This window comes from Tauraco erythrolophus, chromosome 4 (genome assembly GCF_009769465.1).
Source record: "Tauraco erythrolophus isolate bTauEry1 chromosome 4, bTauEry1.pri, whole genome shotgun sequence".
NCBI classification, from domain to species: Eukaryota; Metazoa; Chordata; class Aves; order Musophagiformes; family Musophagidae; genus Tauraco; species Tauraco erythrolophus.
Window position 1 is genome coordinate 8,678,939 of NC_141468.1, and position 141,400 is coordinate 8,820,338.

Below are 141,400 nucleotides of genomic sequence, written 5' to 3' on the forward strand. Positions count from 1 at the left end.
TCACAGACTTTTGGGGTGGCAAGGAATTCACCTGTGCTGGTTTTGTTTGTTTTTCTGGTGGGCATGAAGGACGGTGGAGGAGCTTAGGTCGTCAGACTGAAGTCAGTACGGCACGTCCTCCTGTGGTGAATGAAAATGGACACATGCGTTATCGTTAGCTCTAGTGATCTGGAGCTCATCCGGACGTTCTGAATGAAACATACTGTTTTGTTGGCATGTCTAATGTTCAGATTTCTACTTCTTCTTAATCTGTGGTTAAAATTAGTTAACTTGCAGGCCTCTTCCTGCTTTTCCTTGCAGTCCCTTACAGGACTTTTTCAGCTGAGTAACTGTTCAAAAAGACTTAAATCTGTATGATAAATACGAATGCCTGAGTTCAGGGTGCCTCTACACAGTGTTCTTTAGTTGAAATTGAAATAGACACTTTGATTCTTTGCGAGCTTTCAATAGTGGCATTGTAGATAATACAAAAATGTCTACAGAAAAAAAAGTTCAATGGCTTTAACCTGTTTTTCCTTTCAGAGAGTTGGCATTATCATTCAAATACCTGCCTTTCTAAACTGATACATCTTCTTTTTAAATGTAGGTCTTGTAAACATGATATTAGAGGAAATCCTAGAGCCATGATGAAGTTAATGAACAGCGCAGATATTGCAAAGCACTCTTTATCAACCCTGGGAAGTGCAAATTGCTTTGTGGATTCGTTGTATGATGGATTGGATTTTGATTGTAATGTGTCCAGGTATAGCAAATCTTCAAGCTACTGCTTTTATACAAAACTATGCTTGAAATCTTTCTAGGTGGTATTTAGGATGTTCAATAAGCTTTGATTTTTAATTTTTATTTGGTGGTGTTAATTTTGGAAACAGAAGTAAGATGGAAGAGCAGCTTGCTTGCTTTCAGCTTTGTTTCGTATTGATGGTTCTGTTGTGATGCGATCTGTAGTAGTCGGGGTAGTAACCCCAACCATGTTGCCCTAACAGTTGGAAAATAAAGTGCAAAAAGGCACAAGGAGACCCCATCTTTGGAGTCTGGTTGTTGATGAAAGGGTAATAGATACTGTAATTATTCAAGGTGGTTCCCCCCACCCCTTATTGTTTTTTTTTGTTGTTGGATTTTCCTTAAAGAGAAGACTTTTGGACTCTTTGATCTAAATGAGCTCCAGAATGATAGGAGTCATGGAAGTTTTGATATTGCCTCCTTTGACAGCTGGAGTAAAAGATATTTTCTGCCTTTTGTTCATACTGCTGTGTCCTTCTGTTAAGTTGTTTCTCTCTTGGGATGATCTGTTATTGAGGTGCTTCACTAATTTTGATTGCACCTTCCTGTCAGCAGCAGCTTTAGCAAAATGAAACAGACTTTTCCATTCCAGAACTGTGCATCCACTGCTGCAACAGTTGGATCTGGGAACATAAGGCACAGGATGTTTGCAAGTGTGAGAAGCAACGCTGCGTAACTTGTTTGGCTCAGTTTTGGTTAAGGATGCCAATCCTGTGGACTAAAGTTGCAGAATTCAACTTGCTGTGTTTGTACAGAGTAAAACTTCTTCAGGCTTGACAGAGCCCAAAGGAAGCACAAGTTTTTTTTCAGTTTGCTTAAGGACCTTCTCCTTTGCCTCTGAAAATTGAAGAGGCACCACGTTTGAGTGTTTATGTCTCCATTTTTAAAGATGATGAAGCAGTTCCAAGATTTTTGCTTGTTTTTTTTCCTGTATGAGTCAAGACAATACTGTTTTCTCTCTGGAGTACACTGAAGAGGAGTTGAACGTCCATTCCATGTAGGTGTTAATAATGGAATCGACACCACAGATATTTTCACAACAATAGAAAAAAAATCACTTATTTGGGATTAATAATTGGGAAATAAGACTGACTTTATTAAAAAAAAAAATCACTTAGTACTAAGTATAGCTAGAGAATCAAAGTATATTCTGGACATGATTGTTCGTCCGTTTCAGTTACTTGTCTCTAAGGGATGAGATGACAATTGTTGAATTTAAATTTTTTTTTTTTCTTCTAGGGCCAGATTTGAGCTTATCTGTTCTTCACTTTTTGGTAAATGTGTAGAAGCAATTAAGAAGCTCTTGCAGCAAGTTAGATTTACAGCAGATGATATTAATAAGGTAATAATAGAAATTGCTTGTCTCTAGTATGCTTTATAACTCCATAAGAAGAATACGTATGGAGCCTGTTTCCTTGCAGACCGAGATTATTTCATGGTGTATTTAAGCCTTTTGGCTCAAATCTAACAAAGTGTGCAGACTCAAGCTCTTTAGAACTCCTGTCTATGAGAGTCAGAGCCTGTGATGTGTTTGTGTAACTCTGGTAAAGCAGAGGAGTACCTTCTTCCAGTGTAGTACATAGACTTTCCTCTGCCCTCGCTGAGCTTCGGGTGGCGTTCCCTGACACTTCTGGAGAATGCCCGAGTTTCGACTTCTTTTGTCTCGGGAGTTGAACAAGTTGCTTAGAACACGGGCACCAAGTAGACGCGTCCTTGTTAGCTTAAAAAACTTAGCAACACATTAGATGCCAAACCACAGAATACTTTAATACCGCAGATGGTGAGCAAAGTAGGAAACATTACTGGTTTCATTCGAATGTCTTTTGCTTTGATATGAGAGAGTAACTTCATCTCAACCCCTGCGTGTGGCAAGTAGTGCTGCGTTTATTGCTGGTGGGATTGGCCTACAAACTGCAGCAAAAGTTACCTGGTGCTTTTAATGACACTCAGTGCTACTTCAAACTCGTTGTTAGTGCTTGCTGGGTCACATCTGAGTTCCGCTGGTAGGATGGTGAAGTATCCCAGACCAGTGTTTGGAGAACATCTTTGTTTTCTGGTAGGAGTGTGTAAGTGACCTGATGTGCTCTCCTCTCTTTCATACTTCTCTGGTTTGGGGGCGGGGGAGGCAGGCACTTCAAATGTAAAAATTAGTGAAGCTAATTTACAACTTTTAAGTTATATTTTATATGAAGAAAAGTGGGAATTAGCTTTGTTTCCAGGTCTGGTTGATCTCAGTAAAGTTACTGTAATAAGAGAAGGGCTTTAAGGGTTTTTTGTTGCACAAGATTGAGTGGCATGAATTGGAGTAACTGGCAGCTGGTTGTCAGTGACATCCCTCAGGATTTGATACTGGGGCTGATAGTGTTTAATGTCTCCATTAATAACACAGATGATGGGATAGCATGTGCTCTCAGCAAGTTTGCAGACAGTACCAAAACGAGGGGAGCAATCAATAGCACTGTGGGTCAAGGCTGCCATTCCGAGGGGCTGAAAAAGGCGAGTGTGTAATAGAATAGAATATTTCAGCTGGAAGGGATGTGCAGTGATCATCTAGTCCCATAGAGGAGGGCATGGCGAGGATCAACAAAGGCAAATGCAGAGCCTGGGATGGGATAATCCTGTGCAGCAGGACAGGCTAGGGGTTGTTAGAAAGCAACTTTGCAGAAAAAGACGAGGGGATTCTGAAAGACAGTGCTTTTGACAGCAGCCAGCAGGGTGCCTCTGCAGCAGAGAAGGGCAGTTGGATGCTGGGCTGTAGTAACAAGGGTGTAGCCATGAGTGCAGGAAAGGGTTTGTTTCCCTCTTTGGCACTTAGACAGTGTCCAGACAAAATCTCATCGGTTTTGGGCTTCACGGGAGACGAAAGGTGCTGACCTACTGGAGCCAGTCTGGGTTTGCTCACCTGTGAGAAGAGAAGGCTCAGGGGAGACTAGTGCTGCCTGCAGTTACCCAACAGGAAGGCATCCAGGAGACAAAACCCGACTTACTCCTTCCTGTGGGTGTGGGATGGGGGAGTGAGTGGCAAGGAGCACAAGTTCCAATACGGGGGCATTTTAGACAGCAAGAAAAGAATTTGTGGTGTGAGGGTGATCAGACACTGGAACAAGGACCCACAGAGCCTGTGGAATCTGTATCCATGGACATAAGGTCCTGAGCAGCCTGTTGTAACTGGACCTGTTCTGGGCTGGAGGTTGGACCAGATCAGCTCTGGAGGTCCCTTCCAACCTGACGTTATTTTGTGATTAATTCCTCAGTTTTTAAATTGTGACTTCATCTAGCTGATGCTTTCCATAAGAAACACTTTTTCAAAATGTGATTTCAAACTTGTAAGCCATTTCCTTGAATTTAAAATACACAAGTGACAGAAGGAGAGCAAAGGTGGCATCAATTTTTATTTCAACAGCTACAAATGGTATGATATCCCAGAGCAGTTTGCGTTTCTGTGTTGCAGGTTGTGACCTGTTTTATTTGTCAGAAGGAAGATTTGAAATCATTAAAGCCTGTGTCCTGGTTTCGGCTGGGACAGGGTTAGTTTTTGTTTTCAGCAGCCAGAAGAGCTCCGTGTTTTGGTTTTAGCCTGGGATTCACTATGAGAAGAATGTTGACAGCGCACTGATGTTTGTAGTTGGTGCTGAGACCTCAAGGACTTTTTGCCGTCCATGTTCTTGCCGATGTGCAGGAGCACAACAGGCTGGGGGGGAGCACGGCTGGGACAGAGGGACCACAACTCCCCTCATGATCTGAACTTGGATTTAGGATTGAGGGTGAATTGGCCAGTGAAGTATTCGATATCGTGCAACATCATGCCCAGTATACAGATGGAGGCTGACTGGAAAGAAGGGCTTTTTGCTCTTCCAGGAACCTTCCTGAGAGGGTTCTCTCAGACTCTTGAGTGCTGTCTCGCTCTCACTCTCTTTTTGGGCCTATCACTCACCCGGGATTGTGGTGCCAGGACTTAGCTGTTTTGGGATTGCTTGCTGGGACAGGACAGGTGTTGGTCACCAGGTGGTGAGCAATTACACTGTGCATCACTTATTTGTATATATTATTATCATGATGCACATATAATTTCTTATTATTAAATTGTTCTTATGTCAACCCAAGAGTCTCCTTCCCTTTTCCCCTTTAATTCCCGTCCCCATCCCCTGAGGGTGGGGGAGGATGAGCAAGTGGCTGTTTGGCATTTAGTTGGTGGCCGGGCTAAACCACGACATGTTTTCCAGGTAGTTCTGTGCGGTGGATCTGCTCGAATCCCCAAGCTACAGCAGCTGATCAAAGACATTTTCCCAACTGTGGAGTTACTGAATTCAATTCCTCCAGATGAAGTTATTCCCATTGGTGCAGCCATAGAGGCAGGAATTCTGCTAGGAAAAGAGAATCCTTTGTTAGAAGAAGAAGCACTCTTTATTGAGTGTTCTGCCAAAGATATTCTTCTTAAGGTAAGGCTAAAACTATTTAACTTAGAAAACTTTACTGCTGCAATGAACATTCAGCACTGCTTCTGCATGGTTGATGTTAGAGAAACATGGTTTATTATTAGTTTATTATTATTATTTATGGTTTATTAGTTCTGTAGATCAACAGTAAGTGATAACTTAGGTTTACTGACAAAAAAATTGACAGGAGAAACTGCTTGAGTTTAAGGGGTGATAGATTCTGTCCTTGCTATGTTTTAATATCTGGATTTTTTCATTTATTTATAGAACATTGGGGTTTGGGTGTTTGTTTTTTTTTTTTACTTCCTGTGATGGTAAATGTGGCAGAGAGAATGAGTCTTGGATTTCTTTTCTCATGGAGCACTGTTATAACACTTCGAGCTAACCAAAGTACTTAGAGAAAGGCATGAACTTTTTTTTTTCTTTTAAAGGGAGTAGACGAGTCAGGGGCTGACAAATTCACAGTGCTGTTTCCATCAGGGACACCATTACCAGCTCGAAGGCAGCACACCCTGCATGCCCCTGGAAACACTTCTTCTGTGTGCCTTGAACTGTATGAGTCGTTGGGGCAGAGTCCCATGAATGAAGAAGGTAAATTTGCACAGGTGAGTATATAGACCTTCACATGCATTTGTATTATCAACTGCTTGGAAATCAAGTGCATCTGGGGAAAAAACAAACAAACAATCCCACCCCTACCAAAACTTCTTGTTACAAAATTAGTGTGACATGCATCTCTTTGGAAATGGTCTTTAAGTGTTCTTCTGTAAGTGTGCTCTGAAGTATTGAAGCACTTTTTAAAGAAACTGAAGCTTCCCTCTTGAGTTTCTGAATGGCTGGCTGGGTTTGACACTTGGCACTGCTGTAGTAAGCTCACCTGGGATGAGAGATCATAATCAGTCATTCCAGTAGTACACAGATCTCCAACATTTTAGAAATAAAGCTGCTGGAGGTGATGATTTAGCTAGTGCATGTACTGTTGATTATTGCTTGATCTTCTAGATTGGACAGGAACTTGGCATTAAATACTACATGAGATTTTTCACAGTGGTAAGAGAAGATTAAATCCTCACCTGATACAAAGATACTGCTCAGGAGTCCACTTAATTGAGAGACCAGAGCTTGTTTGAAACAGTGATGATGTGCTTACCGTGGCTTCCATGCACTCACAGCGTCAGGGAGGGGGCGGATGTGGCTGAAAGGGATGGAATACATGAGAAAAATTGTTCCTACACCTTGATCCTGCCCAAAGATCCTTAAAGGGGTAGAGAAAGGGTGTTGCCTAATAATTGCAGAACTGATCCCAAGTAAAGGAACGTGTTCAGCTTGTACTGTAGTCTATGGGAGTTGTAGGTACTCCAGCTATCTTGGTGATAGGCTCCGAAACAAAACCACAGAAACAGTAGTGCAAACAGCTAAAAATACATTGGTTTGCATTCCAGATGAAGGAATTCCACTAGGGCGTGCTTTGATGTTGAATTACTGGTATGAGGTGCTAAAGGGAGTGAATTGCACACCACAGCTGTTGTGTCACTTCCATTAAACTGTTGTCCAAGGATTTAGAGAACTTGGTTATCATTTAACATCTTTTTTTTTTTTTTTTAAATAGATTGTACTTCAGGATTTAGATAAAAAGGAGGATGGCCTACATGATATACTCACTGTTCTTACTATGAAAAGGTACCCAAAATATTTATTGTTTTGCTGTTGAGCTTGCTATGTCACACTTGGGACAAGCAGCCTTTTCTCCTGTTACAGAATGTTTAATTTTGTGTTGAGAAATGTCAGCGTTTCATTGCTTACAGGCCTGTGTCCTAGCAGGGCTAAGTTCTGTAGGAATGTGGGTTTTGTGCAGCACCTTCTGTGCGTTCATTCTTTGATTCCTAAAGAAATAAAACTTAATACAGTTGTATAAATGATTTTTAGCAACTTTTGAACTGTTAATCAATTTAGCCATGCTTGAGAGCACCCAGGATCTCAAATTTCCTGTGGAAAGGGATCAGGGAGTTCTGTTGAATGCCCACACTTGGGAAAAAATAGAAGTAGAGTCTGTCTTTAGTTGCTAAGAAATCCATGAGTGACTTCTCATACGCAGCATTTGCGATGAAAACCTGTGGTGCTCTCCTTTCAGAGACAGGGTTGTTAAGCATGAGGAGCAATGCCACACAAAACCAGGCTTCAGAAATATACTTTTTTCAGAATTACCTGTTTATTACAGGAAAAATACGAAGTATCTTACGGCAGCATGGGGAATGAGGATGACATGACATTGAAGAAGTTTCTCCTAACTTTCTTAGGCCTTCATAGGAGTGCTTGGGCTCGTTGGAAATCGCCTAAATAGTTTATAAAGATATCAGAAGGTGGAATTCTAAGTAGTTGAAGCATGTTTGTCTTTTGAGGACTGTCCTGATGTTCATCTTGCTTTTCTAAATAATATGAAAGTTGTCTAAATGCTGCTGAAAAACTGAATCCTACTTGCTGTTTGAGCTCAGAAATACTTGATTTTCTTTTGTTAACTCTGAGGTGTATTTATGCTCCTTTGTCATACAGAGACTTGCACTTAGCAATCATGAGAAAAACATCTTGGGGATTAAATATACAACTGTGTATCCAGAAAACCTGCATTATTTTATTTATTATTTAATTTATTATTATTATTATTTTAAGAGGTTTTTAGTAATATTTAGATGGAAAATATTAAGGAAAGTTCCCTGGAACACGTCTGTTTCTATCTAAATATTACTTGTGACCGTTGTATGTGTAGATGAAGTAAGATTCAATATTATCTCTAATTTTTGGATTTTGAAAATTAAGGTTTTCCTCCTTGAAGGACACTCATGGTATTTAAAGACTACTACTACAAGTTCTCCTGCTTTGAGAACATGTCTGTTGGTTGCTGTTACCCAGGGATCTCAAGATGAATGTTTTGAATAATATTACTGCATATTCTGTTGACAAACCTGTACTAGATAAACTTGGTTACAATACTTAAATGTGTTCCTAATCTGTTTCACCATGTACAGAGAAGATACATGCTTTAACAGAGAGCAAGTGCATCTCTAAATACTCAATAAACTACATTTAATTTCATAAATCAATATCATCTATGTTGAAGCACATTCTTCCCTGGATATTTTGATGCTAATCTTCCTTTCGTCTGCACGAAGACTGTTGTTTGTCTTCTCTGGAACATGCAGTAACATCCTAAACCTTGTGTTGCGATAGTCATAAACATACCTTTCTCTTCTATCTAGGGATGGGTCCTTGAATGTTACTTGCACAGATCAAGATACTGGAAAGTGTGAGATCATCACTGTTGAAGTGGCGTCATAGTCTCTTTTGAAAGGCAACGTTTTTATAAGTTAATTTTTTTTTTTGTCTCTTGTTGGCTTTTCTGCCAAAGCGGTAACGCTCTCTGAGATGTCTTTATTGATCCTTGAAGGACTGTAATAAAGTGAAGTGAAACGTTAATTTGCCACCATTCCATTTGGAGTGGGAAGTGTGGTGCAAAATGTTAATCAAGGCACGCAGACAGCAAAGCAATGAATTATCAGCACCTGTTCTGGAAAGCACAGAGGGCCAATCCTCATGCCCGTGGTTCGGCAACAAGCATATTACATCATCTAAAGATTTTTCCTTGAATGTACCCATTCAACCAGTGTATCTGTGGCTCCAGCAGCGTAGCGTTGGACCAGTGAGAGCTCTACCAGTGAAAAGCCACTCTGGTAACTACCAAATTGTACTGAAATCCCGAGTGGCCTTGATGTTGCCTGAAACTGTGGAGGTGGTGCCCGTTTGCTCTTGGGTGGGATTTCTGTTTTTTCATTCTGGAGTTACTGTAAGATGGTTTTGTGGTGGTACCTGAAAAACATGTGTAAGGGTTATATGTGCTTATTTAAGTATTATTAATAAAAATGGTTTTTATGCAGATCCTGGTATCCTGTACTCTGTGTGGCACTGTTCTGATCCTTATGTCATCACATCCTTGTTTGGATGCAAGCTGGCGGCTTTTTTCCTTTTAAGTAGGGAACTAATGAGAAGGAGACAGAGCAGGCAAGTGTAGTTACAGGATTTGCGGGTTTGCAGCCTAATACGCGGTTCGGGGGCCACAGTTCAGCCCTGAGGGCCAGATGTTGTAAAACATTCCGAGTGACAGAGCAGAGCCTTAAAATCAGGGACAAACTAGAGCAAGGGATGCCCATCTGCACACCAGCTGGAGTGCATGGAGCTGCACCTGGGGATGGATGAGGTCCCAACTGAGAGCTTATGGGTCAGGATTAAAGGGAGAGCAGGGACAGGGGACACAGTAGTGGGGGTCTGCTACAGACCACCTGACCAGGAGGACCAGGTGGATGAGGCCCTCTACAGACAGATAGGAGCTGCCTCATGTTCACCAGCCCTGGTCCTCATGGGGAACTTCAACCACCCCGCTATCTGTTGGAAGGACAACACAGCAGGGCATAGACAAACCAGGAGGTTCCTTGGAACGCATGGATGATAACTTCCTTCTTCAAGTGGTAGAGGAACCAATGAGAAGAGGTGCTTTGCTGGACCTTGTTCTCACCAACAAAGAGTGATGTGGGGAACTCTGGGGGCTGGTGGGGAATGTGACGCTCAAGGGCAGCCTTGGCTGCAGTGATGAAATAGTGGAATTCAAGATACTTGGGGAAGCAAGGAGGGTGCACAGCAGGCTCACTACCCTGGATTTCAGGAAAGCAGACTTTGGCCTCTTCAGGGATCTCCTCGCTAGAGTACAATGGAATGAGGCCCTGGAGGGAAGAGGGGCACAAGAAAGCTGGTTAATATTCAAGGATCACCTCCTCCAACTCAGGAGCAGTGCATCCTAACAAAGAGAAAGTCAGGTAGGAACATCAGGAGGCCTGCATGGATGAACAAGGAGCTCCTGGACCAACTTGGGCACAAAAAGAAGGCCTACAGAGGGTGGAAGCAAGGACAGGTAGCCTGGGAAGAATACAGAGCGATTGTCCAAGCAGCCAGGGATCAGGTTAGGAAAGCTAAAGCCCTGATAGAGTTAAATCTGGCCAGGGACATCAAGGGCAACAAGAAAGGCTTCTATAGATATGTCAGTGATAAAAAGAGATCTAGGGAAAATGTAGACCCTCTCCGGAAGGAAACTGGGGACCTGGCTTCCCAGGATATGGAGAAGGCTGAGGTTCTCAATTACTTCTTTGCCTCAGTCTTCACTGGCAAGAGCTCCAGCGGCACAGCCCAGGTCACAGCAGGCAAAGGCAGGGACTGGGATAATGAAGAACCGCCCACTTGTCGTGGTTTTTTGGACTGAGGGTCGAGACAAGAACCGAGAGGGAGCACTCACCAACCATGGTCCCGGGCACAACATGACTCAGGCTTTCTTCTTAAAACAAAACAATTTATTAACAGTTACTGAACAAGAGACACAAGGAACGAAACTGGTTACTTGAGAGGAGAAAAGAGAAAACAAGGCCAGATCTTAAAACAACACCTCCCCACTCCGTTTCCTTTCGTTCCTGGCACAACCACCCCCCCGGCGGCGCAAGGGGACAGGGAATGGGGAGTGCAGGTCAGTTCATCCATGTTGTTAACTACCGCTCCTTTCTTAAAGGAGGAGGAGTCTTTACACCATTTTTCCCTTGCTTCGGTGGATCCCCTACTCATGAAGAAGAAAGTCCCCAAACTTTTCCAACGTGAGTCCTGCCCGCAGGATTGCAATCCTTCCCCATGGATTGCACCAGTTCGGGCTTTACCAGTCTCGGCCTCTTAGGGAGCTGCTGCCACTCGCGTCGACATGGGCCGTCCCACGGATTCCAGATGCCTCCACGACCTCGTCGTGCATTTCCATGCCCCATTATTAACAGTACCTGGTTGCGCATCCCAATGCTCCACGACCTCTCCTGGGCTCAGGCATCTCCTTCCCGACGTGGGTTTCTCCACGGGCCACGAGTGGGTCTCTGCTCTGCCGAGTACACCCTGGCTGCAGGGGGGCCGCCTGCCATCTCACACCGATTTGCAAGGGAAGCCTCAGCTCCAGCACACCTCCTCCTGCTCCATCCTTAACTGACCTGGTCGTTGTGGTTGTTTTCTCTTAGATATTAATCTCCTCTAGAGGAGCTCGGCCCGGCGGGCACCCTGGGAGCGAGGCGCTTCCCGAGTACCCCATGCGGCTCCCCCGGCGCCATCTTGAGCACATGGCGCCGGCCCGGGCCCGGGCAGCTGCCCGGCCGGGAGCCGGGAGCGAGGGCAGTGCCCTCCTGCTCTCTCCTCGCTCCTGAGCAAAAAGCCCTTTCCCGCCCCTTTGTCCCAACTTAAATAGGGCAATTCGCAGAGGCACCAATTTGGCTCAACCCCCCCGGGGGGGGGGGGATGGGACTCAGATCTGGTGGCACAGGGAGCAAATCCCCTCCCCTGCCACCAGAACACGCCCCCCACATATCAAACTGTCACACCACTGTCGGAGAAGATCAGGTTTGAGACCATCTAAAGATCCTCAAGGTGGACAAGTCCATGGGACCGGATGAGGTGCATCTGCGGGTCCTGAGGAACTGGCAGATGAAGTTGCTAAGCCACTATCCATCATATTTCAGAAGTCGTGGCAGTCTGGTGAAGTTCCCACTGACCGGAAAAGGGGAAACATAGCCCCCATTTTTAAAAAGGGGAAAAAAGAAGACCCAGGGAACTACAGGCCAGTCAGTCTCACCTCTGTGCCCGGCAAGGTCATGGAGCAGATCCTCCTGGCAACTATGCTAAGGCACATAGAAATTAAGAAGGTGATTGGTGACAGCCAACATGGCTTCACTAAGGGCAAATCCTGCCTGACTAATTTGGTGGTCTTCTATGATGGGGTTACAGCATTGATGGATAGGGGAAGAGCAACTGACATCGTCTACCTGGACTTGTGCAACGCATTTGATACTGTCCCACACGACATCCTTGTCTCTAAACTGGAAGGACATGGTTTTGATGGATGGACCACTCGGTGGATAAGGAATTGGCTGGATGGTCGCTCTCAAAGAGTTGTGGTCAACGGTTCAATGTCCACGTGGAGGCCAGTGACGAGTGGTGTTCCTCAGGGGTCAGTACTGGGACCAGTGCTATTTAGCATCTTTGTTGACGACATGGACAGTGGGATCGAGTGTACCCTCAGCAAGTTTGCAGATGACACCAAGTTGTGTGGTGCTGTGGACATGCTGGAGGGAAGGGATGCCATCCAGAGGGACCTTGACAGGCTGGAGAGGTGGGCCTGTGTGAACCTCATGAAGTTCAACAAGGCCAAGTGCAAGGTCCTGCATGTTGGTCGGGGCAATCCCAAGCACAAGTACAGGCTGGGCAGAGAATGGATTGAGAGCAGCCCTGAGGAAAAGGACTTGGGAGTGCTGGTGGATGAGAAGCTCAACATGAGCCAGCAATGTGTGTTGGCAGCCCAGAAAGCCAACCATATCCTGGGCTGCATCAAAAGAAGTGTGGCCAGCAGGTCGAGGGAAGTGATGCTGCCCCTCTACTCAGCTCTCGTGAGACCCCACTTGGAATACTGTGTTCAGCTCTGGAGTCCCCAGCACAAGAAGGACATGGAGCTGCTGGAGCGAGTCCAGAGGAGGGCCACAAAGATGATCCGAGGGCTGGAGCACCTCTGCTATGAAGACAGGCTGAGAGAGTTGGGATTGTTCAGCCCGGAGAAGAGGCGGCTTCGGGGTGATCTTACAGCAGCTTTCCAGTACCTAAAGGGGGCCTACAGGAAAGCTGGAGAGGGGCTTTTTACAAGGGCATGTAGTGATAGGACAAGGGGCAATGGCTTTAAACTGAAAGAGGGGAGATTTAGATTAGATATAAGGAAGAAATTCTTCATTCTGAGGGTGGTGAAACAATGGACCAGGTTACTCAGAGTTGTGGCTGCCCCATCCCTGGAAGTGTTCAAGGCCAGGTTGGTTGAGGCTTTGAGCCTGGTGTAGTGGAGGGTGTCCCTGCCCATGTCAGGGGGGTTGGAACTGGATCATCTTTGAGGTCCCTTCCAACCCTAACCATTCTGTGATCCTATGATTTTATATTTAAGAGACCTACGTTCTACAGGCTTCCCAAATTGTCTTGTATTTGGAGAACATGTATTTCAATATTTTTTCTACCTCACAAAAGCAATACACTGGGTAATATAAATCTTACTGCATTCCAAGCAGATGTCTGTGGTGTGTGGCTCACCAGCCTAGGCACGGGCTGTGGACAACAGTACCATCCGGTGGGGTTTATGGGGCTTGGGGCTAACTTGAAAGCGATGTTAATAGGAAACACCTCTTCTGAGAAGTGTGCTGTGATGAAAAGGTAATTTATTTAAAAAAAATAAAAAAGTGTCTGAAACCTTTCTTTGCGGTTCTCATTTTCAGCTCTGTGGCCGGTGGAGTGCAGTGACGGGCCCGCGGGCAGCCTGCCCGGTGCCTTGCGCTTCCCTCGCCGCAGGCGCTTCCACCTTCGTAGCGCCGTAAAAGAACAAAGAGAAACCGCTTTAAATTCGCCTCCCTCGCGTTTAATCTTCCTCACAGCTGCCACGTTCGTAGCTCCCTCCCCGCCGGGGACCCCCCCACCCGTCACGAAGAGGCACGGCCGCCGGCGCTTAGGCGCCGAACGCCCCGCTGAGGCGTTGCCCGCCAAAGCCCGCCGCGCGCGCGCCAGCGCCGCGCGCTCCGTGTCCTCCGCTCCCTTCCGGAGGTGGGCGGAGCCGCGCGAGGCCCGACCCGTGGCTGGCGCCTGCGGCCCCGCGCGCGGCCCCCCCCAAGATGGAGGGCTGGCGAGGAGGTGAGGCGGCGGCGGCGGCGCGGGCCGGGGCCGGGGCCGGGGCCGGGGCCGCCCGGCGTGCCGCGCTCGGGCTTTCCCTCCCGTGTTCCTTGCGCTGGGTGGGCTGAGCGGGAGGGCGCGGAGAGGCCTCCCGTCCGCTGCCGGTGGTGCGGAGGCGCTGCCGCTCCCCTTCGCCCTGCTCTGCTCGCACCGCCGCCGCTCGCAGCCACCCGGCCGCAGCGGGGCCCGGCGAGGCGGCCCGGGAGAGGTTCTAGGGCGGGAGGGTGAGGAGGTGCTTGAGGTAAACCGTGGAGGTCGGGGCGGGTGGGGAGAGGCGCTGTGGGGGCCCGGGGCGGCCGCGGGAAAGGTGACTGCCGCCTCCTCCCCGCCTTCCCAAACTTTGGCCGTGCGCCCCGGAGGTGAACTCCCGGCAGGGGCGGGGAGCCGGGCCGCGGGGAGCCGGGCCGCGGGGAGCCGGGCCGCGGGGAGCCGGGCCGCGGGGAGGCCTGCGCGCTGCCGGCGGGGGCCGAGCAGGGGAGCCCCGCGGTGCCCGGGCCCGCGCCCAGGGCAGGGCGGCGCGGCCCCCGCCGCATCGCGACTCGGGCCCTAAACTTCATCCCCCGCCCCTTCCCCACCCCGGCGGCGTTCCCCGGGCTCTGGCGGGGAGCTGCCGCTCCTGCCGTGCCGCTCTGCGGAGTGTCGCGTCCCTTTAAAGCCGCCTGGCTGACAAGGCACCCGCGATCCTTCTGGAAGAGCGCTGTGGATCTTTCTTTCCTCGTCCAGTCACCATGGTTGCATCGCAAGTGCTCGGTTCCACTTGAGTACAGCTCTTTGGCGGTTTTATTAAAGAACGGAGCTTTCCTGGTCGCCGTAGTTCAGTTACGGGACGCTGTAATTGTAGGAAAATGATTCAGTTCTTAGCGCAGCTTTCGCCTGTGGAAGTCTCTGCCCTCCGGAATGTTTGTTGTCGTTTATAAAGGTGCAGAGAGGGAATTATTGATGTGTTTCACTTTACCCACTAGAGAAGGGTTGAGTCCGACGCTGTGAGACACTGTAGTTGTCCAACAGACTCGTGGACTGCCGTCACAAATGATAATGTGGGGACTCTGGGATAAGGCGTAATGATTTCAATTTAGCTGAGACATTAAATAGGATTCTCTACCAATTTTCTTATTGTAGCTTGGTATGTGCCATGTCTAGCTTCACTTGAAACCCTCCAAGAATTATGTAGGAAGGAAAATCTCAGATGTAAATCCATTGGAATCACCAACAGGAGTCTAAAGAGTTATGAGGTGGAATATTTGTGTGACTACAAGGTAGAAGAGGTAAGAGAAACACAGACCAATTTGATCACTCTTTCAGCTAAGTTTGGAGGCGAGCCAAAGGTAGTTTTGCTCACAATATAAAGTAGCAGGCTGTGAGGGCAACGCTTTTGCTGATGTCGAATGAAATACCTTTTAAACTTTGAACTGTAAACAGAAAGCGGCGTAACTGCTGCTGTTGGTGTGCTGAAGGAATGTCTCTTCCTGAAATTACAGAGATGATAGAAATCGAAATGTTTCGTCTCTGCATATCTAGAAGTAAAGCAAAATGCTGATGTTCTAGGCTGTAGCTCGGGATGTGTTACGATGCCTCTCCTTTATTTGCAGGTAACAGCCTCTTGGCTGCTGTAGTCTGTTTGATGAAGAGTTAGGGCCGCGTGCTGCGGCTGGATTCCTACGGCCCGATTGTGCCAGGGAAATTCAGTCTCAGGATTCGGCCTTGTGGCAGTTATTTTGCCTTTTTAAAATAAGCGCAAAATATATGCTTCTTGATTATAAATACAATATTAAGTGTTTTGAATGGATTACTTTTTGGGGAGGATGGTTGATATGACAAATAGTGTTTTTTAGAGATTTTTTTCGGCAAGTTTAGAATTACCTTTTTTGGTTTGTATGCAATATGCGTACGTTCTGCTTCTGCATACCAGTCATGCAACTAGTTAGTATAACTTACTTAACAGCCTTAACGAACTAGCCTCCTCCAGGTATAACATTAGTGATCAGAGTTCATCCCAGCTGTTTATTTCTTTGCCCCTAGAGATGATATGTAAAGTATCCAAACTTGTGCTATAAGTTAATTTGCAAACAGAAAACTCGATTTTTCTCTTTCTCCCCAATTGTAATTGTTACGGGGACATCAAGACCTTCTGCTCTATATGCCATTTCTTAACTCCAGAGCTCTTTCGTGTTTGTGTACTCTGTGATGATGGATTTCAGCAAAACGAAATGTGGCTAAATCTGTATCTGTTTCTGTATTTCAAGGGCACAGAATACTATCTTGTGAAATGGAAAGGATGGCCAGAATCTTCAAATACTTGGGAGCCTCAGAAAAATCTGAAATGCCCAGTACTTATTCAAAACTTTCTTAGTGACAAGAATGAATACTTGTCTCGGGTGAGAGAAGGCAAAGCACTGAAAGTGAGGAACCATGTTAAAGCTTTGAAACCTGCGGTCGCAGATTACATTGTGAAGAAGGCTAAGCAAAGAATAGCTCTGCAGAGGTGGAAGGAAGAACTCAACAGGAAAAAGAATCATAAAGCAATGATTCTGGTAGAAAACACTGTGGATCTTGAAGGCCCTCCTTTAGACTTCTACTACATTAATGAGTATAAACCTGCTCCGGGAATAAACGTAATAAATGGAATAACGACTGGCTGTGAATGTGCTGACTGCCCTGCTGAGAAGTGCTGTCCAAAGGAGGCTGGATTTATTTTGGCTTACAATAAACGAAAGAAGTTGAAAATCCAGCCTGGCTTGCCCATCTATGAATGCAATTCCTTTTGTAGGTGTGGGCCTGACTGCCCTAATAGGATAGTACAGAAAGGTACCCCCTATTCTCTTTGCATCTTCAGAACTAACAATGGCCGTGGCTGGGGAGTAAAAACCCTCCAGAAAATTAAAACCAACAGTTTTGTGATGGAGTACGTTGGAGAGGTACGTATTTATCTCACACAGATGAATTATTTACAACAAAGGAAATGTTGGAGAAAATCCCAGTGAGCTCTCTCTCAGTGTTGACACATCTTGACTTTTGCAGTGTAATAACAGATAAGTCTACTTTTGAGTAGAGGAATACAATACACAGACATTCTAGATGATAGAAAAATTATGTTGTCCAGAACATCCTCTGTTCCAGAGCAGTTGTAGAAGGTTGAATGTAAAGAGTATACTTATCTTTGTGTCACTAAAGAATTATTTTAGGTGTGTGACCTAATAGAATTTCTAAAGGCAAGTCCTTCACTTTTGTTGCAGTTATATTCCTCGTTCTTCCCTGATCATCTTTGTTATTGTAGTTTTTGCTGTTCCTTTCAGGCACAGTTATTACCAAACTCCCCACCCAGTCTGTCAGTCTCTTTTCTGTTTTGTCTGAACTTTTAAGTATTTCCAAACACATTTATTACTTTTGATTAATGTCAAGAATGAGACTTGAGGTATAGTCATTATCTGTTTACTTGATCTCGTACTGTTTCAAACAAAACTTTCGTGTTATAAAATACACACCTTGAGTTACTCTTGAGATTTTGTATTGCCCTGAGTTTATTTGGTTCAGCCTCTGCTCTGCTTCACAGCTCTTTGCATCAGTAGCTCCTGGCAGCCTCTCTGATCCAGTCTGTTCTATTTCTGCCACAAATCTGCCTTGCTGCTAAGTTGACTCAAATTCCTTCTGTCCCTTAATATGAATGTTTATGGTCTTTATTGTATTTCCTCCATCCTTCCTGCCCCAAATCTTCTCATGTTCATACCTTTCTTGTAAACATACAGCACATCGGTCATTCAGAATGTCTCTGTTGAGGGGTTAATGCAGAAAGATGATTATGTCATTTTGTTGCTTAAAGGAAAGAATGTCTCCACTTATTCCCTACTGCTAAATAAGTTCTCAAATCTGATGTCAGAAAGATTTTCGAGTGTTTTGTGTCCAATTCCACGACATTTTGTATCTGTCTTGCTGCCAAATTGTCGTCACTGAGTTAGCACAGCAGAATACATTACATGTAACAGGCTGCAGGTGAAGTCGTTTAAGCTGTTGCTTCTGTCAAAAGTGACTGTAGTTTTCTTCCTTTGAGGAGTTTCTGGATTTCTGCCTCGTGCTAGTACATGCTAGCCTAATTCCATAGATTCAGCTTTGTGAAGTGTTGTACTAAGTGCAATGAGTGGGATCTTTCATTGCAGTCCAAAATAGCGTGAAGAGATGCTTCTAGGGAGGGAGGAGATGAATACTGGACTGTAAAAGTGACTGGGATTTAGAGACTGCTACCTGTTGATCTTTGGCTGAGTGAAGGGAGAAAGTTGAAAATTTATCTTACATGATGTAAACAAGGCTTTCTGGGTCTAATGAAAAAATTATGTGTGTAGAAACTTCAAGTAGAAACGATTGTATCTGTCATCTTCAAAAGCCATAATAGAAGATGCTGATGATTTGGTTTTTGCCCTGAGACGAGGTAGTGCTGTGCATCAGCTGTAGACAAATTGCCTCAGTCACTAACTTAATTGATTTAGCTGGATGTACCTGTTCTTTATTCATTAGAGATGGAATGCTGTTTCAACATCAAAAAGAGAACGTGGTATTTTTCACTAGGTAAAGTAGGTTTTTGAACTTGATTGTGATTTTTGTTTTAATTTTGTAAGAGTTAATAATATGATGCAGGTTTCTTTTTTTCTCCTTTTTTTTAGGTGATCACAAGTGAGGAAGCAGAGAGACGAGGCCAGCTCTATGACAACCAGGGAAATACATACTTGTTTGATTTGGACTATGACTCAGATGAATTTACGGTAGATGCAGCTCGATATGGAAACGTATCCCACTTTGTGAATCACAGTGTAAGACCTTGTTTTATATGCTAAGAATTTGGAGAGTTACCCTAATTGTGCCAGAAATATCTTCGACTGTAAATACTTTCTTGCCATGTGCACAGTTTTTCTGGACTAGTTTGTTTTATGCCAGCACAGTCCAGTCAGATGACATACTAAATAGAACGGAATACTTAGCCTTACTCGGAGTAGGACTGCCTACAAAAACCTGGGCGTGAGATGCTCCTGAAGTGGGCATCTGGTAGTACTGACTTTGATTTGGGTGTGTCTTTTTCCAAGTAACTAAAAGAGCTAAGACATGAGAAGTACTTAATAAAATTAGTCACGAGTCAAAGACAATAGGAATTGATGCATTATTTTGTAGCAGAGCAGGATGGGGGGTTATGCTGAATTTCATCCTTCAAACACTGGTAGACGAAAAAATGAAAATTCCTATGCTTTCCCCTGTAGATGCCTTTTTCCCCACTTGTATCAAATCTAAACTTGCCAGAGAACTTGAAAGTAAATTTTCAACAGGAAATCTTTCAACAGTGTTTTCTTTCCTGTTCAACTGAAGTACAGTAAATACGTGTCTTCAGACTTGGGAGCCGATGATTTTTCTGTCTCATGCGGGCTTGCCAGGGAGAAGGATGAAGAAGAGGTGTTAAAGAACAAAAAAGCCTGCAGAGTTTTACAGACTATCTCAGTGACTCCTGACTTCTGACGCTTAATCCAGGAAAAAAAAATAAAGTGGTTTCTAGTTCCTGCTTGGTGTCCTTGACTTTCCCTCTGCTACCCAGTCCATAGCAGATCATTCAGAAGCCGAGCAGGGTAGCAGCTGAAAATAGTAATCTATTGATAGTGTGAAAATATTATTCCTGGGCTGGAAGCAGCGCTTAAGTACAGAGTAGTGAGTGTGTGTGGCTTGAAACGCTGGGTTGTTTCTTCTTTTCTTTCAACTTTAATTCTTTTTGTGGGTTTTGTAGGTAAATAGTAACCTCAGAATTTAGCTTTAATTGCTTTTTGTTGTCATCTTTTGAAGGTACCGTTTGGTTTTTAATAGGCTGTTGCATGTAAGTGTAGTCTGTGTGCTGTGTAAAGGTTGCCTTCTTGAAAGGACGCGGCTCTGAGCTGTGAATATTCTCCTTTAATGCTATTTCAAGAATGTAATTTGTTATCTTCTGTTGTTGTCGGAAACCAATTTCACACTTGTGTCACCGAGAGAAGAACCAGTTCTTCCTTTCCTGTGACCTTGGTTTACTTAAACACTTCAGTGAAAATTACTGGGCAGTTTTCTGAACAGAAGCTACGTTGATTTTTTTTTGCCTTTCAGTGTGATCCAAATCTTCAAGTCTTCAACGTGTTTATCGACAACCTCGACTTGCGTCTTCCTCGAATAGCGCTGTTTTCCACGCGAACCATCAAGGCTGGAGAAGAGCTAACCTTTGACTATCAGATGAAAGGTCTGCAGATTTTAACACTGTTCTTGCAGGAGGTTTGGGGCGCTGGCGGGTTCTGCTGCAGCCTGACTGACGTTAGCGTTTCGGGTCAGGTCCTGGTCTCCCTCACCCAGCTCTGTGGGTTCCAGAACAGACATCCTCGGTGCAGCGCACGCAGAGCACACCCAGGAGCTTTTGTGAGCACCTCTGGTGCGTCCCCTCCTCCAGTGCTCGTAGCTCACAGCAAGGGGTTGTGCTTGGGACACCTGGCAAGGCAAATTATTTTGAAGATTTGTCACAAGAATGCTCAAAAGAATGGTCAGGCTACTGTTAAAAAAAGGCATTTACATGGTGTTCCAGGTAAACTACTTGGAGTAATCTGCTAGTGATAAAGACAGTTGTAACAGCTGAGTGGACTGAGATGCCATAGGTTTGTCTTTGCATTCTGGTGTCCGTAGGCCTCAGTTGTGGAGGTAGGTCCTAAACAGATGTTTAGGACGGAAGAAGGATGGTTCAAAGTCTTTTACAGTGAGAACCATCCCTCACTGGAACAACCTCTCCAGGGACGTGGTGGAGTCCCCAACGCTGGAGGTTTTTGAGATGCAGTTGGACAGGGTGCTAGGTAATCTCATCTAGGCTCCCTTTCCCACAACAGGTTGTACCAGATGATCCTTTGAGGTCTCTTCCAACTTGGGCTGTTGGCTGATTGTTTGATAATTGATCTTCCATTCAGTGTTTGAGGTCAGGTTGGATGGGGCTTTGAGCAACCTGAGCTAGTGAAAGATGTCCCTGCCCATGGTAGGGGGTTGGACAAAATGGTCTTTAAAGGTCCCTTCCAATCCAAACCATTCTATGACTTCATTTTTTTCCAGTACAATCTTGAGGTTTGCTGGCAGGGACGTTGTGTGTGTCAAATTGTGAGTGCAAACCCTTTACCCACAGCGGGATGTATTGTTGGCCCCGCTATGTAGTTTTCAGAGAAGCATCTTTATACAACAGAGCTGTACCTTGTTCTTGTAGAGGTTCTCTTCGAGTGCTGACAAATTAATCTTCTTCAAACCCTTAAAACTCCTCTTTTTTGCGGTGTCTGTGCCACTGACGTTCCAGGCAGGCTGCAGTCTCAGCTGGCCATTACGGATACAGACCTGAGGGTACAAGGCTTGAGTTTGCTGAGCTTTGGGTTCTGAGGTGTGTGCCAGGTGTGGTGGAAGTAGCTGGAACATGAGTGTCGGTAGAGCAGAGCTTCACGTGTGATTCTTTAAGGAACTGGGTGTTAGAAGGCTTTTCGAAGCCGTTTGAACTCCTGCAGAGTTTCAGTCTGTCTTTTTTAAACCTTCCTTGTTTGTGTTTGTCTGCCACAGGTTCCATAGATCTGACTTCAGACTCGGCGGACGGCCTTAGCCCATCCAGAAAGAGGATCAGAACTGTCTGTAAATGCGGAGCTGTGTGCTGCAGAGGTTATCTCAACTGAATCCAGGCACCCAAAGTCGCAGATGCTTTACTCTCTTTTTTCAAATGTGTTCTAAGACGACTCTTCTTTCACACGTATGTTCAAGTATTCTTCTGTCTAATGTAAATAAGTACAATAAAAACAAGGCGTTACGCTCGTAATTGAAATGACGTGGCCAAAGAAAGAGATGCAGTGTTTCAGGTGAATACAGAACTGATAAAGGGGATTAAAAGAATGATTTTTCTAGAACTGTTTTTAGGAATCAGCAAAACACATGCTAAGAAAACCCTTTAAAATGTACCTTGACTTGAATATTTGGGTGTGAGCTTACAGCCGTAGGCCTTGTAGGAGCTGGTTTCAGTGGGATGAAGTGATGTTGCGTGTTTTCTACACCTTGAAAAGTCTGGAGGTGTTTGATTTGAATCCTAAATCGTAGCTGACAGCACTTTGGCTTTTTTGTTGAATAAAGAAAAGCCACAAGAGATGAGCAATAACGTTTGTGACACCGGGGTGAAGGATTGAGATCAGCCTGTGTCTGAAAGAAGGTTCACAGGAAGGCAGATTGTAAAATGTCCGTTGAGCTCCACGCAAGTAAAGTGATTGGTTTGAGCAGATTCCAGGTGTAAGATCAAGGTCTCGAGTGTTTTTAGCTGGTGTTTTGTTATTTAGGAGTTTTACGTGTAGGTGTTTTATCACTTGTTATGCTCTGGGTTTTAGGTAGGATGCTCTAGGAGGTCTGCAGTTCTACAGAGAATTTGTAAATACAGGACTGTCAGCGGTAACATGCGCTGTTTGTTTGCATTGCAGAAATTTGGCAGTCCTTGCCGAAACAAATTACTGGCTACAGTTTGGAAATAGATAACAAAAGAACAGGGAGAGCAGCCCGTTGTCTAACAAAGTTGATGCACTATGGAAATACGCTCAGTTACTGTTAGGTGCAAAAATACCCTGGGAGTTGATCTGTATTCACAACTGGTTTTGATTACGTTTTTACATACTGTGACTTTTTTTATCTAGTGACAGACTTTGAAGATACTAGGCCTGTTCTTTCTTGTTGCAAAAATGTTAACTTCAGTGAAGTTAGACTAGGGGGGAGTTTACCCATTTGCTGTAGACATTTGTAAGATATTCTTGAATGTAAAGGCTGAGAAATGTACTGTTCTTCAGCCGCTTGAGTCGTCTTAATTTTATTTTTTTTTCTTTTTCCCCGATCATCTTGAAGTTGTCTCGACCTGTTTGTAATGTATGCTAAGTGTTGCTTGGCTTCAGAAACGCTGAAGAGCAGTTGAGGTGGGTTACGAGCGAAGTTACAGCCAAGGTCCGTGCTCCAGGGATGATCTGAGTGCTTTGTTCTTGCGGATTAAAAGCTTGTAAAGCTTGCAAATCGCTTGCAAATCATGTAAATGTTGGTAGGGTCAGGCAGAAGAATGTGGCTCCGTAAATGGATGCTTCATAAATGGATGCTAGCTATGTATCATAGTCAGCTAGTTACCTTTATAAGGTGCCCAGCTGGTGGCTCAGGTGCATGAAGTTGATTACCCAGCACGTAACTGTTCCCTTAATTTGTTAGAAAATGCCTTAAATTTCACGTGAATCACTCGCACTCCAAGAAGAGTGTTTCAGAGGGTGACACAGGTTGTTCATTAAGAAGCACGGTTGCGTTCGCACCGAAGATCTGGCTCTTTGGCAGAAAGTGGAATTTTATGTGCTACTAGCCAAAAAGTTTCCTGGCTGGGGGCAAGTGTGGGCCACGGAAAGTGCTGTGTGAGTTTCGTAATCTACAATACAAAGAGATGCACATTGAAGTAGATACTTTATATTATGTAACGGATAGGAAAAAGCTCACCTAGATTTTAAAAGAAAGTATTTGGCATTACCAGGCTCACCTGTGCCCACGCACTTGAATAAACGCTGAATCTAGTCAGTTTTTATCACGTCACATCTCCTGATTTTTTTTTTTAATAGGAAGTGGTATATGGAGCTTTAATTTGGCAAACTCTAGATGATCTTACATCATTTGGAGTCATTAGCGCTTTCTCTTGCGTGTAGCCCGATTCAGCGATGCATTCCACATGGATGGAATCTGCACTCTCCAGCTCCTTAACCCGCTGCAGCCTGCAGCCTTGTACCAGTACAGCGTGGCGAGAGTGGCCGTGGCAAGAAACGGATTCCTTCCCAAATCAGTTTCTCCGGCCTCTCCTGTGCAAGGTGACCCAGGGGTGTTTGACACTTTCTTTGTCTATCTGTGTCCATGCCCAGTTGGATTTAAATATTGGAAGAAAATGCATTTTAAAAGATAAAAGTCTTAGAAGTTGTACTGGAGTTCAGTGTCTGCCTTTTTCCTGGGGCAGTACATGTGACCACCAGCATTGGAATAACACTGCTGTTCTTTAAGGATGTGTGTGTTACCTCTTGTGCAACAAATAAAGGACCGTTAACTTATGTTCTGGGAGGTCACAGTATTTTGTATTTATTTAAATTAAACCCATCGATCCAGTTTAGAGCCTCGAACAGTATTTTATATTTGCATATTCACAGTGCATTTGCATTGCAGTCAGTGAATGAGCTTAACGGGACACTGTGTCACTTTCAGAACTCCTTTTGCTGTTTTCATGAGCTTCCAAATTGCCAAATTGGAAAAGGAGAAAAAGCTATTTTTAATTTCTCAAGGAGCCTAAACCAGCCTCGCTGCTGCCTTTGTTTTGCTTTGTGGTCTGTTGGCATCATCATGGCCACCAGTTCAGTTGTGTGTATGCACTTCACAGAGACTGGTAACCTGTGATCTCTCCTCTAGCTGTTCTTTTTTGTTGGGTTTAATTTTTTTTTTTTGATAGCAAAACTAAAGCTGCAAGATCACCTGTAAGAAGAGCTATTGTCTATTTATTTAATCTCAAAGTCAAGTCAATCTTTTGGTTATTTCTAATGTATGTTTTAGGACTGTGTACATTAGAATATGCAGTTTGTAAGCTCAGGAACATTTTCTTTTCATAATGTGTGATCTCTAGTATTGCTATCTTCTATAGTTTTTGATAAAATAAATTAAATTTAGTTTTTCTCTTGTTGTTGTCATTCTTAAAAATATAGTCTTAGCCTCTCAAAGTTAGCTGTAGTTGGAGCAGTAGAACAACTTGCTTTAAGACTGCAACCTCTTAATTCCTAATTTCTAGCACTGTGAGGACTGTTGTGGAGCCATCATGAGGAAGTCACGTGTTTCCCATTCAGTTTATGGCTGAAACTGGTATAAATTTATACTGTGGGCTTCTCTACAGCAGACTGGGTTCCTGTATATTTAGGCACGCTGTGAGCGCAGCCCTGAACTGACAGCAGGGTGCAGTTAAGGAAAGGAGCCACCAGAAAAATCCTGTTCTGTTTGGCTTTATTCACAGAGGTAGCTACAGCAGCGGTTTCAAAGAGGTGATAGATGATGTTTGGAAATTACGTTAACAACTCCCAGGAATGGAGTGGGCAGGCTGACAGCAGAGAAACGCACGGACTTGAATCTCCTTAAAACCATACATAGGTGATAGCAATTTTCCTTTTATTTTATTTTTTTTGTCCCCTCCTGCCAGTGTTCCCAAGAGCAGAATGCCAGCTGGTTTAACGGTCACGTATTGCTAACGATCCCAGAGAGGGGAGAGCTGTCGTACAAAAGCCCGTTTAATTCTCTGGGACTTGAGACCACACAGATGGGCAACCTCATAGATTTTTAGATGACTTCTGCTGTTTACCAGTTTTGTAGGCACTGCAGTTTAACAAAAAGCTGAATTACATTCCCATTTGAGAAGCTAAGAATTTTGGCAAAGAGTTAGTTATGATGGCATGTGTCCATGGAGAATCTCTTATCTTGATTTAAAAAAGAAATCTAAGCGTGTCTGAACGCGGCGAAGTCAACAGAATGTTGAAGAGGAGGTGAAATTTGGTCACGCGAGAGCCTCGAGTAACAGAGGAGCCTGTGCAGGATAACAGGTGGGTTAGCTGGTGCCTTTGGAACCTCATGCAACAGGATTTTGTGTCTAAGTCATTCTGAAAAGCAATTTCAGAACAAACCACAACACGGAGGAACCGATAACAAGTTGTTTGCATGAGTCAGATTTAAACCATATACCGTGGGGTGTAACCCCTCATTCAGGAGTGAAAACCAGATGACAGCACTTGCTCCGTGGAGAGAGACTGCTTGAAAAGAACAATTTTTGTCAATGCTGTTTTTTTTTTTTAAATAACTGCAGTGAAAACTCGAGATTAAAGTCGAAGTGAAACTGTTGCATTGTTTACAGGGTTGTTCCTGAAAGACACTGTGTTCCTCCATACAGTTATAAAAATGTGGTATTTTATTAAAACCCGAGACCACATATATATCGAAGGCAAACTCTTAGAGCTCATGATAAAAAGAAACACTAAATTTCATTTCATGTTCTACCCTCAGATTTGTCTGGTCCACTTTTTGTCTACTTGCAGTCCCGGAGAATGGAACCTCAGAAGGTTTTTGCAGCCCTTTCTAGGAGCACTTCCTTTCCAGGATGTGACAGAGGGAACAATAAAGTTACACTGGCTGCAAAAGTCTATTTACGACAGTAAGACATTTCTGAAAAATTGTCTCAATTAGCATCGATGCAGATAGTAACCAGCACTAAAAAGAAAAGTAATTTGGGGTTTAATGAACAAATTTTGGTACTTATTATCATGATGTAATCAGTTATACCCGTCTTCAGGAGACTTTTCTCTCATTGAGTATGTTTTCCCCTGCTGCTAGCTTCTTATATAAACAGTGCAGTTTTTCTGGCTGAGGCACTTCGGCATCGGGAGTTGAGGGAATTTCGAAGTCAGAGGAGCTCTGGGAGTCCCTCCTCAGTTCTAGATCAGGAGTCCTGGAGCAGTCACTTATTTCCACCAGCACATCTTGAGCGTGAGCAGTGCTGGCTCCTGCATCTTTCTCAGAGTCTTTGCTTTTCACATCACAGGCAGCATCACAGGCACAAGATCTGTTCTGATCCAGTGGCTTCCACCTACTGGTGTCAGGTTGACTGTCTTTGGCAGCCTCCTGCAGCACAGAAACAGCTGCCCTGCTCCCACCTTTGCCGAAGCAGCTGAAGTCCAAGGCATTTCTCTCCTGGGAGGTGATGAGTACTGTGTCCATTTGGCTATCCCAGCCCTGGCTCCCCTGCTCCGATATGTGTGTTGACTGGGAAGAATTTTGGGAGGAGATGTGTGTTGAGTCGCTCACTCCATCCGAATCACTGAAGAGTGACTGGGACCCCCCAGCATCCGCTGAAGAGGGGAAGTTGTCCTCATTTTCAGAGCTTTCTTCCAGTTTGTTACACTTAAAAAATGCATCCCAGCGAGGGACGTCGGCGTTAGACTCCTGTTGGTCACTAGTTACTCCATTGAAATTTGACGTGGAAGAGGCATCTGGCTCATGGGAAAGAACTTGAACTATATTTTTTTCAGGTTCTTCTTCTTCATCATCTTCATCATCATCATCGTTGGATTCCTCACAGTCCATGAAGTCTACGTTGAGGGAGGTGTAAGCTGTGGTTGCTTTGTCATTTTCTGTGCTCTCATTACTGTTTCCTTCAGCATTTTCAGATTGTCCTGTGCTGGAGGGCCTGCTCTCTTCTCTCTGCTGTTTTGGAATCTTAGGCCTTGCAGAAGTTAGTTCTGTATCAAAGAGATCATCTTCATCTGTCAAGAAAAGAAAAGAAAAAAGAAAAACAACACTAAGAAAAGTTCAGATGTCTGATAAAATTATGTTGAGAGCAAAGTTTTAACAGAAATTCGTTTAGTATGAAGAGAGGGAAAAGTTCTTTAATGCAAATGGAGACTTAGCAGAACGTTGCTGACAATGTTTGCCTTGTCTTGTCTCACCCAGTACCTTACAAGGAAAGCTGCTGGTTGCCATCACAGAATCACAGACTGTTAGGGATGGGAAGGGACCTCAAAGGATCATCTAGTCCAACACCCCTGCCAGAGCAGGACCACCTAGATCACATCACACAAGAACGCGTCCAGGTGGGTTTTGAACATCTCCAGAGAACGAGACTCCAATCCTCCCATCCTCCATGTAACCTACAGCAGATCATCTGTAGCTCTGGTAGACACATTTATCCAGGGCTCTGGCGCGTTTTGCCAGGACTACATCACCCTTGTGTACTTGGCACTTCAGAAGTAGCCAGAGAGAATACAGCAGGCCCAAAGGTGTCTTCTAGTTCCCACATGGTTTTCCAGAGACTGTGTACAGCATCCACTTACCATCATGAATTTAAAAAGCTACTAGGTGTTAAAAAGCCAGCAGCATGATGTCATGAAGAGAAGCAATTCCACTGATAAATACTCTGTCCTCCGCAACACAGGAGGTGATACAAGTGAAGCCAGAAAAAGCTTTACTAGGGATGGTTTAGGAACGGAACTCTTCCAGAAACTTCCAGGGCTGTTAAGCATCAAGTACGTTTTAAGATTGCAAACAAGCGCGATTTTACACAGTTAGTGCTCTCTCACCCTCCTAAAACCCAAGTTCATTTAATTTATATTTCTCCTTCCTAACTGTTGCTTTGAACACAGACAGACTATGGTGAACACCAGGGCTTCTGGCACCTCTGTTTGGTCTCAGACTTTCATTTAAGGCACAGCAGCACCAGCAGAACATTTACCTGTATCAGATAAGTCTCTCTTGTGGACTCTCTTCAGTGTTCCTAAGGGCTTGTACCTGGGTTCCACGTTCCTCCTGTACGACCTGCATAATGGCTTTAATCTGAGGTGAATGGGAAAACCGATTATTATTTAGGACTCAGCAGATACTTCAGGAGCAAAAGTAAATCTTTTAACTTAATCCAAGCACGCTGCTTCATGCCTTTCACAGGCACTGCAGCAAAAGTGTTAAAGCAAAGGCAGCAATATCTAGGGAAAAGCTCTTAATCCATTGGTGAGCTTAGGCAGCTTAAAGGTAGAAATCTGTCATTTCTATGTATTTCCCTTAAAACATGTGCACCATTGCAAATGATCTTTTAGTCCCTTGTTTAGAGAAGACGACAGGCTTCAAGCATCTGTAGCAGCAACAGGCCTCTGACGCTGTACAGAGGGTATAGTTCAAGTCCCCAGGGAAACCCTCTTGAAAAGAAACTTCTGAGAAACAGCAATGACACATAGAAATAGGTCACAGAATAAAGTGAAGTGAATGCGTATTCAGATTCCACCCAAAGAGAGTGTAAGAGCAGAAGAGCCTCTATACATGGATAAGGAGTGAGTGGAACACAAACTCTCAGACCTAGCACAACACACAGGTGTTCTTCAGAAAGCTCAAGTTTGCAGGATTGAATATAGGGAAAAAAAAAAAAAGTGAATTATCAGACAAGGAAAGCAAAGGGCAGTGGCCTGCTTCAGAGGCTGGGATTCAGGAGGGGAGTTGTCCTTACAAGAGAGATGAGATCACCTCCATTCAGCAGCCACTTGTCACTTACATTTCCATAACTTTGTATTCTGTCCCACCCACTGGCAATACATTGGGATACACATTCACAGGACGGATATAGCTCAGGAAATCTTTAATCTAAATTGAAGAAAAGAAGCAGCAGTTTAACAATTCACATCAACAGGTAATAATTTCACTTAATGGCAGCACTGAGCTAAGGACACCCACAAGTACTACCAGTTGTCTCATGTGAAGACCAATGTGACCCAGGAGCCAAACTCGGATAGCTCCGTATCAAGAAAACAGGTCTGAAAGGATGGTGAGAACTCAGCCTTGCCTGACCACCTCCCAGCAACTATGAACGACTACACAGACCACCACCATCTCCACAAGAAGACGCCAGACATTCCCTGTTCCTAGGGAATGTGATCCAACACTTCACTGTCCGTACTGCTGTAGATCTTTTTAGACCTGCATTTTTCTTACTGGACTTCAAGTCCCTAGCTGTGCAGATCAGGTATTCCCTTCCTCAAAGACTTTTCCTAAAGTCTCCCTTCAGTGCACTACAAAAGCCCATTGTGACAAAACATAGCACTTTTTCCAAGCTTTACTCTGTTGTCTTCTAGATGCTCTCCAGACAGTAAATTTCTTGAAGAATTATGTCCGGTTTGGGACACTCCACTCCAGCTGAGGCTTCATCAGTGACAAGCACTGAAAACACTTGCAAGTTTGCAGATGACACTCCTGTCTGTACAGACCAGTAGGACCCATCTATTTTGGCATGTGGAGGTCTGAATCTGTTACAACACACTATCCCCCGTATTCTGCCAGCCAAGCTGCCACATTGTACGTACTACACTAGAACCTCCGTTTAAAATTCTGTGTGGCAGAGCAAATTAACCAGGATCTTAAAAATAGGACTGCATTCCCAGGGCTCTAAATAATCTCCATTTTGTACATGCATGGCTTTGCGGCAGGTTAATTGTCATCACCGATCCAGTTTCAGTTCAGTTTCTGAGGGGAGAGAAGCATTTTAAGAACTGGATCGTTCTTAAGTCGTATGAAATGAAGGCGTGTGATTCTGGAGGGGACGCTGCTGTGACCAATTTCCTTTTAGTCTTTAACACAGAAAGAGGAGTAACAGTGGCAGCTACGATGAGAGAAAATTCTGTTTAAATGTGTGGGCAGGGAAAAGAAGGCAAACCCACCCAAAACTGAGTCACAGCAGATAAACAATGTATTGAAAAACAAAATTCCAAGCTTTAAGCACTGCACAGTTCCACAATAATCTAAAATTATTGTGGCAGTCAAAACAATTGCAGCAGTGACCTATACAGCGAGAATAGAGAACAAAAAGACGCCTGTAATCCTGCCCTACCTTAACAAGTCCTTCTATTAAAACTTCTGATGTCTTCAGCATCCAGAACTTCCTATCCCCTTATGTCTTATTACTGAAAATATTTTTTTATTGTGACAAGTGATGTCATCCTCTCCAAAATAATCAAAACTCCTTAATTTTTTTTTTTTAATCAATGTATACTCAGTAGTACAAGTATACAAACCTCACTGTATGAAGAGTGGAAAGAGAAACAAGCTCTGTACGTACTCTCCCCAGTCCTGAAAAACAAGAGAGGCACGAAAATCAGGTACCTGGTCCTCATCCTCAGTCAACAGGCAATCATAACCTACTCTTAAATGCATTTTTGAGGTTCAGTCAGGCAAGACACACACCTGAAACAGATTTCTGCGTGGCCCAAATGCTCACCTCACTATTACATTGGCTTTCTTGATCCTTTCTCCAAACCACATAGTGGAGGGCTTGATGCTGATTATGCGCAAGGGAGTTCCGTTTTGGCAAGTCATCCCACAGGGCAGTCTGTTCCCTCGAAAGCATTCATCATCCTGTCAAATGCAATACAAAATTAAGTATAATCCTGACTTTTTCTCTCCCAGAAATTGAGCAACATAGTATCTAGCTGGACCAAGTTTTCATCTTGTTTCCAACTCCTTTGAAACAGGGTTTGCTGTTGCATCCTGCTTCCACAGTGCAGCTGACAAACCAAATCAATCACAAGAGACCAATGCCCCAACACAACATCTCCAGTTCTGCCTGCACGCCTCCAAGTCGGAGCCTTCAGCTTGGCAGGTGGCCGGGAAAGGGAAGGCCACACACTACTAGCACACTGCAGGGCTGCAGGAGACACCATACGAGCTGCTTTTGATATATTTAAATGGATAATACTTGACTGATCCAATACACTGCTTGTCTTACTTCATTTAAAAATGTAATTTCCAAGTTTCAAATACAATTAAACTATTTCTAGCATCAGCTAATACATTTTTTCCTTCTTTTTTTCTTTTCTTAAAATAAACTTCAGCCCACTAACTAAAGTTCTCACCCTGCTTTGCATGAAGCCCCCATTTGGCAGAAGTCTTCATGAGCACAATAGGACAAAAACATCAGCACCTCTAACCAGTCCTTCACAGAAAAGTTAGCAAAATGATACACACCCGAGGATGTCGACAGGCGTGGATCTGAGTGTGTCGATCTGTAGTAACATGATAGAGGATTTCTGGCATGTTTCTGAACATATCGAGTTTGTTCACGTGCACCTAGAGAAAGGCAGAGTTTACTTTTAACGAGCTCAATGTGTTTGCCAGACTGCAGCTGGAGCAGCTACACAGGTGTGGTTCTGCTCTCAAAAAATGCTGGTAGGCATTTAAACAATTACCACCCACTAATAATGTCCAAGTGGAGAAGCATTAGCCAAAAGTAACTTGGAAGTCTAGAATAAGCAGAGCATAAGTCCTGTGCTGAAGAGGGATGAATATTCATCAAATAAAGACTGAATGTATCTGCTAACTATGAACATCAAATGCAAATGAGAAGGCTTTTATCATTCACAAGATAAAAGGGAGAGGTAAACACTGAGCTCCAAAACTAGGGATTAACTTCTCCCTGGACAGCGTAGATGTTCCAGAATGAAATCAACTAGTTAACTCATTCTGAGCACAACTGTAGCTTGTTAAGAGTAGTTAATGAAAGCATGCACATCTTTCACATACAGCAGTCCTCCGAACAGCCATTTCCAGCTTGCTGACTGGCCACAGTCACTCCTGAGGATCTACTCTAAAGCAGAAATTACAGGAATGTTACCTTGATTCCAAGTTCTTCACTGAGGTTTATGAATAAATATTCATATCCGTAAGCAGCTTTGCAATTTAACCACACAACATGATAGCGAGTCAGTGAGGTCCAGCTTCGCACTAACTCTAAGATTCCATTTAAACATTCCTCCTGAAAAGTTTAGAAAACGTTGTGAATCATCTTTGAAGATACGTCCAAAGTGCTGTGATTTGGTAATGCAAAATGGCATTGCCTTGCAGGATTTACCTAACAAAGGGGCGGTTAATTAATCAGTGGCTTTAGGACCTTTCTTCTCACAGCTTATTTAGACTTACCCGGCTTGGTATATGGTAAAATTTGGGATCACAAAAAGTGGTGTCCAAATACACGCTCTGGATGTCTTTTACTCTGAAAGAGAGAAACATGATACCAGTGTGAGCAGTGCACCCCAGCACTAAGAAACACCACTGCCTCTCTCTTCAAAAGCAGGCAATTCTTCCTCTTTATTACAAAGAGTGAGTCAAAAGAGGCTTGTAACTGCAGTATTGCCTGACTGCAGATATATTTAATCCAGAATAAAAAATGAGGAAAAAGAGAACATTACTCCTGAACTGTCCGTGCCTGTGTGATCTTTTATTCTTTCTAAATCCCACGAATAGCTGAAGTCTCACCTGGTCCCTGAATGCAAAAGTTCCATTCTGGCTGCTTCTCCTTTGGCAAGCCTGAAATCCCCTGTATACAGCACGGTGCCATTTCCACCTTCAAACAAAAACCTACAAACAGAAACACTTTGGTCAAACTCGACCATATGAAGCATTAAGTGCCAGGTGTTGATTTGTTACCTTGCTTAAAGCAGCCCACATGACCAAAGTATGATGTAATGGAAATACTGGGCTCAGTTTGGTCCTGGAGTAATTTCAGATAAAGCAAATAATTCAGACTCAGTATGGCTGGAAAATAACCTGTGCCTAGGCTGGTCAGAGCTGAAGACAAAAGCCTCACAGATTCCGGGGGATGTTGCCCAGCTGTCTGCTGCAGCCAAAGGAATCTATTAGGCATCGGTACCAGGAAGCTGCGCACCTTCTTTTCAATGTCATACTTAAGAAAGGGAGGATTTCTTTTTAATCACAGATTTGGATGTAATTTTTAAGTAGAGCTGAAATCAAGAAAGTTGTTATTCGTAGGCATGGGGAAGAATAATCTGTACCACCAAGGCAACAGCTTCTGTCTGGACAGATCCCGGATAATACAGTGGTTTTCCAACCTTGCCAACAAAGCTGGTGGGCCACAACAGTATTATCTCCAAGTAAGAATCTTAAATTCATTAGCTGCTTCTAGTTAAAAAAAAAACAAAAGTACTTAGTGAGAACTCTATAGGACAAATTTCTCAGCAGAGGCATTTAGAGTATTGAGACGACATACATACATGACTGATCCTGGACAGTGACCAGCTGGTAGAAGTGTCACCTCTATATCTTCTTTCTGGAAGAGATGGTTAGCATTATTTTCACACTGTAATAAGTACTGCCAGTACTTTCACTGACATAGTGAAAGCAATGCGTTACTCCCCACAGTCTCTTGCAGCATTTAGCATTGCTTTTGAACAAAGAGAAAGTCTCTTCCCATTCCAACAATCCCTGAAGAGCAACGACCATCCTGTCATGCCAGAAGAGATGACTGAATATTGTATGGTGCTCAGGAAAGCCACCCAGCCAGAAGACAGTCCTACACCCTTTGCTCCTGGTGAACAAGCATTATGGAAACATCCTGGAATACGCTTTGCCTGGATATGCTCTACTAAACCTTTAAGTCTTGCACTTAAATTTTGTTAAAATAAGCCAGGAAATAAAAGGTGAAAAAAATCACAAGAGAAAGAGGTAAGTTGGAGATCACTAATACCACAGAAATACATTACCAAAGAAATGCTGTGATAATAAGAACAAAGAGGTGAAGAAGAATTCCTGTGGCTGCACATCTTGGAGAGAAGGGGAACATACATTTCAAAAACAGCTTGACCACTTGGGATGTTACAAGTCAGATCTGTTTCCCGTGTTCATTTAAACACTACTACTGCCCATTACAAATATACAAATCTTTTTTCCGTGACTTACCTCACCAGATGTTTCATCAACTAAAGAAATCTGAGTTGGAGTTTCAACTTCCAATGCAACCTGTAACAAAATGAATAAATGCATTAGAGGATTTACTGAACACTTTGTTTCACGCTTATGGCTAAGTATTCATCATGTAGGCATCTTTAGCATCCACTGTGGCTAACGCTAAGCCTGTAAAATTAAGCCCGTTTTCCCCACAGTAAGTCATGAATTTCCACTTCCAGTGGGAAAAAAAAGTTTCCTAAAAGTTGTCTAAAAATGAAACGGAGATACCTCAATCAAGGTGTGCATGCCTAAAAAAGTTAGAACATGTTGGACTTCTAACAGCAACCGCTCTAGTTTCTCTGACTGGATCATATGCCTTATTTTTGGATGACTGCAAAGCCCAAGACATCCCAGTCCCACAGCACACCAGTGGCTCTTGCTAGAACTGCAGCACTTCTCCTCACCGTTCCCTATTACCAGAAGCAGAGCCCACAAATCATGTGCAGCACATACTTCTGTGTTTGTGTACACATAATTAATCTATAGACTGCAATTAATCCCCTGTTTTGCCATATCCTCTACCAAAAGTCCTGCGACATACACGCTCTGCGGCCGTCTGCAAGGTTAGTGCTGCTCCTCTCCCACCCTCCTGGTTGGTTGTCTTTTTGTTTGTTTGTTTCAGACAATACTTGCGTATAATTCTCCTACCCCAAAAAAGCCAAAGTGAAAGGAAAGTCTCCTGTCATTACCATCCTTAGGTATAACCTCCAGCTTCTCAGCTGAGCGGTCTCCTCAGCACCTTGGGTTTCACTGCACTAGACTGATTTTCACAAGACACCACGTCGCAAATTCCTGGACAGCTCCACGAGATCCTTTCAGCTGGTACTCACTCACACAAAGGTGGGTGACATTTGGCTTCTCCAACAGAAACCACAACACCTACAAACCCAGAGCTTGCTCCGAAACACAGATATGTGTGTCAAAAAGTATTTTATGCTAAGAATACAAGCCACTAGCAAGAGCTGATTTTTTAAACATCAATAATAATTTTGTCATCTACAATTTCTGAAGCCGAATAAACTCAGGAGGCTGATCTAAATTCTGCATGTTCAGTATTTCTCAGTAATTCTCAAATTTCCTACTGCAGTGAAACAATTGTCAAGTTTTAGATCTAAACGGCCTGAATAATTCTTCACTGACAGCCACTGTTTAGCTCTGTAAGCATAAATGACCCATCTCCAGCAGAGTTCTCTCCTCATCTTTGATAGTTTAAATGTTTGAGCCAGCAGCAGACCCAAAGAGCCTCTTACGTGATACATACAAATAAAGGTCACACTGGAAATCACAAAAACGTTTGTATTGAAGCTGATGTGATTGCTTCTTTCAGTCTACTGAATATCAAATTAGCTCTTAATCCATTTCTCAGTCATGCTACAAGTAGAAAACTTCTTTGTTATAAGGCAAACTTGTGAACAAGGCATCCAAGAGCTACTATCTGATTTAGTGCCTGTGCAGCTCGTGCCACTACCAATCATTCCTGGAAGCAGCAGCTGCAAACATCTATGTATTTTTTTAATTGTGTTTATTTGTGTTTACTGTGCTTCATCTTAGAGCGTACCACAGGTACCTCTGGCATCTCTTCCCAGATTAAGATTTTTCTCTAGCAGGAATATCAGGACCAGCACTGCCTACTTTCCTTTCACTGCTCATACAAACTCCTAATAGCTTACAGACATCTCCCCTCAAGGGACCCCTTCTTCTAGTTTTAAACTCAAGGGATACTGGAACTAAATGGACACAAGCTTAAAAACAAAATTTAAAAAAAAACAACAACCAATGCCAATAAAAAAAAGCCACCACAAACCCACCCTGCTTTATTTATGCTAACCCAAGATTACAGGCTTAGAGAAACTGTCACCTATGCACTCTGTGCTCCTTCACACATCAAGCAGGCCTAAGGGGTGCTCAGAATCCTTTTTGCAGAGCCCTGAATCATGTTCACTCCCCAAATCGTTATATCTTTCTTCAGATAAAGCTAGTTATCTTCTCCCTCAGCTTCACAATTAAACTAGGACCTTGAACAGAAAAGCCTCGTACTCCTCTTTTTCTCTCTTACCCAGACTTACCTTCTAGGTCTCACTCGTATGAGTTTCTTTGGATATGGAGCTTAAGACCCACATTTACAACCTATTTAAGGAAACTCCGAGCCATAACTCTCCCAAGAAAAAAAGTTTCAGCTTGCCTGAAGTCCTCTTTGACCTTCCACTTGACTAGAAAACTCTCCTGTCCTTGCTTGGGGGATACAGCAAAATCCTTACACTACATGATGATGTATGTGCACACAGTAAGATGGGAAAAGAAACATGTTCCATTTCAAAGCCCACATCTGCAAAGGGAAGGAAATAAGGAACTGCAAGTCACACCCACGTATGACCACGGATCACTTGAAGTTTGGCTCCAAACAGTGGAAATCAAGTAAACTAATTAAGTTCTTCAGTGACTTTACATTATTAAAACATTTTCATGTTAGAGATAGTCCCTTTTCAAAAAAAACCAAAAGGAAAATAATATAACTAAAAGGTTGTATATACTCCAAGCAGTAAGAGACTTTAAACAGATAAATTAATAAGGACAGGAGCAAAGAGACATGAGCAAGGCAAGGGAATAAAGGAGAGACGCAAATGATCATGGTACAGATGGCAGACATTTAAAGCTGAAGCTGAGTGAAAAGGATACATTTTGTGGAGGGAAAAATAAGATTAAACAGTAAACAACAATAAACCAATCCCACCTAGCAAGCAGGAAGGAAAAGCAGATGATGTGCCTACTGAAGCCCTGAAACACTGTATCAACACCAACATTTCTGCAGAGGGGAAGCTTCCTCTTTCCTAGAATCACTGCTTGGAAAACATTAATTTAAAAATAAACAAAAACTCACAATGTGATTCTCCCAAAACCTGTATTTCCAGCTGGTCAACAGCAATTCCTTAGTTACCGGCGAGCAGTATAATTTAACTTGCAAGCTGTGAGGAGACAAAAAGACACAGATGAGTGTTTTTTAAAGGAGACGCAGGGAACAATCCTAATGACGCAGTGGCACCTGGCGCCTAGTACATCAAAACACGCGCTCAGACCCCTCTCCTCTGAAGAGACCTATGGAGCAGTGAGCCTGCAGGAGCAGTTTGGCCCCAACCTGAAGTGGAATCAAGGTGAATTACTCCACCTTGTTGAACAGGATTTTCTTCAAGATGGCAAACCCAAAGACTTACCTGTGAGCGCCCGTGCACGCACATTTTGTGCAGAAATAAATAAAACCTGTGGCACCTGGTCACATGTACACATATCTTTGCTTGTTTCTACACCCATCAAGGTCTGTTTCAGAGGCGCATGCTTTCCTTGAAACAGGCATTTGGGACACTCAGCATTCAGTGGAACACAGAACACTGCCTGTAAAGCTCTAGCTTTTGCACAGTGTGCAGAGATCTGACAAGCAGAGAGAGATTCTCTGCTCACATTCGAGGAAATGCAACACCTGACCTACTCTAATAAATTAAACAGTGCCTAGAAACTGGCCCACAACCTCTCCAGGCTCATTCCCATGTTTGACCATACTCATAGAATCATAGAATGGTTTGGGTTGGAAGGGACCTCAAAGATCATCTAGTTCCAACCCCCCTGCCATGGGCAGGGACACCCTCCACTACACCAGGTTGCTCAAAGCCTCATCCAACCTGGCCTTGAACACTTCCAGGGACGGGGCATCTACAACTTCTCTGGGCAACCTGTTCCACTGCCTCACCACCCTCAGAGTGAGTGAAAAATTTCTTCCTTAGATCCAATCTCAATCTGCCCTCTTTCAGTTTAAAGCCATTGCCCCTTGTCCTATCACTACACGCCCTTGTAAAAAGTCCCTCTCCAGCTTTCCTGTAGGCCCCCTTTAAGTACTGGAAAGCTGCGATACGATCAGCCCAGAGCCTTCTCTTCTCCAGGCTGAACAGCCTCAACTCTCTCAGCCTGTCTTCACAGGAGAGGTGTTCCAGCCCTCGGATCATCTTTGTGGCCCTCCTCTGGACTCGCTCCAGCAGCTCCATGTCCTTCTTGTGCTGGGGACTCCAGAGCTGAACGCAGTATTCCAGGCGGGATCTCACGAGAGCAGAGTAGAGGGGCAGAATCACCTCCCTCGACCTGCTGGCCAGGCTTCTTTGGATGCAGCCCAGGACACGGTTGGCTTTCTGGGCTGCCAGCGCACATTGCCGGCTCATATTGAGCTTCTCATCTACCAGCACTCTCAAGTCCTTTTCCTCAGGGCTGCTCTCAATCCATTCTCCACCCAGCCTGTACTTGTCCTTGGGATTGCCCCGACCCACGTGCAGGACCTTGCACTTGGCCTTGTTGAACTTCATGAGTTCATGAATTTGTCTATCATCTCCCCCTTTAAAGAACTCCATTCTTTCCTCACTAACAAGAAACAACGGGCCATGAAACCTCTCTATAAAGTTTTGGATATGAATCACAGCCAGGCTGAAGGTTGTTCACTCAGGTTTGGCAGAGCTGGCTGTTACCCCTGCCCTTTTGTTATCCATCTCCAAGCAGAGTCTGGCTCCATCTTCCCTAGGTCTAAGTGCAAACAGTGATCTGTGTTTGTCTCCTATTCTCAAGGCTGAAGACATTCAGCTCTCAGGCTCTCTTCACTCATCAGACGCACTAGCCCCAGACCAGCCTGGTGGTCCTGCTACAAAACACCGATGTTGTTTTTTGTCCCGGGGAGCCCAGTACTCCAGACAAGGTCTCACGAGTGCTGACCAGAGGGGAATAACCGTGTCTTTCAAACTGCTGGCTACCTGCTTTCTCATACACCTCTGAGAGCAGCTGGCCTCCTTCACAGCACAGGCACAGCGCTATCTCCATGCACCAACACACTTTCAGAGAATAACACTAGTGAGGCTCCTCATGAAGTTCATAAACCTCAGGAAGTTCAGCCAGGCCAAGTGCACCTGAGTCAGGGCAACCCCCAGTATCAAAACACACTGGGAGACAAGAGGACTGAGAGCAGCCCTGAGGAAAAGGACTTGAGAGTGCTGGTGGATGAATAATTGGACATAATCTGGCAATTATGTGCTTGCAGCCCAGAAAGCCAACCGTATCCTGGGCTTCATCTAAAGAAGCGTGACCAGCAGGTCGAGGGAGGTGATTCTGCCCCTCTACTCTGCTCTCATGAGACCCCACCTGCAGTACTGCGTTCAGCTCTAGGGACCTCAACATAACAAGAACATGGAGCTGTTGAAGCAGATCCGGACAAGGGCCATGAAGATGATCTAAGGGCTGGAGCACCTCTGCTATGAAGACAGGCTGAGAGAGTTGAGGCTGTTCAGCCTGGAGAAGAGAAGGCTCCGGGGTGATCTTATAGCAGCTTTCCAGTACTTAAAGGGGGCCTACAGGAAAGCTGGAGAGGGACTTTTTACAAGGGCGTGTAGTGATAGGACAAGGGGCAATGGCTTTAAACTGAAAGAGGGCAGATTTAGATTAGATCTAAGGAAGAAATTTTTCACTCTGAGGGTGGTGAGGCACTGGAACAGGTTGCCCAGAGGAGTTGTGGCTGTCCCATCCCTGGAAGTGTTCAAGGCCAGGTTGGATGAGGCTTTGAGCCACCTGATCTAGCGGAAGATGTCCCTGCCCATGGCAGGGCGGCTGGACTAGATGATCCTTAAAAGCTCCCTTCCCACCCAAACCACTCTGATTCGTAACTCCATGATCCACAGCAGTCTCCTTACCCTGTTTCGCTCACACTTCGCTTTGAACCAGCCGCCTCCTCCTCAGGGCTCCCGGCCCCGCAGGCCGCGCCGAGGAGGCGGCCGCTGAGGCCGGGCCGCACCGCGGCGGGACAGGGCAGCCCCGCCCGCTCCCGCTCCCCTCCGGCCGCCCCGCCGCCAGCCCGTACCTGCCCTCCAGTCTCCTCTTCAGGGCGGGCGCCCGCAGCCCCTTCATGTGATCTGCGGAGACAGGGCACGGCCATCACGGGGGGGGTCCCGGAGGGGGTCTGGGGGGGGCGGTTGCCATGGGAACGGGGGGCGGGGCTCACCCTTGTGGCAGTGCGACAGGAAGTAGGCGCGCGCGCGCAGGTTGTCGCGGTCGAAGCGGTCGATGGACACGGCCGGGTACTCGCGCACGCGACCCCCGAACCGGCTCATGGCGGCGAGCGGCGCGCCACTTCCGCCACGCTTCCGCGCGGGCCCCGCCTGCCCCGGCTCTCAGCCAATCGTGAGGCGGGCCCGCCCCCTGCCAACCAATCGCGAGACGCCCGGCGGGAGAGGCGGGAACGGCTGCTCAAAGAGGCAACGGAGGGCGGTTGCCTAGCAACGCCGGCCGTTGGCGCTGTGAGGGGCGTCGCTGTCCGGCTCCGCCGTCCGCTCCGCGCTGCCCGCCTCGGAAGAGGTGCCCCTTGGCGGCCCTCGCACCACGGTGGGTTGCCTGAGGGCCGGGTAGGCCGGGCTGTGGCTTCGGCAGCGGGAGCAGGGCGGGGTTACAGCGGTGACTCAGCCGGGTCAAGAAGCTCTCGTGTGAAGTCTGTTGAAGTCATCGGAAATCTCGTATTGGCTCCTCTAGGATCCCAGATGGATCCTGTGAATGCCAGCTCATGTTAAGCGATCAAAGAATGGTCAAAGAAGTGCAGCCATCTCCTCCAGCAGCTCCGGCCCGGGACCTCTCCTCTGCCAGGGCTGAGGGATGCAGCTGCTGCTGTCTCATTTGCAAGCTCAACCGGTAACAAAGCTGAGCATGTGTTACAGACATGGCTGGTGACACAGCCTGCCACAGGTGAGGCGTTACTTTCGACACCAGCTACATGCAGGACTTCAGAAAACACAAACACAGACAAGTCCCTTTCCTCCTCTGGGGCTGGTAGCCATAGAAGTTCACTAGTGCAGGCACGTACACACCACTGTCTAGGCTCACAAGCGCACACACGTTTGTGGATCTCTTGAGCACCTGCAAAGTTCCTCTGTCTGCTCAGTGCCTCTGCACAGATCCCAGGCCCCTTTAACTGCTTCATGGATCCCTTGCTTGCCTGCTAGTCCAGTGTGATTCTCGCTAGCAAACATGCACTCACATCCCTCATGTGCTTCATGTTCACAAGTCCCCTTGGGTGTACCAGCACAGACTCACCCCCCTGTCCACTTGATATCCTGGCCTGGACCCAAGGTCCCCCTACTCACCAGCTAGTCCAGCTTAAAATTTTCTTGTGAATATGGATACACACCCCACGTATACCTGAATTGGCGAAGATGCAGATACTCCTTCTCCCCAATAGCTGACACCACGCACACAGGCTGTGACCCACAGTCCTGCTACAACCACTGCCATGGAGGACCTCACTCACGCCAGCCCTCCTCCAGTAGCTGATTTTTTGGGACACATACCATTCCTGCTCCTGTGGATGGAAGTTAGAGTTCACTCCAGCAGCTGACACCACCGGGTGCAGAACACCTGTGCCTCTGGATCTGACTGTAGGAACTGGCACCAGTTTTCACTCACACACACAGGTCCCACTAGTAGCTGGCACTTAGTCCTTGCAGCACGCACGCACACACACACAGAACAGAGATCAAGATTACGCAGAGATAGTTAAGAAACGATTTAATGAGATGTAAGAAGGTACAACAGACTGTAATGATCTGGTTCAGGGCTCAGCCAGGCAAGCATACTGACTGGCCCTGTTTTACATACAACCAGTCTCTTTTATACTTCTTTCCGTCTATTCCCATCTTTACGCCTCCCTGCCCCCCCCTCTCTGCACATTCCTCATGGGTTTGTGTAGCTCTATTGACTTCCACACCCCTCTGAGTCTGGGGTCCCCCAGTTTACAATCTTATCAGTTGCAAACTCCAGGTTGATCTTCCTGGACGTGGAGCCTGTAGTTTCTTGATAGCCCATCAATTAGTGCGAGTGGTGAGGTTTGTTTCTTGTTATGGTCTCTGTTTTACCAGGTCTGTGTCTCTGTATATTTTGTTTCTGGTTTCCCTTTTTTCCCTCAGCTTCCCAGCTGACAGGTCCCAGATCAGATAACCTTGCTGGAATAAACATTTTCAGACTCCCACATGCTGCCATCAATTAGTGTGACTGACCAGGTTTGGTTCTTATCACTGCCTCCCTCATAGTTTACTGGTCAGGTTTGTCTCCCCATATGTTCTCGTTTTATGGCTTCCTCCCTTTCTTATTATCCCTTGATGCATTGATAAAGGTCCTTGACCAGATGCCCTTAAAGGAGCAGACACTCTCCTTCTACATACCTTTGCAACTTGTATAAGCATTAAGGAAACTACCAGATGCAAGCCCAGACTAGTTAAGATTCCATAGAAATTCTGCTATGATTGACACTAAAAAACTTTTCCCAAAGCCTTAACAGATGTATATGAAATCTTACTATTTCCCCTAAATTAAGAGTAGGCAAACATTGTCATCTTGGCAAAGTCCACTTCACTGTTCGGCAATTCCCTTTAAATAAAAAGTGTTAGTATTATGCTGAATATTTCCTTACCGCTCTCTTGCATGCTTTCATTTTGCTTATATCCATCTGCTGTCTTTTGTGTTTTCCCTGAATCGCAGGCTGTCTGGAGTACAGCTCACCTCCTGCTCTTGTGCCATGAAACCAGTCCTGTGCATGGGACACAGCAGCACGACAATAGACAAAGACTACTGTTTTTAAAGGGCTTAAATAGCAGCCTAAAAACATTAGGCTTTTATTTTTTGAAGTCACCAAGCTGGCACTTCAAGTATGTGACCTTTGTACGTATTTTTTGAGCAGAAACGCCTGCGGACAGGCCATCTGGATTAACGGTGACCTAGGAAATGCCAGGCATATCTAGATGTCTTGAAGAAACACATTCATTAGCTGAATTCAGTACATCCTATAAAGTAGTACTCAACACTAGTAACATGTAAGTTATCATAAGACACTTACATTCATTATAGTTCAGCATTTGTTGAGATCTAATATTACTGCTAATCATACTGACTGTCTAAAGTCCCAAATTGACAACTGTTCTCATCAAACATCAATCAGCATTTACAGGGCACAAAAAATTCTGTCATGGCTACAAAAGAGCCCTTTGCAGCAAGGGAGAAAAAAAATTATGTTAAGATAGATATCTCAAAGACTACACTAAAGATTTAGGATAAGGATATTTGTTTATCATGTTAATTTGTATGTGACATCTCATAACTGGGTGGGAAAATTACTTTTTTTTTCTTTTATTTTAAGTAAATAGCTGCCTTCAGTTATAAAATGCTGCAGAGCCTGGCAAAACAATGTTTGGAGTGCTGAACTGCAAGAAACAGGTTAGCGTTGCCAGAAAAGAGCCCTTGTGCAATTTTTGATTAATCTTTAATAAACTGTATGCAGTAAGAGATGAAAGGCACTTTCTTTGTGTGCTGGTGGCTCTCACACAGTTAGAAGGCAGAGATGCAGACTTCTGCTATCTCTGCATTACGACGACAAGAATTCTTGATATCATTTTCCCAAAGATTTGTATGCTGCGGTGCAAAGATTTTTATTTTCTCCTTCTCTGCCTTTCTAACAGACTAAGGGCATTTGTGCATTTGATAAGACGTCAGCATTCAACTTTTCAAGCTCTCAGCTGATACAAGAACTTGCTAGGTAAGGAAATTTGACTTTGTGCACAGCATTTGGTGGCAGCACACTACCCACAGGGAATGAGACTAGGTTCGTCTTCTGACTACAAAATCCAGACGCTTTTTCACCTTCCTTGAAGCTACCTTCCTAATTATGAAGCTGCAGCTTGGTGACATTACAGAACTGGGAAAGGACTCATTTCTAATCATATCTGCCAGGCATGATAGTGTTCTGTGTGTTTTGCTTGTAGAGCCAACGTAAGGTTCTTTTTTAGTGGCAGAATAAGATACACTCAAGAAAGCAAATGCAGTGAAATTCAGATACAAGGTAGAAGTCAAATAATTCATATTTTTTGAAATATAGCTCAAATCCATTCCTAGTGAGTTTCCATGGACTTCACAATTATTTGGGGTTTTTTTATTTGTTTGTTTTTTTACAGTTTGAGTTTCATCTTGTCCCAGCTCTGCCCTGTTCAGGTTTAGCTGTTGATCCGCCTGTTTACTATTTCTCAGCAGATTGACCAAATGTGTTTTGTGTGAGGAGGAAGTCAGCAGCAGTCAGAGCAGATTTTGATGGTGCAAGGGTAGAATAGGATGAGGTTTGGTTGGTCGTGTGCCTTGCCTCCTTGTCACATCCAATTTATTTCTTAAGACCTCTTCTTTGTCATTTCCCCTGTGGCCATGTGACTGGCAGTGCATTTCTCTCCTCTCCCTCTCCCTCTCCCTCTCCCTCTCCCTCTCCCTCTCCCTCTCCCTCTCCCTCTCCCTCTCCCTCTCCCTCTCCCTCTCCCTCTCCCGTTCTTCAGTAACAGCCTAGCTCTTCATTTTGGGGTTCCCAGTTCACTGTCCTTTCAGTAGGAAGAAAAGAAAACCTGAAAAACTGCCTGTTCCAAGGTGGCAGTGACTGCTAAGATGTGAAATCAAAACAATTAGTGTGTTTTTATTTTTTTTAATGCATCAATGTGCACAAATAAATTTTAGGCAGCACTGTTAAGTCAAGGTGGCAAAACCAGAATGATAATAGTTTCCTAGACAGAGAAGTACAGGTAAGTTGCATTTGTTTTGAGATCAAGCAGTGCATTTAATTAGATTCCATCTGCTTATAACAGTTTTCTTTTTGACCTCACACCTTGAGGGGATGATAATATTGCACTGTATGTAATTATTTTTAAATTTTGTTCTGCCTGTTTTTATATGTCCCTAACAAAATTGCTTGCTTCTGTCTTCTCTGTTTCATTTTCAAAAATTTAATTTCAGGAAAGACTTTGAAGTTTCTGGAGTCATGGCTAAAGCCGACATCAAACCAAAATCTGTACATTGTGCCAAAAAATGGTCAGATGATGTAGAGAACTTATACAGATTTCAGCAAGCTGGATACAGAGATGAGATTGAATATAAACAAATAAAACAAGTTGATGTGGTAAGATTTGGAATTCTGGGAGGGCTATTACTTTAAACTTCTGTCTCACGTTAAATGATTAAATAAAAATGGCGGTGCTGCTTATTTGCTTTCATTTAGGCTAGTTTCTGGTACAGTTTTTTTCTTCCAGGTCTCAAGCTATTATTAACTGTGCAGAATAAGTTATCTCACAGAAGTGAAGCAGAAGCACTACCCAGCCTGTGTTTTTGCTCCCCTCATCTTATGCATTTAGAAGCGTTATAGATTTCTCTGACTACATGCAGCTGCTATCTAAAAGAATAATTCCATTTTCAGGAAAGTAATATATAAAAGTGAGTTTTCTGTGAAGTTTCCCCGTTACTTTGCCAATAGACCTGATAGGAAACTCACAGAATCATAGAATGGTTAGGATCGGAAGGGACCTCAAGGATCATCTAGTTCCAACCCCCCTGCCATGGGCAGGGACACCCTCCACTACACCAGGTTGCTCAAAGCCTCATCCAGCCTGGCCTTGAACACTTCCAGGGATGGGGCATCTACAACTTCTCTGGGCAACCTGTTCCAGTGCCTCACCACCCTCTGAGTGAAAAATTTCTTCCTTATATCTAATCTAAATCTCCCCTCTTTCAGTTTAAAGCCATTGCCCCTTGTCCTGTCACTACACACCCTTGTAAAAAGTCCCTCTCCATCTTTCCTGCAGGCCCCCTTTAAGTACTGGAAGGCTGCAGTAAGATCACCCTGGAGCCTTCTCTTCTCCAGGCTGAACAGTCCCAACAACTCACTCATTGTCCAGAGAGTCAGCTCTGTGTCATTGCTACCAACTTCAGTGTAACAGCTGAATTGCACGGTGGCGCCATCAGACTTCGTGCACACTCAAAACTTGGCTTCTGTTGAAACTGTCCAGAATAGACATATTTGATGCCAACTGGGAGCTGTGACACAGGCTTTTATCGAATAAGAACATCAAGAATGTGGTCGTTTGCTCACTGCAGTTGGTGGCAATGCTCCCTAGCACATCAAATGAGCTAGTGAACAGTGGTCAGATATTCAGTGGCTACTTGAGATTCAAAATGCCAACCAAGAGGTTAATACAGCAAAAAAAGTGTTATCTTTATAAGAGCTCTGTAATTTATCTTCCAAAGCAGCATATGTAGCATGAGAAACCCACTTTTAAAAGATCCTAACCTCCTGTGCACATAAGAGCGAGCAGAATGTTCCTAAGAAAGTCGCTCCTCACCCAGTCAACTCAAAACGTAGCAAAACATGAATGCGCGTAAGACGCGTTTCATTCTTTTGCCAGGGGCATGGATACTGCTGTAAAGGCTGCAGTGTAAATTCCCTCAACTGTGCAAAAGGAAATCCTGCAGTTAGTGTGGTAGGATTAGTCTGTGTAAGATTTATGACAGGGCATAACCGTAGACAATTAAACTCTGCTGGGAGTTAAAACCCACCACTCAGTGCATTCCCTTCAAACTCGCCAGGATCTGGCAGCGATTCTCTTTCAACTTACACATTTTGAAATGTCTTGTTTCCTCCATCTTATATTTCTGTAATGCAGTTGTTATTAATGAGGCAAGTATAATGTAGGTGGAACAAATATTAAGGCTGTTATGTTTAGATAGAGAATGCAAATAACTCAGCTGTAAGCCTTAAGTAACAAAGTGAGTGATGAAACTACCACTTCTGGACTCTCCAGTTAGAGAATGCTCTAGTTCGACATCCTATTGCCAACCCTGCCTAGGCTGACAGACAGAAATCTGATCCTGATTACCTGATTTTCCCGGTTCCGTTTGATCAGAAGCAGCCATAGGTGTTCAAGCTGCAGACAGCTACTAAAGCCATGAAACTGTTGAACTTACAAGGGCTCAAGCCTTTAGCGTAAAGCTTCACGTTGTGGAACACAGAAAAGCCCCAGGATGGTGCTAATTTCCTGCACTACCATGACACATAGAATCATAGAATCATAGAATCATAGAATCATAGAATGGTTAGGGCTGGAAGGGACCTTCAAAGGTCATCTAGTCCAACCCCCCTGCAAGGAACAGGGATATCTCCAACTCGATCAGGTTGCTCAGGGCCTCATCCAACCTGGCCTTGAACGTCTCCAGGGATGGAGCATCCACCACCTCTCTGGGCAACCTGTTCCAGTGTTCTACAACTCTCATGGTAAAAAAGTTTTTCCTAATATCCAACCTGAATCTACCTCCCTCTATTTTAAAACCATTACCCTTTGTCCTATCACAACAGGCCCTCCTGAACAGCCTCTCCCCATCTTTCCTGTAGGCCCCCTTGAGGTACTGGAAGACCGCTATAAGGTCACCCCGGAGCCTCCTCTTCTCCAGGCTGAACAGCCCCAACTCTTTCAGCCTGTCCTCATAGGAAAGGTGCTCCAGCCCTCTTATCATCTTCGTGGCCCTCCTCTGGACCCTCTCCAACTGGTCCATGTCCTTCTTATGTTGGGGGCTCCAGAACTGGACGCAGTACTCCAGGTGAGGTCTCACGAGGGCAGAGTAGAAAAGCTCATATTATATATAATATTAGCTCATATATATTATTATATAATATATTATTATATATAATATATATTATTATATATAATATATATTATTATATATAATATATAGCTCATTTTATTTTATGAAATTACTAATAAAAAGCATATTTTTCATGGTCCGTTTTTCAAAGAAGCTTTTAAGTGTGTGTCAGTCTTACAGAAGTGGAATCTTTCAGCCTCTCAGATTACTGAATAACTGAATAGCATCAATGTTTTATTCCTAAACAAGGTATTTTAAAAGCTTCAACTAGTCCACTTTTTAAATTACTCTGGTCTATCAAATATTCTCAGATCCTTATTTCTAGACTCCTCTGATCACATAATTCTTTATACTAGACCAGAAAACTGGTTTCTGACATCTTGTTCCTAATATTTTTTTTAAAGTTAAGCAAATTAATAGCAAAGTAGTGTTTAGATGCAAATGAGGTTTTCCCCCAGAAATATACCCTATATTCTTTGCAATGTAATGCACAAACATAATTTAAGGTGAGCATGTCCAGGTGAATGTCTATCTTTTTTATTCTATTCTTAGGTAGAGCGTTGGCCAGAAACTGGATTTGTTAAGAAACTTCAGAGAAGGGACAACACCTTCTATTATTACAATAAGCAAAGAGAATGCGACGACAAAGAAGTCCATAAAGTGAAAGTGTATGTGTATTAGTTTTGTTATTGTTCTAATTTGTTTGTATTTCTTTATAAATCTTTGTTAGAATCTGTAAGTAAATGAAATTGTGAAATCTGAGTTACCTTAAGTATCAGTGTCGTTCTTGGATAGAAGAGGGAACACGGGAAATGTAGAGAAGCCTCGAATTATAGGCATAAGAATTTCATTTTTTTTCCTGCTATAACCTAAAGTCTTATTATCCCTCATTTTCCTCGTTATAAATATTTTGACATAAAGATAAAAATCTTGTAACTGGACATCATATATTTGGTTTAACAGTGCGTAAAGTCCGTTAAAGTACAGGCATCAATCTTTCTTCAAAACAACATAATCTTGTTGGCCCTGGCTAATGTCAGACACGGTCTCTTGGTATGGGTAAGGGCTATGAGACTACCAAGGGCCAAAGTAAGGCCAAAAGGCTAAAGTTCCCTTGGAAAACAGCAAGAAAAATAAGCAAAGAGTTTGGTGAAAGACGTCAAACAATCAAGTAGCAGGGACCAGTGTCGAGCTGCAAATTTAAAAACTGGTTATTGTGACAGAAACAGTCACAGCAAAAATGCCTTTCTGAGCAATAGGTAAGATATCCACAAAGTATTTTTGCCAGGTACTAATATTAATTACTTGAGGAGGAAGTATTAATTGACTTGGTAGCATATGTCTTTTTATGGAGAGGGAAAAAAAGACTGTGGATTTACCTATCGTGGGATCAGGGAGTATAGAACTGCAGGGAGAATATGAAATCCGTACTATGTAATATGTAGGGTTAGGTACCTTGCACAGATAATAAGTGGGATTTCTGGGCAGAATTCATCTCATCCAACTTCAAATGTCACACCTGATCTTGTCATTTGGACACCCTTAGCTCTGAACGGAGGGACGCTGGCTCTTCTGGGCGCGGTTCTTTTCTTCTGAATGTAGATAGGTAACATTTGCTTTGAACGTGTCGCTGTGACACCAGCTCTGCAGAAGCTGTCCATACATGTGCTACTCTGAAACACCCAGTAAACGCAAGGTATCATGCTTCCCTTCACTCACTACAAAATTTAGGTAAAATCCTACAAGATGCCAAAACTCTAGATAATTGATCAGCAGAACAGATTATTGTTACATAAACCCGTAGGTGTGTTCATGGTAGTTAGAGAAAAAACATTATTAATATCTCCTGTCTCTAGACTGTAAACTAAGGGGTATCTAAACTAAGTTTTAGGCATGGATTAGCCTAAATCCATGTTTGACCCTCTGTCTTATGGATATCCTTCCTTCATTTGAACCTGAGATGGTGGCCAGCTCAAGATGTGAAATAGAGGATTTACAGTTCCAAGTCAAAATAAGTAGTATGAGTGCAACATTCAAAAGATCTCATTGACAACAGGTGACGACGATCTAGTCACCTTATTTAGACTACGTGGAAATTTTTAGCTTAAATTTGTATGAGCTCTGTTAAAGAAATGACTGAAAGGCACTCAGAAGCAACTGTGAAGCTTTTTTATTCCAGGAAGGTTTTGATGGCATATAAATACAGAGTTACTGCAATGACAGAAATAAATCATTGCTACAGTAAATTTCACTTCAGATTTTCATTATGATTTCTTTTTTATTTGGATTTCTCTGGACGTTCTTTTTAAGAGAGGTCTTTTTGCATACTTTGCAATCAAATAGTGGGAACAGAACAATTATCAGGACAACCCATTTATTTTGTTACTTGAAGACAGTGAATCTCACTGTTAACTTCATAGATTCCTAAAAAAGAATTCTTCCCATGGACATGAAAAGACCCTTTACAAAATTCACAAAAACAGATGTGTTATATACCCAACTCAAATTTTTTAACACGAGTTGTTGCTCTGACCACACACAGAATAAGTGAGAATGTTTGGTAGAGCCATTTTCTCAGTCTGTAAAAAAGACACAGCTGTGCATTCAAGAACAGGAATTAAAGCTGCAGGTAACTTTTTAGAGCTTAACTTTTTCTAAAGAAAGACTTTTAAAAAAATTAAACAAATGTAAAAGATCACTCTGAGCTTCTCTCATTTTATCTGACTACACCTCGATGTTTTTGCAATAATGCTGAAGGCTTTCTCTCTTGTATTATGTTTTAAAAAAGTGAGTGCGCGTTTCATACAGCCCGCTGGGGTTTCTCTTCATTTCAAACAAGTAGCACGGGAATTTGTGTTCCACTTCTGAAATGCTGATTTGGTATGAGTCGGCAGATTCTTCTTGTTTTGAGAGAGTGAATTACCTAGATTTTATTACTAGCATTTTTCAGCATTGTCAGTGTGCTACAAGGTTGAATCTCACTGTAATATTTAAAAGATTAATGGGGTGATAAGAAAATAAAAGCCTTATAATTAGTGCTGGAAACCAGTTTACAGACAGGCCTTTGTCAGCCCTAATGCTGTATTTGGGAGTTCACTCACTTCACTAGAAAAGCAGCAGGTTTTGTATTGGCAGTGGCAGTTTTAATTGTCCTTTGACATCCAGCTAATATCCATATTTTACTCCAGTTCATGCTAAACTTAAAGTTACTTAAAACCACTCTCTTTTTTTTTAGACCATAGCGATGTAATGGCCTGAGCTATGAAGACAAAGGGGTTCCTCTCTTTAAAGAAACAGGTACAGGGGTTCTTGCCTGAGTTCAAGTTTATGATCGAAAGATAACATTAATCTGGTATAAGGACGTTTGCCTGAGTTAATTCTTAGAATCACAGAATAGTTTGGGCTGAAAGATCATCTAGTTCAACCCTCCCTGCCATGGGCAGGGATACCTTCAACTAGATCAGGTTGCTCAAAGTCACGTCCAGCCTGGCCTTGAACACTTCCAGGGATGGGGCATCCACAACTTCTCTGAGCAACCCGTTCCAGTGTCTCACCACCCTCATTATACAGAATTTCTTCTTTATATCCAATCTAAATCTCCCCTCTTTCAGTTTAAAAACACTGTGCCTTGTCTTACCACTACAGACTCTGGTAAAAAGTCTCTCTCCAGCTTTCTTATAAGCCCCCGTTATATATTAAAAGGTTCCTGTAAGGTTTCCTGTAGTCTTCTCCAGGCTGAGCAACCCCAACTCTCTCAGCCTGTCTTCATAACAGAGGTGCTCCAGCCCTCGGATCATCTTCGTGGCCCTCCTCTGGACCCGCTCCAACAGCTCCATGTCCTTCTTCTTCTGGGGGCCCCAGAGTTGAACACAGTACTGCAGGTGTGGTCTCATGAGAGCAGAGGGGCAGAATCACCTCCCTTGACCTGCTGGCAAAGCTTCTTCGGATGAAGCCCAGGACACTGTTGGCTTTCTGGGCTGCAAGCGCATAATTGCCAGATTATGTCCAATTATTCATCCGCCAGTACCCCCAAGTCCTTCTCCTCAGGGCTGCTCTCAATCCACTCATCCCCAGTCTGTGTTGATACTGGGGATTGCCTCAACCCACGTGCAGGACCTTGCACTTGGCTGTGTTGAACTTCACGAGACTCACATAGACCCACTCCTTCAGCTTGTCAAAGATTTTCCTGAGGTGGCTTTTGTATCTAGCTGTGCTTGATGAGCATGAAGGTGATACTTGAGTACTAACAAGTTTTCCTCTGCTACCTTCATGCTGAATGTATCATTTGCAGTCAAAAAAGCTGTCAAATAATTTAATGTGTCAGTATTTTCTCTTATTTGATAAATCCGTAACTGAAATGCCTTGTCTGTTACCTCAGTTTTAAGCATGTTGAGAACTGTTAGCTTACTTGTGTCAATTTAAGGTCACTAAGTTGTGAAAAAGTATCGGAATAAGCAATTTGGGGAAGCTGTGCCTCGTTTTAGGGGTGACACAACAGTTCACATCAAGATAAATAACTTATTTCTGAATGCCATTACAAAACCTTTTTTTACTGAACTTTACTAACTTTAAAGAGATGGAGATAAAATCACATCTCTCCATTTTATTGCCTGGAGATTATCATCTGTGCTATTTTGCTGATTTGAGTCTTAATAAAAAGTAAATCTGTGAAAACACTCTCCAAGGTACTTTTCTTATCTGTCGGTATTCCTCTTATCAGGCAATACCGTAAAGCTTTCAATGACCATTTGCAGCAGCTCAGCAGATGGAGGATGACAAGGCTCCCTCCCTGTAGCAAGCGCTTCCCAGCTGCCCAGGTCTGATGTGCTCAGTCTAATTCTAATTCACTCCATGGCTTTGCACAAGAGAAGGGTAAATGCTTTCCCTGCTTCTTGAAGCTCATAGAAGGAGGCAAAACAAACTTTTCCAAGACCTACTTTTCAGCCTTTGTGTTTGCCAGCTACAAGTGAAATGGCAAGGGTGCGACCCCTCTGAATTCATCCAGTTACTTTGGGGAAGTAAAGGCTGCATTTATGTGTTCTAGGCTGGTTCTCTATTTTTTCATTTTGAATTCATTTACTTGAATTCATTACGGAACAGTATTGTCTGAAAGTAGTAGTATCGTTATTTGATGGCTTTACAGTCACAGCAGCTCAAAGCACCACACAGAAAGATGGCATTAGTGTGTTAATTTTCACTTTGGTACACAAGTGGACAGTTGTCTTTCCGGCTCTGAAGACAGTCAAACCTCAACCTTTTGGTTTACAAACATGGTTCCCTTGTTTCAAGGTGTTGAAAATGATTGACGGGGTTCAGACTTGTTAAAGACAGCTTTCTAACTCAACAGCTGTTGATGCTGCTGCTCCTCACGTTGTCTGGTACAAGTGAAGTCTGTCTGAAAGCAGCTGGAATGGAGTTGCCTCATGGTCTCTGCAGGTTTCCTCCTATTACCCTAGCTCCACTCAATTCGTATCGAGTTGCAGGACCTGCTTTCTTAGTAGCCTGCCTGTGCTGAGCACTTCTTGGCATTATTGTTGTAATTATTTAATAAAACACATTTTGTTTCTTGTTGCAGTTGAGACTTTGCTTTACTTCAAGTCTGAAGTCCAGCACACTCACAAACCGCATTTGGGGGGGTGACTGGTAACTACGCACCAGGGCTGGCACACAGGATAGGCAGTAGAGATGATGCAGGAAAGGTAATTAAGAATGGGATTTAACACAAAGACAGGCCAGACTGCAGGGATCAGGCACAGGGCCCAGTCAGGTGAACATCCTGCCCGACAGCCTGCTTACACGTGTCTGCCTCCTCCATCCTCCCTCCTTACCGTCTTCCCATACTTGTTCCGCCCTGATCCTTCCCTTCATGTGTCTGTGGTCCTTCCCCATAACATCCCATAGTAAGTTTCGCACAGTGCTCCAAACCTCCTAAAATATCCCTTAATATTCATGCTAACAATGTTTCCTCCTTCTTATCAGTTACGGAATCGTGGCTGACCCTCTCCAAGGCTGGAGTAGTTCTTTTAATGGCCCATCAATCAGTGCCCGACAGGCTCTGGCCTCCGTTATCCTCTCTCTCATCACCTGCTCATTAATGTTTATGTGCTGTCTGTTTAATTTAGCGTTTTCCTCCTTATTTGTTATCTCTGGCAGGGAATAGTCCTTAACCAAATAACTTACTGAACCAGATGCTCTCATATTTCACTTGTCCTCATGCCAGCCTCCCTGAGACAGGCGGCTTCGCCGTGATGTGAAGGATGATGCTGTGTAGAGACACCTACTCGGCAGGACCTCTGTCCTGCTGCTGCTCCAGGCAGGTGGCAGCTCTAAGAACGTGGAGACAAAGGGAAGAGAATGCCTAAAAACAGAAGGAGGAGGAAGAGGGAGAGGGAGAGGGAGAGGGAGAGGGAGAGGGAGAGGGAGAGGGAGAGGGAGAGGGAGAGGGAGAGGGAGAGGGAGAGGGAGGGAGAAAGGGCACATGAGTTTAGGGAAGGACAAGCGCGTGTAGGGAGTCAACTATGCAGATGCATCAGCATTTTGCCAGCAATCTTGTACCCACAGAAACCTCCTCCCTTGCTGGCAGTAGCTCAGTTCTTGTTGGCTGGGGAAGCAGGATGCAGTCCCAGCATCTCGCTGCAGATGTTCGTCCTGCCTTGGCAGGAGCGCCTGAATGCCTCAGCCAAGGGGAAGGTGTCCTGCTTGAGGGGATAAGCTTCTGGCAGCTGCTTGGTTTTGCAAGGGCGATGGAGCAAAAAGCAGGTGGACTGGACGTGTGGCAGGTTCTTTATTTTTGGTCAGGGTGTCTAGAGGATGTCAGCTGCGCTGCGCTGTCCTGGGGAGCATCCTTGTGCCAAATACACGATGTTTTTGAGGAATAGCCAATGCTGGGATGTAAGTGGGGAAGAGCCAGCAGGTGGGCTGTGGGCGCTAGGAGATAGGTGCTAGGATGCTGTGCGTGGAGAGATGGGCTGGAGCCAGGCACACGCGATACAGGGATGTTGCATTGGGCTTGCATGGCAAGGTTTCGGTAGCAGGGGGGCTACAGGGATAGCTTCTGAGAGAAACTTCTAGAAGCTTCCTCTATGTCTGATAGAGCCAATGTCAGCCAGCTCCAAGACGGACCTGCCACTGGCCAAGGCCGAGCCCATCAGTGATGGTGGTAGTGCCTCTGGGATAACATAGTTAAGAAGGGGTAAAAAAACTGTGCGAGAGAAAACTGCAGCTGAAGAGAGGAGTGAGAATATGTGAGAGCAACAACTCTGCAGACTCAAGGTCAGTGAAGAAGGAGGTGCTCCAGGCACCAGGGCAGAGACTCCCCTGCAGCCCATGGTGAAGATCATGGTGAGGCAGGCTCTTCTCCTGCAACCCATGGAGGTCCATGGTGGAGCAGAGATCCGCCTGAAGCCCATGGAGGAACTCGTGCAGAGCAGGTAGATGCCCAAAGGAGGTTATGACCTCATGGGAAGCCCATGCTGGAGCAGGCTCCTGGCAGGACCTGTGGCCCTGTGGGGGACCCACACTGGAGCAGTTCGTAAAGAACTGCAGCCCATGTGAAGGACTCACATTGGAGGAGTTCATGGAGGACTTTCTCCTGTGAGAGGGACCCCACACTGGAGCAGGGCAAGAGGAATCCTTCCCCTGAGAAGGAAGGAGCAGCAGAAACCATGTGTGATGAACAGACCGTAATCCCTTTTCACCCTGTGCCACTGGCAGGGAGGAGGTAGAGAAATATGAAGTTAAGCCTGGGAAAAAGGAAGGGTGAGAGGAAGGTGTTTTTTAAGATTTTATTTTATTTCTCATAATCTTACTCTGGTTTGATTGGTAACAAATTAATTTCCCCAAGTTGAGTCTTTTTTGCCCATGATGGTAATTGGTGAGTGACCTCTCCCTATCCTTATCTTGATTCACAAGCTTTTTGCTATATTTTCTCTCCCCTGCTCAGTTGAGGAAGGGAGCGATAGAGCGGTTTTGGTGCGCACCTGTCAGTCTTTCTGGAGGAAAGAGCCTGGTGATCCTGCAAATCTTTCCATGGCTCTGGTCTCCCGAAGCTACAGACAGAGGAGCTCCTGCTCTGTAGCCCTGTTCTGTGGCTGTGGTGGGTAAAGCCTGCCAGCTCCTAGCCTAACCCCCCTGACGGATCCATCTTCATACCTGCCAGCTCCTAGCCTAACCCCCCTGACGAACCCATCTTCATCTTGTTCAGAAGGAACTTGAATCGCAGCCCAGAGGGACCCTGCTTCTCTCCATCGACTCTTCGAAAAGGAGGTCTGTGTACCTAGGGCTGAGAGATCACTGTATCGAGGCGATGCTCATTAAGAACAGGAAATATCTCTTTGATAGTCTATCACTTACAACTTTGGTCCTAACGGGTGAGAAAGATCACTACACTTGCAACTACATAGAGGTTTATTTAAAATGTCACTGGAATAATATTTTGTCAGGCCAGAGCAATATTTCAACAGAGAAGAATGATTTACGTGTCTGAAGGATGAGTTCAGAAGAGGTGTTTTTACGAGATATTCACTGGTAGTATGCACATTGCAAGTAGATTATTGAGAATGCAAGGCAAAAGAAATGGAAGAAATACAAAAGCTGAAGTATGCTACAGACAGTAAGACGACAATAAAATGCCATTGGGAATCTTGGTTTAGGAATAGCTTCTCTGTTATTTACAATTTTACCATTTGTATCCATCACACAGGAAAAAACCCACAACAAATGTTCATAATTCCTGCTTTACTATACCAGAGCAAAGTAGTAGGATCCATCTACATCAGATGAAATAATTCACCATCTGTAACCGAGGTGGAGGTGAAGCATCACTTGCTAAATATAAACACTCTCAGGTCAGAAGTCTGGGGTCATGTGCACTCCCAATCTAAAGACCTAGAGTAGCTAGTAGCTCAGGACTCTAATTCACTAATTTTAGATCGTAACAAACTTTGGAAAACTGGAGAGGTGCCAGAGGACTGATGGAGGGTCAACACGATCCAGTACTTAAAAGGGAGGGAGTCATACTACACTGTATAAACAAGCTCTAATCAGGGATAAATTAATGAAGTGGTTATGTGGGGACTGTGTCAATGAAGAAAAAGGAGTTAGAAAGTGTTTTCCTCTGTGCTCAGCTGATCAGATGCATCTTGGCTGATTTCAAGAACCAGCGACAAGCCACAGGAAAGATGAAGAAATAGATGCTTTGGAGGTTTTGTTTCTGGAACATCTTATTTTACTGCCTGAGGACAACAACCATTCCTAACCATTATTTCAGCCCAGAGTTACCTAAATATGAACACTTACTGGTGCTGTGCAAGACCCCGAGATGAGAGGTTGACACATCTCACATGGGATGAAGCCCTCCGCCCTCAGACTGTGAAATCCATAAACTTTTAGTAGGATAAAAGCTCCTCTGTGCAAACTTGCTTTGCTAAACTTGCTAAACTAACTTTGCTAAATTGCTTTTCAGTTCCGAGGCTGTAGCTGCCACAGGTTGGGAATTGCACAGCCCACAGAGAGGAAAAGGCCGTGGCTGCTGGCAGTGCCAGCTGGAAACGTTTCAGCACAGGAGGCAGCAGTCTGGATTTCAGGCAGGTGCTTTAGTCGGCCTGTGGCTAACCACCGTTTAATGGAGCGTGTGCCTCGGGACACCGAGTTTCAGGAAGGAAATCTCCTCCTGGATGTGCTTGGCTGCCACGTAACCCTGAGGTGACTTGGGAAGATGCAGGAGTCACGCAGACCCTGGCTGCTGGTGAGATGACCTCTCCTGGCATGGTGAAGCGTGCTTGCTGTGGGCGAGGAACGTTTTTCATCTCACCTCTCTGCAGACAGCACCACAAACTCCCATATTTCAAGGATGTGGCGGTGCCAAGGGGACCATATGCACATAACAAGGAAGGACAAGGAGGGGGCTATTCTCCATTTCTGTTCATTCCACTGCGGAAAGCTTAAATGACAGAGTAGAAAACCTGCAAAATCGGGGGGTGGTACTGCTGCTTTGTGTCCTTTTGTGACTAAAAGTAGCATTTTTTGCCTCTTGCAAATACAGTAACAATCCAGATTCCCTTGTGATGTTTCTGCCACCCTCCCTGGGCTGATGGGCCATGCTGTCTCCTTTGCAAACGCAGCAGATGGGAGAGCTGGGTTTGCCTTTCGGCGGGTGCACAGGCTGCAAACACGGAAATGACCGGTGTCAGTTCAAGTGTCTTCCCTCTGCTCTTCAAAGGGATGTTTTGAAGCAGGCTCACAGGTGCTGCCCCACTTACAGTCTACCACCAACCTGAAAGAAGAGCCGGATGTTGGTAAATTGCTTATACATGTATCAGAGGCTCAGAAGGGAAATTTTCATGATATGTGCATACATACATGTTTTTAATGAAACATTTCTCTGTTTGAAGATATTTTCTCTCAAAAAATCTTGGAGATATTTTTTCTCTCCGTCGTCTTCTATCAAAAGCTGTGACTCTTTCAGTTGAGATTTTGGGGCACAAAGAAGCAGATGGGAAAACTTCTGTGATACACTAAATAATAAGATAATGTAAAAGAGGGAGTATCCACAATCCTCATGAAACTCAAACTGTTGGAAAACCCAAAGGAGAGTGAAGATTATAATGAATAATTCAGACAACACACCTTCAACTCTGAATGTTTAAGCCTCTTCATTTGTTCAATTTCTCATCTGACCTCCAAGAACTAAACACAAATGCGGAGAAGGTAAAGTGAAATAGTCTTGCAGTACCATTTAAAGCCCAATGCCTCTATTTCCCAGCTCGGAGGAATGCCACGGGCTGAGGCTCCCCCTGGATCTGTGAGCTCATGCCTCCCTCTGCTGACTGCCTCCCCCAGCCCTCTCCTTGATTGCAACTGATAAAATTGCTGTGATTGCTGTCCCCGCTCCTGCTGGGCTAATGTTCCTCCCCACGTCCCACACAATGACAGTAACATCTCAGGAGCTGGTGGGTACAGGATGCTCACGTCAGCCCAGCCCCGCAGTGCTGGTGCTGGTCACTCCGGCAGTGCCGTGTTCCCCCACGTGTCATCTGCCCCTTGGGTCCCACTGCCACTGGAGTTCTCCGTCAATGCTACAATAGTCATGAATCCTCATTTAAGGGAAAATCTCTGAAAGCACTCAAAGAAAACTGCCATAAGCTGAGATAAGTGAGCAAGGAGCTTTGGCTGGATCACTAGATTACAGATAGAGTGTGCTAGAAATGTTTTTCTGATTTTTTAATTTTTTTTTTTCAGTTTGAATATGTCTGTAACACCACTCGGTATCAATTTAAAAACCCCTCAGTCCTTATTGGCAGCTACTAAGTAAAACCGACCGTGGGAACTGCAAAACATAAAAGTTTTGGGTTCTCTTCTCTTTTCACAAGCAATCTCCAGAACCCCCTTGTCCTCGCAGCAGAGCACGTCCCCCTGCCACATGCGAATGCAAGAAATGTACAATCTCAGCACTTCAAGATTAATTGGGAAAAATTATGCCCCTTGCTCTGGGCTGGAGGCGCAATGCTGGAAGTGCTCGAGCTGGTTTTCCACTTGATGATCTGCCAGTGTCGGGTGACCCTTTCCGTAGATGGAAACAAACACAGCTCTTCTGGGATGACAGAGAGAGACCTCAGTGTTGCAAACATCTTGTCCATTTTTCCGTCTTCCAGAGCATTCCGTGGGTTGGGTGCTGACAGAGATTATTTTAAAGTCCCTTGTAAAGAAGAAAGTTTGTTAATCAGATTCCCTTGGACTTAAAACCACAGGTGAAAACAGCTCCTGGGTGCTCCAGGAATTTTGGGTCATGGAAGCTTTGTTAGAAAGCTCCAAGGAAAATCCTTTCAAAATAAAGCATGCCAAACAGAATAGCCGAAGGGCCACCGCACTAGGAGCTGAAGGCTGATTTAATGGTGCAGAAACCAATTATCAGGCTGTAATCACCAACGGCTGTGTCGGGAAGCTGAAATGGCTACAGGGAAGGAGACTGGAGAGCAGTGGCTGCTGTTGCTGGAGCTGCGACAAAGATAAATTGCGGCAGAAAGCCCGTGCTAACAGAGAGTTACGGAATAAATTGATGCATTAGAAAACCCAGCGCACCAGATCACTTGAAAAGACATGCAGAGCATCAGAGCGCGGGTCGGCGAAGCCCTGAAGACAGCACCGCCTGCACAGATGAGTTACTGACCTCCACCTTGGGATTCGACCAGCCAGCTGATGAGTTATGGAGGCAGCATCATTGTCGCGGACTGCCTGTGTCTTCTTCCAATGGGTCGCAACCAAACGGCTGTTGCGACCACAACGTATTCCACAATCAGAAGGCTCTTCCAATCTCCAATAGAGAGCTCCAACTCACCGCTCTCCCGAGGGCTCCTACCTCTCCAAACTCCAGGAGGTGAATGCCCCACTCCCTCTTGGGAGTGCCCCGCCTTTAAGCTTCCCATAGGTCACGTGGCCTCCGGCCAACCAACGTGACTCAGCACCTGCCTTGATGAGGCACAGGTGCTTCTCATGTAGCAGCCGGGAAACTTCCCCGACAATTCCCCCTTTTCTTTAAAAAAAAAATTGCCTTGCAGCCTTTAGGGGTTTCCAGCGTTTCAATTCCGTTTTCCGTCGCCGTTTGTTAACACCTTGAGACCGAGTCATGGGAAAGTCGTTCTCATATTTTTTTATCGTACCATGTTGGCGGTGGATATATCCATTGTTCTGACGACGATGGATACATCCACCCTGGTTGCTCTGACTGCTTCTCTGGCTGCTTTAGCATTCCTTCTGCGGTTTTCTCTGGGCTGGTCTGCGGCCGCTGCAGCGTTCCCGCAAAGGGCTTGCCTGGACCGTAAGGCATCTGTGCATGCTTTCTCTTTTTGCTGCTTCCCGGCCGGCCATTAGTTTTGCAGTTTTTGGCGAGATGACCTATTCTCCCACAAATATAGCATCTTTGTTTGGTTAGAGCCGTGGCCAATGTGGTCATCTCGCTTTTTGCGGGCCCGACTTTCGCACAAGCAATTACCATTTCTTCCAGGGAGGGGTCCCCCGGCAATACTTCAATGACTCTTCGACAATCGGGGTTGGCATTGTCCTTTGCCAGCTGTTTTGTCAACAGTGCCCGTAATCTACTGTCAAATATCTGTTTTTCTATTGCCCCCTGCAATCTCTCAACGAACTGTAGGAAGGGTTCGTTGGCCCCCTGTTTGATTGTTGAATATTTTGCCTTAGGCTCGGCCATTTCTGTTGTACGTAATAGTGCCTGCATCCCTATTTGTTTAACCTGTTCGAGGATTTGGGGATGCCATTGAGCCTGTATTGCTGGGTTACTAAATACTTGACCCGTTCCCATCAATACATCGGTACCTATAGCATAGCATGGGTCACTTTGGGGTAATTGAATATTCTGTAATGCCTGCTGGTCGGCCAATTGTCTCCAGACATTTGTGAAAACGGAGCGCTGCACCGGCTGGAACATGACCTGGGCTAGGTGTTGAAAATCGTACGGCACCAAAATTTCTAAGTTTAATAATCGTAATAGTTGTGTTACCGCCGGTGAGTTTGGTCCGTATCGCGCTACCGCTTTCTGCATGTCCTGGATTACTTTCCACGACCAGCCCAAATGTTTATTGGGCTGGTTAGCACCCGGGAGGGCCAGTTCTACGGGAAACGCACTCGGCTCTCCTTCCATTTTCATTACCGATAGTTTTTTATTATTAACTGGCAACCCCAAGGCTTGTATCAAGTTCCAGTCCCCGGCCTCTATTGCCTCTTTCTTAACTTCATTCCAGAAAAGTACTGGATCACGCTGAGTTGTTATGGCAGGCGGGGTAATTTCTGTTATTTCTAGCTGTGGAGCGGGGGATAAACATGTCTCTAGAGGGGCCGGCGGGGCGGATTTTGGCGACTTTCTCTCCGGTGGAGAAACCGGCGGAAACCTCCCAGCCGAACCGTCGCCCGCCTTAGGGGTTTCTCCTGACATTTCTTTCACTGCAGGGGGGGTCATGGCCTGCTGCAACATGTTCACCACGGTTGCTAACTGCTGGGATATACCTCGCAGCATTGTCATGGCCTGTCGCACCAATACCGGCTGCATTGCTCGTACTTGCGCCATGTATGTCGCCGGATATGAGTTTGCCAGGGGTGGGGTTATTAAATCAAATGGCGGAGCTGTAGGCTCGATATCTCCTGAGGAGGAAGGGGGGGTTGCTGGGGCAAAGGGTGGGGGACGCTCCAGTATCTCCTGGAGGGTGGGGCAAAGTTCCTGCATAGTCCCTGCCACCTTGTTGACCTCTGTGAACAGTGAGGACACGTCTAGTTCATTGTCCACACTGTTTCCCTCAGATAATTCGTTGCCCCCTTCGTATCCTTCGCTTGCGGATACATAATCTGTAAATTCCTCTTCCTCCTCTTCCTCCTCTTCTGCTGACCCCTTTTGAATTATATTATCTAGGGCCTCCCATGTACGCAGAAGGTTGGTCCGGCCTTTTAGATTGACCACGGCTTCATAGAGTAACTTATCCCCTAGCTTTTCCCAAAGTTCTAGGTTAAAGGTGCAGGTAAGGTTGAATAAATCTTCGTGCCCCGCTGCCCAGTTAAGTAAACTATATAGGTCTTCATTACCTATGTTGACCCCCGCAGCCATCCCTGCCGATTTGAGAAAGGTGAAAGTCTGATTTTCCTTGACAAAATTCTGGCCCATTTTAGCTCTCAGCAGCTCACCTTGTTTCAGGCGTCTAGGTTGAAACAGATCAATTCACAGCTCTCCTGCTGCTCTTGAACTTCACTGGGTTTTATCTCCACCGCAGCTCACCCTGCGGTCCAGGCAGTTCGCGTTTCGACGAATCACGTCGGGGTCACCAGATGTCGCGGACTGCCTGTGTCTTCTTCCAATGGGTCGCAACCAAACGGCTGTTGCGACCACAACGTATTCCACAATCAGAAGGCTCTTCCAATCTCCAATAGAGAGCTCCAACTCACCGCTCTCCCGAGGGCTCCTACCTCTCCAAACTCCAGGAGGTGAATGCCCCACTCCCTCTTGGGAGTGCCCCGCCTTTAAGCTTCCCATAGGTCACGTGGCCTCCGGCCAACCAACGTGACTCAGCACCTGCCTTGATGAGGCACAGGTGCTTCTCATGTAGCAGCCGGGAAACTTCCCCGACACATCATCAATGACAATGATATATAATCAGCCTTGGGATATATTAAAATTTTCATGTATGAGCTGAATTAAATCTTCACCCAGAGTACAGGGAAAACCACATGATGGCCTTTAGAATAAATAAAATATTAGACAGGGGAGAGCATTTATTTTTTTACGAGTCTATGGTGCTGATGTTCTGAAGAGACTCCAAAGCTCTCTGCAATTTATGGGCCAAATCTGTTTCTTGGAAGCAGTGCTAGGACTATTTTTGAGAAGGGAGAGCTAAAGCACAGTGTGTAAACCTTGGAACTGCTCTAACGTTTCGATGTAGCCAGCTATGATAAATGTAACGTGCACTAAACAAGAACAAGGGAAGGCAAATCGTGTCCAACCTGAGCAGAACAAACCTTTGCAATGTTAAACCATCTGAGATTCCCCTTTATGTTATTCTCTCCATTAAAAAGCAGGTTGCTTTTTATTTTAGACCTGAAAAGTGTACTTACTTTTCACTGAAGATTGATATGCTTTGAATTGTAGAAGGAAGTGACTCAGTGTTATGGGGCATGAAAATTCTGACAGTCATGGATGCACCTATTTTGAACTTGATATTAGCAGCTTGTCTTTATTCTCAGATAACACAGCTTGATTCAGTTTTTGAAAAAAAAAAAAAAACCAAACCAGTCTATATGAGAAAAAGAACAAATTGCTCAGCAAATGGGGCAAATAGTTTATCATTGGTTCAATTCCACTGGGTAGCAAAGAGGGAACAGAGGATCCCTTAAGCTTTGAAATGTGGCAGAAAACCAGCAGCTCTGTTGTGTGATCTGTCCTGTGCATGAGCATCAGCAGATAAGGAGTGTGGACACCCTGCACACGCATGCTACACCGCTGCCCAACCAAGATACGGAATATCCAAGACGACTGATAGCATTTTCGCTGAGGATGAGACATGTATTTTGAGTACTAACACAAATATCAAGGTAGAGAGGTCTTTAACCACACGTGCCAGGGCTAGACGCATGGTCTCATTTTCCAAGGGAGATTGCAGAAGTTTGATGAGCTCAGAGGATCGTGCATCCTGCATCATGTGTATCAGTCTCTTGACGGCAGCGGGGTTTGCTCCTCGAGCTCTGGCTGCATGAGATGGACCACACCAAATGCATCCTAGTCCATGGAGGGAGTAGGACCTGCTGTTAAATTATTTTTTTTTTTCCTGAGTTTGTGCTTGTATAAAGAGGACTTCAGGTTGAAAAGGATGTCTTGTTTCCAATGCCAATCCCCTTTCCCCACTTTACGTTATTTTTCACAAGGTAATGAAACTCCAACGTGATTTTCTGCTCCCCACAACTCTGCCTGAAAGGTTGTCCTAGAGCTGCTCTCCTTCAACTGCCTGAAATCCCCCAGTCTGAACACGATACTACAAGTGCATCCTTCATAGCCGTCTGCTCTAGTGCCAACATAACCCATTAGCTTAAACATTTTATGTCACTCTCTAGCATTCACTCCTCCTCGTGCTGTGTATGGAACCACAGTATCCCTTCTTGGCCTCCCTTTCGCAGGGCTAACCAAGCCAAGCTTTCCAGTCTTCCCTTGGAAGACAGGCTCTGGTGCCGATCATCCCACTGTTGAGCTCCTCGCAGTCTCTCCCGAGCTCGAGCGGCCAAAACGATGAACAGGCTCCAGATGGGACCTCACTGGTACCTGGTACCATGGCAGAAATATCTCATTTTTCCTGTAGAAATTCCTCACTCGGGATCACATCAGCCTCTGCTGCTGCTATACCACATGAGTTCATAGATATCATATGATCAACACCAAAAGCTTCCTTCTTTTCCATTTCTGACGGAGGAAATCCCAGTTTACGGCAGAAATTCCTCTCTGTGTCTAAACAACCCATGAGTCTTGATACAGCCTCACCCCTCAAGCTGCTGTTATTGCTGCAGACCCTCCAATAAATGATCTCTCAGAGAAATTTCTGAACCTTAGCTGGTTTCTTCCCTTCCCTGAGGACTACATCTACAAATAGTTATTAATTCCCAGCCTCCAAAGGGATTCAGGTGCATCATGCATTGACAGAACGAAACTCATGGACGGGACCATGTGCATAAGCAGCCATCTCGCTGAGATACTTGCTGCTGGGGAGCATCATCTCTCAGATGAAACAGACCGATTCCCACAGGATATTTCTCACCTAATGATCCAAGCATGTCTCTTATTGATGAAGGGGACCCAGCTCTGTGAGACACACCGTGTGCTAAACAAGTGGTGTCATCCACTGGAGAAGACACCTTCTATCAACCATTTGTATCATGAAAACAGATACTTGGCCAAGTCAGCTGCTAAATCCGCTATGTTACCTGTTGGGTCTGATACGTTAATGACTCAGTCGGATTCTTGCTCATCAAATTAGGAGTTGCTGCCTACTAGCTGGACGTGTCACCCCGAGAAACATTTTGATGCACAGGTAGGACATGCAGATCGGTTAAGTGAGAAGAAATGGAGAATTTAAAAAATGAGATACTACAGCAAAACATGGGCTGAGTAACTCCCTAGTTCTGATCTCAGCACGGATACCTGAGCACTTTGTCCTCTTCAAGGTGTGTTTGACTGGTCCCAGGGCCATGAGACAGCCTGCAGGGGCCATGGTTGTCCCACACCACCACGGAGGCCCAGCCATGATTTCAGTGCCCCTCACTGGGGCTGTGACCTATCTCTGAAGACCACAGGCTGCTGCAATCTGGAGGTCAAACTAATGGTTATTGTCTAGTGACATTCAATAACAGAAAACATTGTTCTGGAGAGCTAAGGATGAAGTCTGGTCTTCTTATTCCTGACCAGTCTAAGAGATATTTTTCATACCAAAGTCTCAGAGCTTCAAGTGTTTGAGGTCGTGATGATGAGTAAGGAAGGAGGCAATAGAAAGTGAGTTTTTGTCAGTTTATGTCCTGAAGAGGTTGAGACAAGCACAACTTATGCTCCTTGGCCAGTAACATGAAATAAGTCTTGAAATGAGCTACACAGGTGAAACCTTTGGCAAAAAAAAAAAACAAAACCAACAAACAGATGAATGGTTTTATCTGTCTTATGAAACCCAACTACTGTAGACTGTGTCTCCGAGTGCTACTGCTTGGCATCTTCATAGAATCATAGAATCATAGAATCATAGAATGGTTTGGGTTGGAAGGGACCTCAAAGATCATCTAGTTCCAACCCCCCTGCCATGGGCAGGGACACCCTCCACTACACCAGGTTGCTCAAAGCCTCATCCAACCTGGCCTTGAACACTTCCAGGGATGGGGCATCTACAACTTCTCTGGGCAACCTGTTCCAGTGCCTCACCACCCTGAGTGAAAGTGTTCTTCTTTATACCTAATCTAAATCTCCCCTCTTTCAGTTTAAAGCCATTGCCCCTTGTCCTGTCACTACACGCCCTTGTAAAAAGTCCCTCTCCAGCTTTCCTGTAGGCCCCCTTTAAGTACTGGAAGGCTGCAATAAGATCACCCTGGAGCCTTCTCTTCTCCAGGCTGAACAGCCCCAACTCTCTCGTCTACTAACTATTTATTGGTGCTATTTATCTTCAAGTAACAGTTTGTGTTTTTCATCAGGTTTTGCCTGTGTTTTGCATTTGCTCATCATGATTTGTAATTACTCAACAGACATCGGAAGAAGGTCGTATCCGTTTGTCCCATTCGAGCCGTAACTCCAAGCATAAACGCAGTACGCAACACGGGGGACTCCCACAGTCGCCCCCCTCCAGCAACCAAGTGCTTCCCTGGCCCCAGGCAGGCCCTACGCAACCCTCAGTCTTCAATCTGGGCAGAGCCAGAGACTGCTCAGGAAAATGTGCAAGTGCTGAAAATCCAGCATAGAACCAACCGTAAGGTTTCTGTAGATCAAGAGCACTTGTGTGTCAGGAAGCCACATCCTTTGCTCTGTGGGATTTTTTTTCTGAGAGGCTCAAGATGACACGAAGAGTCTCTCCATTGAGTCCTGGAGACATTTCTTCACCAAACAGCGAGGGTAGGAACAAACGCCGGAGGGTTACAGGAGGTCTTTATGACTTTCCACCCAGTACTTCAGGCCAAGATGAAGTCAAGCTTATTGAAAGCTCGATAATTTTCCGGCCTTCCTTGAATTTAATACCTTTCGTCTTTGAAGTTACAGTGCTTTGGTCTTCAAGCATGTTGACCACAGGAGGCTGAGTGGAGATCAAGTGCACCTGGAGCCTTGTGTACACAGCACGTGCCCTGAGGCTAAGCAGCCCCAGCATTGCTTTTCACCTAAAACGACTGAAATGTTACGCAAGAAAAGCAACTGGTTTCACTGGACTCTTGTTCGAGAGCTGGGGTGCTCCTACGAGCCGTGACCAGTGGCCTAAAGAAGGATCTTGGATGACTGGGGCGTGCAGGAACTGGACCCCTCAACCAAACAACTGCACAATTAGTATTTGTAGCTGGTTTTCTGCTTTCTGGTCTTTTTACCTACAGATCTGGCCTCTAAGTCTTCTCTGTCCAGCAAGAAGGAAATGCCTATGTTATTTCTGCAAAATTCCACTGATTTTCAGTGGAATTTGTCTTTCAGGGCAAGAAACCACCTGGAAGTTGTGGAGAGGTGTACGGGGGAAAAGAACAGGGTCAGGAGGAAACACCAGAGTCAGTTTGAACAAAAACCCTAAAATCTGTCCTGGAATATGTGACATTTGTGATTCTGTGATTTAATGCATCTTAGTTGGTTTATTTTCATCCTAAAATGCACTTGGGGAAACGTTGTAGCCATGATGGTCTGGGGACATCCATGAGGGAAGGCATTTTGTGAGACCAAGCGATGTAGTTAGAAAAAATAAAATTAATAAAAAAGTAAAATATAGAATAAAATTAAAATAGAATAAAATTAATATATAATAATTTGATATAAAACAAAATTAATTTAAAAGATTAAAAATGTCCCAGGCTTTCACGTATGAAAACCCACCTTCAGCTCCGAAAAAGCAGCAGCCATCTTTGGGCGAAGCCGAGGCAGTGCGCGGGATTTCACTTGGTGAATCTGAGTGGAAACTTTGGCTAATGTATGGAGCGAAAATATTTCCCTGTCACCGACCCCAGCTCTGGGGATAACCACTCCCTTCCATCTGATTTATGTAGATAATGCACGTAGGTGACCGGGAATCATAGAATCACAGAATGGTTTGGGTTGGAAGGGACCTCAAAGATCATCTAGTTCCAACCCCTGTGTCATGGGCAGGGAAGATGAGATAAAGTTCATTTTCCAGCTCTGCCAGTGTCAGATGTGTTAAAATAAAATAGAATAGGAATAGAATAGAATGGAATAGAATAGAATAGAATAGAATAAAATTAAAATAAGTAGAATAAAATATAAACAAATAAAATAAAAGAAAATAAAGATAGATAGGATAAAAATAAATGAAATAAAAATAGGTAAAGTAAAAATAAAAAAATAAAAATCGATAAAATGAAAAAAAGTAAAATAAAAATAGATAAATGAAATAGAATAGATAAAATGAAAATAAGTCAAATAAAAATAGATAAAATAAATGAAATAAAATAGATAAAATGAAAATAAAATAAAATAATAAAATAAAAATAAATAAAATAAAAATAAATGAAATAAATGAAATAAAAATAGATAAAATGAAATTAAAATAGAAATAAATAAACAAAATGGGAAAAAAGCGCCTAATTTCTCCAAATCACAATATCACCCTCAATAACGAGATTTGCTTAACTAACGCGACTTCGTTGGATAATAAATATCCCAAACACCAGACTCCGCGGCAGCGCAGATCCCGCGCAGCCGCGCCCGCGCGAAGGCTCGGCATAATCAGAATCACGCGCACGTGCGCCTACAGACACACGGATCCGCGCGCACATCTCCGCCCCCCCCCCCAGCCCCCCCGCAGGTGTAACGCCCCGAGCGGCCCCGCCGCAGCCCCCCCCGCCCCCCCCCCCCCCCCCCCCCCCAGCGGCGGGGCGGGGCGGCGCGCGGGGGGCGTGGCGGCGCGCGGCGGCGCGCGGAGCGGCGCGGCGGGGCGCGGAGCGGGCGCGCAGCATGAGGGCGCGCCCCGCGCCGGCCGCCCCAGCGCCCCCCCGCCATGGAGGGCTTCGCCGCCCGCAGCTACGGCACCGGCGGGCCGGACAACCGGCCGCTCTTCGGGGAGACCTCGGCCAGGGTAAGGGCTGCGGCGGGCGGGGGGGCGGCTCCGCTTCGCCGGGAGAAGGGAAAAGCGCTCCCCAAGCCCAAGCGGGGACCCGCAGCCCCCTCCACTAAATAAACCCCGGGAAAGAAAACGCAGCAGCAAGACCCCCCTCCCCGCAACGCAGGTGCCCCCCGGGATGAAGAACCTCCCTCCCCAGCCCCCCCGGAATAGCGGCAGCCCTCCCCCGGGCTCCAGAAAGGCGGCGAGTACCGCAGGCAGCCTGACAACGGCCAGGAACCTGCCCAGATCCTGCAAACAAATAAAAAAATCACTCATAAAATAAGAAAGCATATCCCCACCCCCAAAAGAAAACCCACAAAAAACAGCATCAAAAATCAGTAAAGCAACAACAAAGCTGCACCCCAAAGGAAAAAATATAGGAGCCCTTCAAATTTCAAAAGAAACTCCTTAAATTGCCAAAATTACTAAAAAAAACCCAAAACAAAACAACAAACAGAAAACAAACCTCTGCTGATCAGTATCCCAAAACAAAAATAATCCATCCAAAACACCCTAAACAATAAAAAAAAAACCCAATTTTTTTTTTTTAAAAAATGCATCCTCAGAACAATCCCCCAAAGCGAGAAGCCCTCCCCAAATAACAAAGAAACTCCCAAAACACCCCCCCCCCCCCTCAAGAAATCAACTTACAAATAATTCCCCCCAAGCCAACCCCCCCCTCCCCAAGCCCCCGGGGGGAGCAGGGTCTCAGGGTGCGGAGAGCCCCGGGGTCAGGGGGACCCTCTGCAGGGGCTTGGGCACAGGTGGGGGGGGTCACCCCAGCCAGGGTGCCCTGTCCAGGAGTGTGTAGCCCTGCAGGTCCCCCCCCCGCAAAGCGGCACCCATAGCTGCAGCACCCTGAGCTACATCCCACCCGATTTGGGGGGTCTTTGCTGGGGATGGGGGAGGAGGGGGGGCTGCTTTCGCTGCCCTCCTGATAATTAGTGTCTTTTCCTCGTCCGGGTGCGCGGCGGTGGCTGACGTGCGGCACTGCCAACTCGTCAGGTGTCAATCCCCCGTAAGCCGCTCAGCCGGGCAGCTTTCGGGGCTGCTTCGGGGGGCTGCAATGGGGAGGGGGCTCCCCGGCATCAGGATCCCTCGGGAATCGCGGTACCCGGCGGTCCGCACCCGTTTGCAGCGCGGCGACGGCGGTTTGTGCAGGGGTTCGCCATTGACAGGCGTGTGGGCTCGGAGGGGTGCGGGCTGAAATCGCGTGAAGTTATTCACAAAAGGGTATCAAATGCATCATATCCCCCTCCCCAAATACTTGGAAATGCTGCTAAAATGATAATGTTTAATAAAAACATAAATAAAGTGATACCAGCCAAACTGAGGGGGAGAAAAAGAACGGTATGGGATAGGGGGAGGACCTCCAAGAGGATGGATTGAGGGGGTCTCCTCCGCCAGTGGGAATGCCAAAAGCGAGGGGACCTTTGCCAGAGTGCTGACCTGTCCGGGGTCACGATGGCTGGCCCTTTGTCAGGGATTTTGGGAACCTTCCAGTGATGGGGGCTTCTGGGGACCGGGATGTGCCATTGGAGCCAGCCAGTGACCCTGGCAGGTGAACCCCAAACTTCCCAGGCCGGGTCAAGCCTTCCATCCCTGACCTCCCGTCTGTTTGTGGGCTCTGCTTACAAAGGAGAGAAGTAAATAATAAACAGGGATGCTAATTCCAGTTCCTGGGCTCAAACTGGGATCCAGCATCCCGTGCATCCCCCCCTGCAGCCCCGCTGGCATTTTTGGAACCCATCGTGCGGTCTCTCGTGGCCGTACCTGTGTGCGATGGCCGAAGGATCGCTGGTGCTGCCCGGGGCTCGTTTTCCTCCCTCATTCACTGGGGTTGCTTAGAGACAGACGCTGGTGAGGTCCGGAGCTGGAAACGTTCCATCTCAGAAATGGTGAAGCTAAACTTTGCCTTCAGATGGGAGCAGGTTCGCTGGGAGAAGCGTGTCTGCCCATGCTGTGACTCTGCTGTTGGGTCTCGGCAAGCGATGGCCAGCGCTGGCAAACCAGGACCCTCTGCTTGGGTGGGCACAAGGCCGTGGGGAGGGGCAGGGGCAATGCTTGTGCCCCGGGAAGCCCTGCACCCAAACCTGGGGTCTTGCACCCTTGCTGATGGTCGGAGATGGATGTAGAGATGGGGATGCCCTCTTCTTGCCACCTTATGCTCTCTGGTCTCCAAACTGGTGGCTTTGGGGCTAAAGTCAGGCTGTGGGGCACAAGGGAGACAGGCAGCAGCTTTGATCTCCTTCCCTTGCCATGGTCCAGCTGCTTCTGCCAAGCTCACCCTCCTGTGCCAACTGCTGAGTGGAGGTTGGGGTCAAGCTGGTACCAAAGAGGTCTCTGGTGGAAAGGGGGAGGGTAGCAAGACGATGCCGGTGAATGCCAAGTGCTGTGGATTCAGCTGTGGTTACCAGGGATGCAGCGCTGGCAGCGAGTGAGTTTGAGACGATGCAAAGCAAAGGCATGAGCAGTAAGGTGGTGAAGAGGAGACCAGGCATCCACAGATGCAGGACTTCGTGAGAAACAAGTTGACAGTAGAAGCTGCTTCAGTTCCTCCGTGATGGGAGCATTTAATTATAACGAGGTGGGTGTTAATTGCTGTGAGTTGGGAGCAGAAGGCAATAGAGAGGGACTGAGGAGCTCAAGATGGGAATGAGGAGCCATCAAGAGCTCAACAGCGTTTCCCTGTGACTTGGAGTGGAAGAGCGGCCAGTGTGGCGGTGAGGACAGCTCTTCCAGAACATACTGTCTGCTGTTCCACGGAGTTCATCCTGGCACTAGGTTAAGGTATCCCCTATGGCTGCAGTGGGCTGGCGTCTCGCTGCGATTGCTGCTGACCATCTGGACTTGCTGATGTAAGGCATAAAAATGGCTTTTTTGTCACACCTGCAGAGATGCCACCAGGTATCCACCCTCCAGGAGACCAACCCGTTCCCCCGTTGTGGACAAGCCTCTGCCAGGAGCTCGTTCCCCGTTGGCTCAGCATGCAGGTCACTAACTTGGAGGATGCAAGGTGCTGAGATGGGTTGAAGAGCAAAGCTGTCGCTCTGCCAGAGCCCATGTTGCGGGCGCAGTGGTGCAGATACACTGTCAGTCCTGCCTCAGTTTCCCTGTTGTTAAAAGTAACCCTGACCCAGATCCCAAAGGATCCTGGATTGTGCCCTCCTGCTTTGCAATAGCTGGATGCTTCCTGACCTCATCTTTTGCCCAGAGGCAGCTGGAGGGAGACCTCTGCACTGCAGCAGCTCCCTGGGGCCAGCCCGGTGCCTCCAGCCCCTGCAACACCCTCTCTGGTGCAGGAGGAAAGGGTAGAAACCCTCCTGTTTGGAAATGCAGCTCGTGCAATGCTGAAACACGGAATGTATCACCTGTGTGGTGAGCAGCTCGCTGTGCTCCCTGCTGCCTGGGAATCGACGGGAATCCCCATCGGTGCGTGGCGAGCTGGTGGGCTGTATCCGGAGTGCGTGTCCATGTGTGAGCACCCTGCGCCCGTGCAGGTGACCTCCAGCAGCCCGCCTGCTCCTGTTTTGGTGTGCACGCTGCTTTTTTTTTTTTTTGTCATTTTACTCCAGCAGCTATCATAATACATAGTGATATTAGGGAAAAATCCTCCTTGGATCGGGTGTGCTGGGTGATGTGGCTGGTAGGACACACGGCTCATCACGGCCCGTTTCGGCGTGCTCGGTATCCATGTCTGCCCTGGCTGGGCTGTGCTCTCGGACACGGTGCGGAGGTGAAAGGCTCCGTCATCCCCAATCCCTTTAGCCGTCTTGGCCTCTGCTTGTGTATTTTTAACCTTTTTGCTGTGCTAAGCTGCCCGGGGCTGAAGTGTCAGCGGGCACCGGGGAATACAGCCTCTCGCTGCTTTGCCAAGCCTGGGATTTCAGGATCAGTGGCTCTAATCCCTGGAACCCGAAATACCTTCTTCTGTCAGCGGTGCAGTTGGAAAATTTTAGTGACCACAAGTTTAAGCATGGGGAAGGGGATGCCCTGACCGGCAGGTACTGGGTGCCACATGGCAAAGCTGCTCTGCTGCCGGCATCCGTACCCGATCCGGCTGTCACCACGATGTCCATCGCTTGGCGGCGTGAGATGAGAGGTCGCTGTCCTGGGGGGATGCTCTCTCCTGCATCCCGTAAAACAGGCAGAGAGAAATGTTCCGTGATCACCACGGAGTCTGATCCCTTTGTTTTCCCCCAGCAGACCAGTCCCTCTCCTGGCAAAACGGGTGAATTCTCCCTATATTAAAATTGCCACGCCCCCAAGTCTCTAGTTAATTAGGAGAAGCCCAATCATGGCTGAGTTTCTGGATGGTGTATCCTGGCCGCAGGTCTGTGACCGTGTGTCCGTCCCTGCTGGGCTGTCTGCAGAGAGACCAGGCTGTGGTCACACTCCCCAGCTCCCAGGGTCAGTGGTATGGGATGGTGACCCGCTGCTGCTCCACAGCCGGCTTCTTGGCTTTCCCTCCCCTTCCTCTGCTGCTCAAAACCCATCTCCCCATGGCACAAAGGGAGAAGGGATCCAGCTGCTCGCCTCCTGCCACCGCTTTCATCTCTGGGAAGCTGAGCCCGAAGGCAAACTCCGGTTCTCCTCTGCAAAATCACCTTGGTGGGCTCAGCTGGGTCTGCAGGGCAAGGGCAGAGCAAAACTGCCGTTGTCTCCTGACACGGGAGTTGCTTTTGGGGGTAGGAACCCTCGGCATGCCGTCTAGATCAAAGTTAGCTTTGAGGTCTATAATTAATTTATTTTAGCTTAGGAGGAGGAGCCTGGCTGAGCTGTCGCGATACGCTCTCATGGAGGTAGCGTGCTTCCATTTCGCCCTGTTGCTTCTGTCGTTTGCCTGGAGTTATTTCCCTTGGCTGACTTTTTGGGATCGGTGGCGGGTGCCTCGTGGATGGCTCCCAGAGACCGCTGTTGCATCGCCGACACCGCGTGCGGAAACGCTGGTGAGGAGATGGGGTTTGTGCCTGGCTGAGGAGGACCTTGCGCAGGGGGTGTGGGTGACGATTTCCCATGGAGGTGGGTCACTTCCCACCACTGCAGCCACCGCCGTGCCCCCATGGATTGGGGCCTCTGTGCTGTAGGAGCATAAATGGTTTGGTTTTACGTAGAGGAGCTGGGGACTAAGAGAAGTTTTAAAGAGTCTGCTTGGCATGGTCCTTTCCCTGCCACCGACCAGGGCACAGCAGCCACCCGTTACTGAACCACAAGCTCAGGCATCTGAGCTCCACCGAGCCTCAGGTCAGGGCTGGTGCTGTCCTGCAAGAGCCCACTTTGCTCTCTGCCGCCTCCTCTTCCCTCTGTTTTCTCCTCCTGCCCTGCTGCTGCCGTGCATTACTTCTTCATGACCTGGGGCTTCTCCCTCTACAAATGATCTTCCAAAATGTAATGCTAAGAGGGAAGAACCAGGCCAAGTGCAAGGTCCTACATCTGGGTTGTGGCAATCCCAGGCACAAATACAGACTGGGTGGTGAATGGATCGAGAGCAGCCCTGAGGAGAAGGACTTGGGAGTGCCGGTGGACGAGAAGCTCAATATGAGCCGGCAATGTGCTCTTGCGGCCCAGAAGGCCAACCGCATCCTGGGCTGCATCAAGAGGAGCGTGGCCAGCAGGTCGAGGGAGGTGATTCTCCCCGTCTACTCTGCCCTCGTGAGACCTCACCTGGAGTACTGCGTCCAGTTCTGGAGCCCCCAACATAAGAAGGACATGGACCAGTTGGAGAGGGTCCAGAGGAGGGCCACGAAGATGATAAGAGGGCTGGAGCACCTTTCCTATGAGGACAGGCTGAAAGAGTTGGGGCTGTTCAGCCTGGAGAAGAGGAGGCTCCGGGGTGACCTTATAGCGGTCTTCCAGTACCTCAAGGGGGCCTACAAGAAAGATGGGGAGAGGCTGTTCAGGAGGGCCTGTTGTGATAGGACAAGGGGTAATGGTTTTAAAATAGAGGGAAGTAGATTCAGATATTAGGAAAAAATTTTTTACCATGAGAGTTGTAGAACACTGGAACAGGTTGCCCAGAGAGGTGGTGGATGCTCCATCCCTGGAGACGTTCAAGGCCAGGTTGGATGAGGCCCTGAGCAACCTGATCTAGTTGGAGATATCCCTGTTCCTTGCAGGGGGGTTGGACTAGATGACCTTTGAAGGTCCCTTCCAGCCCTAACCATTCTATGATTCTATAATTCTACGAAGAAGGTTTCAAGGCCAGGTGGAAGGAAACCTGGCTTGCCCTGCCTGTTGGCTGGGATGGCTTGGGCAAGATGCTTTCACTCCTTGAATTCTTTTCTCACTTTCCTTTAACCGTACCTATCTAATGACTCTCAGTATAATTAATTGAAGTTCTGGGTTTTTTCTCTCTGCACGTCTTTTCTGCGGTAGCTGTTTTTCTCACCCTTATTTGAGAGCCAGCTGTCTGGCTGCCAGGTCAGCCACCCGACTGCGTGCAACCCAATCTGACTTTGGTGACAGACGTTTATACTCAGAGCCGCACCATGAAGAAAGGCGGGAGGCCGGTATCCCGGCAGGGATGGGAATGTTTTCCTTTTGTCTCACAGTGTTTCTTGCTCCAGTGAGTGTGTCAGTACGGGGTCCTGCCCTGGGCGCTTCTGTGAGCCCGCCGTCACGCAGCCTGGTGTCACTGCTGGTCCCTGCCCTGATGCCATCGGGGTGGGAGTGTGATGCCGACACCGAGGGAGGGATACCTTTTCCCAGGCACAGAAAGGCTGTCTCCTCCCAGCCAAGTGTTTTATACTGGCAGGGAAGCAGCAGAAAGAAAACGGGAGAACTATCTGTCCATCCAAGCAGGGCCACCCCCAGGGGTGTTCAGGTCTGTTGGTGTTAGGGGGGAACGTCTGGGGCGGGGAGGACACTTCATCTCCTTGCCAGCAGCCCACAAATTCCCATCAAGCTGTTCACTCTCAGGCACTGAGGCTAAACCAAGCTTTTTCTGACCACCTCCATCTGCGCACTCCCGCTTTTAAAAATTTTTCTTAAAGGGATTTGCACAACTGTCATCGATTCGGATGTAGCGAAGCAGCCAGCTGCAAGAGAGCAAACCTGCCGCACAAGGACTTGGCCAGCACAACCTTCCTGAGGTCCATGGAGTCAAAGGAAACCTCCCTGTGTGGCAGAGCTGGCCAGAGAGCCTCAGTGGTGCTGCTGGGTGTGCTGGGGATAACATGGCTCCTGGCCGATGCGGTGCTCCCGGCATTGTCCGTTACTGTTCTACGTGGGTTTTGAGCTGTTTATTTTTTTGGCAAGGCGTGCATGTGACTGTCCTCTCTCTTCTTCAGGACAGAGTCATCAATCTAGTTGTTGGCTGCTTGACGTCCCTGCTGCTTGTAGTAAGTATGCCCTGTCCCGTCTTGTGTTTGGTGCTTCCCTCAGGTGATGGGGTGAAAACCAGAGTTCCTCCCCAAAACGGGCGGTGAAGCTTCCCTGACCGAATGGGCTGTAGTTTCAGGCCTGGGTAGTCATTTTGGGGCGCATCTTTCTTTTGAAACTCTCTGACAACAGGGAAAGGAGGAGAATATGTTCCTTCAAGCCATGTTTTAAGATCTGGCTGTGCAATAAAAAGCCCCAAGTCCATGGGTAGAGTGGCCATCCTGGCTGAATGTGAGGCTGGGTGAGGTGACCCCGGAGAACTGGTTTGCTTCTCTCAATTCCCTTCTGTTTTTGATTTATTTCCCCTTTTTTATGGCATATACGAGTTTTTCCAAAGTTTGTCGCTTTGTCTCGAGCTATGGTTTCCCCGAGCTTTAAGACAATCCCAATGCCATCGTGACTGGGGAGCGTAAGTCCTGCGGTCCATGGTGCCAGCATCGTTTGCAAGCCGAGGTGTGGGGAGGCGTTAGGGAGAGCCAAGGTGCTAGCTGGTGGGAAGCTTGGCTGAAGGGATGTTCTACACAGGCAGCGTGCACCCCCGTGCCTGCTGGCTCTCTGGGTATTTGGAGGACAGTTTCCAGCAACAAGCCAGAGTAGCCAAGTTTTCATGTGTTGTGTGTTTTTTTTTTTCCCACCCTCTAAGTCTGCAGCTGTGTCAAAGCAATTTTCCTCCAGGATTTCAGGTTTCCCTCCAACTCTTCACACAGGGGGAGTTAGAGAGCAGGGAGGGATGTGCAGAGCCAGCCGGCGGGAGAGCCTCTTCTCGTAGCAGCTCTGTAGAGAGCAAAGCCTTCATCTTTTTTTTTTTTTTTTCCCCATACAGGTCACTCTAATCAGTGCTTTTGTCTTCCCGCAACTACCTCCAAAACCTGTGAATATATTTTTTGCTTTCTGCATCTCCTTGTGTTGCATTTCTGCTGGCATACTTGTAAGTACCGCCGCGTTGGCCGTGCAAGCTTTTGAGTCTGTGACTGTGGATGACACCTGAATAAAATCTGCTTTACGTGCTGCCGCCTTCTTTCTTACACTCTCCTAGAAAAGCTTTCCCGCCTCCGTAAAACACGTTGCCCATGAAAGAGTGGTAAGCAGGTCCGTATTTACTGCAGGGTAAGCCAACTTCTGCAGACCAGCTGCGATGCAAGACTTGTCACCTCGGTGACAATGCCACCTGTAGCTGCCAGTGGAGACATACAGTAGGAGACTGGGGAGCAGAGCAGCGAGGTGGGAATGCAGAGGTGGATTGTGCTGCAGAAGACTAGCGGTGGAGCAAAACACTTGCACTCGAAGTGGTGAGGCCAGCCAGGCACTCGCAGAAGTCACTGACCTTTCAGGCACGGGGGATGAGTCATGGTGGCAGGAAGCTACAGCAGGTGGCATTTCATCTGGGCAGTAGCAGAGGTTCCTCTACTCAACAGTTGCGGCATCCCAAGAGAGCTGGTCCCAAGTGTTGGCAAAGGGAACGGGAAAGGTCAGAGTTCATAGAATCATCAAATGGTTTGGGTTGGAAGGTACCTTCAAAGATCATCTAGTCCTCCCCCCTGCCATGGGCAGGGACATCAGTGGCTCCTTCTTCTGCTGTAGCTTTTCATACTTGGAGCATTCTCCTCCCTCCAGCTGTGACCTAGAATGGCTGTGGCACTGAGCCTCTGCCCCTCACTGCTGAGTAAGGTGGGACGTTGCTCCGTTAGTACCAGTTTCTGGCTCTATGGCTGGCAGCCACGACTCTGTCCAAGACAGACTGTGTAGCACAAAATCTTGTTTGTCCCCATCGACCAGAACGTAGCCAGTTTTGAATGTTTAAAACCCAAACCACCCACCCTCCCTCTTCAACAAAGCTGACCAGATAACCCGTGTCTGCATCGCTAACCTGGCACCCTGGTTTCACCAACAGCCTTGTGTGGCGAACAGCTTGCCCCATTCCTGTTTGTGTATTCCACAAGCATGCTCAGAAAACACAGGTGGTATTTCTTAATTGTTAAGAAAATTAGCTTAACTCTACACCTGGTCTTCTCTAGTTGGATGAAGCTGGGTTGTTTTACAGAAAAACCAAACAAACCAAACCCAACTTGTAGCAGTTACCAGCTCAGTTACTATAGACAGTTTCCTCAGAAGTACCTGGTGGTTTTAAGTAATGAAAGCTCCTTCTGTCTTCTAGATCTACTGGTATCGACAAGGAGACCTGGAACCTAAATTTAGGAACCTAATTTACTATATATTATTTTCTATCATCATGTTATGTATATGTGCCAACCTGTACTTCCATGAAGTGGGTAAATGATGGACATTGGGAATACCCAGCGATGATGCTACTGTGTCAGACTGCCTTCAGCTCAGCTCCCAGCCCTTCCCGAGACATTTAAGTGAGGACAATCAGCCTGAAAGAAGTGGGTTGTGCAAGGACAAATCAGTACATGATTTTCATGTAAATGTATATGTAATGTCCCTCTTGTTGGGGAGAATTATTGCCATAAGACGTGACATTCTGCTTTTTTTTGAAGAGCTACTGTTGCACTTAATGAACATTCCAGTTGTACTGATGTTTCAGAATGGCACAAGCTTTTTCGTTTTGGAAAAAACTGCATTTTTTTATTACTGTACAAATAAACTGCAGCATTGCAAGGATCTGTAGCAGTATAAATAAATGGCATCTTACAGTTACGTAAGACAAATACTCTTTATTTCGTTTAAACTGAATATACAATTATTTCTGTTCCCTAGGCAACCATTTGAAACTACAACTTATTTTTCACATTAACAAAACCACAGACTGAAAAAGACCAACTCTTGATTATGAAGAGCTAATTACAGAAATAAATAAAATAATTTATACATGAGTCTTTAGTTTCTATATCTTTTTCTCTCCATCCCTAGCTAACAGGCTGCTGCTCAGCCTAGTGTCTGTTTCAAACCCTTGAATGTGGGAATTAATAGGCTTCTTTGCCCAAATTCTCACAGAGCTATTTCTGCAAGACTTCACCACCTCCACACCACCCACCATCTACTAACTTGCTGCATGTATCACCTCTACAGAGGTGGCTGGTAGTGTCATGTAAACAGTGAGAGACAAACGTTCCAGCCTACTCACAACAATCTTCAAAGAAGTTACAGGCTTGCGGGGGGAGGCTGGTGGGTCCCAGTAGCTTCCCTTTCTCATAGCCCTTCCCTTTTTGTTTAGCTTGCTGTAGTGATGAAGGAAAAAAAAAAAAAAAAAAGATTTCACACAAGTCATCTTTCTGAGCTCTATCCGCTGCCAGCAACGGACTCCTCAGGAACAAGCAGACCAGGCAAGTCCCATAAGCATCTGCGTCTTCTTCCTATGCCGTAGACCTAGTAACAAGCCAGATGAGATGTGAATACAGACCATTTCTTCATGATGCTGCCCACGCTCCCTGAAGTCTTTGATGGAATACTTTTCTTCCTGAAATGTAACAGTCTCTTACTCCATGTATTACAAGAGTCAGTAAGTGCAGAAATCCTCATCCATTCTTCATGAAACGTGCAAACTAATTCTTGCTGCGGCACTAAGAGGCTACGGTCCACAATCCTTGACTTCTGTCCAGTTCTCCAGATGTGCAGCTCAGCACACCAGTAACAAGTCGGATCAGAATTGACCACGTGGATCCTAGCAGTGAACACTGCAACAGAGGTTCTTTGAAACACCCTGGCTGAGACGGAACACATCAGGCTTCGGCTGGCGGCTCTGTGACCCTTTACAAATGAGGTAAACAGCCTGAGCAGAGAAAGTGCATTGTAGTCATTCCAAACTGGAAGTTTCTGTTTGAAGACACAGACTAACTTCTTTGGAAACGTGGCACAGGGCTGTAACTAATTTCACGATGCAAACACGGTCAATAGAAAATGGACATGATTCCCGCTTCTCAATGACAGCTCACCAAATCTTCAACATCCTTTGAATCCTCTGAGTCAGGACTGCCCAATGACGAGCCAATAATGTGTGACCCATCTCCGTGATGCTGCAGGATAGGATCTGCCAAGAGATGTACATTAGAACCATATAACGAGATTAAAATACACACTCAGGAGACAGAAAAGGCAGTCTGTATTTTAACCAATTTTAAGCAATTCTGCTCAAACTAGTTCTCAATTTCTAGTTTCGAGGTAAGCTATGACTAATATGGATGCAACTGATGCGACTCATTTGGATTCATCAGGTATTACTGTATCAGGCCTAGTGCTGACCCTCTGATGGCTCTGCAAGGAGAACCCTTCCTCTGGAAAGAAAGGAGTATTTGTTACATACAGCAGTGGGAGACTCCATCTGTGCTGCTTCCAAGTCTGAGATGACTCTTGGCATTGGGAAGCGTGGCACAAGCTAGCAAGCCCTTCCAGGCTGAGTGCTGTGCAAATACACCACCAAATAGCCCAGACCCTCACCATGAGAGGCATCAAGTGCATTTCTGATGCCTCTGGTCTTCTCTCAAATAAATTTAATTCAGGCACGAGGCATGAAGAAATGCACACTAAAGAAGGAGTTACTCATTAGCCTTTGTGTACTAACTCAAGGCTCAAGGGTGATGGAAAAAGCTCAGCGAGTGAAGCAGCTGCTGTTCTAACACTTTTCCCACAAGATTAAGTGGGACTTTTTTCCATTTCTACTGATACAAGTGGGGTAACCAACTTGCTTAAAGTTTCACAGCAATGACATGGAAATTTATTTAAGAGAAAGTAAGAATCTATAAATCGTTCTTTACAGTAACTCAAAAGTGACATACTGCTTTAATGAATCCTAGCTGCAGCATCAACCATATGAAAGGACAGATGTACCTGTTAGAGTTGTCAGGGGCAAGACAGATTCGCTGTCTATATCATCTGTTGTCTGGATAAAACCATGAGAAGAAGGAACAATAAGCACAGTCTCATCATCTATGGTAGGCTGATCAACTTGTTCTTCTATTGTTGGAGAACCCAGGTCCTGCACAACACAGAACAGGACATGACAGTGTATTCTCGGTAGCATAAACAGAAAAACATGCTTTGGTCAGCCATAGTCCATAATAAGCAATAGACTCCTGCATGAATTTTATCTCACTAAATTGAAATGTCAGCATCTGAGCTAGTTTACTTCAGCATTTATAGGGTACGTTTCATCCTAGTGCAGGTATCTAAAACCAAGATGAGGAGAATTCTACCCTGTGAACAACAGGAGGGCAGGGGGAGAGGAAAGGAGAGACCACAAGATGGCAATAAAACATTCTCTTGTACATCAAACATTTTGTCTATAAAGAGGAATAATTAAGCTTTTCCACTACTTGCTCTCTAGATGTTCTGAGATACTGAAGCAATGCCCTTACAGTATTTACCAGCTCCACAAATACAATAGCTTTACCTGAACTTGGTTTCACAACTCCTGCTTCCATGTCAAGTTCTAACTACTGGACACAGAGCTCAAAAGACTCGTTTCAACTGCTGTGCGTTGCTTGCCCTGTAACTTGCTGACTGTAGGGTGGCTCCAAACTTTTTTAGCTGAGCATCAGTGTATCAGAAAGCTGGCGACACACTGATTCCCTCCAGGTACAAACTGTCAATATCCCCACCCTCTTTCAGTTCCACAATAGCTGCTGCCTCTCCGCTGGCTTGTGCAGTGCTAGCACTGAAATGGCAGTACTACTTCTGGCTTACTCAGTGTCACAGCACACTCCGCTGGACTCTTGGTTCTGCAAACGCAGTGAAAAAACATCCTAGATAGTAAAAATGTCAGAAAAAGCAGAGATATTTGGATTCCAGTTTTCGTATGTAACATGCGTAAGGTTTGTTCAAGCTTCAGGAATCAGTGATGCAGAATGCTAGCAAATGTTGCTGGCAGAATGGAAGGTACCTGGATTGATCCCTGTTTTCAGAGGGAGCGGGAAATGTTTGGGAGAGGTTAGAGCTCTGTCTGTTCAAGAGAATCCTGAAGTTCCTCCACCTATTTTTTTTGGGAAAACTTGTTTCCCTATATAGTTTCACAATGCTTTTGCAAAGGCAACTGCCTGCAAACCCCTTCCCTGGCGCTGCTGAAGAGGAGCTGACTGCCTGTGTGGCAGCTCAGTGCATCAGACTCAGTCCGAACGGGTACCCATTCACGCAAGGCGCAGTATGCCTGACCTGCCAAAGCAGCTTTCTGCAGAGGGCACCGCTGAACCTGCCCACGATAAGCAGTAGGTCGCAAGGCTGGAAACTGGGAAAAGGAGGCGTGAAAAACTAAAGAAGCCATTGTGGCAAATGGGCACCTTTCCCAGCCAGAAATAGTAAAACCCTGCAGCATGACTGCCTGCTTCCCACTAGCCACAGTGACAATACAATACTGGCAAGTGCATAAAAATAACACTGACTTAAAGAAGGCAAAATTTAGGCATGTCTTTTGAGTAACTTTTCACACAGAATCACTCACAAACAGTTCACTATTTCGTAGAATTTAAATACACATGTCAAACTTGAATCTGACTAGAAGTGTGAAGGCAAATTAGAATTACAAACTCATTTTTTCTGCGTAGAAAAAAAGCTTAGTACGTCTTTATATCCTGCTAGCCATAAGTGATTTCTACAAAGTTTAATTAGGAACTAGGTTTGTAGCAAAGGTTTACTAATTCTACCTTGAGAAGCTGAAATTTTAAACTGAGAGTAGAAAGCTGACGGACTGCCTAAGTCATTGAGAATCTTATCACAACTATGTCAACCGCAAGACAAAGAAGAAGAAAGTGGAAGAATAATCCCCCGTTTCAGATGTGTTCAGGATCCAAATACTTCCACAGCAGCAGAAGAAAGTGGAATAATAATCCCCCATTTCAGATGTGTTCAGGATCCAAATACTTCCACGGCAGCAGACTGTTGAGATGTACAAAGATCCTCCTTTTTGTAAAAGCATAATGGATATGCAGCGTCTATTAACTTTTCCAAAGACAAAGCCTAGCAAAGTCCAAGCATATCAACAATGGATCTTCAAGACTGATAAAGCAGAATTACAGCAAGTCCAGAGCACAGTGTTTTAGAGAACAGGATGGGGTATTTCAATCTAACTCATATCTTTCCACAGTCTAACCTAATCAAGCTTTTAAAGAAAGGTATTTTCTACCCACTGAAGATAATTATCTTCTTTCTAACATCTCTGTTTTGACTTACTCATTATGACAGTTCCAGCAACTGCAAGATAAATGAATTTAGTATAAACAGTCCAAATGCCTGAAATAATTTGGAAAAACTCATTTCTGTATCTCAGGTGTTGGTGCTGAACAAAACTAAGGCCAGAGAGAGATGGCTTAAACGCTTTGAATTACAATTTAAGAGATACTTAAATGGAGAAATATGTTTAATAGAAGTCGTCAAAAATGGAAACTGTGGTGCATCTAGAAATATGTTGTTAGATTCATAGAGCAAAAGCTAAATTCTCTACCTCACCTCGCCTGCTCAGCACTCTGCCTATCTGTAAAGTATGTGTGTTGGACAATTAACAGCCTAGTTTAAAGCAACAGCATCAAACAGTGATCAGATGAAGGCAGCTGTTTGGTGTCACTGATATTCCTGGTCATCACGCAAAAGTACCTTGAGAAGCAACTCCACAGCTGGTGAGGTATTCAATGCTCCAGATGAAGTCAAATATAAGCCTTAGTTCCAAATTAACTCCTACCACTTTCACACCCATAACATATTAACAAAGCTCAAGGTTAGAGGATCTGAACAAAATGCTCTTAGAATTATGATATACATGAAATCACTGACATATTCATATGAACAGCTTAACATAAAGGTAAAGCAGCAACGGAATCATTCTCCTTGCAGCAATGGGGAAAAATATGAAGTTATCACGCACTCCCTTACTTCAGTAACGTAAGTGCCGGGTAAACCAGAGTGAGAATCCTCTTCCTGTTTCAGGCTGGCGTTTGAAATCTCCTCCTCAGTTTTTACTGTAACTCCATCCATCAGTTCACTACTATTTCTGCTGCTGAATTTGGAGGCATCATCTTCATTGTAGGCTGACTGCTCTTCGTCACTCAGCTTGGACTGATGGATATCGTCTGGGAAAGTATTTGCTTCTAGTGTATCATGAGGATCCGTCAGGTCAGCCGACTGAATGTCTGAATCAACAGTAAGTTCTGCCTGAGTGACAGAGGAGGAGATATCTTCAGCAGCAACGGTGCGGATTATGACACTCGGCGTGTGGCACTGCACTGTGACATTGTCACTTGTATTTAACAAATGCTCTGGCTGTAAGCAATATTTGCAAAAAAAGAGACAAAACAAAAAAATGTCAGAGACTTTCCTCCAAGTATCTTCAAATCTTTCAGCAAATAAGAGCAACAGGATTCAAAGAACTCATTACTAAGTGTAATTTAGAGTTTTACGTATTTAGTTCGTAAGCCCAGATCACCTGTTGACCTTTCTTGGCTTTAAATGATGAATTGGTAGACTGAGTTTGGTGTCAACTGTTCTATAATTCACAAATAAAATAAATACATACTATGAAACAGAAGCCACTGTTCAGGTGAGGATCGCCACAGATTCAAAAGATCAGAGCTTTATTTCCCAATTTTTCATCACTTTTGTTATTCAATCTCCACTTTGCTTCCCCTTCCCTCCCTCTAGATTAAAGTACTACTGTCACTTCTACACAAGTTTTGAGAACACCAACATTCGTTTGTGAGAGCAGTACCAGGAAACCAGTGTTGTGTTTTGGTGGGACACGCCACTAGATGGAGACATCATGTTCCGCCACAGTAAGAACTCAGTTGCTTACTCAGCTGTTTTCAACCAGCTCGAAGTTGCTTTTTAAACACCGTACAGAAACTCAGTATTTTAAGCGAAGTACCACTGTTATGACTTAAGAAATGCTTTACAAATTTAACATGCACATGTAGGGACCTGCATTATTATGCTCTCCTCCCCCCACTGCCCAAACTCGTCAAAATACGTACCGATAAGGCGTGAACTATGATCTGTTCTGGGGAGGCTGGAGCAGCAGCAGCCGTTAGGGTCATGGTAGGACTAGTCGTTAGTGTCAAAGGAAGACCTTGGCTTGAGCTTGTCTGTAATAAGTATGTACCCGGTGTTCCAGTTGGCTGGAGATGGAAGGACTACAAAAGACAACACAAGTTTAACACCCACGCTGCCTTCCTGGGACACACCGAGCACTCAGAGCATGCTTATTTACCGGAACCAGCCTAACCTTAGCTCCCCTGGAAAACAAACAAACAAATCCAATCCGTGCTGCATGGGTTGCTGTGCTGCACTTAAGAAGCAGAAACTCACCTGCACCCTCAGGCTATGAAGACAACTATTAAGGCTAAGAGTCAAGCAGGTCTGTATTATGCTGTACAAGAGCAGGTAAGAAAGGAACAAATTCAACTTACTCTAACATTGAGATGAAAAAGAAACTGCTATAAATTACAGAGAATCCTTGCTTGCCAAGAGGTTCCTCTGGCTCCGCTATGACAGGTTTCAACACAAAAAACGAGCACGAAAGAAAACTTCACGGCACTAAGGCAGTAAGACAAATTTAAAGCATTTAACTCTAATTCACATTTTACTCCACAACTTTAATGAATTACACCTTTAGAAGTACATTTGAACTTTTAAATTTTAGATCTCTTAACTTCCTCTTTCCACTTGAGAACTGTTGTGGTTTTTTTTTTTTTTGGAAATGCATAGTTCCATAGTCTAAGAAGTAGCTGTGCTTAAAAGAAAAAACACGGTAACAGATATCAGTTCTCTGTTACTTACTGGAAGAATCTCAAAGGTCTGTAGTGTTCCACTGTTTAGTGTTATTGTCTCAGAGTCAACATTAGCAGCAGGGGAATCAGTTGAGGCTGCAAAAGGAAGAAAAAAAAGAAAAAGTCTGTAAACCAAAATGTTTCAGCCCTGCAGAGAGCGTAACATACTATAATTGCTACATAGCAGGGTACTGTTAATTCTAGTAATAATAAGAAAACTGGCTGCAATCCTAATGACAAGGTTCTCTAATTGGTACCCAAGATAGAATACTATTTAAAGAGAGCATTCTACAATCCAAAAGAGCAAAAGAAAGAAAGTGTGGTTTTACTGCACAGGGATAAAAGCAGACAAATAAAGTTATTTGACGTGATCTAATTGCTTTTTGTAATGAGATTTGTAAGAGGTTCTGGTGTAATTATATCCTTTGGATCATGTATTACTTGTTTTAAAGTGGTGTCAGGTTTAATATTGCTATATTTCCCACAGATTACGTTTTTCTTTTTTTTTGCATTTTTAACCTTTTCTGCCCTCCACAGTATGTCCACCACTAATGAAACATCAGATGCTCCCCAAAGTATTGCCTACCCTGTGCGTTATGATTACAGTATATAAAAGATGTAAATATTCTTAATAAAAATGTGCAATTATTTATGCAATCATCTCCATTAACTTTAGAAGTAACTAAAAAAAGCATTAAAAAGTTTACATATCAGACATTTCAAGATCACCAGGTCCAAACAGCTCGTACCCAAAGCTTTATAAGACACCGAAAAACCTATTCAGAATCATAATTCTGATTTTTACTTATGCTTAAAAAACTCACAAGTTCTAGGAAGCTGGAGGCAAATTAATACTTTGCCTGGGATTATCCAGTAATTCCATAAATAGCGAAAGGGCAAAAGACCTATATGACGACAGCAGTGCTCCAAGCACTGGAAACTTGGCCATCTCAGACACTGACTTCAAAGCAGACTAATTTTGGTCTCTTAAGAAGATACAAGCTCCGATTTTTGAAGCTTTTGTTGTTGTAGTGGCATGTCCAAGGTTTCCTGCTGCAGATTTCCTGGCATCCAGTAGCTAACAGCTGTGAAGTGTGGCCTGTCTGTTACCTAGCCAGTTAAGCTCATAAAGCTCACAGAAATTATCCCCGGGAAACCTTGAGCCTTCTATCACGTGCAGCTGAAAGCATCTAACAAGTTCAGCTCTCATGGGATCGGGAAACAGACAGAAAAGACACAATACAAAACTCACTTGGATTACACAAACAGAAATTCTTCAGGAAAGCAGACTAAAAATGGGGAAAAAGGCTTGTTAGGCAGACAGGGGCAAGTGACATCACAAAACAACTGTTGCAGGATTCAAGTCAGAAAGGACTAAAGGTTACAGAATACCAGCACGTTTTGCCTGCTCATTAAAACCCAGTATCTTTGACCAAACTTAGTTTAAAGTCGGAGATCACAGATGTATTACTATAGATAAAAGTTCTTGGCTTGGTGTTGCGTGACATTTTAATCAAGAAATAAACCAGATAAAATGAAGATGGCACTTCAGTGCCATCTTAAGATAGGCTATTATAATGAAATTATAAACAAAAAATTGTCTACCAAATGCCTATATAGTCATAGTCTGAATAATCAGTTCTGATTCACTAATTTTGTAATCAGCAAGACTGAAGCACTAAACTTTACTAATAAAATTCGCAAATGACAAACAGTGCAAAATAGTAGACAATGAAGACAAGAGGCTGCATGTGGGGTGGCTGGATTGCAGTGACTGAAGTTACTTAATTAGATTAGTTACAAAACCAAACAATAAGCACTACGATCCAAGTAGACCTGGTAATAAATATTTGATAATGAGCAAAGTTAATCCTCAAGAGAATGGGAAACATCGACTTAAAAATACAAAATACAGTGATTAGAGCAGATCGTCAGCTGAACGCAAGCGTGACTTGGCAACTAATGCTTGACAGAGCATTTGTGCCTAGAAATAACTGCGTAATACAGAGCAGGACTATAAAAAACATTATGGACCTTCCTGCTTAAGTGTCCTTCGTCAGAACTTGGGCACAGCAGTATGTATGTTATACGAAAGGAGATCTTGTACGTGATGTGCATGGCTCTAGACAAGAGCTACCAGAAGAAATCTAAGGAACAAACATATATTCTGCATCTCCATTAAGAAGGCTGCGTACTGAAGCCTTTCCAAAGAACACGTAACATGGTAAGCACTCCGGGCACGCACACAGACAGACACGTACAGCTGGTATGTCCAGGCTCTGCGACTGCAGCTTCTTGGTACTACTGTCACAGCAACCTCTACCTTTGCCTAACAAAGTTAGAAATGGGGAAATGGAATCCAGAAATCCTTAATCTGAAGTTATGGCAGGACCAAAGCAGAATTAACAACATTCTTTAAGACATGCCCACTCCTCCTTCACCACTTTAACATAAGAAAGCTCCAGGTTTCATTAGAGGACAGAGAGTCCTTCGTTCCAGCTACTTACAGACGTGGGTAATCTGGACTGGAATCTGCAAAGCTGCCACGGGGCTTGGTGTGTTGCCGGCGCTCTCCTCTAAGCGAGCCACTCGAATCTGCACGTGCTGAACTCCCGAACTGGAATTAGTGTTTGGTAATCCACTTCCAGATTTGTTCTCCGAAAGCTGGTGCCCTGGATTGTTTTTTTGGTTTTCATGGAGTTGTTTAAGACCCTTTATCAGCACTAAGAGAAAGAATACTCATGCTAAAGCATGTCGAAGAGGTACATTTGAAATGCTGCATGTAAGATTTATCCAAGATGAGAAAGGTAAGCAAAATCCTTCTGAATGCGTCACCTAAACAATTTATAGAGATATATCAACTAGAAATTTAGCATGTACAAAACCACATTTATAGTCAACTACTGGAGTGAATTTGATTTTCTCAAGGAACCCAGACACTTTAGGATGCTTGCGAAAAAAATAAAAGTTCCTGAAATTTTGGACCTCTCTAAAAACCGGTATGGTATATCTCCAAGCTACAATCGAGTGCCAGCATCACTGGTTGTGTAATGCTGCTATCAGAAATAAGCCCTCCAATCTTACAAAACATGGAAGCGGATTTGTTCGAGGGGTTGACAGGTGTCACTGGAAACTGGGAGCAAGAGAGAATTAATCTTGCAGTGGCTATACTACAATGCTTTGTCTGTGCATGAGGTGGTCCATTGCTCCCATAAAACTGCCCACTTTTCTTCTCTGCCATCGCTTTGGTCCCACCAAGGGAGCGGTTGACGTATACGAGGTTACAAAAGTTGAGGACTCTGCTTTCCCGGCATTCAGTAGAGCAAACTGCTTAAACTCTCCCACTCCTGAGGGCATGACATTCTGTCTGGGGAGAGGGGATCCTGTTGATTCTGTGGTGTATTTATATTATGAACTATGTGATGCAACAACTCTCTATTAACATATGGTTTATACCATATTAAGCATTACAGGGCTACCCTCAAGCCTTCAGGCATGACTAATATATAACTACGGTGATGACCACAGTAAAAGTGTCCATTAAATTACACCTTTCATTATGTGACTGAGCTGATTTTTTTTCCTCTCCCCAAGACAGAGAAAAGGAGGACTGAATGAAACGTCACAGAGACTGAAATACCCTTTGGCTCAGGTGCTAGCTTCTCTGACCAAGAATGAGAGCTATGAAAGTCGTGTTTGGGGAGTTTTATACTCCCCATTCCTCCCCTCCTCACTGTGTAGCTAGTAGTAGATCTACTTTCTTTCTACAGTTAAGGTTCAGCACCTCACACAGATTACATTTTAACATTTTAAAGGTAACAGATCTAACCTGAGGTGATACTGTTAGGCTGCAGATACATATCCTCTTCCACCTGAAGAGGTCACTGCCCTCCATACCAAATATCACCATCATCTGCGATCTGCCAGCTGACCTGCTTACATACACAGAATCATAGAACGATTTGAGTTGGAGGGGACCTCAAAGATCATCTAGTTCTGACCCCCCTGCCACAGGCAGGGACTATGAGACTGTGACTGAGACATGCTCTCAATTTAGCCAAAATCTACTGTTTAGTTGTATATACCAGCTTGGCTTGTTTTGACTGAAACACTTAAAAGATTTCTTGTAGGAGCAATTCCGCTAGCAGATCCAAGGGGCCAGTAACTTCCAGCAAAGGAGCAATGTGTCTTTTGGCCAGCAATGCTCTAAGTAGACAACAAAATGCAGCCTTATTCTTCTGACATTTGTGAAAAGAGCTTTCAGAAAAGAAGTGTGCAAGTAGTACGTTACCAGGGAATGAAACATCTTTGTGGTTTGCAATCTGTCTTTTAATGGTCCACCATTTACTCCGAAGCCACTGTGGTGAGCGGACACTACTCCATCCTTCAGCTAGTAAATCCCAATTGATGTCATTTTCATCAGAAACTTCAAGTTCCGCTATCCTGGCAGGATACAGAAAATATTTACCTGTTAGAAACTACCCTCCAGACTGGAAGGGGTGTTGCACATCTCCAGTCTTGTCACACGTAACAGCGGCAAAATGGCATGCTAGTGAACAGTCCACCAGAGTTCATGAATCGACATAGGCTTCCAAGGCTCCACGCTGCCAGAGGTCAAGCAGAATCATAAACAACAGAAGATGGACTAGACCTAGTAGACGATCCAGTCCATCTCCTTGCCATGCAGGATTATTCTCCTTATTTACATAAACATTACGAGTTTGATCAGATTATTGTGAAGCATTCCAAATGACGGTACTTGCATCTTTTCTCTTTGGAAAACCATTCTCCAAACACATCTCCAAGGCAGGAAATACTTCCTGAGATTCATTCTGAACTTTCACTTAATTAATTCCATGTTATGATATTTACTTTTGTTTTCTCCTAAATAACACTCATCCGTCCTTAACATAGATTTTCGCCTCCTCTCAGATGCTTCTTAGCCAAAGTAGATGAAGTTAACTACAGTATTAAAGTTCCTCATAAATCAATCCCATCAGGTTCTCCAGGTAAGAGATAGTCTTCACATAATTTTGGCAGATGTTATGCACACACTGGATTCTACCAGAATCTGTTTGAATACTATAATATCTCTGAATTGCCTCCAGCTCATCTGTACCTGGAGCATATGAAAGAGAGGTGAACAGTGAGAGGGAAAAGATTTTTGTGAAAGTTAAGAAAAGTTCTCTTCACAAAGCAAGAAATAGCACTGAATACTCTTGCTAGCTAAAAAACCAAATCAAGCCAAACCAAACCAAAAAAAAGAAAAAGGGAAAAAAGAAAAAAGCTACCAAAACCAATCAAACAATCCTATAGGATGAATTAAGGATATCTGGACAGACTAAAACAGATACCATGTGTACAGAAATATTAAGAATTATAACCAGATAACCAGCACATTCTGAAAAGTGGAATCGGGTTCCTCATTTTGAATTCAAGTCAGACCGCCTCAGCAAATTAGTGAATATTGCTCTGTAAATAATGTTTAGATTCCTTGTATGTCTTAGCTTTTTATTCCCACCCAAAACTGTCAACCCATAAAAATCCACTGGCTAAAAAGCCTGAGTTAAAGGCATTCCAAACGGGAGGAGGACTGGAGAGAGCAAAAGATTTCCAAAGCTACTACCAGGTTGCCAGCTCCAATGTAGTCAAAGATGCTGATATCCAACCAGTGTTTGGTGGCCTACATGAAATTAATTTGCAGTCTCGGTTTAGTTCTTTGTAGACAAGATGTCCACATCACAGGAACCACCACCACACTTGACCCTTGTTGGTCATCTCAGCAGAGAGGCCAAGGACTGAACGGGCAGGGAGACTGAACTACCCTCCAGTTAAGGGTTAAAGCGCATTGGTGGGGCAACGTGTGGGAAGCTTGCACGGTCGCTGCCTGTGCTGTACCTTTTCTGTGGAATAAAGAAGACTTCAGTCTCCAGGGTTTTCAATCTGACACCTTTCACGAACACTAACATTCACTAAAAAAACAAAAAACAAAAAATATGTTCAATAATAAATCTCTAGGAACTGTAAAGACAGCAGTGATTTTTGGAGGGTTCTAGAGTTTTTAGTGTCTAAGAAACCAGCAAAAGGGACCCCAGCGGAATCCTGCTAGCGTCACGTATTATGAACCTTTGAAAGTAACTAAAATAACAAACCTCAAGATCAGAATTACTTCATCTTCCTTGGTCCACTCAGTGCCCCCACTTTGTTTCCAGTTGAGATAGTTGAGCCATTTAGAGCGGCACTGCTTTTCAGAGCGTGTCCCGACCCGTTCTGCTACGGCAGCCCACGATACACCTTGAGTGACAATGTCACCTGGTTCTGTGCTAGTTAGCTCATGCACTACTTCTGCTAGTCTTTTTTCTTCTTTCTCTGTCCACTTCCCTGAAAGAGAGAAAAGCCCTCCAACTTAACTAACAGCAGACACCCTCTGTTCTGATCTGTAACATGTTTATCTTCAGTGCCTAACACCTTATTCCATACACAAATATGGACTCGCGAAGAATATGTAACTGTTCTTACTTACTAACCATTTATATTATATCCATTCTTCACCAACAAACGTGTAATTCCATTGTTTTGATGCCAAGTTTCTTTCTCTTCTCTTCCTCTCACAGATAAATGAAGCCACATAGAACTTAATCAAAGTACTGGCCCAAAGCAAACTGGTCCAAGCTACATGAGTTGTATTAGTTGAAGTAAATTAACCATGCAACAGTTCAGTATGCAGTAATTACATGAGCTCTGACTGAATTTTCCTTCCATTTGAATATATATAAAATAAGCAATACTTTACTCCTAAAGTGCATCTGTCCCTTAACTGACACCAAATATGCAGTGTATATTTCTAAACATTAAACACAAGGGAAGGTACTTCTAATCCACCTCAATATGGTCCAGCGGCATAAATGTATGATGGATAACAGATTGCTAAAATAAACTGAGTGTTCTGATCTTTAAGTGAAACTGGAGAAATCTAACCCAAATGTTCCAAAAATCTCCCCAGATTTCAGTGTTTAAGCTCCTCAGTTCAGAGCTACACATGTCTGAAAACACCACTGACAAAGGCAAAGGTGAGAGTTTTAACTAGAATATCCATTACTGACACGAGCACTTCCCTCACCTGTGTTGCAGGTATCCTTCATCAATCTACATCGATCTTTCACAGACGAAGCACTTCTCCCCAGTGCAGCTCCTATTGTGGCCCAGTCGTTACCATGCTTTATTCTCAGCCTAAACAGAAACATGCTCATTAGCACTACATGCAGTTATGAGATTACCAAAATACCAAATATGCTCTAATAAAACCAGGATAAACGTGCTGTTTACAGGCTCAAAGACAGAACGGGGAGTCACTTAGACACCACAGCATTAACACAGTTTCTGTCATCACTGCTAATTTTTCTATATGTTTCTAAAAGTGTTTTGGGCCAGCTAAGCCACAGGATACCTACTTATAAAACGTTTAATATCTAACTGTCTTGCAGTAACATTGAGAGGCGTAATTACTGTGTTAAATACAATGTGAATTTATTCAGATAAACACCCAACATCCATTCTACACAAGTTCCTCAAGGATTTTCAGGTGGTATAGAAATACTTGAGAAATCTAAATAATGCCTGATGAAAACCCAAGCATGCTACAGTTTAAATGAGGCAAACCACTGCAAAATCATATTCATAATTTTAACTATCATTTTCCTTCCAAACATGACAACAGGTTGCTCAACATGTTGAGCCATGACTACTTTTGACACATCTGGAACCACAGGCACCTTGCAAACGACACAAACCAGTTAAATTGACCCAAACATATCCACCAATACAACAAAATACACTCCCTTCCTCCCTTCAGTCCAACCTGGTTTCTTCGAACTGCTCAACCCGGGAAAGCTGCAAGAGGAGACACAGTCTGCAGCCCCTCCTCCTTCATCTACCAGGCTCATAGTCAAAATCAAAAGAGCCTTACTGAACAACTTATGTATCTCTCTAATACTTCACAGGAGAGACCCTACCCTTGACCCTGACAGGCTTAAGAGGTGGGCCTGCAAGAACCTCATGAAGTTCAACAAGGCCAAGTGCAAGGTCCTGCATGTGGGTCGGGGCAATCTCAAGCACAAGTACAGGCTGAGCGGAGAATGGATTGAGAGCAGCCCTGAGGAAAAGGACTTGGGAGTGCTGGTGGATGAGAAGCTCAACATGAGCCGGCAATGTGCGCTGGCAGCCCAGAAAGCCAACCGTGTCCTTGGCTGCATCAAAAGAAGCATGGGCAGCAGGTCAAGGGAGGTGATTCTGCCCCTCTGCTCTGCTCTTGTGAGACCCCACCTGGAATACTCTGTTCAGCTCTGGAGTCTCCAACACAAGAAGGACATGGAGCTGCTGGAGCGGGTCCAGAGGAGGGCCATGAAGATGATCTGAGGGCTGGAGCACCTCTGCTATGAAGACAGGCTGAGAGAGTTGGGGCTGTTCAGCCTGGAGAAGAGAAGGCTCCACGGTGATCTTATCGCAGCTTTCCAGTACTTAAAGGGGGCCTACAGGAAAGCTGGAAAGGGACTTTTTACAAGGGCATGTAGTGATAGGACAAGGGACAATGGATTTAAACTGAAAGAGGGGAGATTTAGATTAGATATAAGGAAAAAATTTTTCACTCAGAGGGTGGTGAGGCACTGGAACAGGTTGCCCAGAGAAGCTGTGGATGCCCCATCCCTGGAGGTGTTCAAGGCCAGGTTGGATGAGGCTTTGGGCAACCTGGTGTAGTGGAGGGTTTCCCTGCCCATGGCAGGGGGGTTGGAACTGGATGATCTTTGAGGTCCCTTCCAACCCTAACCATTCTATGATTCCACGATTCTATGACCTGCCACTTTCTTTAGAAAGAACCTTTGCCCAGGTTTCCTAAAGAAAGAGGATTTCTATTTTTCACAAACATAACTACAAATGTTGATGGTGCTTGTAAATATCTGACAGATTTATTGTTCCAACAAAAGGCCTGCTTTAGAACTTTGCTGAATATTGCTTACGTCCTGAACACACACTAGAAAATACAAAACAATAATCCAAATTTAGTTTCATTTTTCTTCAGATTCATGTAGTGACCACTATTTTCTGATAGAGTTGGAGCAGTCCAATTTACTTGTAGCTTTTCAATGATTTCATAGAACAAAACCTGTAAAAACTACTCGAGCTACTAAATAAAAACAAGGTAGCATAATTTTGTTAATAAAAATACTTACTCTTTAAGCTTTTCAATTTCCTCAGGAGTATACCTAAGCAACAGGTAAATTAAAAGACATTATTTTAAACAGAAAGCATACACCATAAATATTTTTGTTTTACTAACACACATGTAGTTACAACAAGAGATTAAGGAATATCAGCTGTAAGAAACAATCTGACTGAATGCTTCAAAAGAACCGGAAGAACAAATGCCATTTTCCACATTAGTGCATTTCTAAGGTTATCTGGTCTTAATGTTTCCCTCATTTGCCAGAAAAACTCCTCATTCTCGGTGATTTTACTACTAAGAACAGAATTAGAATTTTGTGTGTTAGTCTCACAAATCAACAGCTATTTTTTCCTTCCTGTCTCAGTTCACAATCACCATAAGGCTGATTTTCCATTAAAAAAAAAATCAGCACTGAGACGGTATTTTTAATTTTCAACTACCTTTAAAAACTAATATTTAACAACCTTTTCAGTATTTCTGGATGGCGTCACCCTCCCTGCTTTACAGATGGGCAAACTAACGGCACAGGGATAAAGATCATTTAGCTCAAGGTCACAGTTCTAGAAAGAAACTACACCTCAGTAGATCCATGCTTGTGTCAAAGTCTTCTATTCATACCAGAATTCTCTTGGCACCTTTGTTGGTTTTTTACAGTTGTGGATACCATCACTTTAACACAACTATTGTCAAGGTTGATCTACCAGAATTCAGCAGAGGTGACCTATGATTAGGAAGAGCCAGGGGTGTTTAGCTAGAATCTTCTGTCTCACCTATAATATGTCAAACATCAAATACATGACCCTACTCATACCAATAAAACCAAGCAGCATGAGAGGTTTTCGTACTTTCCAACATGGTTTCTGTCATCATACATGCGAAGAACTCTTCTATAGACAGCAAAGAGAGGCCGGTTCAGACCCCAAGCTATTGTCCTGTAGAAATCTTTTCTTTCATCTTTTGACATTTCAAATATAATTTCAGTAGCATCTTTTATTCCACGGGTCTAGAAGAAAACATTAAAAAAAAAACAACAAAAAAAAACAAACCACAAACAAAACACCTTAGATAAAGTCTCCTACAGATCAACACTCACAACCCTTAAGAACTGAAGCGTAGCTTACTGCTATGCGACTTTCTGTGCATCTCAAATACTACAGTCCAAAAGTTAAACTGAATATTTATGAATTAGCTACCTTAAACACAAACCCTTGAACACTAGGTTTTTTCACACTGGAGTACAGGTAGACATGGAAGCTTTTCATTTCATTTACATTTAAAAAAATCTGTCCAATGTATATTTTAAGATCAAAAACTGAAGCGTCCTTTAGAACATCATGGAAAATATACTCTGGTGGAATTATCCTGGGGTTATACAGATGAAGGTTATCAAAAAGTGCTATATCAATTTACTACATAATTTAGGAGGTATTTTTTATATGAAAGCAATTTTTTTCAATTAAACTACTCTTATTCTGATGGAAACTAAAAGGAACTTTAATACAAATCACTGGAGTTAAGTGTAACAGGAAAGCTTTAGTTTAAATTCAGCTTAAACTAAAAAACACTGTATTTTGATTATTCAAAGCAGTACAAAAAAGCAGATAACTTGTTTGAGTCATTATTAGTAACTTAAAAAAGTTATTTAGCTACCTTAAAAAAGCTGCTCTACATGTAAAAAATAGTATTACCTATGAATGATTTTGTGGCAGAAATTCTAATACACGTGTGGGCAGGCACACTTTCTACAACGAACGCTGAGGTTTTTTATACCAATGAAGACTAAATGCAGGACTTTCTTTGATTCACAAAGGAAGGCTGGTGAACCTGTAATATCCAGGCCATATATTCTCAGCAGCAAGTGCTCAGCTCAAATATTCTCAGCTATAAGCCTACCACCAATACGACTTATGGGCAATTATCACTTTCAACGTGGTCACTGCATGCCTATTTTTAGACTGAACTCTGACACCAACACATTAAGGTGAAGAAAGTTAATACAAGCACCATGTTAGTGTAGTAAACAAATACAGATACAGCATCAAAGAAGTCTGGAAGTCGTATTCAACGCTTTGTAAGGAAAATTATCTCTATTCCCAGAGCAATTTTTTTCCTCTGTCTTCACCAAAGACTTCATGTGTGATGTACATTCAGAGAAAAAGATTAAGGCACTTGAGTACCCTGACATGAAATTTAAAAATGGGTTATATTCAGTAAACAAAGTAAAAGCAATGTTACATTCAGCAGTCTTAAATACCATTTCTACTATGAATGGACCAGAATCATTTATTGCACATTCTGGGAAGTACTAAGGAAAGCTGGTTTCTAGCAGGAGCTGCATCACCATGCCAACCAGCAGATAACACACTCTAACACTACCTTTAAATAACGTTCAATGTTACTCATCAAAATGTCAATTTCTTCCTTCGACCACATGCCTTGTTTCCACTTATGGCCTGAAAACAGAAATAAAAAAACAGTTACTGAAGTGAAAGTCAGCAAAACAACAAAAAAATCAGAAAAACATGACTCTCATTATTGCAATTAACAAAGAAAAAAGAGTAGTACTTTTAGCTACTTAAACTAACAAGAATTCATTTTAAACAGATGTTATTTCAGAACTGATAAACAATCCTTAGTAACTGTCAACTTATGTTTAGACAATGTGAGTCAGACCCGTCTGTAAAAACACTCATTTTTTAAAAACAGAACATGGATTCCTCTAGGTGCTGTCAAGTCACGTTTTCAGGCTTTCTCTTCAGCCACAACTAGAAAATTTCTGTCTTTAAACTGACAGCTGAAATTTCCAGGCACTCAAATGATTCCAGAAGCTGAGACTTAAAATGTGACTCAAAATATGACCTGAACTGGCAACAACGCGGGGTTCTCTTCTATGCCTAATCACTTCCCAACATGTGAGTAGTGCTACCTACTGTGAGTGCTTTTCATAGTTGTAAACACTCTACCTAGTCAATTTTGACAAGCTGTTCCCTATCTCTCCCTGGTTTTTGCACTGGGAATAATGCCCAGTGGTCACAGTCAAGATAAAGACTCATGCCAAGTATTTTATTTCCCAAATAAAAGTGGCAAATCAATAGAAACATTATGTTTCGTCTCTATGCCCTTAGTAACAACAATGCCAGCCAAGCTTTATAAGCAAAACCAATCAACTTTATCCAGAGAGAAAATTTCCAACCTGAGGTCTATCGATAAAACATTAAAACATTCCTACTCTGAATTTATACACAGATTCCTCTTTTTTCCCCTCATGCTCATACCATAGTTAATATTAACAACCACTTATAATTAAGATTATGCTGGTGACCCAGTTTACATACTGGTGCGTGCTGGCTATCTGCCCATCTCTGCTCAGAAAAATCAGGGTACTTCCTTCTCAGCCTGCTAATTACCAGAGCTGAGGCGTAGAACACACCAAAGAGACTGTTTACTCAAATCCAATTACAATGAAAAGTACAGGCATTATTACTAATTCTGTTGGAAGTGAGGAGAGAAAACTCTTCCCTTGTGCTTGATGGCTTCAATCTCTTCTTCCAAAGCTACAGAAACAGAACAATAACCTCCCACTGCAGCTGTGATTCACATCTCTATGCAAACATCTCAACTGCCTTAAAGGGACATTGCTACTCTTTACACAGAACAATCTTTAACATCCAACTATTTTAAGAAAGGAAGTATATTTTGCACCTCACGTGTTTGCACACTCAGTGCCAAGATTATTATAACCTGCCTACAGGTCTTCAAAGAAAGCATCAAGTGGAGACTGCTCTGAAATGATGAGCTCAGGCAACACACGTCCAACTCCTACCTACTGTAAAAGAAGAGGCATAGTGGGATTCTTTCACAGCTGATCTCTGTAACAGAGCATGGAGACTCCAAGAAATGATCAGCTAGTATGGATTTTCAAGTTTATTTCTAGATATATACTTATCTTATATATTAATATATAATTTTATATATATTAAACCCACATACAATTATATACGTATATATTTACTGGAAACGTCTTCCCCAAATTATTAATCTCTTAATTAGAATCACCAGAAATAGCACCCTCATTCATTCACAACTGTGAATGCCATTTGTGATGTACAGTCACTTCTTATGCCTGTGAGACAGCTACAAAAGGAACAACTGCACTAAGTTTCTAGTATGTTTAACAAGACACACATCAAATGTGAGGCCAAGCCACACGAAAACAGTCATTCCTCTGCCAAATCACCAGTATACGCTCTTCCAGCCACAGCTGAGAACGTCCTGCTCTCAACCAAAGTCCTTCACCACTGGCTACCGGAAATATCATCATCTCTGGGCTTCCTCTCACCCTAGAGCACAGCAACTGTAGCAACATGATTTCTTACTACCTCTACCCAGCTGCCTCAGGGCTGTGATGCAAAGGGATCTCTTTGCTATCCCTAGTCCTTAGACTGAACACTGAACAGCTCTGAAGCCCTATAAATCTAATAAATAAGGACAGAGAAAATGGGGAGAAATTATTTTTTGGCTGTTAGAAGCAACTCTTAGTGCACACTTTGGATCAGTGAGCAGAATGGCCATTGACAGAGTTGCTCAGCTCCCTTGCTCTGTATTTTCCACATCCAACACCCAGGTTCTGTGTGCCTCACCCACATTTTTTCACTGACTCAGCAATACACAACTCTCTGGAGTAGAACTCACTGGGTGAGAGATCATCTGACTGTGTGAGAGTAAACCATTACTTTTTTTCCTACAGTTTTCTAACAAAAAAAAGAAGTTGCTTTGCATTCACTGAGAAAGATTTAATTATTTTTCCCCTAGAAAGAGGTAAAGTCAGGGCAAGAAAAATACCAGAAACACTGAGGAAACTGGAGAGACAACATGTCTTAATTTGACACGAAGTTGTTTCTCTAGGTTTAGACAGGCACTTCCTCAGGAGGGCGAGGAGTAATCTCTAAAGTTCAGCATCTACTGCAAGATTGCACAGATGGAATGGAGGAATGCCAACAGGGTGGCAGATTTATGAGCAGCGGTGATTATTTCAGTAGATCCTGGTCTGTGCAATCCCTCTTCTTCTGAAGCAACCCCAGTCGCCAGACTAGTAAGCCCTACTTGGAGGAAGATATATTAATCCGAGTGCAGATTTTTTACCTTGTGTACCCCCCCTCTGACTGCAGCTTCCCATCTCCTAACTGGGCAGAAGTGCAAACAGAGCACACACAACTGTCTGCCCCATCTGTGCCGACACAAGTTATCTAGAGCAGTTCTCTACCACGGCCACTAGAATGACTGTCACCACTGCCAGCATGGCCCCTCCTGCTCTCCAAGTGTATCTGGAGTTCCAACTTTCTTCTTGCATAGACAGTGTAAGAGGGATGGCGGAGACTTAGCGCATTAGATCTCTCAGCATTTTTAGAATCAGTCTTCTCAAATATCTTCGCTAAAAAAGCCAGACCAAAGATTATTTTATGCAACCTGCAAAACGTTCTGAGACATTTGAAATAGCTTACCTTTTTACAGCATGGGAGACCTGCAATTGAAATATCTTACCTTTATTTGTTAGAGAATCCTTATCCTCTTTGGTTGTGAACCAGGCTTGACTAACAGCTGACACTTCCTCGTTGCCCACTGGGGAGATTTCATCCAGCTGTTCATTCTGAAGAATCTTGAAAAGACCAATATGAAATCACCCAGTAAGACCTTCAGTTCTTTCAATCACCTTGCATTTAACATGGAGGCATAAATTGAAGAAAAACAAAACCAGCACATCTAGTCACCTTGCTGACTCCTCAGAAAGTCCCACTTTTTAGATATGAAATTAAAACTACATTCACCTTCTTGAAGCACCTGAGTAAGATTTAGCATCTTAACATCCAATTAATTCTGGCAACATCTATATAACATTCTTCATCCTGTTAAAGGCACAGTGAATAGGAAGAGTTTCGTTGGCTTTGGTGGAAAGAGGACTGTGATCAGCATCTCCAATCCAGAACTTTTAAACACAGTACACCCACAACAACAATGGTATGTAACTGTTAGGACTGGTGACAAGACGAAGCATATTTAGGTCTGTTTTAAAGCTTAATTTGTCATCAAAGAATGACAGAAGTAACAGATAAACTTGACATCTATGCAGGGGAGTTGGACTAGATGACCTTTGAAGGTGCCTTCCAGCCCTAACCATTCTATGATTCTATGATCACCACAGAGCAAGTAATTATCAGTGGAGGGTTACATCTATTACTGTTTACTGTACTGCTCTTTGGGCAGTAAGTTACACTACAAATAACTTCTTTCATATATAAAATGATTCAATTGCACTTTTACAGAACATTTCACAAACAAGATCTGTGCCCGAATACATTAGTTTCATACTAAAAATAATTTTATTCATTTAATAAGCTTCTTCTGCTATTTGTTTCCTTTTCCATTTTGATTTAAATAAAAACATACATGAAATAGGTCAATTTTGAAGTTTTACTGTACCTGAATCTGAGTAACAGTTCCTTCGTTAATCTCATCTTCAGCTACCTCAGTGGTAGCAGTCATGGTCACCTCAAAGCTCTGATCATTTTCTGAAACTTCAGAATGGGTAAGTTAGTTGTTAACTTTACTCCTGTAATATTTTTTATGCATGCTACAGTTTTTATACATTGCTACCTTTGCACTGAAAATTGTGAAGAGGCCTTATTCAGTATTTATTTGTTGACACCGTAAAATCATCAAAATTATTATCAACTGTTCCTCTTCATAAAATTTAAATACGGGTTTTGAAACCTTCAGTTTTACACTTGACTACAAGTGTAGACCTAATGTGAAACATGTTAATAAAACGTGTTTGATTTGGAGCAACCATCTGGTTCTGTATTAATGCTTTCTTTCCAGCCCTATCGTCAGTGTTTTCCAACTACTAAAGGACAACATTCAAATTTTTCAGCTGCATTCTTTTCCCCAGTTTTTCTTCAACTGCAACATAATAATGCCTCTATTTCTAAGAAGTTTCTACTAAGTTCCACCAAATAAACAGGCAATCTGGAATTGCAAATTGGTATTTGCACTTGCTAGATCTGGTTTGTCCTCCCTTTGGGAGATTATTTTGAACTATCTAATACGCAGTCAACTTCCTTAAGACGAATTCAGTCCTCAGCCTACCTTTTGTACAACAATCTCTACCTTAAAAAGACCATTCAGCTCAATATTACGAAACACGGAAACGCTGACTATACTGTTTGATCATTAAAAAAACCTAAGCACTTTTTGCAGGAGGAGAGCATCTAGTTTGTTGTTCATTCACTTATCCTTCCACTTCCTCAATGCACCTGTGCCTGCAGTCCTCTATCTGTAAGGCAGATTTATTTTGCCAGTACTGTACAGATAACAATTGCTGCACAACCATCCAAAGCTCTGAGAGACAAAGATGCATCAATATACCTAAGTATATTAGTAACATTTGAAAATAAAACATGAAAAACATTGTCATGTGATCCAAAGAGTCCACTTTTAACCTTTACCAACAGAAACGTATGCTACAAGAGTATGTAACTTACTTGGAACTGCAACAACAGAAATGCACTGAGTGGAATCATCAAGGCTTTGATCATCCTCTGATAAGCAAAGCCTCTTCTGTGGAGGTTCAGTGCTGTCTTCAGAGTCTACTTCATCAGTTTCTACCAAGAAAAATATACGCAGTTACTTTCTGTAAACAAAGCTGAGCTTTGCACCAAGTTCTGTTAACAAAGTGGACAAACCAAAAGGTAGAAGCAAACACCACAGGTGCTTTACTACTGCCCAGCAACTTGGTCTGAGTTACAGGCAATAACAGCTTTCTTCGGCATAGATGTTCTGTGAGATTTTCTTTGTAAACTCCATCCACAGCCCACTACATCCTCAAGTCTACAGAAATCTGGGTACAAGCTTGGTTCTAAGAACCCATTTCCACTGAAATAAATCAGAACAGCTATATCCTTGTTGGACACATGCATACATAATTTTGTGATTTACAACTAATTTGGCACTTTAAACTGAAGCAGAACAAATCACAGCACAGTAAGCGGAATCCAAGTAGCTCAAAGAATTTGAGGGCAGGGAAGCATCATGGTTGGATCAATGAAAAAGTAAGAACAAAACCACTATGCAATACAATTCTGTACCATTTTGAGGGCAATGAAGTATAAGGTTCCCTTCAGTGTCCTGAGTCAAAGTCACAGAGTTCACGGTTTCTACTGTCACTGTGTCAGACTCTTCTTCAACTGTGCTCATACTCAAACCTGAAAGAGCAACACACAGATTACTTTTCCGCAGTCAGACTGCCACTTTCACCATAATGTTGCTTCCTTTACCTCCAACAACCAGCTTCAACTCCTGCAGAGAATGATGAATGGCTGTCTGTTCTTTCACGTAACAATTCCATGGTTTAAGACACTCACCTGCCTTTACTTTTCCTGCATACTTATACGTTGCACAGGGTAAAGTCAGAGAGCTTCAAAGCTACTTTTCCAGGTAAAAACTACCTAAACTCCCTATTCAGGAGCATTTGCAATCTACTGATTTTATTTTAAACACAAACCTAGGCTACCACTTTTTCACATCTGCTATTTTTTGTCTCACTAATGTTTGTTCCACTGCTCATTTAATAATTTCGCTCATAATAACCTAAAGGTAGTCAGGACAGAAATATTTTTGTAGTGTCACAGCTGCACTATTTACAGATTGCTAAGTTACAAAGTTGCATTCTCCTTCCATGCGTATAACTAACTTGTGAAGCTAGTATTTTTTCTTTACCATTGAAACAATATGAGCAACAGAAAAACTGGGTGCAGGCAACCACCAGTATAAAAAATTACTCAGAAAATAAGTTATCATCTTGGATAAACAGTATACACTGAAGTCAGTGAGCTAGGGCAATATAAAACGCTTCTGATAATCTCGTTTCCACTGTAGAAGTATTACGAAGAAACCCAAAGCTTGTAAAAATGTCCATGTAAACTAGCACTATTACTAATTTTGAATTAGAACAAAACAAAACCCCACAAAAAAAAAGTTCCAACTGACCAAATATAAAGAAATGTAACTTTTTCTGCTGCGGAAGCAAAATGAAATCACATCTAAAACACCCAGAAGCTTTGCAATGATCTCATCAGTTTTGAGCACCTGGGTTTGGAGACTGTCTTTGGCACAGCTCTGTAAAAAGAAAACATCATCTGTTTCTCCTTGAAGTGCTCAGTTCTTTTTATGTGTTTTCTTGTATATCAACAACAGAAAAAAATTACTTGTAACTTTTACTTTAAAGCCAAATTACTGTTATCGACAATTTTAACATATGTTGTTAAAAATCATTGACTATAGCTTTTAAAAAACCCTAAATAATCACAACTACAATACAAAGCTTCCATGTACCAGATAGGGATACCCATATACCCATATGGAAGTGGAATTTACAAGCTGGATTTTAAATCCCCTGTATAATGTTAACAATATTACTTCAGCAGGAAACTATTTAATTTTTAATCAGAAAACATGCCCTTTGGTATTGAAGATTCCCAAGAGCAGTGTTCTCGTAGAAAGACAGAACTACTGCCAGTCTTTCAATAAAATTACTTATCACCTCTCAAGCTTGATGAAGATTTGGCACATCTTTTAGCACATGTAGTGACTGATTCCTAGAATGAAGTGATATTACCCTTCTGAATATGTCAAAAATTTCAGATACCATTGACATCTTAAATTAGAGGGTTTTCAAATTTACTTTCATATCTACCATCAGCGGCAGCTCCTTGCCACATGCAAGTGTAGGAGGCAGTAACTTCCTTGGGATTCATCTGCTTCTGAGTTTCACAGGCTCTGCCCTATCCTTTACTAGAAGTGATGTTTGCTGCACAGCTATAGTACTGATTTTCAAGAATCAAGAGGCATCCCTAACTCTAAAACGTGAAGAAAGAAATCCAAAGCTAAATTAGCAGACTGTAACTTGTTGAACTCAGTTTTGAGTTATTCACTCAACTTGCTGGGAGTGAACAAATTGGATAATTCTGGAGGGCCAAAAGAAATAGACAGATGCTCTTTTTCATGTTCATATGTACTTTCTGAATAATGTTTACTTTAGGGAATGCTGTAGCAAAAATTCCCAAAGTTACTTGAAATGCCATGGAGGATTCTTCTTTAATTATCCATGAACAGACAGTGAAAACATTTATTTTTCTATAATGAAAAGAATCAAATAATATGTTTATAGGATTAGGCTCCAAAGTAAAAAACACAGAGTAATTGGGGTTGTCCATTTGCATTCTCTCCCTCGTCGGTTTGCCATGTTAGAAAAGGATATAGCATAAGAAGGGTGCATACATCCAAACCTGGCATTTCCATTAAAGGTGGGCAGGAAGATACACCATGATCAATAGCTGCTACCTTAACATTTCCATATGAACAGCTGTAACAGGACTAGACAACAGCTGAGGCACCACATTTACCAGCAGCAGTACTGAGTCTTCTGATCAAGTTAGAGACCTACACTTGTCTCCTTCAGCTCCCAGGTACTCCCTACTAAGCACCAAAACCCAGGCACAGCACACTGTTCAAGGAACCGTGATTTCCTAAGGAGCACTCCTCAATGTAATTCCTGGACCGAGCAGGGTTGATAACTTTTTGCCAATCTCCCAAGAACGGTTTAACCCAACAGTAAGTACAGGTGCTCCAGAAAAAAAACAACAGTAATATTCTGTGTCAGACACTTGAAATTTAACATATCTCAAGTTTTCTGAGTAAATGTAATTATCATAACCAAGCCTTGATAAAAACTTAAGACGAGCCAAATCCTTCATTTGACTGGAAAAATTTCCATCAACTTTAATAGATATGGCCTCGGATCTCAACTGAAAACTGAATGCAAAGAACATGAGAAGTCAAGTCAAAGGCATATTTTGGACATTATTTTTTATTCATTAAACTACACAAAATACAAGAAAACTGAAGGAAGCAAACAAACTTGTCCTTTCAAGATACATTTACACTAGGACAGAAGCACTAACCCATGAAGACACAAATTAGTGACTGAAAGGGGAAAAAAAAAAAAAAATCTTGAGTAACTGCAGTGGTCCTGTGTGAACACGAAACAATCTCAGATCTTATCGAAATCACTGCTTTACATTTAAATAATGACGGAGCTGCCACATATGCTGAAGATACGTCAAATATGACATACGATGGGACCACTTGGAGTTTACAGCAGAGAAGGCACTGTGGTGCTGCAGGAGACAACGCCCTCCGATGCAGGCTTCCGTACTCCCCGATGTCCTTCATTTATCATGGGGCGACAGCTGAAGCCACGCTAAACAATGCCATACCGCCACAGACGTCTTTTAGGATGTGCCATGCAAATTCTGTTTAATACAGACACCTGCAAGTCCACTACACCTCCACTCTTGAAAAAGCTAAACACAAAGTTAATGACAGCCAATGTTTCTTAATCAGTGAGAATCACAACATGAGTAGTCTTGTCACCTCCAAAACATCATCTTCTTTTTGTGCTTTTGAAAATGCATTCCTTTCTATTGAAAACAAAAACCTGACTTTAATTTTAAATGCATGACCCAAGACCTTTCTTTAGTTCTGGATTCAAACACACTCTTTATAGAGATTCCAATCTACCACTAATATTTTATGTTTTGAAGGAGGGTGCCAGCTTGTGGGGTAAGGGAACCCTGTTGGATTCACATACACTAACTGTGGATGCGTATTACGAAATGCAGCGAAGACATCATAATCTTAAATTTCTAAGATAGCATCTTAGAAATCAGTGTTAATTTAATAAGTATTTTTGCCTTTTTAGATTTTTGGGTGTACTTACCAAACCCAACATTTTTAAGAGTTGTGTTACAATTTTAAACAGGTTTTAACACGTAACCGAACAGGTAGGAAAATACTTTGCCTATAAGAATCATTTAATACAGAATTCCAATATAAATTTTCCACTAAAGCCACAAAACACAGCAGTTCTTATTTATTTGGGAAGCATGCAGCAGATTTAGGCAGAAAAAAAACCCCACAAAGCTTATTTTATACCAAGTTACAAAAAAATTGAACATTTTTATACAAAATTCCCACAATTCTAAATCATCTTCATCAGGTCAGATGGGCTCAATTATTCTGTGGGCTGTAAAAATTAAGCACTTTTAAGAAATAGTATTTTTACCCTTGCAGACAGAATTCTGTCATTATGCCTAGTTATTAACTGAATATTATGTCTAGTCTTCTGTGGACTGTTGTAACTCTTTTAAAATTTATACATGAAATTGTATTAAAGCCTATGTTCTCTGCACTGAGTGAAAAGTAAAAGTGTATTTCACAAAATCTTGTCAGAAGCAAAAACGGGAGTTTATTAAGGGAGGATTCTGGCTAGGGAGGCATTTAATTGGAACAATCACACAGGATGCACTGGGATTGCAAGGCATTCATTGAAGAGTAACACAAAGGAAACAAAATCATTACAGGACCTCATATACTTCATATTCAAGGAAGCCTGAATGTTTAGTGTATTCCCTACCACGGCTCTTATGGAGTCAGTATTTGCATGACATAATCAGGAGTTTTTACTGTTCAACTAGTGCCAACTCTCTTATACTACTATTCAATAAAAATCTTTTTTCCACACGAAATGGGTTCCACTCAAATTGAAAAATCCACCATAGAAAAATTGTCTTTAATAGCAGCAACAACAGATGTAAGAAGAGACCAAACCAGACAGATATCAAAGAGAAGGACCCAAAGACCTGAGTTTGAGACACACACAGATTTATTAAACTGTATCAGCACGAGATTACAGTCCTTTAGGAACAGTCATATTCTACTCATCATTGGTATTTAGAGAAGTGGGCCATCACAGAAGTGGAATACATGGGAGACACAATGGGACAAGCTGTTCTCATTTGCATTGATCCAAATTTGGCAGAACTCCATGACTCCTAGCCTATCCATTGATATTTTAATAAAAAGCACTGAGCATGCTTTAAATGTCACACAGGAATAAATAAATAAAAAAAAAAAGTGCCAAGTCCCAGCTCTTTCAAAAGAAAAAACACAGAAGGTTTTAAGTTTTCTTTCTCTGTAATAGAAAATGACTCTCAGACACAAGGTTATGACTACGGATAAAAATCTTGATAAGTACGATATGTACTAAAGTAAATATTCTTTTTCTGTCATGTAAACCCAGTTCCATTCTAAGCATTCCAGTAACTTCTTCACCTTCATAAATGACACGCAGAAGTTTACCATGCAATAAAATATGAAAAATTGATTGTTATCCTAACCGTACAAGGTGTAAGACTGATAAGCAAAGCCACAGCTCTGCTGCTTTCTGATGGACAGACAAGCACAGAATTAATGGTCATAAATAAGGGACTATTAGAAAACAAAATACAGCACAGACACATGGAGGTCTTTGTCTCTTATACACCCACCTTTTATAATTTTGAGCCGTTAAGCCAGAAATCAGTATTTTTAGACATTCTATTTAAAGGAGTTTTAATTAATGTTCAGTCTTTTTGGTAAGTCATAAGACATCATCTATAAAGTTTCAGTAAGTGTCTGGAAAACAAGCATGAAGTTGCTGCCGTTATTGTACTCATATGGATTGATGGAAATCAAAATTTGAAAGAGATGCAGGCTCTACAATGAGACGGACACATCCCCTGGTTTTGCAATAGGATTTTTACTATGTTGTCAAGAAGCCAACTTACATCTACAGCCAGAGCAGCGCTGGCAAACAAGAAGCATTTTCTAGATTACTTCAACACATAACCTACGATGGCCAGGTGGGGCTGAACAATGTGAACAAACATATAAAAATACTATCTGTCAGCTACAGAGGTAACTAGAAGTGTAATACGCTTCACCGTGCCCAAGTGCACAACCAAGAATAAAGGGACCCCAAAAAGAAAAAGAAGGAAAAAAGGACTTGTCCAACCGGAATCCTTTATTTTGGCAAAACACAGCACGTAACTCTAGTACAGAAAAGCCTAGTACTGCTTTTAGACCAAATCCCTGATCTTGGTAGAGCTACTCATTTCAGACTCCACTTAAAAATAAAGCCCCAACCAACCTCAAATCACAACTCTCGCTGGAAAAAAAAACAGGATTATGAAACAAAACAGATAAAAGCCACAAGCTCACGATACCCCAACCGCAGACCCAGCGAGGGGAAATCGGGTGATTTAAACGCGCTCCTGCCGGTGGCCTTTATTACAGACATCAGGGTAAGAGGAACGGAGTTTAAAACAAAAACAGCAAACAAAACACAAAACATTCTCGCACGCCGCTCTCCCTTCCCTGTTCCCCCAAGAGAGCCGCGGTTTAGTCGTTTCCAGGTCTTCCCCTATTTTGCCGCGCCCCCGCCCTTCCCAAATTTCTTTCTGCGCACCGCTCCCGCCGCCCGGCAGCACCTCGGGAAGGCGGGGAACAACGGCCCGGGGGAATAAGGCTGCGGGAGGCAGCGGCCCTGGCAGCCCTGCCCCGGCCGCCGGCACTGCCCCCGGGGCGGGCGCAGCGCCCCGCAGGCGGCGGCTCCGCGCCTCAGGGCCCGCCTCAGCCCCCCGCTGCCCCCCGGCCGCCAGCGCCGCCATTTGGTCCCGGTCCGCCGCCGCCGCCATTTTCCCGTCCCCTCGGCGGGCGGCGGCGGTGGCCGAGACCGCTTCCAGCTGCGCTGCCGGCCCAACCCGGCCCGGCCCAGCCCAGCCCAGCCCAGCCCGGCCGCGGCTGAGGCGCGGGGCCGGACATGGCCGCCTCCCCCGCCCGATCCCCTCAAGCCTGCTCCGCTCCGCCGCCGCTGCCGCCCGGCCGCTCCCGGCCCTGTCAGCCCGCAGGCCCCCGCGCACTTACTTCCTGTTTTGGGTCCGGGCACTTGAGAAACCAGGATGGAGACTCCCAAGTACCAGGATGGAGGCGCCGAGCGGCAGCGAGCGGCGAGTGGGGGAGGCGGAGGCAGCGGCGGGGCACGGCGCAGGCAGCCCGCGAGCCCGCCGGAAGGGCCCGCCGCCCGCTCGCCCGTCGCTTCCGCCCTGCCGCGGCGCCACAAAGCGCACGGCGCGGGATCCGCGGCGGCGGCGGCGCCACAAAGCGCACGGCGTTTTTCCTCTCCTCGCTGCGGGGGAGGCGGGAAGGGTCCCCCGCGCCCGGCCCCGAGGTAAAGCCCCTCTTTCTGTTCACGCTGCCTCCTGCCTGAGACTGGGGGGGGGGAAGCGTATTATGAAAAAATGCGCCTTAGAAGCGGGAATAGGTAGGCGTCTAGCAGTGTGCGAATTGTGGAGCTCGCCGCCCCGTGGAGCGGGTGCATGCAGTGCCCTGACCCTTGGCAAAACAAAGTCACCCGCTGAGAGTCTCCTCACGGACAAAGCGGGTAGATAAAGGCAAGAGGGTGAGCGGAATCCCCTGCCCGTGGTTTTATGTGTAAAAACCTCATTACGTTCTACCACAAAGTCCCTTTTGGCTACTTCCCTTGCCTGGTAGACCTCCAGCTGCGTCCTGCCCTGAACCTCGGGAGCTTTAAATTATGTCCTTGTGCCCTGTAAATGGCCTTTCTGTGAACGTTCTTCACAGGCTGTAGGCACCCCGAAGCCTCAGGAGAGCCTTGCAGAGTCTGTTTGCCCATCGGGATTCAGTCGTCCTAAACATCTGGTGCCTTTTCTTACCTTAAAACCCCCAAAGCGTCAAAGATGCCTACAGGGGACTGGTCAGCATGACCAGGGGAGCCCTGTGTGCTTCTGAAGCAGCAGCTGGAGGGAGCCAAGGCAGGACAGATGCCTCATCCAGATGGGGATATCTCAGGTGGGGCTGAATGACTGTTAGGCAACTGCATCTTGTCCATAAGTTTTGGGTTGCTCTATTTGCCCTGAGCATGCTACAGCTTAGGGATGCTGGGGCAAACAGGGTCCTCCCTTCATGGCTCGTCTCGGGGAGATTCTGTGGAAGGGAGCGTCGTGAAGCTTGGTTTCACCATCTCTTATGCTAGATTAAAACATAGTCATGAAGAAAGGGTGGGGATCTGCACCTGTAAAACAAAGGCTTGTAGCTGGGAGGTGGGAACAGAGAGGCCAAGACTCGGAATTGTTATAGGGAGACAAGGCAGGGTGGGGAGGAGACGTTGCACATAAAATTATGATAGCGAAAGAATGGAGCTGCAATGCATGGCTGGGACAAGGAGAAGGTAGCTGGGATAGAGCTGAAAGCTGGATTTATATAATCCATTCTGCACAAAGCACACTTAAATTAACTCTGGTGTCTGTGTACTTGGTCTTTCTGGACATCAGCCCTTGGGGATCTCAAATTCCATGTCCAGTAGCTGACTTCCAGAAAAAAGTTTGGTCTAAGCGCCCAGTGTCCTTAGGCACTCCTTGGCCAAAGTAGAGGTACAATTCGCCTTTGTAGGCTTGCACACAGCTGTTGGATTCACTAGCCTATGATCTCTTGCAGCTCCCTGATTTTTTTCCCCCCAATTTGTGCAGCAAAGGAAGCAAGGACCTTAGATTTGCCTTTTTTGAAGTATATCTCTGTTTTACTTTTTTTTTTTTTTTTCCAAGGCGGCCATGGTCTTGCATTAAAAATAACAGAATATCATTTAGTTGAGCATAATCAGGAGGCTGAGTTCAGACTGTACAGGAAGCAATAATTTTTTCATTTCGTGTATGTCTTCATCATGTGAAAATTTCTAGAAAGTCCTCATATAGTAAGCAGCAAACATGAAGAGGACGCCTTCCATATCATGCTTATTTTCTCCATCTGTTGTCCCCTCAGTTATGAGCATTTTTCGTGCTGGTTATAAAGTCTTTTTCCTTATTCTGGTTTTATCTTATTTATCTGGATGTACCATATAGAAACCAGTACTTTAACTGCAAAATCTGTACCTCCTTTCACATCGCGGTGGTGTTCTAGGGTGCGTTATACTGAGATATGATGATAAAGCACTGCTGCCAGATCATGTGGCAGCACTTTGTGGACCGGGGCACCGAGAAATGTTATGTGACTGTCCTGTATCTTAGTCACAGATGTGCAAGACTTTTTGCGTAGTTTTGGGATTATGACCCCTGTATGTGTCCCATTCTCTGTTTGTGCAACAGAAATTATATCAGTTTCCTCACAGATACATGATAAAACTTGGACACATTTACTTTATTTCAAGTTCAAGGTATATGTAGAAAAAGTGATGACTGGAGTTCTCTGGTGTTTCATGAACAGAGTAAAATCTTACTCTGTAACAGACTCTTGTTCTGTGGAACAAATGTGACTCACGTGTCCTGAGCTGTCTCCTCGTGTTAAGGGAATAATTGCATGCATGTATACCAACTTGAGCCGATGAAAGACTCAAACACAGAGTTTGCTATGGACCTAACAATCATTTTTTTTTAAACTAGCCGTTAGTTTTTTACCCATCAATCCGGTTTTCTTCCAGAGGCTCGATCTTCCTGGTAGCCACCAGGTGTCTCTACTGCAATGTGCTCTGAACCCGCCAGCTGCATCCCAGAGATGGAACTTTTCTCCCTTTGCTACAACGGAGTTAGAGCTTAATTAGCGTTGCTCTGTAAGTACAGTATGATCACATCTCATCAGGCATTAGGGGAAAGGCAAAAACTATGGCACTGCTTGATAAGAAGATGTGAGATGGAGGATCATCAACATGCGGATGACTCACCATGGTGCTCAGTAAATCCTGAAGGCAAACCATAAACTCTTAATAATCCTAAATCTGATTGCAAGGATGGTGACAGGAAGTATAGAAGACTGAAAGCTTGGTGTAGATCCTTTCTCTTAATAGAAAAAAAAAAGTTTTAATCCTCAAGATTCAAGAGGAGAAAAGCAAAAAGTAGAAGTTAGAGAAGGCCTTGAATTATAGGTATTCAATACTGGGAGGTGTGCTGGGTGGATGACGTACAAGATGGCAAGCAGTGTGGCTGGCCTTAGCGGCTTGCTTTTGAACTAACCTGTAAGAGTGTGTGTGGTGTAAATATGAAGTAGGTGACAGAGAGGAGTAGTAATCAGTATAGGAAGCCCCGGAGCAGATTCTGATGTAGCTGGAAGAGAAAATTATAGATCTTGGTTATAATATCAAATCCATGTGCTGGATTATGAATATATTAGTCACTGCCTTCTGCCTCTCGGCTTAGGGAGGCTGGCATCCCAGGGGATGTGCAGCTGAGGGCCCGGGGCATTAAGGCTGGTGGAGCAGTTGCAGGGTGTTGTGTTTTAGCCCAGCTGGCAACTAAATGCCACACAGCCGCTCGCTCACCCTCGCCCACCCCTGGGGAATGGGGAAGAGAATTAGAAGGCAGAAGGGAAGGAGACTTGTGGGTTGAGATAAGAACGATTTAATAATAATAATAAAATAATAGTAATAATAATATATGAAAATATTTATATGGATAATGATAATAATATATACAAACAATTGGTGCACAGTGTAATTCTCACCACCCGGTGACCAACACCTGTCCTGTACTGGCAAATGATTCCAAAACAGATGAGACCTGACACCACAATCCTGGATGAGCAAAAGGCCCAAAAAGAGAACGAGAGAGAGAACACTCCTGAGAGTCCGAGAGAGCCCTGGGAAGAGAGTTCCCAGAAGAGCAAGAGCTCTTCTTCCTGGTCAACCCTCACCTCTAAGCTGGGCATGACATTGCATGATATGAAATACTTCATCGGCCAATTCACCCTCAATCCTAAATCCAAGTTCAGATTATGAGGGGAGTTGTGGTCCCTCTGTCCTGGCCATGCTCCCCCCCAGCCTCTTGTGCTCCTGCACACTGGCAAGAACATGGGAAGCTGGAAAGTCCTTGAGGTCTCAGCACTAACTATAAACATCACTGCGCTATCAACGTTCCTCTCATAGCGAATCCCAGACTAAATCCAAACCACAGTGCTGTTCTAGCAGCTCAAAAGAAAAACTAACTCTGTCTCCCAGTCAAAACCCGGACACAGGGGTGGGCAGGTAGCATGGATGAACTGAAAGAAAGATCTCCCTGATGTCAAGTTAGATCAATTAGCAGAGGTGCAGGAGACATTCTGCACAACTCTTTTATGTCTGTTTTTCTCTCTCACGTTAACTGGCTGGGATCAGTGTGCCTAAAACCTATGTAAATTGCTTTAAACATTGAAGTCCTGCAGATCACAGCAGGCAGTCCAGACTGCTTGTGCTTCAGATCAACCTAACCTCTTAGGAAACTTCTGTCTGGGAAGTCCTTTAGACTTCTAACTTTAGTTTCCCAGGGATATATGAAGTATTTTTGTTCTGAGATGAACAGCTACCTCCCATAGAATCATAGAATGGTTTGGGTTGGAAGGGATCTTAAAGAGGGGAGATTTCAATTAGATATAAGGAAGAAATGATCTTTGAGATCCCTTCTAACCCAAACCATTCTATGATTCTATGATTCTATGATCATCTAGTTCCAACCCCCCTGCCATGGGCAGGAACATCTTTCCCTAGATCAGGTTGCTCAAAGCCTCATCCAGCCTGGCCTTGAACACCTCCAGGAATGGGGCATTCACAGCTCGTCTGGGTAACCTGTTCCAGTGTTTCACTGCCCTCATCATAAAAAATATCTTCCTTATATCTAATTGAAATCTCCCCTCTTTCAGTTTAAAGCCGTTGCCCTTTGTCCTGTCACTTCCAGACAAACATTTGGGGTGAAGCTGCTCCTTTCCTTTGGTGTAGAGAGCATCGAAATCCCAATAGGTGATCCGTCTCCTGCAGTAGATAGGTACAGGACCATTCCCTGGAGTTTCAGAGGGTCCAGTTGTTGTGGGAAAAAGTGTCTTGAACTTGGAGGAGTTTTTACTTTATTTAACTTAACGCCAGTTAGTATCAACATCTAATCACTGATTTGGGTATCAAAAAAGAACATAAACTATCAAACAAACACTGAAGTAAACACATTTTCTCCTCCTTTTGCAGGCTCAACTTCCCTTAGTTGCCTGGTGGGTTTAGGCCCAGGCCACCCCAATGCCTTTGGTAAGGTGACAATGCAGCAGGGTTTTATTGAGTGTGTAACAGTTTCTTTCTGCTGCTCTTTGTTCCTTAATGATTTTCCTCTTCTCCAGCCTGCATCACTGATGGGCTGCAGGCCCTTAGGGGTGTCCCTGCCCCAGTGTGGGTTCCTTATGACTGTAGTCCCTTGGGAGTGCACCTGTTTGGCATGGAGCATCTCCTTCCAAGAGCGCATCTCCAGCCACGCATCTCCTCAGTTGTCTCTCCCTATGTCTGTCTCTTCACCTGTATCTTTTCCTTTTGCAGCTGCCTCTGCTGGTGTTTTGGCATACAATGGCTCAGAGCCGGCTGGAGCCCCTGCGAGTAGCCCAGTGCAGCCCATAGCCTCCTCCCAGCTGGGCACCTGCAGACCCTGGCTGCTCAAACCCTGCTCCCTTGTGTCTCCTGCTTCTGAGGCAAGATGGCTTTCCACTCCCTATGCTGCAGAAAGGATGGGGATCTCAAGAATTTTGACGTCTGGAAGTTCATGTTATACATGAGATGATTAAATGCAGAAGGAACTACTAATTTCAGCAGGCTGGATCTCACCAGGGAGGTCTTTGGTTGCATGTCTCTGCACTAGCAGCAGAGCGAGCTTTGGTGCTCACAGGTCCTTCTGCTCTGCCTTGGTACTTGAGATGTGTCTTGGTTAAAGCAGTTTGGTGCACTGGTCCCAGTTCAGGCCCTGGACTGGTTTACTATTCTTGTCTACGGCTTCACAGAAAGATGCGGTCACAAATTGTGCCTTTTTCCCCAGCTGGTTGCAATCCACAGCTCCAGAGGTTCTCCTCATTTGGCTGCATTCATTTATCTGTTGTGGCCACTTAGTGTGAGACGCTCCCTCTCTCTCTTTGGGCTGGTAGAGCTGAACCACTGATTGGACCCACCAAATGCCCACTGCTGTAACTCCATCTGTTCTGAGTCGCACTGACAGGCATTGGGGTGCTGACCAGCAGTTTGGGATTCACATTCCAAAAATGCATCTTCATGTCAGTCATAAAAATTTTGCACCAAGCAAAAGGCAAGTCCACAGAGAAGAGCTGGACTATTTCATGCAGATTATTCCCTGACTAAGCCTTTGTATGTGGGTTTTTCCATCCTTTCCTGAGGAATCATATCTTGCTGTTGGAGACATGGAGATTTTACTCTCTAGGGCAGGGAATTTCTGAGTGGAGGCAGTAGCTGGTACAAGCTGGAGGGAACAAACCTGGAGCGAAAGACGCCTCTTCTCACTGCACCATCCTGCAAACAGTCTGATTCTTGTTTATTTATGAGATTATTCATATTTACGTAGATTTCTATCTGTATAGATGTATATCTAATTACATATGGGTACAGCAAATATATTCATTACTTATTTATAGAAAAAAGCTATTTTATATATAAACAATCTAGTATTTATATAACATATGTTCATTTATCTGCTCACAGTTTGGTAGGTGCTGGCTATGGAGGATTGCTCAGGCTCTGAAGAGCTGCCATGAAAGAGAGAGATGCCAGAGAACAAATAACAGAGCATGGTGCGAACTTGTGTGGCTTCTCCACTGCAGAGTGAATCTCCTGTAAGAAAAATTACTACCTTGGGGCCTGGCCTAGGAAGGATCCTGTAGAGAGCAGTCACTCATTTTGAGACCTTGGCTTTGGTGGTAATCTCGTATATTTCCTCACTTGCACCTGAGTGAGGCTGTAATGGACTGACCCACCTTGAAAGCCTCTGGTGATACGCTTTGAGTGCCTGCTGTGTCACTTAGAATTATGGAATCGCTTAGGTTGGAAGAGACCTTGAAGATCAACTATTAACCTAGCACTGCCAAGTCCACCACTAAACCATGTCCCTAAGCACCACATCTACACGCCCTTTAAACACCTCCAGGCATGGTGACCCAACCCCTGCCCTGGGGAGCCTGTTCCAACGCTTGACAAGCCTTTTGGTGAAGAAATTTTTCCTAATATCCAATCTAAACCTCCCCTGGCACAACTTGAGACTATTACCTCTTGTCCTGTCACTTGTTACTTGAGACAAGAGACCAACACCCACCTTGCTACAACCTTCTTTCAGGTAGTTGTGGAGAGTGGTAAGGTTTTCCCTGAGCCTCCCTTTCTTCAGACTAAACAACCCCAGTTCCCTCAGTCACTTCTCACAAGACTTGTGCTCCAGACCCTTCACCAGGTTCGTTGCCCTTCTTTGGACAAGCTCCAGCACCTCAGTGTCTCTCTTGTAGTGAGGGGCCCAAAACTGAACACAGTATTCAAGCTGTAATCTCATCAGAGCTGAGTATAGGGGCACAATCTCTTCCCTAGTCCTGCTGACCACGCTATGTCTGATACAAGCCAGGATGCTGTTGGCCTTCTTGGCCACCTGGGCACACTGCTGGCTCATATTCAGCCGGCTGTCGACCGACACCCTCAGGTCCTTTTCCACCAGGCAGCTTTCCAGCCACTCTTCCCCGAGCCTGTAGCATTTCATGGGGTTGTGGTGACCCAAGTGCAGGACCCGGCACTTAACCCTGTTGAACTTCATACAGTTGGTCTCGGCTCATTGATCCAGCGGAGGATCATAGAATAATTTAGGTTAGAAAAAACCTTTAAGATCTTACCCTGTGTTAGAATCTTGATTAGAAAATGTCATGTATTCAGGAGCCTCGATACACAGTCTGTGAAGCTGGGAAGGAGAGCATTTTCCTTTCTTTTTTTTTCCTGAAATGTCAACTGAGACACCTAAATTACAATCTCAGTCAGCCTAGGCTGCATGGGCAAGCACACTTACCACCTGGGTTGCCATCTAGAGGTGCCCAGCTCTCCTCGTAGACTCAAGCCATAGCAGTAGCAGTTCAGATCCCACGGAACCTAACCTGGGACTAGCAATGTTTGTGTTGAAATAGCTAAATATGAAGAAGAAAAAGACAGTGAGAAAAGGGCAAGCTGCCATCAAGGTCTACCTGGATCTGAGCTGCCAGTGGCTTTGGGATGATGCATCCTTCTTGCTAGTGAGTATAGCAGAAAGGGAGCTGCGCAGTTCATAGTATCTATAAAGGATTTGGTGGCTGGAGGGGATATCCAGGAGAGAAGGAAGGATGAACTGGTGTCTGTAGGATGGATGTATGGACCATAGAAGAGGAGGAGGAAAGAGTCTTCACAGAATTGCTGGCAGAAGAGAAGAGAGAGGAAAGGACAGAGCAGATGGGAGGAGCAGATGGATCCCAGTTGGGAAGCAACTTGTGGTGTGCCACTGAAATCAAAGGTACTGATAGCAGGGGGAGGTATGAGGAGAGGGTGGCAAAATTTAGTTCCTGATGTAAGAGGGACAGACAAAAGTGGACAGGTGCTTTCTGCATGGCATCGTGCGTAGACTGTGTATGCAAGGGCTGTGGGTGGGCAGGGGAGCAGCAGCTGGGCGGGGGAGGGAGGGACAACATCGGGGACAAGACCTGGTTCCTTGGCCTATGTCATCCATAAAATTCCAGTAATTGGAGCTATATGGTCATGAACTCTCCGAGTAGCTATGGGAGGAGAGTGATATATTCCACCTGGGAAAACACGTCTTGTTTTGGAGCTGCAGGTCGATTTAGCTTTCATGTAGCTTCAGCATTTTGGCAGTGTTGCCAAATGCTGGTTACCATGAAAGCAATGACAAAGCTCCCGTGCATTTGAAAGGGACAAAGTGTTTTCTTCAGGCAAAATGCACCATTTATCATGTAATTCTACTCTCTGCTGGCAGATGGTGCTGCGATATATCCAGGAACTGGGAACCAGCTTCTTCAACTCAGAGGGGATGTGAGCAGGCAGATTCTGCTTTGTGTTTTCATTCTGGTTTGCTCCTAAATTTGTTTTACTACAAAAAGAAATTCTTCTCCTCTTTGTTGTTCTGCTTCCAACTTTGACTGTCTAAGCAGATCAGCCAGTTTTATTTTTGTCTTTTTGGATTAGCACAGAGCTGGCAGGCAGAACTCAATTCCAAACCCGAATCTTTCCAGTGGAGGAAAAGCTGTTTATGACATTATTCCCCTCAATGTCAGCCTGCCTTTTGGGCCCGTGCTGGTCTTGCAGCCTCCCTTTAATAGTAGTCTGGAGTTTCCGTCCATAGATATACCAGGAACACAACCTAAACAACCTCTGAGGGTCACTTCTGCCCCAGTTTTTAATGTTCTTTTTATCTCACTTGCTTGATACTGTGGCCCATTGCTGATTGTTTTTCTTGCAGCATACAGTGTGATTAAAGATTTCTCTCAGTCATTTCTTTCTGGGAAAAAACAAAACACACCCACCCCCCACCCCAACCATTTTCTATTGAAAAAAAAGAATATCAAGAGGAATTAGTGAAGGGTGAGATCAGCCTATTTAATCTCTGAACTTAAAAATCTAAAAAGCTGCTGAAGAATTATTGGTAGACCTCATCTGCTTTCTAAAGCTGCTGTCCGAGAGGTGCTTAAACTCTTTATGTCTCCTTGCTTTGCCTGAGAAGTCCCTGGGGCCCTGCATCCATATTGTTGGAGAGCAGCTGAAAACTGCTCTGAAGCTGAAAACTAAAGCTGAAGACCAAAAACACCAAGAAACAGAAAGATCCTATTCCAACAGCCAGCAGACTTGGAGTCAAACAAAGATTTCTGTCACTAACCTCAGATTTCTGCAGGAAGAGTTTAATGTAAAAGCCCTACACACTTCAGGGAGCTGGGTGTGAGACCCCTGTTTTGTCCTGCCCGGCTGAGCATCAGGCATCAATAATGTCAGTCCAGTGCTGCATGATTGAGTTCTTCAGATGCATTTATCTTGCTAATTGCAATTCCACCCGAAGTCACAAATAATCGAGGAGTCTCAGTGCCAGTGCCCAATTTCAGTGATGATTTGAAGTGCCCATGTCCATCTCTGATGTGTTTAGAGCAAAGCTTAGACATGCCAGATACTCCATAGAGTGGAGTTCTGTGTCCATATGCTGATGCACTGATATTGGGGAGGTGCAAGATGTTCATCTCTTGGAAAATTTATTGCAGAATAAGGCTTGAAACCTGATTCACAATTGATATGTTCTTTCCTATCAATCAGAGATGTGCAAAAACTCGTGAGAATAATCTTACTGCTATCAAAGCAGTAAATCAAATTTGGCAATTTACAGGGCAGTGGCCAGGATAACACTATCCATTTCCAAAAGTGACACAGTGATATGTTTCTGGACCTTAAACAGGCCTGTATTTCCATGCAATTTACCAGAAATATATTTAACATTCTAATCTGATTTCCTAGGCTAGAGAAAAAGTGACTAAATGAGCTGATAATACTACCTGGCAGCTGTCAAATGACTTTTCGCTGTCTAGAGACAAAACGGAAGAACGTACGTTCTGAGCTCCTGCTGCTTAAGTTAGAGGATGAAAGAAATAGAAAGGGTTTAAGTTGGAAATGAGATCATGCATTATGCCCTTTGGACAGCATGTAATCTGGCTAATGGCATCAAGGAGCTATATAAATAACTTCATTAAAATGAACTTGTTTCAAACGAGCTAAATAAATCAGACTCATTTGTCAAAGAGCTGGGATGAAATAATCAGGTTAATTTAAAGCTGCTTGCTGGGGGCACAATTCCTGAATTTGTTCCACCGGTGAAACTGCCATCGGTAGCTTCAGTCACTAGTGGGAGCCCTGAGCCCAACATGAAAACGCAGGCTGGCCTTCCATATCTGCATTTTCAGGAGCCCTTCTCTTCCCTCTGTAGCACAGTCTCCAGAATTCCACAGCTGAAAATCTATGTTCCAGGGCATTTAAAGGATCGTTCAAGACCAACCATATCTAAATCCTTCGCTGGTGGCTGTGAGCTGTTCGGCCCCTTAAGTCAGTGCTCTGCTGTTCACCCTCTGCATCTGAATTAAAGGTGAAATGAATTTTCTGGAAAACAAATTGGTTTTGGTACCTATCCCTGCCTCGGTGGGAGGACTACATGATGCAACAGGTGTTTTCCCCACACTTAATTCAGTGCCTCATGCCTAAATTTTACCTATCTTCATTAAGCCCTTTGCTTTAGCAGCTTCTGGAGAAGCCAGAAGGATAAATCCATTTCTTTAGGCTACAGATGGATTTGCTCCTCCATGGTCCCAACAACCCTCACCTTTCTAGAGATGAATAATTACCTGCTGTAAACCCACTCCACTGCAGTGGAGTCAGTTGAGCTGTGCAGATTTGGACCAACTAAGGATGTGACTCCAGAGACCAAATGAGTAGGAAGGTTGTTCTGTCCAGATGCAGGCTGTCTGTCTGTCTTTTCTGGTTTACTGCGAACCTCAGTTCTGAGTTGCTTGGATTGTGCTCTGGTGGAGCAGAAACTGCCCATATACCATCATCGTGCATTGTACATCCAATCTACCACACAACCAGTTTTCTTCTCTTGCATTTGGAATACTTTTCTTCTACATACAGAGGGAAAGAATGAGGACATGGATCTCATGGAAAATGAGTTTACAATCACCATTTACAGACAGGCACATTTCAAACAAACGAGTGAGAAATTGATTCTTCACATTTACATCTGCCAAAATCACAGTTGAGGGTATGGAGCGTCATGCTCTTACGCAACGAATCTGCCCTGAAGGGTCTGTAGCTGACAGCTATGGATTTATCAAATGAGAAACTGGACCGTGAATTCAGCTTTCAGCAATAAAAAGCCTTTCAGCTCTTTATCACACCTCGGTCCTGCCCTTTGGTTGTGCTCCAGCAGTGATCCCCCCGCTCAGGTAAAGGATTGTGCAAAAGACTTCAGGCTGCGAAAGAAATTCCTCGTTCCTGGGGCACTGATTTATCCAACTTGGTTGCTGATAGCAACCTCTGGGCTATTCTTGCCATATGAGATGAAAACAACTTTAGGGATCTGTTCACCAAGGGGATGATGAATACTATAGCCTCACTCCCTTCTACTATGATGGGCTTACAGCATTGGTGGATAAGAGAAGAGCAACTGGTGTCATCTACCTGGACTTGTCCAAAGCATTTGACACTGTCCTGCATGACATCCTTGTCTCTAAATTGGAGAGGTATGGATTTGACAGATGGACCGCTCAATGGATAAGGAATTGGCTGGATAGTTGCACTCAAAGAGTCGTGGTCAGCAGCTCGATGTCCAAGTGAAGGCCAGTGATGAGTGGCGTTCCTCAAGGGTTGGTATCGGGGCTGGTGCTGTTTAACATCTTTGTCAGCGACATGGACAGTGGGATCAAGTGCACCCTCAGCAAGTTTGGTGAAGACACCAAGTTGTGTGGTGTTGTGGACATGGTGGAAGGAAGGGATGCCATCCAGAGGGACCTCGACAGGCTGGAGAGGGGAGCCTGTGAGAACCTCATGAAGTTCAACAAGGCCAAGTGCAAGGTCCTGCACATGGGTCAAGGCAATCTCAAGCACAAATACAGGCTGGGTGGAGAATGGATTGAGAGCAGCCCTGAGGAAAAGGACTTGGGAGTGCTGCTGCATGAGAAGCTCAACATGAGCCAGCAATGTGCGCTGGCAGCCCAGAAAGCCAACCATATCCTGGGCTGCATCAAAAGAAGCGTGGTCAGCAGGTTGAGGGAGGTGATTCTGCCCCTCTACTCAGCTCTCGTGAGACCCCACCTAGAATACTGCATTCAGCTCTGGAGTCCCCAACACAAGGACATGGAGCTGCTGGAGCGAGTCCAGAGGAGGGCCCTGAGGATGATCTGAGGGCTGGAGCACCTCTGCTATGAAGACAGGCTGAGAGAGTTGGGGCTGTTCAGCCTGGAGAAGAGAAGGTTCTGGGGTGATCTTATTGCAGCCTTCCAGTACTTAAAGGGGGCCTACAGGAAAGCTGGGGAGGTACTTTTTACAAGGGCTTGTAATGATAGGACAAGGGGCAATGGCTTTAAACTGAAAGAGGGAAGATTTAGTTTAGATCTAAGGAAGAAATTTTTTACAATGGGAGTGGTGAAACACTGGAAAAGGTTGCTCAGAGGAGTTGTGGCTGCCCCATCCCTGGAAGCATTCAAGGCCAGGCTGGATGAGGCTTTGAGCAACCTGGTCTAGTGGCAGGTGTCCCTGCCCATGTCAGGGGGTTTGGAACTAGATGATCTTTGAGGTTCCTTCCAACCCAACTCATTCTATGTTTCTATGATTCTCCTATCTTGATCAGCTAGGTGACAAGGTACTGCCCAAGGACTGTCCTAAGCATGAGTTATCCTTTAGTTCCCAGCCCAGTCTCTGCTTGTAGATAGATACAAGTCTATCTACACCTATCTACTGTAGGGTAGATAGCTTTGCTTTGCCATGGAGCACTCTGACTCCATAGGGTTTAGTTTATTGATTTTAAAGCTCAGTGATGTATGTTTTTAGCAATTTGAGAACTCTGTGGTTATGGTGAAAGGTGTTGTCATGGTTTGATGTGGAGGGGGGTTGGGGGTTCTGGTGGCAGGAGAGGGGCTTTGCTCCCTGTGACCTCCCTGGGTTTGGAATCGGGTTAGACTTGGTTCTGGCCACCAGATCAGACTGCCATCCCCCTCGGGGTTGAGCCAATCAGCGCCTCTGTAAATTGCCCTATTTAAGTCAGGACAAAGGAACCGGAAAAGGTGCTTTGCCCAGGAGCAAGTAGAGAAGGGAGGAGGGCACTGCCCCCGCTCCCTGGCTCCCGGCCGGGCAGCTGCCTGCGTCGGGCCGGCGCCGCCCATGGAGAATGGCGGCAGCGGAGCTGGCTGGGGAACTCAGGGCGTGCCCACTGGGCTGAGTTCACCCAGAGAGGACTGAGACCTGAGAGAAACAGCCGCATCGACAGCAGGTCAGTGAGGATGGAGCAGGAGGAGGTGTGCCGGAGCTGAGTTTCCCCTGCAGCTGGTGGTGAGATAGCAGGCGGCCCCCCTGGAACCAGGACGGCCTCGGTGGAGTAGAGACCAACTCACAGCCCCTGGAGAGGAGATGCCTGAGCCTGAGGATGGTCGTGTTGGGACGCACGACAAGGCAGAGAGGCATCTGGAGTCTGCGTGACGACCCACACTGGAGCGAGTGGCTGCAACTCCCTAAGAATCCGAGACTGTGGTAAAGCCCACACCGGAGCAATCTGTGGGGAAGGATTGTTTCCAGTGGGCTGGACTCACGCTGGAGAAGTTTGTGGATTTTTCCTCCTGAGTAGGGGACCCACTGGAGCAAGGGAAAAGGGTGTAAGGACCCCTCCTCCTTTAAGAAAGAAGCAGCAGTAACAGCACGGAATGAACTGACCTGCACTCCCTCAGCCCCTGCCCCCTGCGCCACTGCGGGGAGGAGGTAGAGCCGGGAGGAAAAGGAAAGGGGGGGCGAGGGGAAGGTGTTGGTTTTAAGATCTGGCTTTGTTTCTTTTTATCCTCTCACGTAACTGGTTTTGTTTCCCTTTGTCCTTTTAAGTAATCGTCAATAAACTGTTTTGCTTTTAAGAAAGCCCAGTCTGTTTTGCCCGGGACCATGGTTGGTGGGTGCTCCCTCTGTTCTTGTTTCAACCCTCAGTCCCTTTATTATATTTTTCTCCTCTCCACTTTACTGGAGAAGGAGAGACTGTGTGAGTTTTAGTTGCTGGATCAGCCTGAAACCACGACAGGTGTGCAGTCACCACCCACCTCTTAGTGGGACCAGCTCAGGCGTAAGTGCTAGGCAGGAGCTAACAAATGCCTTCCCAGAGTCTGGGGTAAAGGAGAGCATGGCAAAGAGATCCCCAGCTAAGGGCTGCCGGACTCAGCTCACAACCAGCTCAAAAAGGGATCCAACTAATAAATCCTAAATCAGGATTTTTCCAGGCTAAGACTCCCTTTTGCCCCCAAGTCTGAGTTACAGGGCAGCCTTCTCCTCTGGTGGGCATTAATAAACATGGTCAGCTCTCCTGGGGCTGGCACAGCTGCAGCGTTCATGCGAGTCGCGCTGACGTCAAACAGCGACCATATGTGTGGGGCCGGAGGTTGTGCTGCTGCGGTGTACTTGATGGGATGCAGAGTGATGTGCTGATCCGTTAGTAAATGTCAGCGTGCTGGCTGCAGTGGAAACCGAATCGCCTCCAAGCAGAAAACTTTACTTCGAGTATGAAAACGATTTGTGTTATTATGAGTTTTCTTCGTTACGATAATTTCGATAGTGGCAGTTACTCTCTATAGGGCTGAAACACATTATTCTCCCACTTTTATGAGTGGAAAGGAGTGATCCTCTTAGGGATTTGAATTCGTCTGGAAGATCTTTTCGTTGTGTTGCTTTTTTTTTTTTTTTTTTTTTATTCATGCCAGGTGGGTCATATCCTCCTGGTTTATACCACTGTAAACCTGGATTTATCCCACCTGGCTGACTCTTGTCAGAATCAGTCCAGTGTTTTTTAACAGATTTTCAGTTTAAACTGATGGAGTTAGCCGGTAGGATCACTCTTACTAGTGAAATGAGCAGGATTTGTGTTGCAAATATCAGACTCATTCCTTCAAGTCATTTGTAAGAGCTTTCTAACCATCTTGAGCCACCCAGAATTAAAATAAAGCACAAAATATTACACTGGTGAACATATGGCTGGTTTCCTGTATTGGAGCATTGACTGCTATGTTGCAACCTGCATCCGGGTTCCCATTATAATGTCTCTTTTCATCTGCTCATTTGTTTTTGAGATGAATTTGTTCTCAAATTACATCAGCACACAGCTTTGTCTATGGTGTGTTGTCACTGGCAGGGCACCTTTCGATGCAACTCATCATCTAGAAGGACTGGGACACAGGAGAAGGAGGTGCTGATGACGGCAGAGGTCACTTAGTGACACCGAGAAATTTGGAAGCGGTATTTCAGCTAAAAACAAAATCTGTATTTCTATCTCCTTCTCTCACTAAATCCGAAATGTTTCTGAAACTCAGAAACACAGCCTTTTCAAACATGGATAACAAGGAAAAGCTACTGGCAGAAAATGAGGCATTGTATGATTAAAAAAGCAGGTTTAGCCATTAATGTAATGAACAGTGAAAGGACACCTGGCCTGCCGCTAACAGGTGATTCTGAGTTATCTGTGCAGGAAATTCTTTTTTATCTCTGCAGCTGATGAGGCATGTCACTGAGGATCGGAAAAATCTATGTTCGGGGAAAAAAGGCATCTTCACTTAACAGGACTGACAAGAAAAAGGAACTACAAAATCACTTTTTTTTTTCCTCTTGAATGAATAATATGCCAATTAAAATATTCTATCATCAGTCTGCTAGGTTGAAAAGAAAGTTGAAAGTCATCAATGTTAAGATCATACTTGAGATCCACTTCTTGCAGGTTCTTCCCTTTAAGACCATGTGAGCATCCTGCACCTGGGGCGGGGCAATCCCAAACACAGATACCAACTGGGCAATGAATGGATTGAGAGCAGCCCTGCGGAGAAGGACTTGGGGGTGGTGTTGGATGAAAAACTGAATATGTGCCTACAATGTGTGCTGGCAGCCCAGAAAGCCAACCAACTGCATCCTGGGCTGCATCCAAAGAAGTGTGGCCAGCAGGTCGAGGGAGGTGATTCTGCCCCTCTACTCTGTTCTTGTGAGATCCCACATGGAATACTGCATTCAGCTCTGGAGTGCCCAACACAAGGACATGGAGCTGCTGGAACGGGTCCAGAGGAGGGCTACGTAGATGATTCGAGGGCTGGAGCACCTCTGCTATGAAGACAGGCTGAGAGAGTTGGGGTTGTTCAGTTTGGAGAAGAGAAGGCTCCAGGGTGATCCTATAGCAGTCTTCCAGTATCTAAAGGGGGCCTACAGGAAACATGGAGAGGGACTTTTGACAAGGGTGTGTAGTGATAGGACAAGGGGTAATGGATTTAAACTGAAAGAGGGCAGATTTAAATTAGACATAAGGAAGAAAATCTTTACTGTGAGAGCGGTGAGACTCTGGAATAGGTTGCCCAGATAAATTGTGGATACCCCGTCCCTGGAAGTGTTCAAGGCCAGGTTGGATGAGGCTTTGAGCAACCTGCTGCAGTGGAGGGTTTCCCTGCCCATGGCAGGGGGTTTGGAACTAGATGATCTTCAAGGTCCCTTCCAAACCAAACCATTCTATGATTCTATGATTCCATGATTCTATGGTTCTATGAGGAGGAGGAAATGTGCAGGACCTTCACCTTTTTCAGTACAGTTCTGCTCAGAAAAATATCAGCCTTCTGGATCCTCAGCTTGTAAATACTTCAGTAGAGTCTCAAATTCAGTCATGACTGGTTCTATGAATTTATATCAGGAACATACATGTTGGGAGCCAATATTATACAATTTTTTAACCATTATTTGGGTATTTAGGATCCTTCTCAGAATGGCTGAAATCCAGGTGTGATAGTTTGATGCGGGGGGGTGTTCTGGTGGCAGGAGAGGGGATTTTCTCCCTGTGCCACCAGATCTGAGTCCCATCCCCCTCGGGGGGTTGAGCCAAACCAGCGCCTAGGCAAATTGCCCTATTTAAGTTGGGACAAAGGGACGGGAGGAGCTTTTTGCTTTTGCCCAGGAGTGAGGAGAGGGGAGGAGGGTGCTGCCCTCGCTCCCTGGCCGTTGGTCAGGCGGCTGCCCGGGCTGGGCCGGCGCCACGTGCTCAAGATGGCGGCGACGGAGCCGTTTGGGGAACTCGGGAAGCACCTCGCTCCCGGGGTGCCTGCCAGGCCGAGTTCACCCAGAGAGGACTAAGATCTAAGAGAAATGGCCACACCGACACCAGGTCAGTCAAGATGGAGCAGGAGGAGGTGTGCTGGAGCTGAAGTTTCCCTTGCAATCTGTGGCGAGACGGCAGGCGGCCTCCCCCTGGAACCAAGATAGACTCGGCAGAGCAGAGACCCACTCGTGGCCCGTGGAGAAGCCCACGTCAGGGAAAGAGATGCCTGAGCCTAGGAGAGGCCGTGGAGCAGGGGATGCACGATGAGGTGCTGTTAATAACGGGGCATGTGATGCACAACAAGGTCATGAGGCATCTAGAGTCCATGGGACGACCCACACCGAAGCAAGTGGCCGCAACTCCCTAAGAATCTGAGACCGTGGTGAAGCCCGCACTGGAGTAATCCAATGGGGAAGGATTGCGTCCTGCAGGTAGGACTCAGCCTGAGAGAAGTTTGTGGATTTTCCTTGTGAGTAGGGGATCCACTGGAGCAAGGGAAAATGGTGTAAGGACTGCTCCTCCTTTAAGAAAGGAGCAGCAGTAACAACATGGATGAACTGACCTGCACTCCCCCATTCCCTGTCCCCCTGCGCTGCTGGGGGGGAGGTAGAGCCAGGAACCAAAGGAAAAAGGGGGTAGGGAGGTGTTGTTTTAAGATCTGTCCTTGTTTACTCTTTATCCTCTCAAGTAACTGGTTTTGTTTTCTTTTGTCCTTGTTTAAGCAACTGTTAATGAATTGTTTTGTTTTGAGAAAAAAACCTGAGTGGTGTTTTTCCCGGGACCCCGGTTGGTGGGTGCTCCCTCTCAGTTCTTCTCTCGACCCTCAGTTCCTTTTATTATAAAACTACGACACCAGGGAGTCATAGAATTTAAGGAGCCTGAAATTGAGGTCCTAGCACAATGTTTACAAATCCCTTTAAGACTTTTGTTTGCAGATTCCAGTTGAGAAATATTGTCTATTGTGTCTCAGAGAGCTATGGCAAACAGCCCTACAATTAGAAAGCCTAGCAACTCCTAATTCTTTCAGGAAAAAAATCAGTTCTGGTTACATATATGAAAACAGCTAGAAAAACGCCCAGACAGAATGCATGGTTGAAAGAATGTCAGTTGAAACATTGTCCCTCTCAGGTATTTCATAGAACCCCAATCCTCTTAAAAAGACAGCTTTTAATAATTCAGATGTCCCTATAGGGTGTATCAGACGTCACGCGCAGTTGTGAAAAGTAAATGGGAAAATATGGGGACAAAACCAAGAGAAGTACATTTCAGTTGACAGTAAATATTCAACTTTTTCATTCAGTAAAAGAACAAATAAATAGTGTTGATATATATGCAGTGATGTGGCTGAAATCAGTGATTTAATTGTTGTTTGGGGTTGGGTTTTTTTTTTTGCTTTTTTGCTTTTCTGTACTGTGCCTTTAATCTCAGAGTTGTTTGCTGCCTGCTGCGGCAGCAGCTGTGAGTCAGGCCAGTTAGTTTTTCAGGTCTGATGCAGGATGCTGTGCACTGAGGCCTGGCTATTTCCTCCGTCTTTCCCTTTCTAATGAGGATTTGGCCATAGAAACCCTTCTAATTGACATTAGAGAGGATCTAGCCTTTTATATCCTGCTCTTTCTGGCTGATGGAACTGCCTTAGCTCTAAGACACTGTTCATCAGTAGCAAGAAAGTCAAGACTTCAGCATTAAAAAGAAGGTTTCAGGTGCAGATTTCCAGTGTGCTCCAAACTCAGCTCTGAATATTTCCTAAATTTGAAGCCGCATATATCTGAAGTCCAGGCTGAGAGGCAGGAAAAGCCGCTTGTAGACATTATATCTACATGCAGCCTTCTGTCAGCTTTGGTACCATCCAGATTAAGGGATTTGCATGTGGACCCCTGTCTAAATTTAGTAGGATAAGATATTTTCCCCGAGTGCTGTGTGAAGTTGTGTGCAGACCCTTGCTCTGCGACCTTCCTGGAGTCTGTCAGTCAAGTTTGGGGTTTTTTTTTGTGTAGCTATTTTTTAACCTCACAGTGTGTAATAGCTCCATGGTGTGCACGAAGAGCTGAGAGATGTGAGTATAGAACTGAAGAAGTGATAAAAGCATGATGTGTTTTCCCAGAAATTATTTCTATGCAACTTCATTACGTTGGTTAGTCTCAAAAAATTGCAAAGAGAATTAACTTCTTAGTAAATTAGCAAAAATGTCTTTTTTATGCTTTGGCAATAGGAAAAAAGTGAGTTAAGTTTATCACAAGGAGAAAAAAAGACCTGTAAAAATATTTCATCAACGGCCCAGCAGCATATGTGAGAGAGAGATTTCTTCAGGAATTTCTCTGTCTTCTGTTTGCTCATTGCAGGTAATCATTACCTTTCGATTTGAACAGCTCTGTGCAAATTCATTTTGTCCTGCGTCTGTACACAGGAAATCCCTGACTTCTGTAAGTATATGGAAAGAAGCGTGGTATAGTGGTAGGGTCACACACACAGCAGAGAGCCAGGAGTTCTGTCTCCTCACTTTGCTTCTGCGTTGCTGCTTAACCTGGCATGAAGTGCTTATGCCTTGTCCTGGCTGAAAATTAGAACTACTCAATATTCAGTTCACCCTTTTTCAAAAAATGAGGCTTTTCTCAAAGAAAGTTGTCAATAAAACTGTTATTGGTGACAATATTTGGATTTGAAAACCTCCTCAAAAAAAAAGTTTTAAGCCTTATTTTCAGCAAGCAAGCCCTAAACAAAAGTAGCCTTTTTTTAAAAAAAATACTGTTATTTTCCTTTCTCTGAAAAAGAATCTGAGAAGTCTGAGCTGTCCTTTTAAAATACATTAGCATCTGGGACATCATCTGTTCTCATGGCGTGACATATCCCAGTTTGGGCTCCTATACAGGTTTTCACAGTTTCATAACATGGTTATAGCAGAGTTTAGTTCCACTCGAAGGTGTAAGACCAATTTTAAATGCCAGTCCAAGCACTGTCATATTCTAGTGTGTTTTAGCACGTCTTTCTCTCGTCATTGTAAGCCTGGCAGGTTTTCTATTTTTGAGATAAGGAGAACATTATTTGGTGTCTCAGAATGCCATGAAGTTTGATTAACATTGATGCAGTATCCCCAAACTACGTAATTAGCCAACATTTATATTCGTTCCTCTCTTGAATTTGAAATTTTGTCTTTAATTTTGCCTTCTAACAGGGCCACTTAGATAGCCATTGCCAGTTTGAGATCATTTTCAGGGTTGAATGATGTGGGTTACTGTGCGGAGGTGGTATGGCTGTTCAACCCTTTGCCTATCACAATTTGGGAACCACAGTCCTCATCAGAGCACAGGAAGCTGGAGAAGAGCTTCTTTACCTCCAGCTCTTTGCCTCTGAGTTTTGAAAGTCAAATTTCCCTGTGGCAGAGACAGGACAAAAATGATAGATGAAGGACTAGGTGAGTGACAGCACCAGGCTTGAATCCTGACCCGAAGTGGTGACCCAGACCCCAGCCTATGTCCTGAGTACCTCAGGCACCACGGCTGTTGGCTTCCTAGTGTGATTCTTAGTTTCTCCTGTGAGATCTTTTGCACTTTGTCTAATCAATTAAATAATCCTTGGGTCAGTCAGACATTTCTCTGCCTTGAAAGTAGCTGGTGTCAAGATGGTTTGGGCTCAGAGGTACATTCCCCCAGCTCAAGTGAATACATTTAATACAAGGTTCTTGGCTATTCCGATGTTTTTTTTCCTCTACCTTTTCACAAATGAGCTTTCTCCACAGTGCAGAAAGCAAGTCAACTATAGACCTCAAATGTCACGTGATGGAAAAAACATTTCCTGGCCATCTGTGTTCAGATTACTGCGCTGGCAAACAAAGAAATAAATAATGGGATAAATTGTTTAGAGAGCTATTAGGACAATCATGGGATTTTCCTTGTGATAAGGATGAATCTGATTATTACTTACAGCTATCTGAGGGCTAATGCTTCTCATAGGAGCTGACAGCCTGGATCAGTATCGACATCCGTGTGGCTCAGCATCCTGCCCCCGGTGTGTCTGCACAGCTGCATCTGAAATCTCACGCAAGCAGATGGTGAAGAAACCAGCTCCAATGATGACCTCCCCAAGACTGACCTTCCCTGGGTTTCGACCTGCTATGACAGAATATCCCTGGTATCTGTGTAACTGCTGAATCTCTTCCCTAAACATCAATGCTTGGATACCAGAGTGAGTTCTGTTTATTTCCAGGAGCTCTGCACACGTTAGTGATTAGAGATGAAATATTATCTACTACTGTTACAACTGCTTCCATAGGTCTAAAGTGTCAAAGCCGAGACCAGAACCCCCTTGTGTGACCCACCACACGAAGAAAGAATGAAAAGATGTTTTTGCTCCAAAAAATTTGCAATCTGTTTATCAGAGATGTCAGGCAGACGCAAATCAACAGCTTGAGGGACGTCAGAAAACAGGGAGTTTGGTCAGCAGGATCAGCAGCAATTTCCATCTCCCAGGTGCCTTTGTGTTACTGGTTTGTTTGGAGGCACCACTCCTGTACATGGTAGGATCGGAGGGGCTGCTGGTTGGAAGAGCTCTCTTAATTAGTCACAGAATCAAAAGTGGGTTTTTTTTGTGGACCAAGCTTTCGTTTTATTTGTTGTTTTGAACCAAACCATGTTGTTGAAAAGCAAGGTTTGATCTTTGCTCTCACTTTATTAGCATGCACAGTTCCAGCCTGTTGTTATGACCATTACCTGACATTCACATTTGTTGAGCCAGCTGCTGTTTTCTTTGGCTCTTGTTTGCTCTTTTTCTGTTACAGTTGCAATGGAGGTTTTATTGACTTCCCCTTTTCACAGTGCTTGGAGAGAGAGGCAGAGAGAAAGAATTTCTCGACCTAGGAAGTGGATGTAAGCAAACAGTCACCTTAACACACAATATCCAGAGTGCTGAAAACAACCTTTGCTGGTAGGTTTCTTGTTCTCCCCATCAAGCCTTTTGCTTCTGGAAGGGCGCTGTGCTGAGTGTCCTCTTCTGCCCAAAGAGAGTTTATGAATTAGATTTTGAGACCTCACGTGCCTGTTGTTAGTGGTATAATTTTGCATTCACATCTACTTTCAGCAGTTGCAAAATCAGGTTTAAGCTGCAAGGGTCTGTTGTTGCCTCTAACTCACCTCTTGCATAGCACAGACATCTGAATCTCACTCAGTAATTTCTGCATGGACTTGGAAATTCTGCTTCAGCCGGAGCAGACCTTTAAGAATAGTAGCTGGCCATGATTTTAAAAATTCTGGTAATATACAACCCACACAACCCTACACATGTTGTTCCATGACTCACCTTTCCTGTCACCTTTCTATGCCTTATCTTATTTTTAATGTGAAACTATTTAGCATTAGCTTCTAGCTGGAGCTGATTCTCATTATGTCTTTTTTTGGGGGGGAAGGAATTACCTAGAATCTATTAAATAATTTCTTGTCCAGGCTGTGAACAAGGCATCTGTGCACAAAGCACCTTTTAACCTTTTTTGAATAAATGGGGGAAGAGGGGTATGTTTTCCCTCTTGCTGCGAGACATGCTTTCCTGACTTATTTAGATAAATTACGTGTCTAATTTTTTTTCAATTGTAGATAGGATTGGGGGTCTTCGGTGCCTGAATTTTGATTCCAGCATTTCACAACCTCATAAAATACCTGTCTACGGCTGAGCTGACTGTCTCAGCCTATAAATATTCTCTGGAAAAGTACAAACCATTACACATACATCTTTTATAGCCATGAAGAATCAGGGACACCTAGCACTGCAGCTCCCATGCGCTGAACAAAATGGTTATCATCTTGATTAAGGAAGTAATCTCCGTGCTGAATCAGAATTGACTTGAAGAGCTGTGATTTCGAAAGCTGCAGAAAGCCACTCCTGTTTTATTAAAGTTCTGTTAATTGTATATGGAGAAATCAACCTCATCAGTAATATTCTTGCTAGAAGGTAATTGCACGTTTCCATTTTCTTTGACAGATCTGAAGAGACCTGCAGGATCTCTTTTTGCTCCAAGTAGCCTGTGGTTTGACTTAGGACCATAAAAGAACTTCCTCCAAAATGCAGCTTTTCTAGAACATGTGAAGCTAATATATTTGTCAAGTGAATAAATAGTTAATAGCTAAACAGTTCAGTGTTCTGTCAATGTAGGCTTTCAGAAAAGCATTAAACAGTCCAGAAAAAGAAATGAGAAACAAGCAGTCGCAAAGCCTCTTTAGTGCTTTGACTACACCCTGCTAATTTCTGCCCTGACAACCTTTCATGCACAGTTGCCTCTGTTTCCTTTACTGGTCACAGGCAGTCCTGACCCAACCCAGCCCTACCTGCTGGCTGAGGGACAGTGATTTGGTTTCCATTTCCAGGGCACTAATCCAGCAAGGCATTTCTATTGAAAATACTGAGTCTTTGCTTGTGAATCTGAAACAAAGAACCTGGTTACGAGCTCCTGCAAGCCGTCTTGGTGGAAATGCATCATCTTCCTTCAATTTTCAAACTTTTAGGCATTAAAAAATGAGCAGTGGCACAAATTTTTGCAAAAGCGGCTGGATTGTCACGCTATTGCTAGGAGACAAAATGACTTAATTCTCTGACAAACCTTAGAGTGAACACTCGCTTATAGTCCAGGTGTTTATATCTTATTTAGAGTATTAGTGATTTAGAAGGAAATATAGGGAGAAAGGAGAGGGAGAAAAAGAAGGGGAAAGAAAAAGGCAGGTTTTTGTCTGAACCTGACCTTAGAATAGGAGCTGTCTGGATCCTGCAAAGCCCTGATATACCCAAAGGGATATTACTGGATAAATGGAATAAAACTCACTCACTACTTGTGTTTAAGTTTCGTGGGTGCTTTAATGCCATTGAGATGTTTTGCAGCAAGGTCAAAACATTAATAAAACCCCAGTATCTAGCCTTCAGAAAATCATGGAGAACCTGAGCTGACATGAAAAACCCTGTGATACTTCAGATCTGTAAAAGGAGATCTGAGATTTTAATTTCAGCCCTGAATAAAAGCACATCTGCTTGGTTCACCGTTGCATTATTTTTATTTTAAGGAGGAAGTTTCTGATGTAATAAACATAATTACGCTCAAATAAGACTACATAGGAACGAGATGGGAACAGGTGAGTTTCTCGAGGACAGCTGCACCAGAGGGTCATTGTCACTGTCGTGCACCTCCACTAACTTCAATAGGATTGCAGCAGAGCTGGCCTCGAAGAAGCTGCAGGTCGTTTGCAGAGCCAGCACCCCACTGGAGACCTCACCTGCAAAGGACTGAATGGCCCAACTCACACGGTCGACACTCCGATGAGTAGAGATGGGCAGAATCCCTTTTCGAACCCTTCACAAATTAGCTTTCATACCAAAGAGAAATTTCATGCCTGCTGTGCAGCTTTGTGCTTTATTTCCAGAGGAGAAGATGGCTCGGGCTTTATTTTGCCAAATGGGGAAAAGCTTGCAGCAGCTGGGAGCGCCGGAATGACACATGGAAAGGCCAGAGGCGACAAGTCAGCACTGCCGGCTTCCAAACTTTGCTTGCATAGATTTTTGAGGACATCCAAAAGGAAAGATAAAAAGAAATGAGGAACTGAAGCGGGAATTCCCCTCTAACTTTTTCCCTCTCTCCTATCAAAACTTTCACCTGCGTCTTTATTAGGGATACGCTCGGTATACTTTGCGTTTCGCTCCTTGGTGGTACTCGTCTGAATTCCTGTAGGCAGATTCAACAAGTGTCTTAAAGATGCGTGATCATTAAAATTCAGAAAGAACTGGTTATTTCTGTGCAAACTTTGCCAGAAATGTAGCACCCTACAAATTATAATTGCAAACCACCACCATGCATATGCATCTATTAAAAAAAATGGTGATGTGAATGATTTATTAGGTTCTAGGCAGACTCGGTAGCAATTCTGCAGGCGGCGCGAATGAAAAGAGGGAGTTTGTCTTCATGAGGCTACAGGCATTTACAGACTGGAATAACCTCAGCATTTTCTATTTGTTCCCCGAGGCTTGTATAGGAAGGCATTCAGTGTATCGGGAAACCCAAAGGTGTATTTCACAGGAATTAAAGATGACATTCTTAAAAATTTCCTCATGATTACATCTGATCAGCTTATTTGTCTTGGCAAGGATACAGGCTTTTTCAATCCAGGTGCCTCGGTTCACTGAGACACACACCTCGTGTAATTTTTCCTGTACAAACTAGCTGCAAAGTGGGCAATACTGAGAGAGTGTCAAACGTACAAATTAAGTGGGAAAGAGAGAAATAATTGGAATAAACCAAGTCTGGTCTGATCTGCGATATTTCGATATTTGAGTACTAAATGGTGTCGCAGCGGGATGATTCGAAGAGTGGTTTTTTGGGCTTTTGCTAGCTTATGAGCAACACGTTACTGACTCTGACTGAAAATGTCTGTATTTGAGGTGGAAATGATACTGGAAACGAGACTTGAAGGTAGGAGCTGGACATCTCATTTCCATTGTAATCTAAAGAAGCGGCCGTTTCATCCTCATCATGCACATCATGCATAGGCGAGAGGGCAGGATTGCTGATATCTTTGAAGATTTAAAATGTAGTCGTATCCACATGCTTTTAAAATAACGTAGCCTGAATAATCTAAAAGTCATCTGATTTCAATTATCACTTAATATAGGTTAACAAATCCTAGGGAAAACCACATGGCATTTGCTTTTCACTGTAACTCATCTAGAAAATGAATTTCATTTAGCTTTTCCTTAACCGGGTAAAGGGAATAGATCGCATTAACTGCTCTTTTCCTTTAAAAGGTTTATTTGTCCCAGAGCTGAGTAGGGCACAAATGTTTGATTTTAACCCTTTGTTATCCAGACAACTACAGAAAAATACATGAAATCTGAATATTAAAGTTTTGGGAGCCTGGGATTTTAGTAATTTAGTATATATTTACAGAAGTCTTGTTGAATTTCAGATAATAAAGACTGATATAGCCAGAATTTACATAGTTTACTGAAGAAAAAAGCTATTTTCAACAATAATAGGGAGGAATTAATTGTTTTTACTGAAAGGGACAGGGACACTGCCAGCTTCTGCGTTACACTACAGTTTTGGGTATGTTTTTATGTATACAGGGAAACACATGAACACGTACAAATCTTGCACTTTTAGTATTTTTAAGGGCACATATATATCCTGCCAGTAGATTCGAGATAAACAGGGTTACAAGGAATATATGCCATGACTTCCTCTGGAATACTTTTTGGAATTTTACAATTTTGTTAGATTTTTGGTTTGTTATTCTCTTCTTTCTAGGGTACAAGTAATGGATTTTGTCACTGTTCTATCTCTCGTTTCCTTATAAATCCCAGGGAACAGCAAACATTTCTGCCATAATGCAGACCGTAAGTCAAATCCATCCACACTATCAAGAAAAAGCTAGAGAAACCAACAGTCCTAAATGCAGTGGCCTCTCCAGGATCCTCCACACTCTGAGACCTCTCTCTGGATCCCTAACCATTCCTGCCCAGTTAAGAACAGCCATTGTCCACTCTCGTCTACCCAACCTAGCACATGTTTCACAAGCTTTGGAAAGCTTGCTGTGACCTCTATGACCACCAGAGATGACCATGAAGAATGGACCATGGAATATTAAGACACAAGAAAATCTGTGTTTTTCCTATGAAAGGTCTGTTCTTCCCCATCAGAGAGGTCAAGAAAATCTGCTTGTTTGAAAATCCTCCCTCTACTCTGCTCTCATGAGACCCCACCTGCAGTGCTGCGTTCAGCTCTGGGGCCCCCAGAATAAGAAAGACATGGAGCTGCTTGAGCAGATCCAGAGGGCCAAGATCAGGGGGCTGGAGCACCTTTCCTATGAAGGCGTTGTTCAGCCTGGAGAAGAGAAGGCTCCGGGGTGATCTTATTGCAGCTTTTCAGTACTTAAAGGGGGCCTACAGGAAAGCTGGAGAGGGACTTTTTACAAGGGCATGTAGTGATAGGACAAGGGGCAATGGCTTTAAACTGAAAGAGGATAGATTTCAATTATATATAAGGAAGAAATTCTTCACTCTGAGAGTGGTGAGGCACTGGACCAGGTTGCCTAGAGAAGTTGTGGATACCCCATCCCTGGAAGTGTTCAAGGCCAGACTGGATGAGGCTTTGAGCAACCTGGTCTCGTGGAACATGTCCCTGCCCATGTCAGGGGGTTTGGAACTAGATGATCTTTAAGGTCCCTTCCAACTCGAACCATTCTATGATTCTATGTCTAGTGTCCCAACCCAGCTTAAAGCAATACCAGATTTTGTTTCTCATTCCCCTGGCCATGTCCTACCGTGACTGAAGAGATCTCTGCAAGGTCGCAGTGGTGCCTCTGCAGTCAGGCATAGCCATTTATTTTGAAATGCATTAAATTGCATCTGAGATTCCTAATCTTATTTTTTTTGGTTAGAGAGGCATCTTCCTGTCATTGTAACTTTCTACTCAATCTTCATTTTGTGAAGAATTCATTTTGCAGTCTTACTACGTTGGGATATTAAATTCCCATTTACAGTCTATAGGAAGAGACTCTTAAATGCTTCTTAAGTAGATGATTCAGAGTAAGAGCCATTTCATTTGGTTTGACCCAAATCTGGTGTTTATAACTGTGTACACTCTGAGTACACGTCAGGGTTTTCTTCTGTGCTTATAGCAAACTCATCAAATTTGTGGGGAAGTCTTTTTTTATTGTTCTCGGAGAACGAAATATTGTTTTTTCTTTCTCGGTCGCCATGGGAAGGAGCTGAGAAGCAATTTTGGAGCTGACAACTTTTTGTGAGGCTGATCAGGAATACTAATTCAAAACTCTTAAAGTCACATTAAACATCTGATCAAAGTGTTTTGAGTTCCATTATCATGGATTGCTTAAATAGAAGCAGATGGTGTTTTACTGTGTGAAAGCATTGAGATTTCTTTCCTTTCAGTTTTATCTAGGGGGAATACTATTCATATGAATTCTTACGTAATTCCTCAAAAAACCTCTAAAAGAAATAAAAAACTAGCTGGATTCACAGAACTCTTCCTAATGAGGTAACTTGTCCATCTCTGCATCACTCTTTATTGCACCTTCCAAAACAGAATGTGGAAGCCCTTGATTCCCCATCATTAAAACACTAGGACATAAACAGGTTTCATGTGATTTATATCTTTTGGTTCATCAGTATTTCCCTTACAATAAAATTTGAGCAGGAAATCATGATTGTCCTTAAGCATCACTATAGACAGGCCTTAGCTAGGAAAGAAATCCCAGTTAGCATGGTCACACTGAAGTCCTTTCTCTTATAATTTTAATAATAACCTGAAATGATGTTTAAGCTGAATTGTCACATGCAAATGATGGTGGTGCCCCACCCAAAATTAAAGCTCTGCCTATGTAATCAGTTGGCTGTGAAGGGGCCTAAGATCAATGTTTCTGTGTTTTTCTCCTGAAAATCACTATTTTATCAAACAAACGCAGGAGGAACTCCCTCCCCATCAGCTTTGCTTCTGCTTTATTTATTCTTTGCCCCAGAATTGGAACTGAGTAACTTTATAATACAGTCTGCAGGTTTGTGTCTACTTTATTTTATGAAGAAATGTTGTTGTTATGCTCCAGAGTTACAGTGAAGACTAAGAGAAGAGTTTATGCTATTTTCTGCCCAAAGCTGCTCTCTGAGGCAATCCAGAGCAGTTCTGCGTTACAGCAGATCTGAGAGGTGATTGTCCTAACAACGTGATTAAACATGGAACTTCTTTGGGTGAAAAAAAGTGGATTCTCAGGAGACGAATTTATGAATTAAGCAGGCAGGACTGGTTCTGTGAGCCAGGATTTGTCTTGTCTGGTCGAAATCAAAATGAAAACTGAATATATATATATATTTTTTTTTTTTTTCTTTGCTGTATGGAATAATAAGGACTTCAGGAGTGTCAGACTGTTACCATGACTGATGTAAAATGAATCCTGCCTCTCAGCACTCTTCATTTCCATGAATTTTGCATAGGGGTTAAGAAAGATAATGATCTTCATAAAAGCAGCTCCCAGGATCGCTACACAAGGCTGGGCATTTCAGTGCCTGGAATGTGGATGAGGTATCCACTGCCCTGGAGATTGCTTCCAGACCTGCGTTGCTATGATTAGCAAAGGATCTGCTTTTGGTTATCCTGTATAATGGTAGCATGTCACTGGGGTGTATTAGTTTAATATAAATTGTACATGACAGCTTTGCATTTCTGTTCCAAAAAATGCACCCTTTTTCCTGGCTAAAAATCAAAGCATTGCTAAAACTTGTAAATCATTTAAAATTCAGTTTTATTTTGGGGAAAGACGCAGGTTTTTACAGTTTTGGAGAATGAAGAATTCCACCAGGAGCTGGACCCAGGGCAGTTCAGCTTCTCCAACATTACCTGATGTGAGTTGTGGACCCTGGCTTGGAGAAATAACCTTGTGTTTGGACAAAATCTCAGTGAAAACAACAATCTTGATATGGGCTCAATTAAATCCTGTCTAGGAGCTTTGTTGGGTCACATTTAACACTTATTGTGACAAGTAGAAATATTCTTAGCAATGTCAGTGATTTTTAATTATTTTCTGAAACTAGTACTAGTTTGGGATGCCCCTGACCAAGTGTGTATCTACAGCCCAGACACCTGTGTTTCAATGAGCTGCTTAGACCATTCTAGTCAGTGGAGAGAAACAGGTACCTATTGGACATCATTCATCCTATTTTAGTGCAGATGTCTGAGATAAGCCATGTGAATCCAGATGTGCAGCAGCTGGCTCTGAAATATTTGATATTTTGGCTGCTCCACCTTAAAAATTAGAGACAGCTTTAGTTTATTTATAGCAAATCAGTATAATGGGACAAAATCCTTCGATAACTCAATACATAACAATCATCCCGCAATCTTTTCCAATCAAAACTGCGGTTGGTACAAAACACTCATATTCTGAGCTCACTTACTAAATATGGGTTATAAACTCTATGCTACAATTGCATGGAGACCCCACAATCTCTCCCCTCACATCCTGGTTGAATATTACAGCAGCTTTGGTTAACACTTGCTGGTGAGAGCCCCTTCTCCATAAACTCAGTTGCCAACTTTGCAGCAGCTCTGTAGATGCCAGATTTGGGAACTCCTGACGCCACTTCGGGATGTTTGGTGTGGCCAGCTGGCTTTGTTTTAATATCGCCCTTCCTTGGGTGACACTTTGCCAAGAACTTTTTAAATCTCTAAAATGACTAAGGAACCTTTAAGGTAAGAGTAAAATGAGCATCACTTACTTCAATGTAAAATAAGACATCAGTTATTAGATTTAGAGTGATGAATCAAAAGATAAACAAGAATACACCT

General features: G+C 44.3%; 6 protein-coding genes across 14 annotated transcripts in view; 4 read left to right on the forward strand and 2 right to left on the reverse strand.

Moving 5' to 3' along the window:
* Window positions 1–9,146, forward strand: part of HSPA14 (heat shock protein family A (Hsp70) member 14) — a 14,256-nt gene extending 5,110 nt beyond the window's left edge. Inside the window, exons 9-14 of one of the 3 annotated variants that reach the window (XM_086610262.1) lie at window positions 587–742; window positions 2,020–2,122; window positions 5,004–5,219; window positions 5,648–5,821; window positions 6,826–6,896; window positions 8,471–9,146. In XM_086610262.1, the coding sequence (XP_086466388.1) occupies window positions 587–742; window positions 2,020–2,122; window positions 5,004–5,219; window positions 5,648–5,821; window positions 6,826–6,896; window positions 8,471–8,549 (799 nt within the window). In that variant the 3' untranslated portion in view covers window positions 8,550–9,146. Of the gene's footprint in view, window positions 1–586; window positions 743–2,019; window positions 2,123–5,003; window positions 5,220–5,647; window positions 5,894–6,825; window positions 6,897–8,470 lie in introns of those variants that run through there. The other 2 variants (XM_086610264.1, XM_086610263.1) reach the window with 2 other exon arrangements.
* Window positions 9,147–13,949: 4,803 nt separating this feature from the next.
* Window positions 13,950–24,690, forward strand: SUV39H2 (SUV39H2 histone lysine methyltransferase). 4 transcript variants are annotated; one of them, XR_015222120.1, is made up of 7 exons: window positions 13,950–13,994; window positions 15,153–15,298; window positions 16,277–16,948; window positions 18,686–18,832; window positions 20,136–20,265; window positions 21,603–21,786; window positions 22,914–24,690. XR_015222120.1 is itself a non-coding variant. In XM_086610532.1 (6 exons), exons 1-6 carry the CDS (start codon window positions 13,976–13,978, stop codon window positions 21,710–21,712), a joined length of 1,224 nt encoding a protein of 407 aa, XP_086466658.1. In that variant the 5' UTR covers window positions 13,950–13,975; the 3' UTR covers window positions 21,713–24,690. The 4 variants fall into 4 exon arrangements, 1 of the variants encoding a protein (XP_086466658.1); XR_015222119.1 differs by having other exon boundaries at window positions 21,603–23,009; window positions 23,657–23,683; XR_015222121.1 differs by having other exon boundaries at window positions 21,603–22,981; window positions 23,657–23,673.
* Window positions 24,691–26,396: 1,706 nt separating this feature from the next.
* DCLRE1C (DNA cross-link repair 1C) lies at window positions 26,397–40,507 on the reverse strand. Its single transcript, XM_086610352.1, has 14 exons — window positions 40,399–40,507; window positions 40,258–40,309; window positions 37,258–37,342; window positions 34,332–34,391; window positions 33,647–33,702; window positions 32,892–32,993; window positions 32,556–32,628; window positions 32,251–32,391; window positions 31,605–31,706; window positions 30,859–30,995; window positions 30,656–30,710; window positions 29,143–29,231; window positions 28,336–28,436; window positions 26,397–27,370 (listed from the first exon to the last, which is right to left on the reverse strand). Exons 1-14 carry the CDS (start codon window positions 40,505–40,507, stop codon window positions 26,397–26,399), a joined length of 2,136 nt encoding a protein of 711 aa, XP_086466478.1.
* A 236-nt stretch (window positions 40,508–40,743) lies between these two features.
* MEIG1 (meiosis/spermiogenesis associated 1) lies at window positions 40,744–48,560 on the forward strand. The gene is made up of 3 exons (XM_086610870.1): window positions 40,744–40,778; window positions 45,204–45,366; window positions 48,432–48,560. Exons 2-3 carry the CDS (start codon window positions 45,229–45,231, stop codon window positions 48,558–48,560), a joined length of 267 nt encoding a protein of 88 aa, XP_086466996.1. The 5' UTR covers window positions 40,744–40,778; window positions 45,204–45,228.
* Window positions 48,561–69,088: 20,528 nt separating this feature from the next.
* TMEM243 (transmembrane protein 243) lies at window positions 69,089–78,857 on the forward strand. 2 transcript variants are annotated; one of them, XM_086610930.1, is made up of 5 exons: window positions 69,089–69,172; window positions 76,489–76,539; window positions 77,403–77,507; window positions 77,616–77,660; window positions 78,735–78,857. In XM_086610930.1, the coding sequence occupies exons 1-5, from the start codon at window positions 69,095–69,097 to the stop codon at window positions 78,855–78,857; spliced, it is 402 nt and encodes a 133-aa protein (XP_086467056.1). In that variant the 5' UTR covers window positions 69,089–69,094. The 2 variants fall into 2 exon arrangements, with proteins under 2 accessions (XP_086467056.1, XP_086467055.1); XM_086610929.1 differs by lacking the exon at window positions 77,616–77,660 and having other exon boundaries at window positions 69,095–69,172.
* A 434-nt stretch (window positions 78,858–79,291) lies between these two features.
* DMTF1 (cyclin D binding myb like transcription factor 1) lies at window positions 79,292–110,465 on the reverse strand. Of its 3 annotated transcripts, none has more exons than XM_086610193.1 (17): window positions 110,363–110,465; window positions 103,645–103,761; window positions 103,042–103,161; window positions 101,981–102,075; window positions 101,045–101,159; window positions 97,880–97,956; window positions 96,349–96,506; window positions 95,511–95,543; window positions 93,404–93,513; window positions 92,436–92,664; window positions 90,575–90,726; window positions 88,791–89,006; window positions 86,294–86,379; window positions 85,489–85,647; window positions 84,395–84,781; window positions 81,365–81,512; window positions 79,292–80,567 (listed from the first exon to the last, which is right to left on the reverse strand). In XM_086610193.1, exons 2-17 carry the CDS (start codon window positions 103,751–103,753, stop codon window positions 80,458–80,460), a joined length of 2,304 nt encoding a protein of 767 aa, XP_086466319.1. In that variant the 5' UTR covers window positions 103,754–103,761; window positions 110,363–110,465; the 3' UTR covers window positions 79,292–80,457. The 3 variants fall into 3 exon arrangements, with proteins under 3 accessions (XP_086466319.1, XP_086466318.1, XP_086466317.1); XM_086610192.1 differs by having other exon boundaries at window positions 88,791–88,955; window positions 110,363–110,393; XM_086610191.1 differs by lacking the exon at window positions 110,363–110,465 and adding an exon at window positions 104,546–104,565.
* Between the last annotated feature and the right edge of the window lie 30,935 nt (window positions 110,466–141,400).

What these genes read in the sequence shown, in the direction of transcription:
- SUV39H2 (XM_086610532.1), top strand. An exon ending in TGATGGAGTACGTTGGAGAG is followed by an intron (nt 16,949 to 18,685) that starts GTACGTATTTAT and finishes CCTTTTTTTTAG; the next exon opens with GTGATCACAAGTGAGGAAGC. An exon ending in CTTTGACTATCAGATGAAAG is followed by an intron (nt 20,266 to 21,602) that starts GTCTGCAGATTT and finishes TGTCTGCCACAG; the next exon opens with GTTCCATAGATCTGACTTCA.
- DCLRE1C (XM_086610352.1), bottom strand. Translation starts at nt 40,507, where the DNA reads ATGAGCCGGTTCGGGGGTCGCGTGCGCGAGTACCCGGCCGTGTCCATC. An exon ending in CACTGTCCAGGATCAGTCAT is followed by an intron (nt 32,994 to 33,646) that starts GTATGTATGTCG and finishes TTCTGTTTGTAG; the next exon opens with GTTTTTGTTTGAAGGTGGAA. An exon ending in AAAGCCAATGTAATAGTGAG is followed by an intron (nt 30,711 to 30,858) that starts GTGAGCATTTGG and finishes CTTGTTTTTCAG; the next exon opens with GACTGGGGAGAGTACGTACA.
- MEIG1 (XM_086610870.1), top strand. Translation starts at nt 45,229, where the DNA reads ATGGCTAAAGCCGACATCAAACCAAAATCTGTACATTGTGCCAAAAAA. An exon ending in AAATAAAACAAGTTGATGTG is followed by an intron (nt 45,367 to 48,431) that starts GTAAGATTTGGA and finishes TTCTATTCTTAG; the next exon opens with GTAGAGCGTTGGCCAGAAAC.
- TMEM243 (XM_086610930.1), top strand. Translation starts at nt 69,095, where the DNA reads ATGGAGGGCTTCGCCGCCCGCAGCTACGGCACCGGCGGGCCGGACAAC. An exon ending in TCGGGGAGACCTCGGCCAGG is followed by an intron (nt 69,173 to 76,488) that starts GTAAGGGCTGCG and finishes TCTCTTCTTCAG; the next exon opens with GACAGAGTCATCAATCTAGT. An exon ending in ACGTTGCCCATGAAAGAGTG is followed by an intron (nt 77,661 to 78,734) that starts GTAAGCAGGTCC and finishes TCTGTCTTCTAG; the next exon opens with ATCTACTGGTATCGACAAGG.
- DMTF1 (XM_086610193.1), bottom strand. Translation starts at nt 103,753, where the DNA reads ATGAGCACAGTTGAAGAAGAGTCTGACACAGTGACAGTAGAAACCGTG. An exon ending in GACAGAAACCATGTTGGAAA is followed by an intron (nt 95,544 to 96,348) that starts GTACGAAAACCT and finishes CCTGTTGCTTAG; the next exon opens with GTATACTCCTGAGGAAATTG. An exon ending in GAAGTAATTCTGATCTTGAG is followed by an intron (nt 90,727 to 92,435) that starts GTTTGTTATTTT and finishes GTATCCTGCCAG; the next exon opens with GATAGCGGAACTTGAAGTTT.